This window comes from Bos javanicus, chromosome 3, assembly GCF_032452875.1.
Source record: "Bos javanicus breed banteng chromosome 3, ARS-OSU_banteng_1.0, whole genome shotgun sequence".
Lineage (NCBI taxonomy): Eukaryota > Metazoa > Chordata > Mammalia > Artiodactyla > Bovidae > Bos > Bos javanicus.
The window spans coordinates 113,197,889-113,323,806 of record NC_083870.1 but is presented as its reverse complement, the minus strand read 5'-3'; the positions used below and the strand labels follow the sequence as shown (position 1 = coordinate 113,323,806).

The 125,918-nt window shown below is 48.2% G+C and overlaps 2 protein-coding genes and 2 non-coding genes across 7 annotated transcripts; all 4 read right to left on the bottom strand.

Annotated features, from left to right (window-relative positions):
- Positions 1-6,606: 6,606 nt before the first annotated feature.
- On the bottom strand, positions 6,607-47,308 carry SAG (S-antigen visual arrestin). Its single transcript, XM_061412657.1, has 16 exons — positions 37,051-47,308; positions 36,229-36,359; positions 31,797-31,857; positions 29,408-29,452; positions 27,124-27,317; positions 25,783-25,842; positions 24,082-24,158; positions 22,920-23,055; positions 21,849-21,933; positions 19,880-19,952; positions 17,365-17,502; positions 15,212-15,289; positions 12,423-12,446; positions 10,532-10,587; positions 7,868-7,883; positions 6,607-6,844 (listed from the first exon to the last, which is right to left on the bottom strand). Exons 2-16 carry the CDS (start codon positions 36,289-36,291, stop codon positions 6,736-6,738), a joined length of 1,215 nt encoding a protein of 404 aa, XP_061268641.1. The 5' UTR covers positions 36,292-36,359; positions 37,051-47,308; the 3' UTR covers positions 6,607-6,735.
- Positions 47,309-48,156: 848 nt separating this feature from the next.
- Positions 48,157-92,357, bottom strand: ATG16L1 (autophagy related 16 like 1). Of its 4 annotated transcripts, XM_061412652.1 has the most exons (19): positions 92,061-92,315; positions 88,016-88,109; positions 82,774-82,879; positions 81,977-82,050; positions 80,901-81,152; positions 77,752-77,817; positions 75,101-75,187; positions 74,398-74,454; positions 74,122-74,169; positions 73,389-73,491; positions 70,678-70,783; positions 64,702-64,772; positions 63,986-64,057; positions 53,909-54,029; positions 53,529-53,634; positions 51,536-51,685; positions 51,390-51,437; positions 50,499-50,600; positions 48,157-49,718 (listed from the first exon to the last, which is right to left on the bottom strand). In XM_061412652.1, the coding sequence occupies exons 1-19, from the start codon at positions 92,173-92,175 to the stop codon at positions 49,625-49,627; spliced, it is 1,872 nt and encodes a 623-aa protein (XP_061268636.1). In that variant the 5' UTR covers positions 92,176-92,315; the 3' UTR covers positions 48,157-49,624. The 4 variants fall into 4 exon arrangements, with proteins under 4 accessions (XP_061268636.1, XP_061268637.1, XP_061268639.1 ...); XM_061412653.1 differs by lacking the exon at positions 74,122-74,169 and having other exon boundaries at positions 92,061-92,357; XM_061412655.1 differs by lacking the exon at positions 88,016-88,109 and having other exon boundaries at positions 92,061-92,145.
- On the bottom strand, positions 55,605-55,865 carry LOC133245462 (small Cajal body-specific RNA 6). The gene has a single exon (XR_009735719.1). It is a non-coding gene; the product is annotated as a small Cajal body-specific RNA 6 (non-coding RNA).
- LOC133245461 (small Cajal body-specific RNA 6) lies at positions 72,154-72,429 on the bottom strand. The gene has a single exon (XR_009735718.1). It is a non-coding gene; the product is annotated as a small Cajal body-specific RNA 6 (non-coding RNA).
- Positions 92,358-125,918: the final 33,561 nt, after the last annotated feature.

The following is a 125,918-nucleotide window of genomic DNA, read 5'->3' as shown; positions in this document are numbered from 1 at the left end:
GACAAACTGATGCTGGGAAAGATTGAGGGCAGGAGGAGAAGGGAATGACAGAGGATGAGATGGTTGGATGGCATCACTGAAGCAATGGACATGAGTTTGAGTAGGCTCCAGGAGTTGGTGATGGACAGGGAAGCCTGGCGTGCTGCAGTCCATGGAGTGGAAAAGAGTCAGACATGACTGAGCAACTGAACTGGACAGAGGGACAAATCCACTTTAAAGACCCTACCTCCAAATGCAGTACATTCTGAGGTACTGTTGTTGTTCAGCTGCTAAGTCGTGTCCTTGCGGTACTGTGGAGCTACACAATTGTCCCCTTGCCCTTTCAAAGGGCTGCTACTAGGGACACAGTGGCTTCTGTCCTTCCTGCTGGTCAGCATGCTCTGGCCCCCACTGCACGAGGTGTTGCTTTCCAGAGGCAAAGTACAGGAGACCCACCACCCCTGGGGGCCACAAAATACATCTGATAGGGGGACATGGCCAGGGGAATGGATTCACAGCCAGGACAGGGCCTGGCACGGCCTGATGCAGGAACTCTCTGGGGACAGGCTGGGGGCCCCTGGCCCACGGTTACACTGCCCACTGCTGTACCCACTACTCACACGGGGCTACTTCCAATTCTATTTCAATTAATTAAAATTAATCTTCAGTTTCTCAGCCACAGTGGCCACGTTTCAACTGCTCAGTAGGTAAATGCAGTTTAGCTGCTACCACCCAGGGCCGCACAAGATAGAACATATCCTTGGTGCCAGAAAGTTTGCCAATGCAGGAGTGCACGAGTCCCATCGACAAACCACCAGGCACATGCCAAACACTTGTCCAGCAATTCTAGTCTGCACACGAGTCCCCCAGAGCAAGCTCGATGGTCTCGTTCTAGAAATGAAGACCTGAGGTTCAGACACCTCTCCTAAGGAAGGCAAGAGAGGCAGAACTTCACTTGGACCATGTGATTCCAAGTCCTTGACCCTCTAGGGCTAGGCCTCCTAGGAAGCTGAAGCTCAAAGAAGGAGCAGAGAAGGGTCTTGTTAGGGGCTGACTTGTGTCCCCCAACAGCCATACATTGAAGCCCTAATCCCCTAGGACCTTAGAATGTGACTGTGTGTGCAGACAGGGTCTTTTAAGGAAGTAGTTAAGTTAAAATGAGGCCATTGGGATGGCCCCAACCCAGTACAGCTGGTGTCCTTGAAAGAAGAAATGTGGAGGCAGGCAGAGCCCGAGGGAAGACCGTGTGAAGACACACAGAGAAGTCATCTGCAAAGCAAGGAGAAAGGCCTCAGAAGAATCTGACCACACCTTGACCTCAGGCTTCTGGCCTCCAGAATCCTGAGAAAATAAATCCTGTTGCTTAGGCTCCCAGGTCCGAGGTACCTTGTTATGACAGCAAGGAGCTGACTGATAAGGGCACAAAGGGGAAGCTGTCGTGTCCGACTCTGTGCGACCCCATAGACGGCAGCCCACCAGGCTCCCATCCCTGGGATTCTCCAGGCAACAATACTGGAGTGGGTTGCCATTTTCTTCTCCAGTGCATGAAAGTGAAAATTGAAAGTGAAGTCGCTCAGTCGAGTCTGACTCTCCGTGACCCCACGGACTGCAGCCTACCAGGCTCCTCCATCCATGGGATTTCCCAGGCAAGAGTACTGGAGTGGGTTGCCATTGCCTTCTCCCCTCCACAGAGACTAGTGATTTTATATCAATTAATTGCAACATGGCCATGCTAAGATGCTTCAGTCATGTCCAACCCTTTGTGACCCCATAAATTGTAGCCCACCAGGCTCCTCTGTCCTTGGGAATCTCTAGGCAAGAATTCTGGAGTGGGTTGCTGTTTCCTTCTCTAGGGGATCTTGCTGACCCAGGGATCAAACCCGTATCTCTTAAGTCTCCTGCATTGGAAGGTGGGTTTTTTTACCACTAGCACTACTTGGGAAGACAATAACGTATACTGTGACACGTAAGTCGGAGAAGGCGACGGCACCCACTCCAGTACTCCTGCCTGGAGAATCCCAGGGACGGGGAGCCTGGAGGGCTGCCGTCCACGGGGTCGCTGGGAGTCGGACACGACTAAGCAACTTCACTTTCACTTTTCGCTCTCATGCACTGGAGAAGGAAATGGCAAGCCACTCCAGTGTTCTTGCCTGGAGAATCCCAGGGACGGGGGAGCCAGGTGGGCTGCCGTCTGTGGGGTCGCACAGAGTCCGACACGACTGAAGCGACTTAGCAGCAGCAGCAGCAGTGACACATAAGTGCAACAACCTGGGGGTGTTGGGGGAAGAGACAGTGCTGTTGCCTGTACCTTTTGGATGCTCACGGGGTACCTGGGATCCAGAATCCATCATTTCAGAGGTGAAAAGCCAAGGGCATAGATGTGAACTCAAGAGAGAGTTGGGAGATGGAATCTAGCTGGAGAGGAGTCTATTTGCAATAATGAAAAAGTCCTAGAAATTGTCACAGCCTCAAGAGCCTTAGGAAACGTGACCACCAAATGTCATGTGGGATCTTGGAACAGAAAAAGGACAGTAGGTTAAAAACTAAGGGAATCTGAATAAAGAATGTACTTTCTGCTTAATAATAATGTGTCAATATTGATGCATTCTAGGGCTTCCCTGGTGACTCAGATGGTAAAGAATATGCCTGCAATGCAGGAGACCTGGCTTCAATCCCTGGGTGGGGAAGATCCCTAGAGCAGGGAATGGCTACCTGCTCCAGTATTCTTGCCTGGAGAATTCCACGGACAGAGGACCCTGGTGGGCTACAGTCCATGGGTTCGCAAAGAATTGGGCAGACTGAGCAACTAACACACACACACACACACACACGATGCATTCAGTGTGGCCAATGTACTATCCTAGTGTTAGATGTTAATAATTTAGGAGACGCAGCGTGTGGAGGGACTTAATTGTACTTTGCCACTTTTCTGTACATCTAAAACTATTTGAAAATAAAGTATATTTTAAAAAAGAGTATTAGGCTTAGTAAGAACTGTGATATGTTCTGCAATCAGAGGCACATAACTGGCATATTTTCTCTGATGATCGAAGAAGGCTTTGTGTTCCCGGGTGGCTGCCGAGCTGTTCCCTTGGAGACCTCCCCCGAGGTGGCGCCTGTAAGCGCACAGTCACCGGGCGCCTCCTGATGGAGTGAGTCACGCTGTGAATCACCGCTAACAATACGCTGCTCCCCAAGTCTACCCCACCTTAAGGGCATGTTCGAGGTGGCAGTAATAACACACTTCACATCCAACCTAATCTTTCTTTTCTCGACCTGTCAGCGCAGAAGTGCACCTCCTGTCAGAAAGAACCGCTCCACGTTAGAATGGATAAAACGGTGCACTGGAAAACATGGGAATTATTTTACCCTGAACTAGGGTGATGACTGACATCTGGAGCAGGACGTTTCTTTGCTGTGTGCACCGTAAAGTTTCCCTGGCCCCCGGGGACCCCTGTCACCAAAAGCTGCCCCCCGTACATTTCCAAATGCCCCCTCCCTACCCACCTGCCGAGAATCAGTAAACTAGACCCTTAGGCCCATGAGGTTAGATTGGGAGGCAAGCAGTGAAAAATCTTAGAGGAATAGGAAAACAGACGCTCTAAAAAGAAGTTATCTACACACGATAAAAGACACACAGACACACACATGAATGCAAGTAAAAACTAAAATGGGGGAAATATGAAAAAGACAGACGGACTGTGTGAGTGTCAATTTCCTGATCGTGGTATCGGCTATAGTTTTGCAAGATGTTACCTTTGGGAAATCCCTCTGTATTGCTTCCTACTACTGCATGTGAATCTATAACTACCTCAATAATATTAATATTTTCAACTTAAAAAACCTTAAGGGCAGCCATTTGTTGAATCATAAATGCCAATCTTCCCCTTCCTCCCCCTCAAACTCTCAAATACAGATTCAGCATCAAAAGATGAGTGAAGGGAATTTCCTGGCAGTCCAGTGGTTAGGACTCTACACTTCCACTGTCGGGGCACAAGTTGGATCCCTGGTCAGGGAGCTAAAGTCTCATATGCCCTGTGGTGCAGCCAAAAAAAAAAAATGTTGTGAGGAGAGTTCTGATTCCTATCGACTCCAGGAAAGCAGAGTTTAAGTCTTGACTCCAACTCTCACTAGCTGTGTGACCTTGGGTAAGGGACATAACCTCTCTGAACTGCAGTTTTCTCATCTAATGAATGGGAGGCATGGTTGGTGCTTCCCAAGCATGGTACAGATACCCAAAAAACAGCAGCGATCCCTTCTTCTCCAGCAAAGTTGCAGGTTGCAAACTTTGCCCCAAGTTCTTAGACACCACTTTCTCCCTGCAACACCCTCAGCTCCTTGGCACACACTTGGTACGTGTCTCCCACCGCACATACCTAGAAAGCCCCGGGCCGCCCATCCAACCTGCACACGGACATCCTGCCTCTCTATGCCAGGGGTCTGCACGCCAAGTAGACACATCCCTGGCGCACAGGCTCGGCCAGGCGAGATTCCTTATCCTGGTCAGGCAGCAGTGGCTCACTTCCTGCTCCCACCCCAGAATTCTCACGGGGGTGGCCAGCCGCAGATGGTAAACTAGCCAGCACGCGAAAGTCAGGCGTTTTGTTACCAAAATAACCTGAAGGGCCAGGGCTGTTCTGACCTTTGTTCTCCGGGGATTGGCCTTCCTCTCTGGCTCTCACACCCACACGCTTTCAAAGGTCCGACCTATTACTGTCCACCCTGACTTAGGATATCCTGGGGTCGAGCAATGCAGGAACCGAGTGACTGATCCTCTCACCAGACCCGCTGGGCACAGTCCCAGGTTCCCGTCTTGCCCAGGATCTCCGGCGGGAGCCAACCACAGCCGACCTGTGGGCTTCGGCAGTGGGGAGGCAGCAGAAGGGCTCCGATCCTGAGGAGCGTGCCTCCAACCCTGAGTGTCTTGAGACAGGGGCGTGGCTGGAATGGAAGCTTGCTTGCTGTTCCCTTAGCAAGGCACAAAAAAACAACAGGGAGGTTGTGTCCAACCCTGCTCACCCACAGGCCAAAGGCCCAGTTTTCTGCCTGTTTTGTAATTAGCTCTTCTCCAGAAATTACTCCTCATTGCTATCAATATCGGAAGGCCTCCTATCCAACACTCAAGTTCAGACTTTGATTTGTGAGTATGGGATCCCATCCTAGGTTCCCGAGAGCCTCCCTCCAGTCTAAATCCCAACCCCCATGACACAGACAGCCTGGAATCATGCCGAACAAACCCAGGTGTGGGGCCTTCCTGCTCTGGTCCTCTGCCACTGCTCCTGGTCCTGGAGACCTGACCCTGAGTGTCCAGCCCACACTGGCCCCCGCCCGTCCACCCTCACGCTTCCTGTGAGTGGGTTAAACTGTGTAGAACGCTCCAATCCCCTTTCATCCTATCCCCTTGAGGCATGGACCGGGGGGTCAACACATCCCCCAGGCCCTCTGTGGGCACCAAGAGAGCCATTCAGTCTCTCTGCCATCAGCAGCAGACCCCAAGGCTGGGGTACCATGGGCCAAGAAGAGGACTCAGGGAAGACAGGGCCCTGGCATCACCTCTGTTACATCTTCTTCTTCTTCAGCTTCACTTTCCTCCTGGACACGAGCTTTCCTCTCCCTGACCCCTTCAATGCCCAAACCCAGTGAAGGCAGTCTAACCAAGAAGCCCATGGGGCTCACGGAGAATCCCCTCTTCTAGGACAACCCATTCCCAGGGCTAGGCTCTGCCATCGCTGGCCCCTAGGCGTTGATCCCCTCGCTGAAATCGGGCCAGAGTCTCCTTCCCAGGAATAGCACACCGGAACCAGAGACTAGGAGCATTTGGTGCTAGGCCACCAGGGGTGAATGGCCAACCCAGAGGGCAGGACCCGGAGCTCCTGGGCCATGATCTCTGGGGCTTCTCTGATTTCCACCCACCCCAGGTGTGGCAGCTCAGATTCTTCCTTTAAGTCAGTTCTCTGAGCCACTCTGAGTCCTTCCAATGCATTCCTTTTCCCCCCGTTATACCAGACAACTCGAATTTCACTGCTTGCGTTCAATAGAAACAGCCCAACAATCCAGAGCTCAAGCAGGACTTGGATCCAAAGTGAAGTGAAAGTGAAAGTGAAAAAGGTGCCCAGTCGTGTCTGACTCTTTGCGACCCCATGGACTGTATAGTCCATGGAATTCTCCAGGCCAGAATACTGGAATGGGTAGCCTTTCCCTTCTCCAGGGGGTCTTCCCAACCCAGGGATCGAACCCCGGTCTCCCGCATTGCAGGAGGATTCTTCACCAAAGCTGAGGCAGAGATGAAGAGTGGTTTTGCCCACGTTTGTCCACTGCCCTGTTTCTCTAGGGGGGCCCTGTGGGTGCCCTGGAGCTAGGATAGCTCAGGTCACTAGACACACTGCCCCGCGCCGCCCCCTTCCCCAAGTTTCCAGCGAAACAGCCCACCCCAGAGGCCCTGGAGAAAGCCTGGGACACACCAGCCCCACATCGGGCAAGCACATGGTTTTGGGGTGCCTTCTAACCTTGATGGGTTCTTCTCCCCACAACCCACTCTCCCATGCTCCCGCACCCCCAGACTCCAGGCTGCCCCTTGTGTCTTACTAACTTACTCAGCCTCCCCAACAAGTCAGCTTGACTCACAGCCAGGGCAGAACAAGCTTTATTTCTGTGAAGAAGACCCGCACTTTGGAATTCAGCGTCACTAAAGGGCTAACTTGGAGCCCTGCTACCATGCGGCTAGCGACCCCGCATCCCACGTCCTGAGCCGCCTCTTCACTCATCCATAGCCGCCTCCTGGTCTGTCTTCTCTTCCTTATATTCTCCTGCATCTTTCAGATTTTGGCGAGCAAACTCCTCAAAAACAAAATTTTCATCCTGAAAACTAAAATAAAAACAAAGAACATTTTGATCAAGGCATGTTCTTTGGCGCTTGCGATGAAATCTGGAGGAAAAACAAGGTCCTTGATCTTCCTTTTGCAAGAGGAACCCGTCAAGATTCTCCCACTGATGCAACGGGGGACAAGGCCGTCCTCCTCCTAGCTTTCCGTGTAAAATCGCTTTAGCAAACAAAAATATGAAACAATGAAGGAACGCACACAGCACACATACATGCTTGGGATAACTGTGCATGCGTGCGTGGACGTGTGTGTGTGTCCACATGTGTGCGTGCCCTGATAGTAGGGAGCAAAAGGAAAGCCAGGGCGTGCGCCAGTGTTGAGAGCGTGGGCGTCTACAGAAAGAACCGCCCCCTCAAGGGGGTGAGTGCTTGTTTTGTGCAGGTCTTAGCCTATCAATAACCACTGTTGTGGCTGGCCCGGCCCTCGTGGTTCCTGTTAGGATTGCAAGACACCCTTCAGCAATAACCATCCGGAAACTTTGAGAAAATAAAGGTTTATTACTTACAGGACCTGGAAGGTACACAGCACACCTGGGACCACACAGCAAAGTCACAGATAAAGAGAGCTCAGGGACACGGGCCTGGGGTGTTCTCCCTTTATTTGGGTCGAGGTGGGGGCGGGGTCTAGAGTTTCGAGGGCTCACTCTTTATTGGTGAGTTTTAAAACAGAAGAGAGGGGAATTTAAAGCGTACCAAGACAAAAGAACAAGTGGCTCGAAGGATCTGCTACTGAAATCAACCGAAATCTCTAAAACAGAGGCGCCTCAGTGGGGAGAGCCGGGCTGGCTGGGCTCTAGTCCTGTGGCTGGCAATGTGTTTATTCAAGATAGCCATCACTGGAGCGGATGCCTTTTTGAAGTGGATGCCTCGGCAATCAAAGCCTAAGTCAGGCACTTGCATTTCAAAAAAAAGAAGAAGAAAAAACAAAACACACACAAGTGTGAAGGCTCGCTCTAGGGTTGCGGAGGAGGAGGTCACAGAACGGGGATAATGCCGGGCAGTGCTCACCTTTCCTTGGCGGTATCTGTGAGCGTGGAAGAGAGGAGAGACATCTGTTAGCATCCGTCCTGTCTAGCAGAACTCTTCTTCCTTCATTAGGTCACTTTACAGGTGGAGCAATAAAAGGCCCAGAAACACGCATTTCATGAAAATTGCATGTCATTCCTGCTTCTTGGCCAGGCCCCCTCGGAGGGCCTTCCTCCCTGCATTTTCGTTGTTTTTGTTAAAACAGTCATTTATTGATCTGGCTGCTCAGAGTCTTAGTTGCGGCACATGGGATCTGGTTCCCTGACCAGGGATCAAACCCGGGCCCCCTGCATTGGGAGCACAGAATCTTAGCCCCTGGAGCACCAGGGACGTCCCTCTCCCTGCATTTCTAACCATCACTTCCTCCAAAAGTTGCCCCCACAACCTGCACCTCCCCAGATGGAACAGCCACAACCTCACCTCTAGACCCTCTCCCTGCTTAACCTCACCCCCTCTGAGGCTGGGCTTCTCTTTTCAAAGCCTTTCTCCCTACGACATGCCCTTTGGACCTTGTCCAGATCAGAGTCCCAGGGAGCTATTAATGGCCCACCCCATGTGGTGGAAGTACACCGGGTCCACCTTCCATGTCCCGGTCTCTAGGGGTGAGTCCTGGGACTTGACACTGAACCTGCACCCCAGAGGCTGTTGAGGGATGAGGGGACCTACCAAGAGGCTGATGCATCAAAAACAACACTGGGCAAGAACCATCCTGGACACCCCGCTTTGGTGCTGAGCATAAAATTATACTAAGTGCGACCAACAGCCTTGAAGAGAGTTGAATTCTCTTCACCTGAATTCTCTAAGAATGTTCTAGACAGAGGACAGTAAAAACTCAGTAGCATTTCTCTAGCACTTGCTGCATACAGATCACTTGGCCTCTAGCCCTGGCAGGCCTTCTTAACTCTAGTTTATGCTTCATCTGTTTAGCATCTCCTCGTCTAGACTCAGGGAGTCGGGGACCAGGCTAGTGAGAGAGATATGAGCGTGCATCTGCAAATGAAACTTGGGACGCATAAACCTCTGGGAATCAGAACTCCTAGTCCGTGGGGTAATTTGTTCTTTCTCCCTGAAATCTGGCAGGATGAAAGATCATTGTCTTAGCCTTGATGTTGTAATATGTTCAGTATAAGGGCCATAATGACTGGAACATGAAGACGTCATACCCAGGAAAGGAATAACCCCACTTCCCCCAAGAGAAGTCCTAAAGCCTGTTCACAGGGCCAGAAAAGGATGTGACACCAGCGATGACATCTACTCCGGTCATAGTTTTAAAATGGCCTTTTAAAATGTCCTTGAAAGGGACCAGAATGCATCTCAGTCTCACAGAGTTTAAAATAGTGCTTTAATGACACAAGCATAAATGAATAATAATAAAAAAAAAAAATATGGTTAGGCTGTGTGTTTTTCCCCCAAGGGAAGTTTTTGGCAAAGCACATTGAATATTTGAATCCAAAATATTTGGAAGACATACTTTGAGACAAAATAGTTTTGAGAAAAAGCCAAAATGAATATGGGGGCTCATTCTGATGTTTAAATGCTGTCTCATTATCAGTGTAGAAAGGCTTTTTATAAAATGTAAGAAAAATAAACCCCACTTGTTTACACCACTTTTACTTAAAATGTTCTTAATTACTATAACTCTGGAGGGTTCTCATCCAGACAGGTCCATTTTTCTTTCCTGCCAACTAAGCCACCTTAACACACAGTGGAGAATTCTTCCTCAGAATTTCTGAGATTGCATCCATATTAATTTTGCTGGTTCATTTATCTCTTTCAAAAGAGCTGTGCTGTGCTTAGTTGCTCAGTCGTGTCCGACTCTTTGTGACCCCATGGACTGCAGCCCACCAGGCTCCACTGTCCATGGGATTCTCCAGGCAAGAATACTGGAGTGGGTTGCCATTTCCTTCTCCAAGGGACCTTCCCGACCCAAGTATCAAACTTGGGTCTCCTGCATTGCAGGCAGATTCTTTACCATCTGAGCCACCGGAGAAGTCCAATTCACGTGTCATACAATTCACCTATTTACATGTGCAGCTTTACAAGCTAAAGCCCTTTGGTTTTTAGCTTGCTCACAGAGCTGCACAACCACAGCTTCATTTGGTTTTAACATCCATACAAGAGCCAATGGATTGACAATTCAAAGGAGCCCAGGCATTAGGATCCCAGCCTGACCCTCATTTGTAGTAACGTCTGTATTCTCATCACAACTGCCACTCTCAGAAACACTCACTTTCTAAATTCTTATTAATGCTCTCAAATGAAACACGAAAGCCTCAGGCTGTCAAATTTATCTTTTGCCTGAATTTTCTTTAAATCTCAACCCAAGCCTATTTATAGCAAAGCGTCTGCTTTTAAATCATTCCTAACAAAACCTAACGAGATAGCCCACATCCAAGCAAGGATGCTACATCCTCTGGGCACTCACTGGATCCGGACAAACCGCCTGGACCACTGGACGAGCGCCCTGACATAGTCGCTGAGCCCTGGTTTCTGGGAGGGCCCAGGGCACTTGAATGTGGCCAGCAACCTCGGATGCCTGGCCCCGTCCATGCCCAGAGATGTGGTCAAGGAAGAACTAGCAGTGGCTAAGTAAGAAATCCGTGGGTGGCACAGGACTAGAGAAAGCCAAGACGAGGCGTGACTGACCTGGGTCCTCTGGCTGGGGATGCATGAGGCGGAACGGCACCTCAGTGGCCACTTCACTAGAAGCAAAGGAGGCAGAGCAGTCAGAATGCACATGGTTGTAACTGCACAGCCGAGAGCTGTGGCTGCAGAGCTTCGAGAAAGATCCCCAGGCCTCAGCTGAAGGACGACTCAGCGAGGTCCAAAACAAAACAAACCAGAAATCAGGAAGTGGTCAGGAAGGAATTTTTAAATGTATTCCCTGGAATGTGGTCCAGAAACTCCACTTGCATGAGGCTGAGGCGGCCAGGATTTTGGGGTCCCCCTTCCTCCTGGTTATTAGTTTCAGGGACATGCTAAGTAGTGGGACGTCCACGGACATAGTGTATGCTAAGTCAATTCAGTTATGTCTGACTCTTTGAGACCCTGTGGACTGTAGCCTCCTCAGGCTCCTCTGTCCATGGGATTCTCCAGGCAAGAATACTGGAGTGGGTTGCCATGCCCTTCTCCAGGGGATCTTCCCAACTCGGGGATCGAACGTAAGTCTCTTGCACTGGCAGACGATTTCTTTACCACTAGTGCCACCTGGGCTCCCCTGGTGGCTCAGGGGAGGTAAAGAATCGGCCTGCAATGCTGGAGACCTGGGTCTTGTGGAGAGCAGTCCCTTGTGATGAGCAGAGTCCAGCCAATTCCAGAAGCTACAGGACTCTGAGGTGGCTTGGAATTTATACAGAAAAAGGAGAGCAGGGAGTCAGGAAGGGGCAGAAGGAAAATCTGGACACAGGAAGAATGGAAAGGGGTTGGGGGGTTGGCGGGGGACAAGGGTTACTCCCTGTTTCACCCAGGACCCACCGCCTCCCACCCTGGGGTCACCGCTTTGGTCAGATCTCATCTGTTGATAAGGCGCCCTGGTGGGTCCCCGTGTGGCCAGGGCCTAGGAGAGAGGTTGTCCTGGCTCCACGGGAGCAGGGGCGACAGAGTCAGTGACGGAGTATGTAAGGCCAGCGCTTGCCTCAGACGCATCCTGCCTGCTGCCTCTGTGTGCCTGATTTAAAAGGCCACTGTCACTATTCACAAAGGCCCGAAGATGGAGACAACCCAAGTGTCCAGCCGCCATGAATGGATGAACACAACGTGGTCCACTCACAGCATGGGCTGAATCTCAGCCACAAACAGGAGAGAAGCACTGACGACAGGGACACTGCGAACGCGCCCAGCGGGGGCTGGTCACGAGGGGACAACTGCCTGATTCCGTTCATACAAAGTGTCCAAATGAGGCAAATCTGCAGAGCGAAGGTAGGTAAGCAGTTGCCGAGTAGTGGGGAGAGTGGGAGAGATGGCTCCACAGGCACGGGGCTTCCTTTTGGGACGGGCACGGGTACAAGGACTGGAGAATGGGGACAGTCACGCAACTCTGTGAGTGTCCTTGACGCCACTGAACTCTATCGTGTGGTGTTTTTTTCTGTTTTGGTGGCACCGAGCGGCATGTGAGTCTGTTTCCTGACCAGGGATTGAACCTGTGCCCCCTGCATTAGAAGCACAGTCTTAACCGGTGGACCACCAGGGAAGTTCCTCGACTGCACAGGTTTAAATGGTTAAAACGGTAGACTTCGCGTTATGTCCATTTCACCCCTGCACACACGTGCGTACACACAGGGGCAACTGCGTGGAGTGTGCCTGTTCTCTGAGGGTGGCTCCACGTGTGTGTCTCCATCCAGGGGCAGACCCAGCTAGTCTCCACGAAACACCCCAGCCTCACACCCGTCAGCCAAGGTCCGCACAGAGTGAGCGGGCAAGGTTCCCCACGTCCTGAGCACGACACTGGGAAACCGGCCTTCACGGTCCTGTTTTAAACCCCGGGTTTGTCCCCTTCAGACCCTGGAATCAGGCAGAGAAGGACGGCGACGAGGCTTACCTGGAGGTGAGCTCTCCCAGAAGGCTAGGAAACAAAAACACAAACAGGGCTGTGGGGACTGTCCACGGTGGCAACACACCCCTCCTTGCCGTTATTCTGAGATGGATACACCCCCCTCGGGTCCTTCATCACCCACAACTTTCAGGATCTTTGTGCTCCTCACGGTGCACTCCGCTATTCCTCTCTGCTTGTGACTCCATGTCTTTCTCAAGTGGATTAGTTAAAGCCCTAAAGTTCAAGAATAAACCCCAGTCCAGAATTTCTCTCATGGCCACAAAGGTCACCATGAAATACCTGCTAAACGCTTACCTTGACTGCTACATTCGACTCTGTTCTAGAGCCTCTGAGAGAAAGTGAAAGAAAGCACCATACACTTTATAGATATAGACACTATATATATATATGTGTGTGTGTATATATATACATATATCTCATCTCATATCATATATATCTTGTCCTTGCTGCAGTGCATTTTGGATCTTAATTCCAGAGCCAGGAATCGAACTTGTGTCCCTGGTGTTGGAAACACAGAGTCTTAACAACTGGACTGCCAGGGAAGTCTCAACACTATACGCTTTGTAGAACAGGACAACTACAAGCTGTGTTAACAAAATCTGCAAAATCAACCCATGTTCTACTTTGTGGTCCCAACCAAAATTTGGGGGAACTCTTCGTCCACTGAGACTTATGGAATATACACATAGATTTGCCTTGATGGCTGAACTACCCAGGACTCATTAAGGTAAAAGGCCAGTTGACCTTTGGCAATGGAATTTGAAAAGGAAAATGAGAAGTTGAGTTTTTCCCTTTTGATGAGATTTCTTTTTTTTTTTTTTTTGGACCATACCACGTGGCATGTAGGATCTTAGTTCCCCAACTAGGAATTGAACCACACCCACTGAGTTGGAAGCACACAATTTTAATCACAGGACCACCAGGGAAGTACCTTGGTGAGATTTTTAAATGGAAAGAAATTGAATTAAAAAAAAGATGGAAAACCATTTCCTCAGAACTATGAGATATCTGTGCTCTAGTGTGGAAAGGAGACTACCCAGTCCTGTAATGATTTTGGGGGGCGAGAAGGCCCCCCATCATGGATGGAGCCTCCTGAGACACACTGTGACCTCATTTCCCAGCAGCCTTGCTTTTCTGAAGAGAACTAGAGAGCTCTTCAAGGAAATTAGAGATGCCAAGGGAACATTTCATGCAAAGATGGGCTCAATAAAGGACAGAAATGGCAGGGACCCAACAGAAGCAGAAGATATTAAGAAGAGGTGGCAAGAATACACAGAAAAACTGTACAAAAAAGATCTTCATGACCCAGATAACCATGATGGTGTGATCACTCACCTAGAGCCAGACATCCTGAAATGCAAAGTCAAGTGGACCTCAGGAAGCATCACTACAAACAAAGCTAGTGGAGGTGATGGAACTCCAGTTGAGTTATTTTAAATCCTAAAAGATAATGCTGTGAAAGTGCTAAAGTCAATATGCCAACAAATCTGGAAAACTCAGCAGTGGCCACAAGACTGGAAAAGGTCATTTTTCATTCCAATCCCAAAGAAGGGCAATGCCAAAGAATGCTCAAACTACCACACAATTGCCCTCATCTCACACGCTAGCAAAGTAATGCTCAAAATTCTCCAAGCCAGGCTTTAACAGTACATGAACCATGAACTTCCAGATGTTCAAGCTGGATTTAGAAAAGGCAGAGGAACCAGAGAGCAAATTGCCAACATCTGTTGGATCATAGAAAAAGCAAGAGTTCCAGAAAAACATCTACTTCTGTTTTATTGATAACATCAAACCCTTTGACTGGGGAGATGACAACAAACTGTGGAAAATTCTTCAAGAGTTGGGAATACCAGACCACCTTACCTGACTCCTGAGAAATCTGTATGCAGGTCAAGAAGCAACATTTAGAACAGACATGGAACAAAATACTGGTTCCAAATTGGGAAAGGAGTATGTCACGGTTGTATACTATCACCCTACTTATTTAACTTATATGTAGAGTACATCATGCGAAATGCTGGGCTGGATGAAGCACAAGCTGGAATCAAGATTGCTGGGAGAAATATCAATAACCTCAGATATGCAGATGACACCACCCTTATGGCAGAAAGCAAAGAAGAACTAAAGAGCCTCTGGATGAAAGTGAAAGAGGAGAGTGAAAAAGCTGGCTTAACACTCAACATTCAAGAAACTAAGATCATGGCATCTGATCCCATCACTCCACGGCAAATAGAAGAGGAAACAATGGAAACAGTGACAGACTTTATTTTCTTGGGCTCCAAAATCACTGCAAATGGTGACTGCAGCCATGAAATTAAAAGACATTCCTTGGAAGAAAAGCTATGACCAACCCAGACAGCATATTAAAAAGCAGAGACATTACTTTGCAAACAAAGCTCCATCTAGTCAAGGCTATGGCTTTTCCAGTGGTCATGTATGGATGTGAGAGTTGGACTATAAAGAAGGCTGAGCGCTGGAGAATTGATGCTTTTGAACTGTGGTGTTGGAGAAGACTCTTGAGAGTCCCTTGGACTGCAAGGAGGTACCCGCAGTGTATGTGTTTTGCAGTCTGCTTTTCTACCTTTTTCTCTGTAATGTTACATCAGGCAGAATTGTGAAACTAGACAAACAGAGTCTTTCTCAAACCCTACCATGTAATTGGTAGAATTTGTGGACCTTTCTTGCTTTCTGTCTCCCAATCGCTGGGGAACAAAACCATTCAGATGGCTGACAGCCAGACAGAGCAGGTGGCATGTTGGGACGTGGACACTCACCCTGACACCGTGAGCTTCACCTTGATCTGGTAAGACACCAGGATCCCCATGACGGTCTTGTCTATTCCCTCCTTTATGCTGTTCAAACAGAAAAGAAAAATGGAAGAATGCAGAGGAGCAGTAGGAAGCAGAGACCCGATGGATCAACCCTTATCCCTAGGCTCCCCAAGTAGGGGACCACCCTCTCCAAGAGACCAGATCATTCATGTTCTGCTGCATCCTCACTGGGGAGCTGGAAGGCAGCCCTGACACTCGGTGGATCGGGGGCTCTGGATTTGTCATCATTCAGTCACTAAGTTGTATCCAACTCTTTGCAACCCCATGGACTATCACATGCTAGGCTTCCCTGTCCTTCGCTATCTCCTGGAGTTTGCTCAAACTCATGGGCTTCCCAGGTAGCTCAGTTGGTAAAGAATCTGCCTGCAATGCAGGAGACCCCGTTCGATTCCCAGGTCGAGAAGATCTGCTGAAGAATGGGTAGACTACCCAGTCCAGTATTCTTGGGATCCCTTGGTGGCTCAGCTGGTAAAGAATGCATCCACCTGCAATGCAGGAGGCCTGGGTTTGATCCCTGGGTTGGAAAGTTCCCCTGGAGAAGGGAAAGGCTACCCACTCCAGTATTCTGGCCTGGAGAATTCCATGGACTGTATAGTCCATGGGGTCACAAAGAGTCAGACACGACTGAGCGACTTTCACATTCATGTCAGTTGAGTCGGTGACACCATCCAACAATTTCATCATCTGTTGCCCCCTTCTCTTCCTGCCCTCAGGCTCTCCCAGCATCAGAATCTTTTCCAATCAGTCAGCTCTTCTCATCAGGTGGACAAAGTATTGGAGCTTCAGTATCAAACCTTCCAATGAATATTCAAGACTGATTTGCTTCAGGATGGACTGGTTGGATCTCCTTGCTGTCCAAGGGACTCTCAAGAATCTTCTCCACAGCACCACAATTTGAAAGCCTCAACTCGAGGCTGGGGACTAGGGATGGGCTTTGCTCTACCACTGACTGACCCAGTGTCCTTGGCTGAGCCTTTCATCTGGTGAAACCTCAATTTCCTCATCCATGAAATGAGTAGAAATTCACCTTTCTTACCAAAGGAAGCATGGAGAGACGGGCTGTTTATGTACTACTCCACGAATCACAGAAGGTCTTTACAAACGCACATGCCATTTTGAACTTTGTGATTCCTTCACCCTTGAGTTCCTGGATCTAGGGTGTTGTCTTCCTGTTTGCCCATCTCCCAGAGCTCACAGACATGCTTAGAATCTAACACGCCAGCTGGAAAATCGTCCTCAGAAACCCTTTGACTCCCATGATCCTCCTTTCTGCCTGATGTTCACTGCCCCAGCTGTTCGTCTCAGAGCTTTTCCAGACAGCATCACCTGGAGGCGATTACTGGGGCCGTGGGTCACACAGGATGGGGGTGGGGGTGGTATGGGGAGCTGGCAGTGAGCCCCCAGCCTGGTCACAGCTCCTACCCCAACCCTCAGGGCTCATCCCACACACGCTCCCAGGAACAGAAGCCCCGGAGGGCAGTGAGGAGTGGCAGGGGTATTTGACTTAGAAGCTTCGATCTAGTTTTTACTGGATCCGCTGGCTCAATTCAGCCCAACATTCTGAGCTGGGTCAGCAGATCAGTGCTTAGCTTCATTTAAATTGAGCTGACGTCCATAGCCCTCAGGACCCCCTGTTCCTTACCTTTCCAGATGGAAATGAATAAATGATGTTTCCATCCTTCATGAGGCACTCAGTTCAATGCTAGCTGATGCTATTTCTCAGAGGTACTAGCTGACTTTTCTGGAGCACTCGCTGTGTGCTGGGCCCCACATTTGATGTGGCCTGTCTCCCGTAATCCATATCAGCTCTCATACCCTAAGGATGGGGAAACTGAGGTCCTCGCTCAGACAGCTGATGGGGTGGCCCAGACAGAGCAAGGGAGCGGGGCTTCGGCACAAGGCTGTCTCCAGAGCCCAGAGCTGCAGTCGCTACATCATGGCAGGCGCGGGCGAGGGATCCCCGCTTGGGCCACTGAGTGCTGGCTTTGCACCGCCGGCCACCACACCACGTGCCAGCCGTGAGCCCAGGACTAGGACGAGAAGGAGCACAGACCCCTTCCCCCCACCTCCCCCAGCACCGAGTCTCGGGGGCTCACATGGTGCTGGAGGCCAGGTTCGTGTCCTCGTGCTTGATCTTCCCATCCAGGGCGATGCCCCTTCTCTCACGGTTGTTGGCCAGCAAGGGCACCAGCGTCAGCGTCTTGGTCAGCGAGCTGTTTGGCGGCACTTTTTCCCTGCAGGAAGAAACACGGCCGATTTAGCCAGTTGCTCTTACAGGCTTAAGGCCACCGGGGCCCCCAGGAGACCTTGTCTACGCTCACGCAGTTCCCAGAACCCACGTTCCCCGCAACTTGTGGGAAAGGCAGCCCAGAGGGGCTGTGCATGTCTTATGAGAAGGAGGAGAGCATGAGTGACGTCTCACAACAGGCTGGCAGCAACGTTGGAGCATTTCTCAGCCTGCTCCCATGGCTGAATTTCTGGAATGTTCTGTGGGGTGAAGTGAGACCGACTGGCCCAAGGATCAGGGACCACACCCTGTTTTCTCCCAAGACTCCGTGAAGCACATGATGGGCTACAGGGCAACTGGTCAGTACCAGCAGAGAACCCGGGCTGGGTGTCGTCCCGGTCAGGAGGACCAATGTGTGCCCTGGGAGTCTCCCACGTGAGCTGGACAGACTGGGTGGTTTGGGGTTCATAGCAGCACAGGCTCTTTCTCCCCCAGATCTCCTCCATCACCAACCAGGCAGGGCGTTCCCCAGCATCTGATAGACACAGGGACCCCCTGCCAGACGGTGGGCCTGGGTGTAGTGGAGGGCACCTCAGTGTGGTTTCCCCAGGTCAGGCAGCGTCCCCAGCTCACAGAGCAGCATCGGAAGCTGGAGAGTCAGCTCTGCTGCTCGCCCGCGAGCTGCCCCCAGGCCTATGCCAACAGCCACTGCGCAGCCTCACGGGCTCTCTGATCGCAGAGCCCAGGCGGGCTCTAGCCATGTTCCTGGCATAACCTTCATCCCTGTGCCTGGCCAGGAGAAGACAGGGCCCCAGAAGCCCTGCCCAGGAGCCAGCCTCGGGCCCTTTCCTCAGCCTGCCCCCAGACAGACAGGCAGCCCCACTGCCAGCCTCCTCTATCTCCCTGGGGAGTTGAAGGCGGCTGTGGCTTCTCTAGCCTCCAAGTGCACACAAGAGGCTCCTGGGCACACCCTTTACAGAATCCTGCTTGAGACAAGGTGGCCCGCATCCTTGCATTTGGGACCGGGGGGAATCTTCTCTTAATAAGCTTGGTTTGGGCAGCAGAGTGACAGAAGCAGAAATTACCTTGTCAAGATAACTACCGTAGAAAGAGGCCCCGGGGCTGGGCTTGGACTATGGTCTGTCCTGCTGCACCCTGGCCAACAGCCTCTGCCAAGACCCTGGACCAAAGCCCCACCTGGCCACGTCCCAGCACCTTCGGGATCTGGGACTGCGTGGCGGGTAGCAGCAGGGGCATCAGGGCTGACCTGGTTCCCAGGTGGCCTGCCTACCAGAGCCCCCAGAGCCTCACTTTCACTCCCACATTTTTGAGGGTACTGAGGATGGTGTCCAATTTTCTGGGACTCTTTGATGCAAAATGAGCTGAAAAGAGGACCGGATAATGGGGTATATTAGGGGAAACCTCCGCTGGGGACCATTTCCTCCTATCGTTGTTGGGCACATGCCAACAGGTGAGCCAGGAAGACTTCCAGGCACCGATATGGGCAAGGATGCCGTCTGAAAGTAGAACTGAGCCCGGGCCTGGCCTGGCGGAGGCAGTCAGAGGTTCATTTCCTGCCTCTTCTCCCCTGAGATGTAAACTCAGGCCAGGTTCTGCTTTAAGTAACAGTTTATCCCGAAGTGGCCTTTTAAATATTATGTAATGTTTTCTTGCTGAATCTGCTGTCTTTCCTCACTCCACCGCCTTCCTCCAATGATGAGAGTATTTTTGTCCTACAATGGGGCTTGGAAAACAGGAAAACACCTTCCCAAATGATCCTTCCTGGGTGGGGGGGTTGGTAACCCCCCGAAAGCTGTGAACCTGAGTGCCTAGCACAAAGCAAAACCGGTCAGGTCTCTTGCTGCACCGTGAAGAAGCCATCGCAGGATTCTCATTTGGGTTTTACTGTTTGTTTGTTTTCCATTTGATTTTTATTCTAATGGAGGGAGAAAAGTCACTCATGACAAGTGGTGGAGTACTGAGATAGCATTCTAATCTCCTCATCATGGTATCAGATTTTCAGATTGTGGAGATCAAAAGATAGAGAACCCTCATGTGGGCTGACAGGTTATTTGATGACCTGTTCTGGGGGTCAGAAACAGTATCCGATCCCTACCCACTTATTTAAGGATCAATAGAAAGCTCTAACCCTTCCCGCTGTGACGATTCAGGCTTCCTTTTTCTGCTCCCCATCATTTCCTAGCTCGACCCAGCTCTCAGAACTCTTGTGACTTTGCAGCCCTTGAAGTGAGAAAAGGGGAAGGACGTGGCAGGCTGGGTAGCTGGCTGACCGCTCTACTTCCTTCTTCAGCAATGACCGAAAAGGGGAACTTGACAAAGAAGCCGGAACCGCCCAGGAAATAGAAACCCAACCCGCTACTCACTGTGTTTCCTCCGCAGCCACCGTCTTGATGTAATAATCACTCGAGTAGAGAACCACGTTGGCCACTTGCTCCACTGCAAAGGGGGGACAGCGTAGGGAGGCTCGGTGTGGGGTCCTGCATGCTGCCTTCTGGGGCACCTGGCTGGCCTTCCCTCTCTAATGGCCATCTGAGTGCACCTCTCAGGCTCAGCTTTAAGGCTGAGATACCTGTTCTGGCCTCAGGCCAGGCTTCCCAGGCGACGCTAGTGGTAAAGACCCCGCCTGCCAATGCAGGAGACATAAGAGAGGCAGGTTCCATCCCTGGGTCGGGAAGGTCCCCTGGGGGACAGCATGGCAACCCTCTCCAGTATTCTTGCCTGATGAATTGTGCAGCACACAATTGTTTGTGGTTGTGGTGTGGTGGATAGGAAGGTGGGCTCTGGGGCCAGACTACCTGGGCTCAAATCCCTGCCTAGCCATCAGCGCTGGGGTAGTAGAACTTCCTGAGCCTCAATTTCCCCATCAGCAAAATGGGGGTGATAACTGCATCTAACTTATATAGTTGTTATGATGATTAAAAAGGTGATTTTTAATTTTTTTTTTGTCACACCTTGTAGCATGAATAATTTCTCCAACCAGGGATTGAACCCACACCTCCTACAATGGAAGTATGGAGCTTCCTGAACCACCAGGGAAGCCCTCAAAAAGATGATTTTTAATTTCCATGTAAATCAAATTTGAGAATCAAAAGAAATAATTTGTGTAAACTGATCAACACAGCGCATAGCCTATACAAAGTTCTCAATATCTGGCTTCAGAAATTCAATAGCTTCTTTCAAACATTAGGGGTCCAGATGTTAGTATTCATAAAATTTTGAGAAACAACTTAAAAAATAATTATCAAATGGTACTTTCTCCATCCTGCTGCTTTGTGAAATACCATATGGAACACTACATACAACATGCTAAATAAATCACGCCAGGTCCTACAGAGACTTAAAGGCATAGAAACTAAACTCACATAAAAACAAAGCCTTAATGTAAACACGTATATTAGCATTAAGAAAAACCTAGAATATTTCAGTATGAGTGCATCCGATTCCTGAGCCTTATCTATGATGGATAAGAGGGAGAGAGGAACGTAGTGGATGGCACTTAGGTAACCAGCTGTCCCGGTCTGCCTGGGACTGGCCCCTTTCAGCACTGGAAGTCCTTGGTCCTGGGTCCTGGTTAACCCAGGACGGTTGGTCACCCTAAGTCTGTCTCGGTCATCAAGGGCCTGAGGGAGAAGTGGACGGACAGGTCTCCCTTCCAGGTCATTCTATCACGTCTTTTTACTTCGCCCACATGAGACCGAGTTCACGGAGCACCCCCCTCACTTTGACGCCCTTTGACCTGAGGCAGAGTGCTGGACCAGTGGACCAGTAAGTCAGAGGGCCCTCTCCCGAATATACGGGAGGCCGGGCCATTACATGGTGACACAACAGCAGCAGTGACAGTGGGGATGACCATTTACAAAGCATGTCCAGTGTGCTCAATCAACAGATCACGAAACCCGGGACGGTAGACCAGGAAGGCCTGCTGTGACTGCCCGCTGGACTCTGAGAGGATGTGCACAGCACGAGCCCACAGGGGAGCCCAGGGTTCCCAGGCTAGGTCCCTCCCACTACTCTGTGCAGAAGGGAAACCCTCCCCCTCCTCCCTCCCCACCGAGACCTGGACCCTCCAGGAAGGCAGGACAAGGAAGGACGGGAAGACATCCTGTCGGGGGTGCTGTCCCAGGATGGAAGACGGCTCTAAGCTGCGCAGGAGGCTACAGAGAGGACACTTAAGGGACCTCCTCCTCTAAGGTCCTGCTGCCCTGACAACAGAGACAAACGGGAGGTTCCAAGGACCCAGGAGGGCCTGAGAGACCAGAGGAGAGACCTGGGAAACATGGCCACTGGGGACTTGCAAGGCTCTGCCGTCCGGCCTGGAGCAGAAGGTCCTACCTAGCACTTTAATCTTCTTCACTGTCTTCTCTGTGCTGTTGGTCACGGCCACGGTCACAGGAATGGGTTCCCCGTGGTAATAGATCTGAAGAAGTTAGCAGATGGGACAGAAAAGGGGAAGAGAGCCTGGTCATGTCTTTCTAAACTCATCCCAGTCCTTCAACTGGAGGCAAAGTGGCTGAATTCCCACGCTTTTGAGGAAGGCAAGGTGAAGGCATCGTGGCTCCTGTGGCGATGTGTCTGGAGCAGGCTCTGCCCTGTGTGTGGGAGGCCGAGGCGATGGCATGGGCTCCAGCCACAACGCCCGAGTCCTGAGTGTCACGCAGAGCTGGCCCCAGGGCGCTTGAGCGGGGTTATGGTTATTTGGGGCAGAATCAGTGAAAAGAGAGGAGAATGTGGTGAGGGGGCAGAGGTGGAGCCGGTCCAGTGATGACTCCGTGTTATACCAGACGGGCATGTTGTTGCACACACACACACACACACACACACACACACACACGTGCATGCACACACATGCATGAATGCACATGCAGACATACATGCACACACATGCGAGCACACCACACATGCAGACTCATGTATGCATAGACACACATGCATGCACACACGCGTGTACACACACACACATGCACACATACGGTCTGCTGGGCTTCTGTCAATGTGTGTGTGACTCTTGTTGACCAGAGGGACTGGAGACAGCCCTGGCCAGCGGTTCTTCACCTTTCTTGGCCATGACATTCACATGTGACACAGCCACCCCCTTACTGTTACTGCCCAACTTCAGTTTGAGGGAAGCAAACAATTTGTAACACCCACTGACGCGGCACTAAGAGGCTCCCTGAGGCAGCGATGCGGGGGGGGAGCAAACCTTCCCCAGGTTGCCGGGACCCATGATGAGTAGAATGCAGGCCAGTTTGGCCCTAGTCTAAGGGTCACCTTCACCAATTCCAAGTTATGAAAAAGTTCAGTCATCCTCATAGGTCGGTATTTACCACTACACCCAAGACTGCCCACAGCCCACCCCCAGCTGAGGGCCTGGGCGGGCTCCCCGCAGGCCGGCTCCACAGTCACCTCTTTGCTGAGCGAAACGGCGAGGCGCAGGGGCTTGTCCGACATGAAGAACTGCCAGGATGCCTCGGCTCGGGGCTGGGGACCCATATCGCGTGGCGCGTGCTGTACCTTCCGGATCAGCAAACGCACGGAGCTTCTGCGGATGAGACGTCACGGACGGTCCCAGGATCAGCGCCTGGGCCTCCTCGGGATGGCCCACCAGGTTGCCCCCCGCCCCCCGCCTCATCCCCAGGCTAGGATCCCTCGGGGATGTTCCCGATGGATGCAGAAGGACTGGTAGCCGGGTCAGGTCTGGGGGCCGGGGCCTCGTGGGTGGTGTGGACCTGTCTGCTCTCCGCGGGCCCCTCTCACCCTCCGTGAGGACCCCGGCTCGGGCTCCTCTGGGGTGAAGCTGCGGTGGGAATGTGTGCCTACGTTAGGTTTCAGAACTCTCTACAAATCTGATGCCTTGTCATTGCCATTCAGTACAGGTGTCCTCTGAGTGTGAATGCTGAGTATGAGGGGCAAGTGTTGAGGGCACAGTTGGAAACCTTATTCAGGAACAAGGAAAATGAACGCCAGGGCCTGGGAGGACAGGAGTCACTGCCTAGTGGGCAGAGTTTCTGTTTGGGGTGATGATAGCATTTGGGATACAGATAGTTTGGGGATATTTCCCAAATGCTATCATCATTTATATAGCATTCAGGATAGATATATCATCATATATATATATATATCCCATATGTATTATCATATATATCCCAAATGCTATATATAGATAGCAGACAGTATACAAGTGGTTATACAAGGTAATGACTATGTTTAATGCCACTGAGCTGTACCCTTGAAAATGGTTAAAATGGTCAACTTCGTGTTATGTGTACCACCACCACAACAAAATGCAAAAGAAGAAGGAAACTCAAGGGGCTGTGGAGGCTTTCAGGAGCTTACACGAACCCTTGAGGTTGAACGCTCCTGTTATTTTCTGCTGCCTTCCCACTAGATGGTCAGCCATGGACACCCACCCCAACTGTAGATGGTCCCTCCTGATGGTCCTGACCTGGTTCCCACTACACCAGCCTAGTGGGAAGAGTCTGTCTTGCAAACATAAAGTAAGGGGCAGTTTCTTACCCCCACCCCTTAACCCCAGACCCCTCACCTATTCCCACAGCCACACTCTTACTTCTTGGGAATTTTGTCCTCTTCCACATCTGTGCTGTGCGTGGCGAATGCTTTGATCTCAAAGTCGACCCCACAGCTCTGCAAGGGGGCAAGAGATGAGACAGGGCTGCGGTCTGCACCTCCCTTCCAGAGCTGGATGGGGTCACAGCTCACTCAGGGGGATGTTTCGTGGCACTTTTTTTTTTCTACATCAGCCATCTGCTTTTCAGAGCTGCACCAGTAAGACTTGATCTGGGGACATCCCTGGCGGTCCAGTGGTTAAGACTTCGCCTTCCATTGCAGGGGGTATGGGCTCGTTCCCTGAGCGGGGAGCTAGGATCCCACATGCCACGGGGCAACTAAGCCCACAGGCCATAACGAAGACCCAGTACAGCCAAAAAATAAAATAAAAAAATTTTAACTATTGTAACAGATTTAATAAATAGTTTAAAAATGGTCCACATTAAAAAAAAAAAAAAACCTTAAAAAAATAAAGACTAGATCTGGAAGTGTACTCATGATGAAATAATGGCATTAGTGCAAGGAGAGTGCCAGGGGCCCTGAGGCCCTAGCAAAGGGCACCAGCCTGCAGGCCGTGCCCCACCAGCAGCTGCAGAGGGTGAGTCAGGCATCCTGACTTGTCCTCGCCTCCCTCCGCCTCTCATGGCGTCCAGCCCGCCCTCGGTCAGCTGCCCTCGGAAGTGGCCATGCGGTTATGTTACTGACGGTCCACTGCCTGCAGCTGGGGACAGGCGCAGTGCTCCCAGGGCCCACGGGGGCCCACGGACACCCCTGCTGGGGCTCCAACGCCCGACCCCGGCGGGCAGCTGGTCTGCGGCTGCAGCCAAGCATGGCCAGGCTGCCAGGGGACCTGGCACTGGCAGCTCTCCCAACTTCTGAAGAGAAGCTGGAAATGGAACTTGGAGAGAAGGCTCCTGAATTTTAAATCAACAAAATTAAAAAATCTTGCACGGGTGGAACAGATGCATCTGCCAGCCCCTCTGCCTGCTCCCCACCTGGCCCCAGCATGATCCCCCACCCCACGTTAACCTCCTTCTCTCTTGTGTTAACACGACACGGTGGGCATGGGGGCACCAGCGTGGGGATGGGCCCTCCACCAGCTAGCACGTGAGTCACAGTCCTACTAGTCCTGTGAAACTGTGGACTCTCAACAACGCTAAAACCTAGCTTGAAAATAAATACGCATCCGTACCCACCAGCACTTGGAGTTCTTAGCCCTGTGTTCTTGCCGCGCTGCTCCACGCCCACCCCATGCCGCTTCCCGCCCAAGCCGAGCTCTCCCACCTGTCTACCTGGGGCATGTGCTGTTCCTTCCTTGTGAAACGCTTATCACTTCTCTCTCTCTATTCATATTGAGCAGCTCCTGTGCGTGCTTCTAGACCAGCACCCAAGCCTTCTCAGGGAGGAGAGAGACCGTCTGTTTCACTCACAGGGCTGCTCACGGTTAGGAAATGCGCAAGGTGAGTGATGGACTCATCTGTTATCCGTTCTCTCTACTTTGGGGTGTGTCTGAACTCTTCCACAACAAGACGCTCAAGTATTACAACCTTGCTTGTTAATTGGCTATACCTCAATACAAAATAAAACGTTTAAAATTAAAGAATAAATAAATAAAACAGATTGTTAAAAAAAAAAAAAGAGGCTATTTTAAAAAGCCCTTTGAAGGAATGAATGAATCCCTGGGATTCATTCTGGAACCAACCTTGCCCACATCTTGCGGAGCTGGCTGCAACATCACCGAACAGGGCAAGTAGTCAGGAAACTGTGGAAAGAGACAACAGATCATTTCTTTCAGAGAATGTTATTCCTCGTGTATTCCACCTTGCATGCACGCTCAGTTGTGTCTGACTCTTTGTGACCCCATGGACTGCAGCCCACCGGGCTCTTCTGAACAAGGGATTCTCCAGGCAAGAATACTGGAGTGGGTTGCCATTTCCTCCTCCAGGCGACCTTCCTGACCCAGGGCTTGAACTTGAGTCTCTTGTGTCTCCTGCATTGGCAGGCAGATTCTTTACCACTAGTGCCACCTAGGAAGCCCATAAATACATATATATATGTATGTATTATATATGTAATGTGTATATATATAGACACACACACGTATAATATATATATATACACAAAACATAAACCTTACTATTTTAAGCATACAGTTCAGCAGCATTAATGACATTCACATTGTCCTGCAATGGTCCCCACCATCCGTTTCCAGAACTTTTCCGTCATCCCAAGCAGAAGCTCTGTACCCATTAAACATCAATTCCCCAGTTCCCTCCTCTCCCATGCCCTGGAGACCACCCTTCTACTTTCGGTCTCCATGAATTTAACTCCTCCAGATCCCTCATGTAAGTGGAATCACACGGCATTTGTCCTTAGGCGACTGGTTTCTTTCACCTAGCATCACGTTTTCAAGGTTCATTCTTGTCGTAGCTTGTGTCAGAATCTCCTGCCGTTTTAAGCCTGAACTGTATAACTTTGGAGGAATATGTAATCTTAAGACCCATAAACATGCTAGTGAAGAGGGTGGCTACCCCACAGCGAGTCCAGGATGGAGTCATCAGAGGCGGGCACTCTGGCCCCAGGGTCCCTCGGTTCCACCAGGGATTTCTCTTCCATGACCCCCCCAGGCTGTGCTCAAGGCTACAGCCAGGATCTCATCTCACTAAGATCTCCTGGCTCACGGGGAACTCTTGCCTGCTTAGAAACTCCTCAGGGCCAACTGAGGGGCACTTCTTTCTTTTTATAGAGTGAAGGCGTGACACGCACGTATAATTAGGTGGTCGGATGCAGTTTAAATATTTAAACTGTAGGTTGAAACCGTGCCTTCAAAGGCTAGGAGGCTATTTTCAAGGACTTAAAAAAAAGACAATGACAGCCCAGGCAATCTAGAATTTCCTCAGTTATAGAAGGGTGCAATTTGAAGGCCCGCATATGTGAAGCCATTTCTCTGGCCCCGTTCCTTGGCCACCGGTCACATCACAAGGTGCTGGGGGCGGAAGGAACCAGTGCAGTGGTGGGGATGGGGGCGCGCAATGTCACCCACCGTGAGCAGGAAGGGGTAGGTGTTGGCCCCCAGCTTCTTGATGAGGCTCTCCTGCAGCCTCGTGGTGGCGCCCGAGGCCCCCATGGGAGGGAACACCTGGACCTGGGAGAAGTAGAGGTCCCTGCGGAAGCTGAGGCCCATCACGTCGATGTCTTCCTGGCCGTAGCGGAAGGCACACGTCAGAGACACGTACACTGGGAGAGAGACAAGAAGGGTGCGCTTGGCCAGTCGGTCGGTCGGCCCGGCGCCCCTGCCTGGGCTGACACCGCCTGCCTGCGGTCTCGGCATTCAACCTAAAGCATCCCGAGGGGATGGGACCTGGGGACCTCACCACCCAGCTGGCCCTTCCCTCCCTCTGGCTTGCGTTAATTACTCCAAAGGGCTGGCTTGGAGGGCGGCGAGGCCCCTCAGACGGGCCAGGTTTTGTCTCCTGACTCCACTGTTTCCCACATCCTCCCCACTTTCCCTCTTGATCCACCAGCTCAGGGACCTCAGGAGGCTTTTCAGCAGGGTGAGGTCACTCAGGGTCTGAGGGTGGGAGGTCTGTCTAGAGTTGAGAGGGAAGGTGAGAAGCAGAGGGGAAACAGAGCTAGGGAAAGGACTGCCTGATCTGGGCGTGGCCGCGAGGGGAGTGAGCTGGCGCTCAGGGACCAGGTGGAGAGATGAAACCAAGTCCCAGAGGAAATCCGTCTTTTCACATGGCTCGGAAACTTCATCGAGCTTTCTCTAAATCAGCCGCACTTGTGAAAATTCACTGTGGTTAGACGGATGTAAATGGTGCCCCCAGCGGACCAGAGGAATTATATGAGACTACACCTCTTGTGTAGGAGGAGAAGAGGGCAACAGAGGATGAGATGGCTGGATGGCATCAGTGATTCAGTGAATGTGAACTTGAGCAAGCCCCAGGAGATAGTGAGGGACAGGAAGCCTGGCATGCTGCAGTCCACGGGATCTCAAAGAGTCAGACATGACCTGGCGACTGAACGACATGTGTTTTGAGGGTGGACTGTTTACAGCTGCGTTAATGTGCTAAATAACCGCACGAGGTGCCCTGTGCTTGAACGGAAAGCACGTCCACCCACGTCCTTGGGAGCCGTGGGTTGAGGATTTTGTCTACGTCCGCTTCAAGGATAAGTGCCCTTGGCGCTAAGCTCAGAAGAGTCACTGATCACTTGCTTATCCCTCAGCCGACATTTGTAGGAACAAGGTGCCCAGAGATGACCTGGTTTATGCCTGCCTCTCCGGAAAATGCTTTCCTGGCCAAGCGTGTGGGCTTTCAGGGCTGGAACTGGGCTCCTCCTGGTATAAGAGAGGAGCAGGGCTCTCCGGAGAAAGCAGAGGAGGGCAGTTGTCAGCCTGTTTCTGCCCTGTCCCCGGGATGCTGAGGGCCCTACAACTGACATACTCCAGAGCACATCTAGGGGTAGGAACAATCCTTGTGGGTTGCCGACAGCAACGACTCTAAGAGGCACATTTTTGAATGGAACTGAGTGATAACTCAGATGGGCTCTCATTTAATTTACACAACCGTTACTAGCATCAAATTCCTTGCCACACACTTCACAGCAGCCAGAGATCACTGAGCATGCTGTGCTGCTGTGGTCCAGAACCACCAGCGTGTGCTAAGTCACTTCAGTCCGACTCTTTGCGACCCCATGGACTGTAGCCCCTCAGACTCCTCTGTCCATGGGGATTCTCTAGGCAAGGGTCCTGGAATGGGTTGCCATGCCCTCCTCCAGAGGATCTTCCCGACCCAGGGACGGAACCCAGGTCGCTGACATCTCCTGCACTGGCAGGCGGGTTCTTCACCACGAGTGCCACCTGGGAAGCCAAGAACCACCCGAGTCAGCATAAAAAACTCTGCCTTCCAGCAGCCTCCATGCCTCGCTTTTCAGGTAAACTCAGAAAGGAGCCCTCCTGAGTCTGCCTGGACATGGAACCACAGGACACGGTGGAGAGGGGCGTGAGTATGCAGTCTGCGGAGGGGTAGCCCTGGGCTCTGGGCTCCGTCTGCCGTCCCTTATCTGGTCGGCTCGAGCAAGCGGCTTCCCTGAGTTTCCACCTCCTTCTGGGAGATGTGGACAGTGGGCTCTGGTGAGGACAGAGCTCATGTCCTGAGGATCGTACAGGGGAGTGTGGATGAGAGGCCCGAGGCGCTGGCAGTGAGAATGGGTGTGCAAGGGCTTCCCCATCTCTTCTTGCACGCTCACACACACACATCCCGTTCCTGCTGCGAGCCGAGACCAGACCCCCACTCCCTGGAGGGTAGAGGAGCATCCCTCACCTCTCTTGCCCTTCACGAGCTCAGGATCCACCAGCACGACGCCATCTAAACCAAGAGAGAGAGAACAGTGAGGGTGGAGGATGTGGAGGAGGCTGGAGACTTCCTGAAGTGTGTGTGTGTGTGTGTGAGAACATCACATGGAATCCATGTTCGTTACGGGAACCTTAGAAACGGAAGTAAACAAAGGGAAAAAAGTCACCCCATTTCCACTACCCAGAGACACCCATTGTTGAGATATTGATGCAGAAAGATTTATCCAGATTAGATGCACTTATGGAAAACTTTTCACTAAAAAAAAATGAGATCCTATTATACCGTTCAGCTCACTGCTTTCCTCACTCAACTGTATATTGCAAACATCTATTCACACACACATACACACACACTCACATAGTATGTATTAATCATTTAAATTGGAGCAAATGGCCACACATTTGCTCCAATGAACAGATGTATTATAAATTATTTAATCAAGCTTCTCTTGTTACGGTATTTAGGATATTTCTGATTTTCCCCATTATAAGTAAATCACAATGAACATCCTTAAAGATAAATCTCTATCCACGGTAGAATTGAATGTGGCTTTTAATAATATAAATGCCAAATGACCTTCTAGAAAGGACATTGCTGAAGGACATGCTCATCTTACTGCCTAAATTGCCAGTCTTTTACACTCTTTAAAAAAAAAAAAACAAAGAACAATTTGAGTTGAAGTAATTATAGATTCACAGGAAGCTGCAAAGATAGCACAGAGAGGTCCCCATGTATCCCTTATCCAGTTTCTTCCAATGGTTACATCTTAGATAATTGCATACAATCTCAAAACCAGGAAGTCGACATGGGTACAGTGTGTGTATAGTTCTAAGTCGTTTTATCAAATGGAGATTTTGTGTTAGCACCACGGCAGTGCGGACACAGAACCTCACCATAATGATCTCCCTCCGGGGCTGAGCCTTTGTAGTCACACCCAGCTACCTCCCCCCACCAACCTTAGCCCCCTGAAACCACTATTCAGTTTTCCTTTTCTATAATGTTGTCATCTCTAAGATGTTATAAAAATGGAATCGTAAAGCATATGGCCTCTTGAGATTGGCTTTTTCCACTCATCATAGTGCCCTGACACTTACAAGCTGTAGCATGGGTTGGTAGTTCATTCATTTTTTTTTTTTAACTTAAAATTGAGTTAAAAAATTTTTTTAAAAATTGATGGTGCATTGTGGCATGTGGGATCTTAATTCTTTGACCAGGGATGGGAAACCATGCTCCCTGCAGTGGAAGCCCGGAGTTTTAACCACTGGACCACCAGGGAAGTCCCTGGTAGTTCATTCTTTTCCACTGTCGAGTAGCATCCCAAGGCATGGACATGCCCCAGCGTGTTTAACCTCATTCACCTATCGCGGGACATTTTGGCTCTTCCTAGTTTGGAGCCATGACAAATAAAGCTGCTGTGAACAATCACATACAAGTTTTTGTGTGAACGTAATCTTTCATTTCTCCGTGATAAATGTCCAGGAATGCAAACCGGGTCGTATAATAAGCATATGTTTAGCTTTTAAAGTAACTGCCAACCTGATTTTCAGAGTGGCTGTCCCATTCTACATTCCCACCAGCAACGCCTGAGTGATCCAGTGTCTCCACATTCTCGCCAGCATTTGGTATGGTCACTGTTTTGATTTCAGTCATTCCGACGGGTGTACAATGATATTTCATTGTGGTTTTAATTTGCATTCCCTAACGACTAATGCTGTTGGACATGTTTCTTCTTTTCTTGTTGTTGAACATTTTCCTGTGTGCTCACGTGCCACTCGTATATTTTCTTCAGTGAAATGTCTTTTCATTTTGTTTGTCTATTTCCTAATTGGATCTTGTTTTCGTTTTCAACTGGTGAGTTTTGAGCTTTCTTTATATACTCCAGAGATGAGTCCTTTGTCTCTCTCACGCTCTTTAAAATTGTCTCCAATCAGCCGGTGGCGCCTGGATGATGTTTTAATTTGCATTTCTTTGATTAGATTATTAACAAAGTCAGATTTTTTAAAAAAAAAACACAAAACTAGTCTCACCCTAGACCTTCCCTAGTGGTTCAGTGGATAAGAATCTGCCTGCCAATGCAGGGGACCCTGATTCAATCCTTGGTCTGGGAAGATTCCCACACGCCGGGGAGCAACTAAAGCCCGTGTGCCACAACTACTGAGCCCGAAAACTGCAGCTACCGAAGCCCACGTGCCTAGAGCCCATGCTCCACAACCAGAGAAGGACCGAGATGAGAAGCAACTAGAGAGGAGTCCTGCTCGCGGCAACTAGAGAAAGCCTGTGCAAAGCAACAAAGACCCAGTGCAAGCAAAAAATAAATAAACACATTAAAAAGAATCTCACCCCAAACTCGACTTACCCACAGGCTCTACTCGTTCAACGTGGTCTATGTAATCTCTCTTCCCCAGGTAGATGGTCACCTGTGAGAACAGAGATGGGTTCTCAGTGGTCAAAGTACCCGAAGGTATTCATGTTAAAAATCCACAACAACGGAAGAGGGAAAACAGCAACAACGGAAACATTTGCCCTCGTTTGGAGAAGGGGAGGCGCCTGGCGCTGCTGCTCAGCCTCCCTGTCCTCCTCTCGCCCTGCTTGGCTGTAGGCAAGGCTGTAGGCAGAGACGACGGACTGCGGGCAAGGTGTGGTCTTTTCTCAGCCCCTGAAACTGCTCCAAGGAATTCTTTCCATCTCTTCGGGAAGACCCTGTTCTCCCCGCCTTTTCCCACCGAGCCCAGGTCTGCTGTCAACCAGGCAAACTTGGTGGATTCTTGCTGATTCTTTAGTGGAAAGTGACGCTTATGCGCATGAGGCTCCTGTCAGCTGTTTGCACGTTGAACCTTTCATTTCTCGCTGTGATTGAAATGTTTCTCCTCACTGTTAGAAGAATTTCTGGACTCAGCAAGAGGCAGATGTTCTGGCGTCCCTGAAATCCTATCAGGTGAGCATCTATACACGTACACCTGAAGAAGCGGGGAAAGCGTCCTGGCTGGGGACAGATAACCATCTCCCAGCCCTTGTCCTGTCCGTTTCAACGCCCCTGGCAGCAAAGGTCCCTTTACCACCCCCATCTGTGGGAGAGCGTGGGTTGGATTCACCACCGCCCACCACCTTAAGCCATGGCACTGTGACCGTGGTGGTAAGAATTCTCTCACGCATCTTGCAGCCATCACCGTGTCTAGCGCAGTGTCTGGTACAGGCAGGAATTTAATCAACATTTGCTAAGTGCATCAGTGAGTGAATGCATGGATCCTGGCTAGCTCCCTCTTCCCCAAGCCTCTGAAATTCATATGTCTCTTTCCGTGGACACTTAAAATAATTTCTGTTGGCATTAAATCATCTCCTATATCTGCTCCCCTGTAGCGGTCATCCAGGAGTGTATCTCCGTGGCTTCAAGGTTATTTGTGTGATTGATGTTGAAGCACCCGATCATAACCAGGTGCTGGGGGTAGCTTATGGTGAAAGGATGCTTTCTGGGTAAAAAAAAAAAAACTCAGCGTGTAAAAAGCCCAGAGCCAAGAAAACGCTTCTGGAACTGCCTATGGTTTCACCTGCAGGTGCGTAGCCACCAAATGGGGATGCAAATGGCCAGAAAGGGTCTTACAGGACCAGACCCTAAAGATTTCAGGAGGATGTGGAGGCATTTGAAACAGGATGAAAGGCCTGCAATAAGGGGTACGTGGTGCTCGTCCTGTACCAGGCGCCAAGCTAAGTACATGGAGCACATTATTTCATTTAATCCTCACAACTACTTTATGGGCTAGGGATTAAGCCCGTTTTATGGAGGAGAACACTGAGGCTCTGGTTGCATTGGCAGCAAAGTGGAGAAGGGGTTGGCGAGAGGAAAGCCAGGTAGGCAGCTGAAAGTGGTCGGGAGGAGGGCGAACTGAGGAATGAACAGGAAGGGAGACGGTAGGGGGACAGAGAATGTCTTCCTCTTTTTCAAGCTTTGCTGTGAAGGAAGGAGAGCTAGAAAGGAGATGGGGTCAAGGGGCATTTGCTGTTCTTTTTCTTGTGTTTAAGATGCATGAGGTCAGTCCTTGTTGTCATGCTTAGGATGGTACTGGTAGAGAAAGAGAGATGGCCCCAGAGGGAGGAGGCTTTGGGATCGGACCCAGAGGAGGTGGTGGGCCACGACCCAGGCTGTAAGTAGCATGAACCTCAGTGGAAGCAATAGCACGTCCTCTGCTGCAACTGCAAATGAGGAGAAGAGACAGGAGCAGGTGGGGAGAGTGGGGTGGATGAGGCGAGGCTCCAGCCGGTCTGCTGCTTACCCATCCGACAGCCACGCACACCATCTTCCTGGATAACAGTCACCAATCATCGCATCCAGGGCGCACCATCCCCAAGCGGTTGTGTTAAGAAGGCCACCCCAGAGGATCGTTCTTTTCCCCGCCCAGTTTTACTGAGATATAATTGACATATTGTTTAAGGTGTACAATATAACGATGTATGTGTAAATCACAAAGCCATAGCCACAAAGCTATAAGCTAAAACTGAAACTCCAATACTTTGGCCACCTGATGCGAACAGCTGACTCATTTGAAAAGACCCTGATGCTGGGAAAGATTAAAGGCAAGAAGAGAAGAGGACGACAGAGGATGAGATGGTTGGATGGCATCACCGACTCAGTGGACAAGCGTTTGAGTGAACTACGGGAGATGGTGATGGTCAGGGAAGCCTGGTGTGCTGCGTGCAGTCCGTGGGGTCGCAGAGTCGGACACGACTGAGTGACTGAACTGAACTGAACTGAATAGCCACAATAAATTTAGTTAATATCCATCATGAAGGATGATTCTTGAATGGCCTGCTCCCACTCTTTTGGCTCAGGATGGGCTGAAGGTGGGCATGTAATCAGTTTTGACCAACGAGGTAAAGAGAAGTCTTCTGGAGAAATACCTCCTCACCCTTAAGAGACCCCAGGAATCAACAGTCTTTTCCTTCTGGAAGGAAGTGAAGGTGAGTTCCCTGAAGCTGGGGCAGCTGTCTTGCCACCAGCCAGAGGATGAAGATCGTAGAAGATGGAGGAGTGGAGAGATTCGCAGAGAAACTGACCCAGGGCCCTGGCACACCACGCCCGAGGCCAGACAAAGACTTGCAGTGGGAATGATCCTAATACGGAGAGAGTCGTGGATGAATCATTTTTTCCTCCTAAATACAAAAATTCTAAGTTTCCCAGGTCAATGGAGGTCTAGCTAGGTGGGAGTAAGGAAAAAGTCAGAAAGTGATAATGCCCAGCAGGAGTGGTTTCTCTCTTCTTTTGCCGGAAGTCAAGATAAAGTTCACTGGAAAGACACAAGTTGGAAGAGAGTTGGGAGGATGAAATATTGCGGGGTACCTGACTTGTCACCCTGAAGAATCAGAGGACTGGATGGAAGTGATGGAGATCCTCAGGGAGGAGAGGAGAGGGGAAGGGGAGAGTGTGCAGAGCCCGTGAGGCATGAGAAGCTTCTGAGAGTTTCTTTCAGGCCCAGTGTAGGTTTCAGGAGTCAACCAGAAGAATGACCTAGGTCCACATCCTCCAATATTTATCTACTGGTGGCCATCAACACTTGAAATATGGCCACACCAAATTGCCATGTGCTGTGAATGTAGAACGCATACCAGGTCTCAACAACTTAGAAAATAAATTTAACATATGTCATCAATCTTCATTGGAAGGACTGATGCTGAAGCTGAAGCTCCAATACTTCAGCCACCTGATTCAAAGAGCCGACTTATTGGTAAAGACCCTGATGCTGGGAAAGATTGAAGGCAAAAGGAAAAGGGGATGACAGAGGATGAGATGATTGGATGGCATCATTGACTCAATGGACATGAGATTGAGCAAACTCCGGGAGATAGTGAAGGACAGGGAAGTCTTGCGTGTTGTAGTCCATGCGACTGCAAAGTCAGACATGACTTGGTGACTGAACAAAGAAGTGTTATCAATACTTTTTATACTGTTTACATGTTGAGATGATAGTTTTTTGGTTATATTGGGTTAAATAAAATGTAGTATTAAAATGAATTCCCTGTTTCTTCTTACCATTTTAACATGGCTAATAGAAAAATTTAAAATTACAAGTGCAGCTTGCAATGGATGGCACAGAACTAGACTGTCAGCCCTGAGAATCCATCGAGCCGTGCAAGGAGACACCACCCACAGAGGCTGTGGGGTGTGCCCTCGACTGGGTCTCCCAGGCCAGGAAGTTCACATGCACATCTAGACCGCCTACCACCCCCTGGTGCAGCCAACAGTGGCATCACCTCTGCCGGGCATGCAGGGTGCCAGGGCAGTGGTGGCCGTGCAGCCACAGCGAGCACTGTGGAGCCTCGAGAGGCGCGCCCTCATCCAGTGGTCCTGGAGGCCCATTAGGGTGGAGAGCTTGGCGCCTGGGGTGGGTGCCAGATGGTAGAGAATTGCATGACCCAGCATCAGCACTCTCCCCAGGCAGGTAGGCAAGACGGTAGAAAAAGGCCCAAGTAAATTATAGGCGTTACCAAAACAACGTCTGAAATGTAAGTCAAGGGTTCAAGGCTAGAAAAAGAGTAAAATTGGAGGAGAAGGATTGGGCACTGAGAGATCAGGAGAAAATGAAGGGTCCTGGGGCTGAAGTCTTGTTGAGATTGAAGAGAAGTACTGTTTCTGCAAGTCATCCCTTTACATCTCATCTATCATCCAGCAGACAGAGATGGATGACACTCACATCGCTTCCATTGACCTCACAGGGTTTTGATATTGATCCCATCTATTCAAAAAGCTCCTTAAAAAAAAAATCATCACTCAAGCCCCTCACATCTGCCCCACTTACCGATTTATCACGGGAGATCTTCTTGAAGATAACGTGGTTTGGTGCGGGCTTATTGGCCTTCATACTGGCTGCCGTGTTAACTGACCCTGGCAGTTTCTTCCACTTTAAGGTGTACGTCAGGTGTTACAGGGCTGCAGAAAGGTAGAGCCATCCTAAATATAACATCTAGAACATTATCGGAATAAAACCTACTCATGAGATACTGTGCAGGCATTAGACATTCCCTTTTACCTCGATATCCACGTTTGACTCAATAAGGCCTTTGTCTGGTTTGTATTTCACTAGTGAGCTCCTTTTTTTTTTTTTTTTAAAGGTATTTATTTTTTCTTGATAAGCCTCATACACTTCTTAGTAAGCCTCACCAGCAAACCTCACTTCTTAGTAAAACTCACTTCAGATAGATTCCCATGAGAAGGTTTTACTTTGAGACTAAGCTTTGGTACCATCACAGTAAGCCAGATTGATTTTAAAATTCTATCTTGACGATGTATCATGGCAATTAAGGTAGAAAAAGTTCCTGCAAACCACAACCTAACCACTTCATGAATATCATTTGAAAAATCCGTTAAATCCCTTAAAAGTTCTGCTCAGCAATTTATACTAAGCAGAGTTTCTCTCTCACCATCCCCAGCTCTATCCACAACAAAGAGGCCATCCGAGCTGTCTGAAATTCAACGCCTTCTGAGTTTCCCTAACAAGTAATGTCCGTGGAAAGTAACTGGGTCAGACTGACTGCATGAAGATGCCAGTCTCCCTGGTCCTGGCTCTTTCCTGACCTGCCCCGAGGTTCTGTGAAGGCTTTGCTGGAGGATGGTCACGTACCTTGTGCGACCAGCCGGGAGGGCCCAGGAGGTGGGGAGAAGGTGTGCGTGCCCTCCAGGGTGAGCAGACAGCCAACCCCTGTTCCGTCTACCCAGACAACTCCGCACGGGCCCTGGCTGACCGCTCAGGGGGATTTGTAGGGAACTGGGAGAGGGTGCCCCGCACCCACGTCTCAGTGTCTAGAAGCCAAATCCCATTGAAGGAGCAGAGTGGTAACTGGATTAGTGCTGAGGCGGACGGAATGGTAGCTTCAGCAGTTCTCAGCATTAGGCAAGGGCCTCTCGGTCTCCCTCCAGAGGGGCTCACGATGGGCTCTCAGGAGCCAACCAGCTTGAGCAGGGAAGGGTGGTGGGGGGGAGGGATGACAGCTAGACTAAAGCTACTTTCTATCTTAACCCACTTTGGGTTCTGGAAATAGACTGATTATCCCTTCCTCCCGCTATCACCAGGAGAAGGGATTTTCCAGAGCTCAACCAACTTGATTAAACTCAGCAGGCAGCTAATGCAACCTTGGGGGTGGGGATAGAGACAAAAAGGTCAAGGAGAAATGTCAACCTTAAGATGAATCCTGGTGTTACGCAAGCCAAACGGGTGCTATCCTTCTTCTCCTCCCCGTGTCCTATCCATTAGGTCATGAGTCCTGTCAATTTTGCCCCCGGCGTCCTCTGAATCAGTCTGGTCCTCCCACCCCCGCAGGGTCCACACCAGCCCCTCAGCTTTCCCAGACTATAATGTCTCCTGCTGTCTAAGTACATCGTTCCGAGCCCTGAGTAGCCACCCTCCCGCTTAGCATCTCACCTTGTTCTCGGCTACAGGCACAGAACTTCATTTTTGAAAAAATTATTTGTTTATTTGGCTGCACTGGGTCTTAGTTGTGAGATCTTCAGCCTTAGTTGCAGCACATGGGATCTAGTTCCCTGACCAGGGATCGAACCTGGGCCCCCTGCATTGGGAGGTGGAGTCTTAGCCACTGGACCCCCACGGGAGTCCTAGGTACAAAGCTTTAAAGTCACACACTCCAGCCTCTGCCCGCCCTTCCCCATCTCCCTGCAATGCACACCCATCATTGCTTCTGCCTGGAACCACCCTCATCTCCCATACTCCTTGATTCTTTCCACCCTTCAGACTTCAGTCACCTCCTCAGGGGAGCCTTCCCCCACCTCCAGACTAGGTTGGAGGCTCTTCTGCATTTGATGCTTGTCTGCAAGATAATTTTATGGTCTCTCGTCTCATACTTGACTCTAGGCTCCATGAGGTCAGGGACCCCACGCTGTTTTGTTTCCCCTGTTTATATTCCAGTGCCTGGAACAGAATATTCAGGGAATGAATGCAGGGCATAGTGTGGCCACTAACACGTGTGTGTTTTGGACTTGAGCTGGTGTCTCGAAATGAAGCCAGTCTAAGCAGAATGCCAGTTCTGATGTTTGGGGTGTTAGTATCTATTGAAACACCCCACTGGCTTCCCATCTAAACCCTGCATGATCTGGGTCCCCTTTTCATAACTTTGTTCACTTTGCTCCCATCAGCAGGCCTCTTGGCTTTTCTTCAAACCTGCCTCAGGGCCTTCGTACCTACTATTTCTTCTTCTGGAACACTTTCCCCACAGATAGTCACTCGGCTCATCCCCTTTATTCCTTTGAGTCTTGACGTCACTGTCACCCTGTCCATCTATATCCTGGTGTACCACCCCATCCAACACTTCTGTCCTCCTCCTCAGCATTCCCTTCTTCTGTAGCACCTACCACCATCTAACATAGAGGAGAACTGATTAATTTCTTGTTTATTGTCTGTCCCCCACCCCACCACTGTTAGATTGTAGGTTCCAGGACTGAAGAGATTCTTGACTATTTAGTTCCTCTCCCATCTCCAGTATCTAGAATAGGGGCCTCTATAAGCTTGGAGAAAATCAATGAGTCATTGGATTGCAACAGTATGCTGGCTGGCAACAGCTGAAATTGGGAAATTCTTTGAGAATAAAAATTTAAAAATATATCTAGATAAACAGATCTAGTTCCTTAACCAGGGATCAAACCAGGATTCCCTGGGAGCAGGGAGTCTTAACCCTTGGACCACCAGGGAAGTCCCAACTTTTAAAAATTTTAACGGAGGAATGTCAGCTAAGAAATGTAAAGAGAGTGATAGAATTAGAAAAACACCACTTGATAAACTCTGACTGTACTAATTGTGCCTTTTTATTTTCTATAATTTTGATGCTCTGACACCTGGGGCTTTGCTGACCCTGGAGAGACTGCCATCCCAGGGCTAGCTTTTTCCTAGTGACTGTTTTTCACATCCGTATCAGCCCACCCAGGATGGGAACACACCAAAGGCCTCCTTTCCTGCTTTGCTGGGGGTCTCACTCTGAACCATTACTGCCTTGCCCCCGTCAGTCACCCTGGGGCCAGGTGTCAGACAACTAGAGACAGCGTCTGCAACCCAGAGCCCATCGTAAGTCTGCTTATCTTGTCTCACCAGTTCTTTCTCAGGGAAACCACAAAAAACCTCTTGCCCGTGTTTTCTCCTTGATCCTTCTACCGCCCGACTGGCCCCTGGTGCTTCCATGGGTGGCCTGCCCCACTTTGGGGAACTGTAAGTAATAAACTATCTTTTCAATAATAATGTCTTCTGAGCCACTGATCTCACCAGAGCTGAATAACAGTAAAGCTTAACACTGTAAAACACTGATGACGTTATTGACTCAGATGAGGATTCTTTCAGTCAGTTCAGTTGCTCAGTCACGTCCGACTCTTTGCAACTCCATGGATTGCAGCACGCCAGGCCTCCCTATCCATCACCAACTCCCGGAGCTCACCCAAACTCATGTCCATCGAGTCGGTGATGCCATCCAGCCATCTCATCCTCTGTCGTCCCCTTCTCCTCCTGCTCACAATCCCTCCCAGCATCAGGGTCTTTTCCAATGAGTCAACTCTTCGCATGAGGTGGCCAAAGTATTGGAGTTTCAGCTTCAGCATCAGTTGTTCCAAAGAACACCCAGGACTGATCTCCTTTAGGATGGACTGGTTGGATCTCCTTGCAGTCCAAGGGACTCAAGAGTCTTCTCCAACACCACAGTTCAAAACCATCAATTCTTCAGTGCTCCGCTTTCTTCACAGTCCAACTTTCACATCCATAGTGACCACTGGAAAAACTATAGCCTTGACTAGACAGACCTTTGTTGGCAAAGTAATGTCTCTGCTTTTTAATATGCTATCTAGGTTGGTCATAACTTTCCTTCCAAGGAGTAAGCGTCTTTTAATTTCATGGCTGCAGTCACCATCTGCAGTGATTTTTTACTACTGGTATCAAAACCATTATGTGAAGAGTTGAAGAGGAAATGTCTGTTCCTTTGACACCAAAATGATGCCATATGGATCAAGACTTCACAAGGTGCAAGCCTTCTGCAATCACGTAACAGGGGGACCAGGCGTGGTCTGAAGTCAATCTTAGCATCTCCAAAGTGTCAACCACTGTGATGTATCATCTTAAGACAGCTGGAATCCATCAAGCCTTTAGACATCACTTCTCATTTGTAGGACATACAAAGAATAGCTAGATGAGACCACAAGAAAGCTACCAGATGAATGTAGAAAGTAGCTGGTATCTTTCATAAGTAAATGTCATAGAAAAGAGATGCACTGGATTAAAAGACAGTTAAGGGACTCAACATCCAGATGTACTGTGTGGTCCCCATTGAATAAACAGGATGCATAGACATTTTGGGCCCACTGGGAAAATCTGAATATAATCTAATTATGTGTCAGTAGTATGTTTGTTGGGGCTTCTCTAGTGGCTCAGACGGTAAAGAATCTGTCTACAATACAGGAGACCCGGGTTCAATCCCTGGGTTGGGAAGAGCCCCTGGAATATGTTTGTTATTTGACCTCAGACAGGTAGCATGGAAATTACTGGACGAGGAAGGTAGAGACTGTGACTGAACAAGGTCACAGGATGGTGTGTGCAGTATGATCGCATTTTGCAAATGCACAAGTCTATGTGTGGGTATATGTGGACACGTGTGTTTTCATCCACATCATATGCAGTCTTCGGGATAGGAACCAAGGAGCTGACATTGGTGGTCTGTGTGAAGGGAATGCTAGGTTTTGTTAAGAAATCTTCTCTTTTCCCTTAAAAGAAAAAAAAGAAAGAAAGAAATAAGGGAATTTCCTGATGGTCCAGTAATTGACGAGCTCTCACTGCCGGGGGCCCGGGATCAATACCTGTTGGGAAACTAAGATCCCACAAGCTGTGAGGTGCGTTTTTTTTTTTTTTTAAAGAGGAAGAAAAACGACTGGGCCCTTCTAGTGTCTCCATCAGATAGGCTGCCCTGAGCCGTGGGTGCCCCTGGGACCCCCATTCTCCTGAAGCTGTGTTAGCCCCAGGTCCCCAAGGTCTCAGTCACTGACCGGTCAGCACTGGGACAGGTAGGAGAATCTGGGGTGCACTGCACGCCAGACCTCACTCTTTTTGGAAATCATAGTCTCTGGGAGTCCCTCCCAGCCCCTGGTCTGTAATGCACTTTTCTCCGCTTGGTGAAGAATTGAGGAAAATAAGGACATTGTTGTCAGTTTTTTCATAGACCCAAATGTTTTCAGTATAAAGGGTGGTTCTTTATTCTAAGGTTATGAAGTTCTAAATTTTTCTTTTTTCTTCCTTATTTGAAGTTTTAAATTTTTAAATATAAATGTCCTTCTTCTTCCTCCCCAATCTTTATAGATACATACTCTACATGCAACCAAATCTACTCATCTTAAGTACAGAGTTTGATGAAGACCCAACATTTCCGTCGCCCCTGAAGGTCCCCTGGCATACCTTTCAGTCAACTCCCCATCCCAGGTGAGCACTGATTTGCCTCCAGTCATTTGTTTTGCATTTTCTAGAATTGATTATGAATTTAAACAAAGAGCAAAAAGCTGGAATAGTATAATAATAGACACCCCCATAGTCAACACGGAGATTCAACATTTCACTGCATGTGCTCATCTCTCTCTTGCTTTTCTCCTTTTGAACCATTTGAAAGTAAACTGCAGACACACACTTTACCCATAAATATTTCAGAATGCAGCTGCTAAGCATAGGGAACAAAGTGTTCCTCCTTTTATAAAATAGAGATGAGTGTAGATGGCAGTTCAGGGAAAAAAAAAAAATTCCTTACTTGACCAAAATGAAAAGTTTTCCAACTCTTGCTACAGTTCTTCTGGAAATTTACTGGTCTATTAATTCTCAGAGTCTAGGAACCACTCCCTGGCTATGCATTACTTGTTTCTTGCGTCAGATCCAGTGAGAAGCAGCTACAAGCCCCGCGTTTCATTTCCCAACACCAAACGCAGTGCCAGCTCGAGGGGGTGGGGGGTGGGATGTGCAGCTAAGCGTCTTAGAGGCTTTGGGGGCTAGGTGATCGTCTTAGGGGGTTATTAGGGCACATGCATGAGGGAAACTGGTTCAGTCTGCTAACCTATCAACTGCAAAATGAAAACCTGTGTCCTCAACTGCTTTAGTTTTACTGAAGCAGAGAGCATTGGACAAGTCTGAGGTTACTCTTATTTATGAAGAGTGCCAGGGAACCAGAAATACCTTAATTCCAACATGTACCCTTTGTCAACTGGCTGTAAGAATAGAGGGCTGTTGTTATGGGTTGGGCTGGCTAATATCTGATATCCCAAGTGGAACCCCATGGGCAGAGATCCTTGAAAAACACCTAGTCTACATGCCATCCTGCCGGGGCAGACCTTGTGTCGCGCTCCTCTACAATACCCATAGGAAGTTGTTGGATGCTTCCAGGGATGGGGAAATCACTACCACTTTTATTTGAAATAACGGGAAGTGTGAGGAAATTTTTTGTAAGGATGGAAATCAGCCTCCCTTCTACCTCTCTGCATGGGTCTAAGTTAATCCAGTCTCTTCCACATGTCAGTCTCTCCTGATTAGAATGTTGTTTGTTGTTGTTAGAATATAGGTGCTCAATCCTCATGGGCACTGAAACTCTCTCACCACTGGGGTCCTCCCCTCAGACAGATGTCAAATATCCCTCCTGAGGCATCACGCTGACAAGGGTGCCTAACACTGAAGGTTTCTGTGTGTGGGAAGCAAGTTGTACAAACGCCCCAGACTAGAGTCCTAGATGGTCATGGCTCACTGATGAGTCCACTCCAATCCTGAGAAACTAGATCCGCCTCACTGTATTCTCTTCTCCATCTGCAGAAGGAGTCAAGGAAAGGCATCAAACATACAGGGGAAACCTTGGAAAGGTCCTGATCCACTTTCCTTCGCCCTGAGGTTAGCGCTTCTTCCTTTCTGGTCCTGCCACATGGATCCCGACGCTGGAGGGGGCTTCAATGCCAACGAGCCTGGAGATGACACCATTGAGGTGCTTCCTCCTGAAGCTGAGCTGAAGCTGAAGCTCCAATATTTTTGCCACCTGATATGCAAAGAGCTGACTCACTGGAAAAGATAGAGGGCAAGAGGAGAAGGGGGCGGCAGAGGATGAGATGTTGGATGACATCACTGACTCAATGGACATGAATTTGAGCAAACTCTGGGACATGGCAAAGGACAGGGAAGCCTGGCGTGCTACAATCCATGGGGTTGCCAAGAATCGGACACAACTTAGCAGCTGAACAACACCACCACCACCACACTGAGACGCGTACTCCTGTAGCTGAGCAAAGCTAGGCAGAGCCTTCTGGAGAAGTCTGTTACAGCGTGTCTCCCCAGACTCCCGTGTTGTAGCCCGTTTACCCCTCCGTGTGATGGTATTCAGAGGTGGGGCCGTCAAGCGAGGTCATCAGCATGGTCCTGATCTGACAGGATCACCGCTCTCCTTGCACGAACAGTCCCGTGAGCACACAGCTCAGTGGCTGCGAGGCCTCAGGATGAAGGACACCTGCCAGCATCTTCGGCCAGGACTCCCGTCTCCGGGTGTGAGACACTTCTGCTGTTTAAGCCATGTAGGCTGCAGAACTTGCAGCCTTGCAGCCCAAGATGAGCAAGACAAGGGCCCACACTTCCCTACGGAGAGATCAGAAGTTTAGAAAAAAAGAAAAAAGACACTCATCTAGCTTAAGAAATAGGCTTTCTTCTTCAAACTCGATGTGGTGCTCATACAACACTGTGAATGCACTAAATGCCATTGTTCAGTTTAAAATGACTAATTTTATGTTAATTTCAACTTAATACATTTAAAAATAGTAGAAAAAGAAACTCATTTATTTTTACCTTGTGACCCAGTGTGTGTCTGCATGCTAAGTCACGTCAGGGGTGTCCAACTCTTTGCGAGCCTATGGACTGTAGCCCGCCAAGCTCCCATCTATGGGATCTTCCAGGCAAGAATACTGGAGTGGGTTGCCATTAAGGAAATTATTTATTTCGGCTGTGCTGGGTCTTCATTGCCACACTCGGGCTTTCTCTAGTTGTGGTTTATGGGCTTCTCGTTGCAGTGGCCTCTCTTGTTACGGAGCACAGGCTCTATGCATGCATGCTTAGCTGCTCCATGGCATGTGGGATCTTCACAGACCAAGGATTGAACCCATGTCTCCTGCATTTCAAGGCAGACTCTTAATCACTGGACCTCCAGGGAAGCCTGTCTTTTCTTTTTGCTGATTCAATTCTATTAAATAAAAACTTTAGAGTACCCACTCTGTGCTTAGCATGACCTGAAAGTCAAAGATATGGTTGATTCTGAGGTCTCTGGCTTGTGCCCTCTTAGAACCTCTGCTGCCCCTTCAGGGAGTAGCAGAACCTATGGCTTTCTTTCAATTTGGCTGTGCTGGGTCTTAGCTACAATCTGCAGGATCTTTAGTTGTGGCATGAGAACTGAGTTGCAGGATCTAGTTCCCTACCATCGATTGAACTTGGGCTCCTTGCATTGGGAACTCAGACTCTTGGCCACTGGACCTCTAGGAAGTTCCTCGTACGGTTATTTAGAAACCGGTCTGCGTACAGCCTGTCTTCTTATGGGCCTGGCTCACAAGCATACCTATCTACTGTTTAAGTCTGTTTCTCTGGAGAAACAAAGCCCAAAGCCTGACTTCCCCTGCTCTCTTCCCCAGGTCCTAGGGTGGGAGCAAATCCACAGGGCCTGGCATACAGCAGCCTCCAGGGCGAATGTTCCTAGTGGTGGTGGTGGTGGTGGTGGTTTAGGGGCTCAGTCGTGTCCGACTCTTTGAATTCATGGACTGTGTAGCCCACGAGGCTCTCCTCTGTCCATGAGATTTTCCAGCTAAGAATACTGGAGAAGGTTGCCATTTCCTTCTCCAGGGATCTTCCTGCCCCAGGGATCAAACCCAGGTCCCCTGCACTGTAGGCAGATTCTTTACCACTGAGCCACCAGGGAAACCCACAATGTTCGCATGTGGGATACAAACATCATTTACGTGAGGAAAGTCAACCAAATCCAGCTGGGACCTCAGGTACCAGAACTGCTGTGGAGATTCTCCTCCATGTCCCCATGCTGCTGGGCAGTGCCCCTCAGAGGCAGGCAGGGCTGCTCATGCCATCTGCTCCAGCCAGTGGGTAACAAAGGTGACCAGGTGGAGCTACAAGTGATGCCACAGACGCCTGCCTTCTTACTGCATCCTCCTTGTTTCCCCTGCTGATGGCAAAGGAACGGCCAGATAAGAGGGGGCCACCCGCTACCAGTCTCCCTGAACCCGGCTGGCTAGGCCCGCTCACACAAACGATGCTCATTTGGAACCATTACGTGTCATGGCGCTTTGTTACGCAGCAAAAACTAACTGGATCTTGACTCAAGCAAGCCAATCATAAGAAACATTGGCACCATCAGAAGAATTCGAAATGGACTGGATCCTGGATGACACTGTTGTTGTTCTCTAGTTGCTCAGTCGTGTCCGCCTCTTTTGTGACCTCATGGACTGTGGCCCACCAGGCTCCTCTGTCCATGGGACTTTCCGAGCAACAATACTGGAGTGGGTTGCCATTTCCTTCTCCAGGGGATCTTCCTGACCCAGGGGTGGATGACACTGGGACTCTGTTAATTCTGAGGTGTAATTATGGCATGGTGTCCTTATTAGGTTGCATGCTGATCTATGGGAGCAATGTCATACTTGAGGTTTGCTGTAAAATACTCTGTCAAAATTGCTGAGAGGCAGGAAAGGGGCTCCGACACTGGCATTTCCTCCACTCCTGTGGGTTCTGGATCCTCCAGACGTGGATGCTCCCATCACGCCCTTCACTCAGGGTTGGAAGATGGGAGCTCGGCCCCCAGCAGGATCCATGAAGGAGAGCTGGGAGCAGCTGAAGGCCCCACCATGGACCAGACCATTGAGAGGATGGAGGAGCCTCTGGAGAGCATGCAGGGAAGTTCAGAGGCACAGGTGGAAACCAGAGCTCCAAGAGGCAAGAATCGTCTTGTGGATCCAAGTCCGCTGTTACTGGCACGCGCCACACATCCGACGTGTCTCCACAGAATCTATGTGAATACAGGTGCGCCTCACTTTACACAGGATTTCCAAGGTTAACTGGCTTGAAAACGGGATTTCTAAGAGGCGCCTCCTGCTGCCGCACACTGTGAGCAGGCAAAGTGGAGGTCCCCGGGCACCAGTGCCCACCTGCGGGCCAGGACTCCAGAACATCTTTTTGCTTAGCTGGGAAGCTCTCCCCCAATTGTGACAGGAGACCCTTCAGCTCTGACAGAATTCGAGAGCCGCAGCTTCTGTCTTACCATCCAAGACCCCTTGTGAGAACAGGCACGACTTGCAGGTTTCCTCACTGCCCCCTTCCTCTCTCAGGGCTCCGCCCAGGCCGTGAGCTTCAAGTCCATGGTCTTGTTCCCCAAAATCATGGTTGACCGAGGCCATGCCATAGGTGTGAAGGCACACAGGTAGCTTGGCACACCTGCAAAATGCGGCCTTTCCCAGCACACATGCTCCTGGGGTCGGGGCGGGCCTCTCCGTTGCCCAGGGTCCACACAAAATTTCCTGTGTGCCATGATGTGAGGACACATCAGGGCTTTACTAGATTTGTCAGATAAAGGTGAATGTGTGCACAGTATGTGCCTTAAGACAGATACAGAACTTGATATATCACACAATTCTGGGGAATGACTGAGGGAATATAAACTTTTGCCTGTGTCAGGTGGCATATAGGATCTTAGTTCCCAGACCACAGATTGAACCCATGCCCCTTGCAGAAGAATTGCCGAGTCCTAACCACCGGACAGGAAGTTCCTGAGAATATAATTTTAAGTCTTGAACTGTCAACCTGAGACAGGCTAATGTCTGGATCAAAGCCCACTCCAGCTCCAACCAGCATGACCACTACTGCCCTGACCAATGGAACCAGGAGCACTGGGGGAGGGGCCCAGAGGACCTGAGAGACCGAGAACAGACCATGAGGTGGAGGGAAGCATGTTCCACCATGGTGGGAGCCCGCCCTGTACCCCAGCCTTGACGGCTGGGCGAGCTGAAGAGAGCAGACATGCTCCCCTGCAAAGTGAAGGAAAACAGGACCATCAGGCTACTGGCCTGCTTGCTTTCAGCCTTTCTGAAGAATGACTTACCTCCTTGAAGGTGACTGCCATGGGCTCCCCTCTTTCCACTGTCTGGCTGCCCCTGAGACTTCAGGTCATGATGGAACCCCAACTCGAGCTGCTGGACGACTGAGTGGTGATGGGCTGGACAGAGGTCCTCGGGAGCAGGGGGGATGCTCCAGGGAGACTCTAATTTGTTATGGCACAAGGCTGCTTCTAGATATCTTGAGCTGCTCTGAATAAATCACTCCTCAGTGAGAAAATTTATGCCCCTTCAGCACAGAAGAGGCCTGGAGGCTGGGAGACTCAGACAGTTCACGATCTGTCCTATGGACAGCGTCTCCAGAGTGGGGACCAGGGCTCCTACAGCCACAGTGTGGAGCACACCACACAGCTACCAAAATCCCGAAGACAGCCTTTTCTAGATTCAGTTAAGATCTGCAAGTAACATGGACCTGGAATACTGACGTTTATAGACAACAGTAACAATGAACCACGGGGTAAGGCACTGGGAAGTATTAACCATTATTTACAAACCAATGAGTGCCAGGAAAATAAACGAAAGAAACAGCTTTTTGCCCTTAGGATGAAGAAGGATAAAATAACCACCAAGAGTCATGGAGTTTTGAAAAGTATATAACAGATTTCTTCTTTTATTTACAATCAAGTTCTGTTGGGCAACATAATTAAATAAATAAAAGATGTGCCCTGGCCTGTGAACTTCAACTCCTCTCAACGCGAGTCCTCTGGACAGCAAATGAGGGAGGCGAGGGCAGGGGAAATGGGGCACGTCAATCACCCGCCCTTGCCCTGCCCTAGCACTCACCCCCAACAACTGCCTGGAGAACAAGTATGGAAGGAAAAAAAATAAAGTGCAAATGAGTAAGTGACAAAAAATAATGGTGTTTCAGCCGCTCAAGAAACTAAATTTTTACAAACAACTAAGATGGTAAAGATCCATGGTTTTGTTTTTTTTTTTAAACTTCACAGGCCAGTTTTTCCCTGGCCTTGTCACACGTCCTGAAATCTAAAGATGGCATTCCCACGCTTCCTGGAATGGGCTTCCTGCACTAAAGCACCGAGGGGGTATTGCACGTAGGCCTGGCAAAGGGGCATGACCCGGAACTGCTGGCTCGGGGATAATACCCCCGAGGCCTCCGATCCCACCCGCCAGCCACCCTCACCCCAGCGTGGCGGGAAGAAGGTGGTGGGCCGGCGGCCGGCAAGTTCCAGGTGATTCGGGAAATCAGTCTTCGCTGACTGACAGCACACCCGCTCTTCTGGAAAAAGTGTTTTGCGCTTCCTCTGCTACCGCTGCCCCCAGTTTTTTTTTTTTTTTAAATGAAACAGATTTATTTCTTAGTCAAGAAATAAATATGTAGAACTGTTGGCGGCAGGGCTAGGGAGAGGCAGTTTTGAAGGACAGTTGCTTTCCAAGAACACTTCGGGAGAGCTAGGGAATTCCAACAGCGATCAGATGAGACCAGAGTAAGAGCCTCTAATACAGACACAGAGCAGCAGGGAGGACCCCAGGCCCACGTCTCCTCAGAGACCAGGGCAGCCCCCACAGGCTACCTGAGGGTGGGGGGGCGGGGGGGTGGTTCCTGTTCGGGTTTCTGTTGATCCGATGATTAAAGCAGGTTCCCTGGGAAAACGACCCAAGGTGACAGGACATGCATCAGGACAGGACGGACCCTGGAGGATGGGAGAAAGCATGGGGGAGGACCAACGCCCCGGCGTGGGGGCGCCTTTGGCACTGCCGCCCAGGAGGAGCGCGCGGGCGCCCGCGCGGCCCGCACTGAGGTATGCGAGACGGGCGCCAGTAGTGTTGTTTCCCCCTCGAATCAGGGCAGGACCCCGAGCCCCTGGCTGAGGGACCGCAGTGTCAGTGTCTGCAGTGTTAACTCTTTCAGGCTGGGAGGGGCCTCAGCCGCGACCCTCAGGAACCCTGATTGCAGGCAGGCCTCAGGGCCCCGGCTCAAGCTCTTCTCGGGAGGTCAAAGCCACACCCAACACGCCACCTGCCAGGACAGAGCCGTGGGGCCCGCCTGCTCCTCCAGCTCCAGATCGCTCTCTCCCGACGAGGGGCTGTCAATACTCCGACCACAGCACAGCCTTACTTCCTTTGTCCACAGTGACCACGTGGGAGCCGGCGGGGGACCAGGCCACCGCGTTGATGGACGAGCTTCAAAGGGAGAGGTGGGGACATGGGTGAGACCTCAGTGAGCCGAGCGCCAGGCTCCCTCCAGGGCTCTCTCGCCAGCAGGGAGTCAGTCAGGCCTGTCCCAGCACCCGGTTTAAGGCCAGTGTGGCCCCCCACGCACAGGCAGGCGCTCACAGAGCAGAACTAGGAGGAATCACGGTGGGCAGTTTAGGAAGAAAGGGAGCCAGGCCTCATCACGTTTGCCCTCAGGGAGTAGCTCTGAGTGAATTAAGAGCCACACCGCAGCCTCTTGAGGAGCACCTCAGGGCGCCTGGCACTGGACGGGCAGTGAGCGGTGGCCCCAGGCCTGCCTTCTCAGCAGCAGCTGAGCTTGTGGGGACAGGACGAAGCTGAGAGAGAAAGGCGCCTGGGGGAAAGTATGTGAAAACCAGTGGTCACAAGCAGTCAACTTCCTGAGGAAAGGGACTAGGAGGGAGACAGGGCCGCAGAGAGGGAGGAGAGCAGTGAAGGGGCGGGAGGAAGCGGGGGCGCACACATGATCCAAGAGGCAGAACGCGGGCTCCAAGCCTTTTTCCAGTGGCCGCCCTAACTGGAACGTCCTGGAACATAAATGAGCAGGACCCAGGGGTCTGCGGTCCGGTGAGAACGGCCCCAGCTTCTCTGCACTGACCTCACCAGCAGCAGAGCACCCGAGTGGACATGGCCCTCGTAGGGTCGACCCGGGCCCACGCCCAGGAGAGCACTGGCCCCTGGGATGGAGCCACAAGCCTGCTCAGCGCCTCAGAGGGGCTGCTGTCTCACCTGTGATGCTTTGAGAGGACCTTCTCCACTTTCCCAGACAGCACGTTCCAGATGTACAGCGAGCCCTCGGCCGCGCCCGCTGCTACATAACTGCCGTCAGGGCTAGAGGACACACAAGAGAAACGGCGTCCGTCACCCACTCTCAAGTCAGCGTCCTCACACGGACCTCTCCCCAGGAAGTCAAGGTTTGCTCTTCGCTTACGAGTCAAACTCATGACCACTTCTGAGTACCCAGGAACCCCGAGATGCTATTCACAGCCATTTTGGCTGAAGCTGCTAGACCGTTATCTGGCCTCACCGGCTACTGAGAAATGGTGCCACCTCAGTACTTCTGGGGGGCACAAGCCCCCAGCCATCTCGAGCACACAGGGAGGTCAAAGGCAACCCCAAGTGGTGAAGGGTTTCCCTCAGCTGGTGGACTGCCTGGTCACACGGTTCAGCGAAAGCAGAAAAGGAACAACGTGTGGACTGTGGAGGACCTTCTCCACAGTACCGGCCCTGACCCTGGCAGTGTGTCTGTGAGAACGGCCACACTCAGACGGGAGAACAGGAAAGGGAGGGAGCCATTCCGCTGTGCTCCAGGAGACTCCCCACCCTTCCCGAAAAGCTCTCAGAGCCCTACGGTAACGAGTAGACAGAGGTGAACAAACCAGTCCATCACCGCAGCTTCCGGGATGGCACACGTTCTCAGTCACAGAAGGGACGCTTTAGAAAGAGGGAGTGACAGCAACGTCCAGGACTGAACTTGCAGGTTTGCTCCCGGACACTTGCTCGCATGGAGACACTGTACAGATTCAGCTCATTTCCAGTGGGAGGAGGCCCCTGCTCTAAACTGAGATGAGCGGTGCTGGGGTGGGCAGGCTGGGGCAGGAGGCGCGCCTCCCCACTAACCTGAACACAGCTCTCGTCCAGTCGGAGCCGCACTTGAAGCCTGGCGCGCTGAAACAGACGACGACACCGTTACCCCAGAGTCCACGCCACTCAGGGCGTGAGCACAGGCAGGCCTCTGGAAACCCCACCAGAGTGTCTTCAGTTACCTGAATGTCTGTCTGACAGCATTTATTCGTAGGTCTATAATTTTCAGCAGGTCATCTCGAGAGCAGCTGAGGAGTTCAGTTCTTTCTGGATTTAAGTCCAGGGCAGTGATCTTTCCCAAGAGCTCCATCTCTCGGACAATACTCTCTGATCTACAAAAAAGATGGAAGATCTGAGAAAATGTAACAGAAAGGTCAGAACTTCCCCATTCCAAGCAGATTGGCATGCCATAGAGCAGGAAAGGTAGTCAATTCAACGAGAACGTACTACTCTTCAAGGACAGCAGAAGCGCTCCAAACCTCACACAAACAACCTCAGCCTCGGCTTTTATAATTTTGCCATCAACAGATTCTATTAAGTAGTTGTATCAGAACTCTGAAACTGGTAAGAATTAATTTCCTTGCTCATTTCTGAAATACAGTAATTGCCGATCAGAGCTTCTGATCAGTATGAACTAAGTAGGGCTACTGTTTAATTTGTATTACTTCAATTTTATCATTTCAGCTTATCCAAAGAGATGTAAATCTGCTTTAGTGGGTCTGGGCTGCCTTCTATGGACAAGTGTGGACTCTCCCGGGAATCCTGCCGTACAAAGTTCAACTCCCAGGCCTTCCAACCCATCCTGGCAACTCTAGACACGGAGCCTGGACACCTGGCCACCTCTTCTTCTTCCTTTTTTTCTCCCAGTTCTCCTCTGGGCCGCGGTCCATGCCAGGCCTGTGAACAGCAATCCTGGACTGGGCCCTGCTGGTGATACAGCCAAAGGAGCTACAAACCCTTCTGTGGTCATTGTGTTGTAAACTTTCAATGAAAAGATTTCCTATCCCAAACCATAATGAAGTAAGAGAGTTTACTTTATTGCTGCTGCTCCACCTCCTAGGACTCGGGGCCTTCATCTGTTAAATTAGGGGATGGACCAGGAGCCTTTTAACATCCAGTTTAGCTCTATAATTCCATACTTCAGTTCAACTGTCAGCCAACCAGTACACCTGAAACTAATCACCAGTTACCCACTTCTAACCAACCCAGTCTCATCCTGACTAGACACCTCCCCTTTTACTCCCCACACCTGGCCCATCACCGAGACCTCAGCTTTCTTTCCATTTCCAGCCACTCAGCTCTCCTGACAGCTCCCTGGGCACTGCCGTTCTGTCGTTTCACACACCAGCTCTGATAAATCCACTCTCATGTCTTCAAAGTCCTCCTGTGAGGATGTCTCAATTTCTCTCCCATCCAACTTCTCAAAAATTCCGTTTTCCCAAATACTCTATTAGAAGCTGCCAATTAATGCCCTTTTCTGAATATGTTCACTGCATCCTCCCCCTAAATCTGTCATTTATTCTCCACATCTAGTCTGTAAGGAGCTCCGTCTGAAGTCTCCCAGGAACCGACTCCAGCTCCACATCGCCCTCTACTGCCCTGAGTTCAGCTCCTCAAGACTTCAGTGACGTCCCTGCTCCTCAGACACCCTCTAAAACTGCCAATGTAATCTACCAGACTCTAGCAAAGGAATCTCTGGCTAAACACCCGACAGCTTATAAGATCAAGTCATTCATCAATGGCGTCCAAAGCCTGCGGCAATCCGATCCTACCCACCCTGTCAGTCTCGTCTGCCCTCGCCTGACTCGCTGCCCTCTGGGGCTCTTCTCTAGACTCATCTTGAGAGACAGTCTTTAACGTCCTTGGACAGCGGTGCCCAGCTCTGCTTCAGCACACCCTGCAGACTTGTATGGCGGTCTCCCCAGTTACACTTGAATCTACCTGACAACCTAGTTGTTCACCTGTTTACCTAGCAGCCAGCAAAGTGACTAGTGAGGACACAGGGCGTGACGACTGTGACGTTCTACTTCAGGGTAAAGACTATCCAACGGGGAAGATAATGTCGACTGCAGCCCATCTCTGCCATTTCCAGGGCAGAAGCACAACCCACACACGAGACACCATCACAGTTCTGCCCTCTCATCTGCCTCCCCACCAGGCTCGTGGGTGTTTTACCGGATGTCCCAGAAACGAATTTTCTTGTCAAAATGCCCGCTCATCACACACTGCTCTGTGCAGACAATGTCATTGCAGCTGGATCCCGCAAATACCGTCTTTATGCCTGAAAGAAAACCGAACATGAGCAGTCAAGCAGAGACCCCTCCGTGGCTGCGCACCGAGCACCGCTGCCCTCTCACCCTTACTTAGGTCATCAGAACCATTTATTTAAACGAAGCTTCAAACTTGAAAAACAGTCCCTACATCATCGCCACCCAACATGAGACCAGACTCGAAATTCAAAGTGTATCACACTAGATGCAGGCTTTAACACAGAAACAAATGGCTCCGCGATTAGTATCGAATCGTTCACAGACACAGAGACTGAATTTCCTCACAGACTTTGCTGCGTAGATCCCAGAGTTTGAGGGTCCGGTCGTGACTTCCAGAAACGATGCGCGCGTTGTCCAGCAGGAACTTGGCAGACAGCACTTTGCCACTGTGTCCCGTGAGCGTGTGCTAGGAGACAGAACAGCCAGGGTGAGCCTCTGGGCGCAGCACTGGGAGTCAGGGGCCAACTGCCGGGAGCCAGTGCCTCCAAACACCCTGAGGTTCAGTCAGGAGAACTGAGACAGAAGGACAAGCGGCTCAGGGAAACACCCAGGAAGCCTGTTTCTGGGTACTTCCCACGGATGAGGTATCAAGAAGAAGAGATGAATCTCCCATCATAAATAAAAGTTAAAAAAAAAAAAAAAAGGTAATAGAAAAATAAAAAATCCAACACCACTAGAACTTCACATGACCACATCCTCAGAATAAGGGAAGAGCAGGCAGAGGACCCAAACAGACATTTTTCCAAAAAAACACACACCAGATGGCCAACAGATATATGAGAAATGTAAGCTGGTGTAGCCACTAAGAAAACTGTACGAAAAAGCCCTCCAAAAATTAAAAAAACTGAAACCCCATATGACCCACCAATTCTATTTCTGGGTACTTTTTCCAAAGAAAACAAAACCACTAATTTGAAAAGATACATGCACCCCTATTTTCACTGCAGCATTAATCACAACAGTTAAGATACGGAAGCAAGTTAAGTGCCCAATGGTAGACAAATGAATAAAGACACGGTAAATATATACAATGGAGTATCGAGTCATAAAAAAAGAATGAAATTTTGCCATCTGTGAAAACATGGAGGAACCTAGATGGTATTATGCTAAGTGAAATGAGTCAGACAGACACGAATACCTTACAATTTTACTTATATGAGGGATCTAAAAACCAAATTTAACACCATACAAAACAGAAACAGACTCAGATACAGAGAACATACTGATGGTTGTGGGGGGAGTGGGAGGTATGAGAAAAAAGATGAGCGAGATTAAGAAGTACAAACTCCCAGTTACAAAAGGATTCACAGGGATGGGATCTGCAGCCCGGGAGTACAGTTAATAATACTGCAATGACTCCGCTGACAGATGATAGCTGGATGTATTGTGATGATCGTTTGGCAACGTATAGGAATAATGAACTGCAATTTTGTGCATCTGGGACTAACAGTGTGGTAGGTCAATTTGAAAAAAAAAAGGACGCATAAAAGAAGTATAATGAAGTACTCAGTAAAGGCTCTACTAAAGACAGCACACAGAACGCAAATAAAAACAGGATACCTGCATTTAGTCTTATCAGCCGACGAAATGGAAAAGAACGATGCATACACAAATGGTATCTATTTAATATTATTAGATTTACGCTGCCTCTTTCATCTTGTGTATTACAGAAAAATAACGTTTGTCTTCTCCTAAGCGTTAAAAAAAAAATACATGTAGAAACTTCCTGAATCTGCATCCTCTATAGAGGCTAATTACACAACTTCAAAAAGGGGGGAGGGGATAAGCACCTTCTTGAAATAAGCTCTATTACAGATACTTGTCTGTACTATTCTTGCCATTTTCTGGAAGTCTGAATTATAAAAAGTCAGTTTCCTATTTAAAGTCAGACCAGGCAGGATCACTGGAGGTATAATTTATAAAAGGAAACATAGGACTCTTTAAATAAACAATTTAGACTTCCAGGAGTTTTTCAATCAGAGGTCTCAGCCTGAAACGTCAGACCACAGCCACAGAGTCCAGTATTCCCAACAATCCCATCTTTTTGTGACCAGCTGTGGGGTGCCAGCCATGGCATCTCCCCTGAGTGGCCAAGGAACGCAGCACTGAGTCGTAACTGAGGATCGCTGCCCTCTACCCATCCCTGCACTACTGGAGCCCAAGGGGAGAGCCGCTGGGGGTGGCAGGGATGCCAGGAAAAGATTTGGGGAGTCAGCCCCTTTCCTATTTCTCAACATGGATCAACATATTTACGTGTGGAAATCTCAGAGGCTCAGAAGGCATTCAGGTATTCACCAGTGTTTTTTTATAATTTTTTTTTAAAGGGGCTTTTTTTTTTGATGAAGGATTTTAGTTCCCCAACCAGGAACTGAACCTGGGCCCTTGGCAGTGACTGGTTCGCCAGGGAATACCATCCTCACCACCCCAAAAAGCAGCTTCTGAAAGACCCTAATATACTTACTGTAACTGCTACCTTCCTGGGTTTCACTCCAAATCCCTGAGCTGAGATCTCAAAGTTGAGAGTTAACATTTTAGAAACCAACCTTCCCTCTCTGCCCGGTAGAACAACTGCACACTATCACAGGAGCAGAAAACTCAGGGCGGCATGTGCTTCCCCTTTTAGAAAGGGAAGTCTGCCCGGACTCCACGACTCCTTCCTCTCACGTTTAAACCTCTGAAGCTGGAACAGCATCCTACAGTCGCGGCCAGCCAGGTGGCAGCCACGCTGAGGCTGTGTGACAACTCCCTACTGATCCTTCTGAAAAGATCAAGAAAGCTCTAGCAACAAAGCTTATGTTAAATACAGTACATTTAACCTGCTCTACTGAGCAATGCTCAGTAGATGTCATCTAATCTGCACAAACCCTGGGGAGAGACCAAAAACTCATGCAGGTACTTCTCATGCTATGTAAGCTGTTAGTAAAAAACTATTTCACCAAAAATTTTAAATCACTTTTCACACACACAGGGAGGAAAAGACACTGCTCATTAAGTGGGCAATGCCAATGCACTCATTGTGCTGACCCTGCTAAGTTGCTTCAGTCGTGTCTGACTGTGTGACCCCATAAACAGCAGCTCACCAGGCTCCCCCGTCCCTGGGATTCTCCAGGCAAGAACACTGGAGTGGGTTGCCATTTCCTTCTCCAATGCATGAAAGTGAAAAGTGAAAGTGAAGTCGCTCAGTCGTGTCCGACCCTCAGCGATCCCATGGACTGCAGCCTTCCAGGCTCTTTTCCAGGCAAGAGTACTGGAGTGGGGTGCCATTGCCTTCTCCGTGTGCTGACCCTAACTACATGTTAATATGGAAATATCCCTACATATTTATCCACTACATTTTTGCTTGTTTCTGTACACTTTTTTCCCTCCATTGGAGTATAACTGCTTTACAATGTTGTTTTAGTTTTGTAACCTACTGCATTCAAAACCGCATAGCCTGGGAATCCACTTTTAACTTCACAGCACAAGCAATTTTCCATGTGACAGCTGAAAATACACAGTCTGGGGGTCCCGCTGTTTGGCCAGAATACCCTGGGTCTCTAAGTCTATAAAACACTAATCTCTTCCTCATGCTGCTTAGAAGGGTGACCCGTGCACACGCACACAGTTGACCCTCTAGAGTTTTTGTAATGTAATTAATATAGGCAAACAGTCTATAATAGGTAAAAGGTCTTCAAGTAATGAGATTATAATCTAATTGAAACTTCCTTGGCCAGCAGACACCTAGATCCCTTCAAAAGTTTCACAATCAGAAATGATACTGCAATGAACGTCTATGATTATAAGGCTTCCTTGTGACTTATTTCCTAGCTTTTCACATGTGTTACTTCTAAAAACTCTGGATTTCTGTTTATCTTGTTCTTGTCCAGTCAGAAAAACCTCAATGAAGCTAGCTAGTTCCATCTCCATGCTCTCAATGGTATGGAATGCAGCTCCTGCAAGGAGATCCAACCAGTCCATTCTAAAGGAAATCAGTCCTGAAATTCATTGGAAGGACTGATGTTGAAACTGAAACTCCAATACTTTGGCCACCTGATGCGAAGAGCTGACTCATTTGAAAAGACCTTGATGCTGGGAAAGATTGAAAGCGGGAGGAGAAGGGGACGACAGAGGACGAGACGGTTGGATGGCATCACCGACTCAATGGACATGAGTCTGAGTAAACTCCAGGAGCTGGTGATGAACAGGGAGGCCTGCTAAAGTCCATGGGGTCACAAAGAGTCGGACACAACTGAGTGATGGAACTGCACTGAAGTGATTCACTTAAAAATTGATTTTTAAGTTAATTTAAGTGGATCAGATTTATTTCCAATTCTTTTACCCATTCAGTATTTTTGACACTTACTAGTATCTAACGTTTAATTTCTGGAACTTCCCTGGTAGCACAGTGGATAAAAATCCACCTGCCAATGCAGGGGACGTGGGTTCGAGCCTTGGTCTAGGAAGATTCCACATGCTGGAGAGCAACTAAGCCTGTGCGCCCCAACTACTGAGCCCCCACACCCTAGAGCCTGTGCTCCGCAACAAGAGAATCCACCACGAAGAGAAGCCCACACACAAGGAAGTGCTGTCTTTGCTCGCTGCAACTGGAGAAAGCTCAAGCAAAGACCCAAAACAGCCACACAAAAAAAGTTTAACATTTAACTTCTAACACTACTTCAAGGTTTTATCTTCCTCTTTCAGAGCCGACACGGGCTCTGAAGTCAGACCAGCCCGAGTCTCCCAGCGGAGCGCTCTCTGTCCTCAGGCTCTGCACGGCCTGCCCCGTGCTGCAGGGCTGCCCACGACGCAGGCAGTAACCATCAACGGCAACTAAGACAAGTGACCTCAGAGAAATGCAGACCTTGATGAGGAGGTTTCTGAAATAAAAACCATCATCTGAGAGTCAGTCCACAATGAGGCCCTTTATCCACATCAGCATTAGAGAAGTCGACAGGGCAGCTTCTTCAACCCAGTTCCTCAGTTTTACACTCATCTTTTGAGTTTTTTTTCTGGCTTTCCTGGAGGTTCAGATGGTAAAGCATTTGCCTGCAATGCGGGAGACCCAGGTTCGATCCCTGGGTTGGGAAGATCCCCTGGAGTAGGAAATGGCAACCCTGTCCAGTATTCTTGCCTGGAGAATCCCCGTGGACGGAGGAGCCTGGTGGGCTACAGTCCATGGGGTCACAGAGTCGGACACGACTGAGCAACTTCACTTTAAGATTTTTTCGGCAGTTGCAAACACCCCGCCGTGAAAGGCGTCCTCTGCAAGGGACCCCTTCAGTGCCAGGCTGTTTCTAGGCTACCTTTCCTGATGGGATTTAAAGCAAGCACTTGCCCAGCCTCCCCGGCCTTCTGGTCTCGCCCAACACCACCCCTCAGCATACGAGCTGAGGAGACGCTGACCAGGGCTTGGATCTCGTGTTTCAGAACACGGATGCCCATTCAAGCCCGCTAACATCCTCTGCAAACTAAAGAAGCCAGAGCCTCCTGGACAAGGAGCCTACTTACTTCCTGGGCCCTGGTAAGGGTTTCATGTGGTTTCTGCGGGCATAGGAACCTGCTAAAAAGGCCTCCTGACCTCCGTCATACATTTACCGAGTGAGCAGGCATGGCTGTGAGCCCTGGTCCAGCACAGGCGGCTACAAGGCCTGGCACCAGCCCCCAGCTCGTCAGCACCCAGCTCGGGGCTCCAGCAGCTCCTCCAGCGAGACTTGCCCACCTCTGCAAACCAGCTCACTCCACCTCCAGGTCTCCTCCTAATTTCAGACCCAAAAACTTACACCTACCTGTTCAGAACTCTTCTACCAGCTGCAAATACCATCCTGCACCCAACTCCTTGCTTCACTCATCGAAGGGCCTAAACTGTAAGGAAGGCTGTGTGTCCCTTTGCACTCTTTAGACAGTTTTGCTGTATCTCAGTTGAAAATGATTCAGGCCAATGGAACACAGGAAATAGCACAGGCCTCATTCCCAAGTCTCATCTTTTCCTCTGTTCACTGCGTGACCCCAGGCAATTCTGTGGGCTTACCTGACCCTTGGTTTTCCCATCTACCTACCTCCCCTGGATTCCTGAGAATTAAAAGCAGTAACGTACATAACATAATACAGCCAGTGGATGCAATCAAATTCCAGCAGAATTATTCAAATTCCTAAAGGATGATGCCATCAAGTTTTTGCACTCATTATGTTAGCAAATCTCGAAGACCCAGCAGTGGCCACAGGACTAGAGAAGGTCAGTCCTCAACCCAATTCCCAAGAAGGGTAGTACCAAAGAATGTGCTAACCATTGTACAACCGCACTCACCTCCCATGCTATTAAGGTCATGCTAGTAAGTAAAATCTTGCATGCTAGGCTTCAGCCAGACGTCCAAGCTGGGTTCAGAAAAGGAACAGGAACTAGAGGTCAAATTGCCAACATTCACTGGATTATACAGAAAGTAAGGAAATTTCAGAAAAATATCTATCTGTTTCATTGACTACGCGAAAGCCTTTGTGAAGATCATGACAAACTATAGAAAGCTCTCAGAGAAAAGGAATACCAGACTATCTTACCTGTCTCCTGAGAAACCCGTAAGGAGGTCAAGAAGCAACTGTTAGAACCCTGTATGGAACAACCGACTGGTTCAAAATCGAGAAACGAGTACGACTGGGCTGTCTGCTGTCACCTGTTTGTTTAACCTATACGCTGAGCACATCATGAGACATGCCGGGCTCGGTGAGTTACAAGGCGGAATCAAGACAGGCGGGAAAAACAGCAACCTCAGATATGCAGATGATAGCACTCTAATGGCAGAAAGCAAAGAGGAACTAAAGAGCCTCTTGATCGGGGTGAAGGAGCTGGTTTAAGACTAAATATTAACAAAAATTAAGATCATCACATCCAGTCCCATTACTGCATGACAAATAGAAGGGGAAAAGGTAGTGACAGATTTCCTCTTCTTAGGCTCCAAAATCACTAAGGACTGTGACTGCAGCCATGAAATTAGAAGACTGCCTCTTGGCAGGAAAGCGATGACAAACCTAGACAGTGTGCTGAAAAGCAGAGACTAATCTGTCGATAAAGGTCTATATAATCAAGGCTATGGTCTTCCCAGTGGTCACGTACGGTCGTGAGAGCTGACCGTAAAGAAGGCAGAACACCAGAGAATTGATGCCTTCAAACTGTGGTGCTGGAGGAGACTCCTGAGAGTCCCTTGGACAGCAAGGAGATCAAACCAGTCAATCTTAAGGGAGATCAACCCTGAATATTCACTGGAAGGACTGATGCTGAAGCTGAAGCTCCAGTATTTTGGTCATCTGATGCGTACAGGTGACTCGCTGGAAAAGTCCCCGATGCTGGGAAAGACTGAGGGCAGAAGGAAAAGAGGGCATCAGAGGATGAGATGGCTGGATAGCATCACTGATCAAATGAACAAACCCTGGGAGGTGGTGAGGGACAGGGAGGCCTGGCATGCTGCAGCCCATGGGGTTGCAAAGAGTCGGACACGACTGGGTGACGGAACAATAGCAACAATGCACATAACACATTTGACTACTGGGTCTAACACACAGAAGGTACCCAGGTAAATGCCCTCTCCTTTAGGCAAATTAATGCCTGCAGAAGTAACCAACCCCACCATAAATTTCCACCAAGTAACTGGTGGTTACCTAGAGAAGGCATGCCCCAGGACTGACCGTGACACTACCAGAGCAGGCCAGACCAGCCTTCCCGGCTGAGGATGCAGGACCGTCGGGCCTCAACTGGAAACGCATCTGAGCCTTTGAACAGACGTGCACTGGGACCTCAGAGGCGCCTAGCCCCACCCACAGGTGCCCAGCAGCCCCCCCTGACGCCCAGCCCTGCCCACAGGCGTGCAGCAGCGCCCCCTGCCCCAACCCCCGGCGTCCAGCTCCACCCACAGGCGTCCAGCAATACCCCCACTGGTGTCCAGCCCCGCTCACAGGCGTCCATCAGTCCCCCTGCTGGCGCCCAGCCCCGCCCACAGGCGTCCATCAGTCCCCCTACTGGCGCCCAGCCCCGCCCACAGGCATCCAGCAGTCCCTCCCCTGGCATCCAGCCCTGCCCACAGGCGTCCAGCAGTCCACCCACCCCCGTTTCTCCAGAACAGGCTCTTTAGCTGCCATTAGACAGCCGTCTCTGTCATCCTCACACCTCGTGCTTTGCACGCGGATCGTCTCTCAACTAAGAATCAGGAATTACAACCCTGTATGTGTGAGCTAGCACCTGTGCTATGCCATGCTTTAGTTGCTCGGTCATGTCCGACTCTTTGCAACCCCGAGGACTATAGCCCACCAAGCTCTGCCCACGGGGACTGTCCAGGCAGGAATACCAGAGTGGGTTGCCGTGCCCTCCTCCAGGGGATCTTCCTAGCTAGCACCTAACACTGGCTATTTTCCATACAGTTCCCTGAAGGAAATGGAAAGACCAGGGGTGACTGAGCAGTGGATTTCTAGCCATTCTTCTGGCTCCGTCCCTGCACCAGCCTCACGCCATTGGAAACACATCACAGACCACTGTATTGCAGCTCCCCACCTCCCTGTAGATTATCTCTACAAAGTTCATCTTCACATCATGCTTTTGCTTTTCATGTGAGTTCAGGTTTGTGTCAAGTTTTTCTGGAGGGGTAAAATGCTTATCAGTGTCAAGCAAATCCTCCACCTCATCTTTCTGTAGCCTTTATTTAATAAGCTCATGCGAAGGTTGCTTCAAGCTTAAGGAGAAAAACCTGTCTTTAAATTAATGTATGTCTTCTAACTAGAACAATGGAGAAGGCAATGGCACCCCACTCCAGTACTCTTGCCTGGAAAATCCCATGGATGGAGGAGCCTGGTAGGCTGCAGTCCATGGGGTTGCTAAGAGTCGGACACGACTGAGCGACTTCACTTTCACTTTTCACTTTCATGCACTGGAGAAGGAAATGGCAACCCACTCCAGTGTTCTTGCCTGGAGAATCCCAGGGACAGGGGAGCCTGGTGGGCTGCCGTCTCTGGGGTCGCACAGAGTCGGACAGGACCAAAGTGACTTAGCAGCAACTAGAACAAAAGGGATATAACCATTAAATTTCTGTCTTTGTTTTAGAATCTAAGAGACTTCTTGGCAAGTGTGGGTTCAGACTGCAGATTTCTTCAACATCTGAACCCACAGTTCTTGATTTCCTGTACATCGTCCTCCTGGCTTCATGTGAGGTGTTTTAACTCTATCATAACTGCACCCAAAAAACTTCTCCATAGCCTACTTTCCAGCTCTACTTTGTGAGGTGATTAAGTCTTGGGGTCCTTAAGAAACACAGCTTACACATGAGAGGGTAACAGGCAGGAAGGCCAGGGGTCTCCAAATGGAGGAAACAGCCTGCAAGTGTCAGACATTTTTATCTCTCTTAAGCGGCAGGAGGAAACAAACTAGCAATATTTTTTCCTTCTCTATACAAATTTAAAGGGAGGTTTCTCTTAAAATACTGTGTTGCTATAATGACACCTGGTTTCACCTGAAGTTAGCTATTCTCGAGCCTAGAGATAACCAATGCCTTTTTCTTATGGAAATGTCCGTCTTAAGCTATGCTAATGTACTATGCCTTTACCCCAAACTCTGTCTCCAAGTCGGTTCCGCCTCTTGGCCCAGAACCTACTTGACAAACCAGTATGGATATTGTTCCCCTAATCTATGTAAATGAAACTATTTGTATGGTGGTCTGCCTTTCTTCAAGATTCAAGTTAATCGTTTTATGGCCCAGGATAAACCATTTGGTGCCAAGATTATCCCAAAATGCATCTTATGGGTGAGGGGCCTGGTGCCATTCTGAATTTTAAGACATTCCTTTCTTTCATTAACAGACTGCTAGTGACTATATAACATCCAGCTAAAGACTAGCAGGGGGGTACTCTTTCTGCCCCCTTCTGATGCCTATGTCAGAAGCTTTCTCTATCTCCTTTATACTTTAATAAAACTTTATTACACAAAAGCTCTGAGCGATCAAGCCTCATCTCTGGCCCCGGATTGAATTCTTCTCCTCCGGGGGCCAAGAATCCTGGTGTATTCGCATGATTCAACAACAACCTTTCACACGCTGGTGCTAAAATAGCTGAAGTTAAGCTAACACTGACACCTACCTAAAAACCTTAGCTCTTATGAACAGGAGTATCCAAAGTCTTTCATGGAAATGTGATGGCTTCCTATCACGAATATTTCAAAGCTGACTACTGGACAAAGAACGTGAAGTGGAAACATCAATTTCCCTAACGAGGAAAGGGCAAGGGGAATCAAGTCTGATGGTCAGACAACACAAATTCTCCTAACGCATCACCCTGCCATTTCCTACATTTTGTGACTGATACGCACCCACAGGAAGCCTGGAGGCTGTAGTTTCTTTCTTAACTGGGTCTTACCCGTAACCGGTAGTCATCCACGGTCCAGATGCGGCTTGCAAAATCATTTGAAGCTGCTAAGAGGTAAGATCCCTACAGGAAAGAAGGGGAGAAGGAAAAACAGAGAACTTTAGTTCACATGATACAAATTTCCTCATACCAAACTCAAGACTGTTTAGATGACTAAAACTACATACCTGATCTGAATACCGTCATAACCAGAATTCTGTTAACTAATCAATCCCGTTAACTTCAGGCCTCTTTCCTGAGCCTGCTCAACCTCGCCTGATGGCTGTAGATATTACACCTCCAGCTCAAAATGGAACTCACCCCCCTGTGCTCACTTCCACCCCACTTCGGTAAGATCAAGTACTAATTCTCTACACCTGCCCAAGTCCACGAGCCCAGAGGCGCCGACTCCCCAGCCTCACCTCCCCACTGTCCCCCAGCTGTAGACCCTCTCCTTTCCACCTGCACCGACTCGGCCCAAACCAGAGCCTTATCGAGTCTGGAGAGATGCTGACCAACCGGGTTACCAAGACCTGTCTCCCCTACCCATCTTCAACCTACTCGTGATCAGCACTGAATTTTTAACCTATTGGCATCCTTCTCTAACATTAAGATAGAAAACAGCAGAGAAACCAGGTAGGTTATTTTTAAATTTCAAGAACCAGATGTCAAAAGTGGTTTCTAAACACCTCTCAACTCACCCATTTCCATGGATATTAGGTACTTACAGCACTATCAAATTCAATGCTTGTAATTCCTGCATTACTGCCAGACAGGGAGCCCTTGAACTCACATTTGTCTGCATAAAAACAAAGATGCCAACATACCAATTAAAACGAGGCACTTGAAACACAAGGGAAGCTAATTACATGGTCAAAAGCAACTTCCCCGAATATTTACAGAATCAAGTAGCAGGACAAACAGCACAATGAGACGGGCATGTTCGGCTGACCAGTCCCCAAAGCAACGAACGCACAAGAGGGGGGGGAGCCCAGCATTTTCCGGTTGGCTCTTACACTGCTCTTTTTAAGAAATTTAGTGTCATCAATTCCCTTCATAAAAGTGCAGGGATTTAAAAACATGTCAACTGACCTAGAGTTTATTTAGCTATTTAATTTACATAAACACATCTCTGTCAATTTAACTATCACTTTAATGGAAACTGACCATTAAAATTTCAGAACCCAAGTACGAAAAACAGTTTTACTTGTAGTTATATAAACTGGCTAGTCATTAGATTTCCAGTAAAACTAGTTTGGAGTTTCTGGAATTTATCTGTCCACTCTACCTATGTGAAGCAAGGTTCCAGCGAACCAATCGCCTGCCAGTGCTCTCCTGAAGCCCATCTCACCCCCAGGCCCAGCCACTCATCCCTGGACTCTGCTTTCAGACTCTGGCCACCCTGAGGGCAACTTTACAGATCAAAGGGTAAATCCCAATGATGCTGTGATTAAATTCCTTCTTTAAAAGGTATCTTAAGGATAACCTAGATAGAGAAGCTAGGGAAATAGTTACGGAACCATTCAAATCAAATTCATAAGATAGGAGCACAGAATAGTATACATTTCAATGGACAGCCTTTTCTTTCAGGACTTCTGAATGCTAATAAAAATGACATAAATGTGGATTTGGAGATGTCAAATACATTTATGGCCAGCACTATTAAGCTGGTGAGTAAATCCCTGAATTAATTTGCAAAATACAGCACATTTAATGCCTTTTCCTGGATTCTAGCTTTCATTAGATTTTCATGAGTCTAAAAAAGGTCAACACCTACTAATTAAAGACTTTATTTAGATTAGATCTTTACAGACAAAAATACTACTGCAAATTCTAAAAAATATCTCCGTGGCTCATGCCTAAAACATTGCTCTGTCTGGCAGGTGACAAAGTGCCAAAACCTCAGAAATGATCACTAAGTGCCAGTCTACCAAGAGACAGAGCTCAAAAGACCAAAGATCGTCTTATTTCATGAAAGGCCTTTTGGACTTGGTCTCTTCCAAGATTCAGTAAATATTAGCAAAGAGGGAGAAAATTATACACCAAGTAAGCCATCTGTGGAGGAAAGGTCCTATAATTAGTTAGAACATGACTGATATTTGTTCCTGAAAACTATAAAAAAAATGCTGCCAGATGCTCTATGTTATTTCTGTAGATTTAGTAGAAACTCTCATTTTACTAACACAGTTTGTGCTCCGGCACAAATTATGTCAGTATTAATTCTGATTAGTGTTCACTTCCTCTTCGACAGCAAAAAGGTAATACTTCTACTAATAGCTGGTATCTCTAATTTTCTTATAGGTATTTTTACTGAGCAAGGAGTAAAATAAAAGTATTTCTAGAGCTATTTGTATTTATCTCCAAGGTATAATTGAAACAGACTGTGTAGATACTTTTTTTTCATCACCAAATCTCTGTTCTTATCATTTTATTGTTAAGTTTCAGCAATTCACCCAAGCTCAGGTCCTAGTTCACCACTCTGTCCACGTAAATCACCCACACAAATCAAGAAGCGTCTTTGAGTTTCCACCTCTCACACAGGGGTGACGCCCAGCTGCCTAACAGCACAGGGCTATGGCGCGGCTCAGAGGAAACGAAGCAGACACAGGCGGGACCGTGCTGCCTCCGCTGGACCGTGAGCACACGTGCGCCCCACTAAGGAAGCCCGGCAACATGCTCCCTACAGAGCCCTGCAGCCTGTTCTCTGACCGCGTCTTGTCAAAAGTACATGTATATTGAACTGAGTATCAAAATGTGGCGAGTGGGCTATGCCTCAGTTCAGACATCTGCGAGAGGGTTCACTAACTCCCCTCTCCTGTTTCAATGCCATCCCATTTTGAGTACTATAAGGTCATTCATTCCTAAAATAAAACGTAATCAAAGAGACTCAGTTTTGATCTTAGAAGAATGAGTCTCCCAGGTAGGAAGGTGTCCAATATGTACTGCGGAAGAGTAGAGGGCAATTACCATAGCTCCAGAAAGAATGAAGTGGCTGGGCCAAAGTGGAAATGATGCTCAGTTCTGGATGGGTCTGGTGGTGAAAGTAAAGTCCGATGTTCTAAAGAACATTACTGCATTGGAACCTGGAATGTCACATCAATGAATCAAGGTGAACTGGAAGTGGTCAAGCAGGAGATGGCAGAGTGAACATCAACATTCTTATGAATCAGTGAACTAAAATGGATGGGATTGGGTGAATTTAATTCAGATGACCATTATATCTACTACTGTGGGCAAGAATCTGTTAGAAGAAATGCAATAGCCCGATAGTCAACAGGAGTCCGAAATGCAGTACTTGGGTGCAATCTCAAAAACGACAGAATGAACTCAGTTCATTTCCAAGGCAAACCATTCAGTATCACAGTAATCCAAGTCTATCTCCCAACTGTAATGCCAAAGAACCTGAAGTTGAACGGTTCAACAAAGACCTCCAAGACCTTCTAGAACTAACACCAAAAAGAGATGTTCTTTTCATCATAGGGGACTAGGATGCAAAAGAAGTCAAGAGGATACCTGGAGTAATAGGCAAGATGACCTTGGAGTATAAAATGAAGCAGGACAAAAGCTAACAGAGCTTTGCCAAGAGAACGCACTGGTCATAGCAAACACCCTCTTCCAACAACACAAGAGAAGACTCTACACGTGGACATCACCAGATGGTCAATACCAAAATCAGAATGATTATATTCTTTGCAGCCAAAGATAGAGAATCTCTATACAGTCAGCAAAAACAAGACCGGGAGCTGACTGTGGCTCAGATCATGAACTCCTCATTGCAAAACTCAGGCTTAAACTGAAGAAAGTAGGGAAAACCACTAGGTCGTTCAGATATGACCTAAATCAAATTCCTTATGAATTTACAGTGGAGGTGATGAACAGATTCAAGGGATTAGATCTGGTAGACAGAGTGCCTGAAGAACTATGGACGCAGGTTTGTAACACTCTGCAGGAGGCAGTGACCAAAATCATCTCAAAAAGAAACGCAAGAAGGCACAGTGATTGTCTGAGGAGGCCTTACAAATAGCTGAGAAAAGAGAAGCAAAAGGCAAGGGAGAAAAGGAAAGATATATCCAAATGAATCCAAAGTTCCAGAGAATAGCAAGGAGACCTAAGGCCTTCTTAAGTAAACATTGCAAAGAAATAAAGGAAAACCACAGAATGAGAAAGAGAGATCTCTTCAAGAAAATTGGAGACATAAAGAGAACATTTTGTGCGAGGATGGGCACAATAAAGGACAGAAACAGTAACGACCTAACAGAAGCAGAAGAGATTAAGAAGAGGTGGCAAGAATACAAAAAAAGTCTTAATGACCAAACCCATGATGGTGTGGTCACTTACCTAGAGCCAGACAGCGTGGAGTGTGAAGTCAAGTGGGCCTTAGGAAGCATCACTACAAACAAAGCTAGTGGAGGTGATGGAATTCCAGCTGAGCTATTTCAAATCCTAAAAGATGATGCTACTAAAGTGCTGCACTCAATGTGTCAGGAAATGTGGAAAACTCAGCAGTGGCCACAGGATTGGAAAAGGTCAGTTGTCATTCCAATCCCAAAGAAGGACAATGCCAAAGACTGTTCAAACTAACAGACATTTGCACTCATCTCACATGTTAGCGAGGTAATGCTCAAAATCCTTCAAACTAGGTTTTAGCCGTATGTGAACCGAGAATTTCCAGATGTACAAGCTGGATTTAGAAAAGGCAGAGGAACCAGAGATCAAATTGACAACATTCACTGGATCCTAGAGAAAGCAAAGGAATTCCAGAAAACATCTACTTCTGCTTCATTGACTATGTGAAAGCCTTTGTGTGGATCACAAAAAAAACTGTGGAAAATTCTAAAGAGAGGTGAATACCAGACCACTAAAGACCTCTAAAGAGATGGGAATACTTATGTGCCTCCTGAGAAATCTTTATGCAGGCCAAGAAGCAATAGTTAGAACCAGACATGGAACAACTGACTGGTTCAAAACTGGGAAAGGAGTAATACAAGGCTGTATATTGTCACTTTGCTTACTTAACTTCTATGCAGAGTAAGTACATCATGCAAAATGCTGGGCTGGATGAATCACAAGCTGAAATCAAGACTGCCAGGAGAAATATAAACAACCGCAGATATGCAGATGATACCACTCTAATGGCAGAAGGTGAAGAGGAACAAGAGCCTCTTGATGAGGGTGAAAGAGGAGAGTGAAAACCTGGCTTAAAAATCAACATTCAGAAAACTAAGATCATGGCATCCAGTCCCATCACTTCATGGGACTGTTCTGTTCTGCAAACAGAAGGGGGGAAAAGTGGAAACAGTGACAGATTTTATTTTCTTGGGTTCCAAAATCACTGTGAATGGCGACTGCAGTCATGAAACTAAAAGACACTTGCTCCTTGGAAGGAAAACTATGACAAACCTAGACAGCACATTAAAAAGCAGAGACATCACTTTGCTGACAAAGGTCTGTCTGCTCTAAACTATGGTTTTTCCAGTAGTCACGTATGGATGTGAGAGCTGGATCAGAAAGAAGGCTGAACACTGAAGAATTGATGCTTTTGAATTATGGTGCTGGAAAAGACTCCTGAGAGTCCCTGGGACAGCAAGGAGACCAAACCAGTCCATCCTAAAGGAAATCTACCCTGAATACTCACTGGGAGGACTGATGCTGAAGCTTTAATACTTTGGCCACTTGATGCAAAGAGCCCGCTCATTTGGAAAAGTCCCTGATGAAGGCTGGAGAAGGAAATGGCAATCCACTCCAGTTTTCATGCCTGGAGAATGCCATCGACAGAGGAGCCTGGCAGACTACAGTTCATGGGGTCGCAAAGAGCTGGACATGACTTAGTGACTAAACCACCACCAACGATGGAGGCAAAAGGAGAAAGGGCGGCAGAGGATGAGATGGTTGGATGGCATCACCAACTCCAGCAGACGTGAATTTGAGCAAAATCTGGGAGACAGTGAAGGACAGAGGAGCCTGGTGTGCTGCAATCCATGGGGTCGCAATGAGTCAGACATGACTTAGCCACTGAACAACAACAACAGCAAGACGATACACCCTCCTTTTAAATTAATTAATGGTTGTGCTGGGTCTTCGTTGCAGTGCTCAGGCTTTCTCTAGTTGTCGAGCACAGGCTCGAGGGTGAGCAGGCTTCAGTAGCTGCAGCGCACAGGCTTTGTTGCTCCTCAGCCTGTGGGATCTTCCTGGACCAAGGATCAAACCTATGTCCCCTGCACTGGCCAGACCTTTAACCACTGGACAACCAGGGAAGTCCCATACTCGTCTCTTTAGTCTCAAGCTTAGATACAATGTCATTTTTTTTCCTAGGCGATGGCCATTGGCATTATTAAATACACAACTTGATATGTAATTTTATTACTAATTTTTATGTACGATTTTACTAGTCCATGACTAAGACTTTTTTATTTCAAATCTAAAACCTGCCCTATCTTAGAAGACGCTCTCATTGCTATACACTTGAGAAAACACAAACGCTAAAGTATCTGGAATTTAGAGCATTCTCTGGTCACTACTTGGAAACCCAGAACACACACAGACTCGACTGTGTCAGCTGTAAAGGGTAACAGAGAGCAACAATGCTTTGGTCAGACGATTCCTGACACAAAATACTGCACGTTTCAAGAAGATGAACAGTTCAGACTGCCAACCAGACATCCCCAACATGCTTCTTTCTGTTTCTCACTCTGGCGGGACCTCACCTCCAAACACTTCCCAGAGCTTCACCCTCCGATCCATGCCTCCCGTGGCCAGGAGCCGGGAACCTGGGCTGAACTGCACAGCGTTGACCTCCCCGTCATGCGCGTCCTGCAAGACAACAAACACCCATTTTCAAACTGGGTTAACTGTCACCCCCAAGAACGGGGCTAATACAGACGGGGACGCTTACCACACAGTAAACACTGGTCATTAAGTCACACTCCTGGGTTCCCAGCCCAGAGTCTCCAAAGATTCTATTATCATTAAACTCTTACAGTTCTTTTTCCATTTATTTAAATACTGTGCAAACTTCTTAAAAAGCATTCAAAACCTATAGAGACTAACTGCCTAAAGTTTGTCTTTGAGTTAATTTTATTTCTTCTAAGAATAAAGTAATGTTAATCTATACTATGATCCTCACAGCTTAAAAGTAAGTCTGTGATTAACTGCCTCTCTTCTGGTCCAGACTGCATTAATAACACACATAAAACTGTATCAAATTAGTGAAAACAATCCTTTTCTTTTTAAAAAAGCCTTTCCTTTTGGTTGTCCCAGTGAGAGTGCGCCCTAACAGGGAGAGTCCTGACAAGAGCAGGCACCGGTCCTGCCACAGTCAGTGTCAGAGGGGCTCCGGAGCTCCCGCTGGGGACAACGGCACCCATGTGCACTGTCGGCAGCAGGGGGCCTCTGCCAAGTTTCTTAACTTCCTGAAGCCTTAGTTTGCTCATCTATACAATAAAGACTTCCGCAGCTCCTGTAAGCTCAGACCACATCTGACCACGACCAGGCCTTCCATAAAAGTAACAGGTGTTATTTTGGGAGAACTTAATAATTTTCAGAGAAATGTCTTGACACTGGCATCCACACTGGACACGTCTGAAAAGATGGCATCTGTGTATAAGCTGAGAAGGGAAACCAGACAGGAAGCTCCCCAGCCTAGAATGGGGTGAGAGAATAGTGGACGTCACTATCATCTCCTGTCTGAAAAGACTATGGATTTCAAAATATCCATGAGTAAAAAACACTATGAGATCGGCTTTAAATTGCTCCAGCCAAAGTTTGTGTATGTGTGTGGTCATAAGATTGGCTAATATGACTAACTGAAGCTGCCCAACAGCAGTTTTTAATCCCTATCTCTGCTTATATTTGAAAATTTTCATAATAACAAGGCAGGGGAAGGGGAAGACTTCAACACATGGATTATAAATATTAAATCATTAAACAGGTCAATCACTTGCCTAAAAAGGTCACTTTAGGAACACAAAATCTCATCTTCGCCTTTGCTTGGGACTGAAAAAGGTACCTCAACTGCTGAGAAATTGACTCGTAAAGCTGACTGGAATATAAACAGCACTTATGATTGCTCTGCCTTCTCACCATCCTCTTGAGTCCCAGTGCTGGAAAGCCATCTGACAGGCGGTCCAACTTTCCACCTCCACATGACTCCGTTCTCTTTCCAGTGCTCCCTTTCACTGGGAGGTCTCAGATTGAAAACTTGAGATCATGCACCATCACACCCGCGGCTGCCGCTCATCAAGCCCCTGTGTAGCTGGTTTTGTTGGATACTGGTCTGCTGTGCACTGCCGACTCTTCAGAAACACACACTGACAGAATCCCATGTTGTCAGCTGCTCCATTACCCCATACACATGACTTAAATGTGATGGGAGGGAAAAAGGGGCTGCTGGGAGCTGAGGGCAGGGCAGGGACTGTGACCTCACGTGCAATCAGACCTTTTACCAATCATCACTGACCTCCGAGGGGCCCGGCCCGTTAAGAGAAGCCCAGGAGCACTGGGAAGGGGCTGTAATAGTTCCCCATCTACCTCCTCCTCCACAGCAGGACTCTCTTTACAATGACCAAGGTGGCCACTTAGTCAGCCAGTTCACTGGACAGAAGTAACTATTAAAAGTTCCCCTTTATGCCTGAAACTGAAAGCTCCCGCCATGTAAACTCCATCCCATTTTAACAGCAAGTCTTTCTCTCTCCAAAAGCTGGCTCTCCCAGTGCAATCCGAGCATCAGCCCAACTAACTGGGCTCTGCTGTCCCCACTGACCCCCCGACCCCCTCTGCTAGCCCTGAGCCAGGGATTGTTTCCCTGGGAAGGTCTCATGCCTGCTCAATCACACCAGCTGGGACCTGGATCAGCCTTTAGTTCTAGGACCCAGCTTCTGACATCAGTGTCGGCTGTGGCATCACAGCAGCTTCGCCCAGGCCTGTGTCCTGCTTCCAACCAGGTGCTCCTGATGGTCAGAAGTCACACGGACGTGCGCATAATTAAGCCAAGAGCTGCCCAACCGACCTTCCAGAACAGATAGCTGACTAAAAACTCTGCACTGGAGCCAACCAGTGACAAGAAATGACAGAGTTATTCTCTCAAGTTTCACTATCCCAAGTTAGTGCTCCCCTGTCCCATCCCTCCCATCCTTTCTCTCAGCCAGTCCCACATATCACAGAGGGTGGCTGGAAATCAATTCTGTTCTCTAAAGATGAGGAAAATTAATGTATTTTGCTTATTTTAACAAAGCAATCTTGCTTTGCTTATCAAAATATTATCAATCGCTTCTATCAGAGAGCCAACGGGTGTAAAAGTTCCATGTAAATGAAATAGGAACAGAAAGCTTAGCTGCAGCAGGAGAAAAGATCCTTCAATGGTCAGGCTCTGTTTCCACGAGAAGCTGGATGAGGCTTGGGGATGATAAACCACACTTACAAAGACAGACATTGCAGTCGTCGGCACTCGCACTTCTTTACCAGCACCGGGATGAGGATCCACGTTATCCTGGGGAACTGGAAAGGAAGAGACAGAGCGCCTCCTAAGAAGTAACATAAAGGACAATATTAGGACTGTGTGGGCTCACTGTCCGCCCACCTCTCAGCAGGGACTCAAAGATGCCTTTTATCAGTAGCTTCTTTTCCCTTCAAGACCCTCCAAACCACAGAACAAGCCCCCCGAGTCGGAAGCCCCCTGACGCAGTGACAACTGGAAAGACAGCACTTACCTTCGCTCTCCTTCTCGCTAACTCACGGACTCCAAAACACAACACTGAAAAGCAAGCCTGAACAACCGCTGCCCCCATCAAATAAACCGCTAGACACGTCCTCAGCTTAAAGTGACCACGAGCTCCAAGGGGGCTCGTGGGTATTTTCACAAAACTATTTCAACATGATTCCTATGCCTGGTTACCATCATCCTCGGGGTACGCTTGTGGTCAGGGTGGAGCTGAACACATGCCAAAAGGAAGAGCGGCCAGAGCTTGAGTTAACTGTACAAAGAGCTCAACCTATCTGCCCCGCTCAGAGGGCGGACGCGGTGTCTAGGCGCATGCAAAGCGTCCTGGTTATTGGCACACGGACGCGTGATGGCTGGGCAGTGAAGCGGTGATGAACGTGGTTATCAGCGACCCACACTCGCATGCTGGGCTAGGACAGGATAATGTTTTCACCTGGCAGCATCAGAAGAGTGATGTCCCAAAAGGGGAGACTCGGACAGACTAAAGGGTAAGGCCAGAGGTCAGCACGCAGCGGGATTAAGAGAGGAAGTTGAGGGAAAAAAGGAAGAAGCTAAATGAAAAGCTGAAATTAAGGCATCTGCATATACTCTGCACTGAGATTCTGATGCACGTTTAAAAAACACTAACAAATCATATACATGTACTTAGGTATATTTATACACACATATATATATACACACAAGGAAAGGTGAAGGTTTTCTAACCTACCCAAAGATATTAGTGATAGAATCCAGAAGGCCTCCAGCAGGCTGCGAGAGTCGCTTACTAAAGAGGAGGGGAGGATAGGTTTAAACCTTAGAAACATTCTGCCCAAACAATCAATCAAAAACAGTCCACAAAAGTTCGTTCCTGGGGGTATGTTTCCCACCGAGTGCCCAAACTCCAGCAGAGAAAACCCTCCAGGGACTGAACCACCAGAAAACAGAGGGAAGATAAAGGGAACACTCAACCTCGAAATCTCAAAAAGAGTAAGATTCCCTAGCCTTAAATTAACTTCCCCGGAAATGATGCTTTGGACAATGAACTAACTGACCTAACAACTTCTAGTATGGTTAAGGACAAACCCCATCCTTTTGGTCCTGCTTTGGCAAATTAAAAAAAAATCCTGGAGCCCTGGTAAGAATTGAACAGTATGCTCTAAACAATCACCCAGCCTAACAAGGTCCCTCTTTCAGGAAGTTGCTACCACTTCTTTCTGCTTCTCTTCACTGCTGGAGGCACCACTGAGGGATGGCTCCCTCCTACTTACGGAGGGGCGACTGGAGAAAGATGGGGACACTCTGGAGCCCATACCCTCCATGGTCGAGTGAGGGGGGCTGCACGCTCAGCCAGGGGCCCTGCACTGCTCTCTGGTCCTGCCCACGGCGGCTGCCAGGGTGCCCCCCATTCCTGGCACAACCTGTCTACTTACGTGGCCGCTCTGCTGATGGCTCGCACGGGAGAGGTCTCCTCAGGGTGCTCAGAGGTTTCATCCACGAGGACTTCAATATCATCATCCCTGGAAAGAAGGGCGAGAGGCCGAGCCTTTGCTTCTGCTGAACAGAAGCTCTGTGATGGGCCTGCTCTGCTAAGGCCAACAGGCAACACCACTTCCTAATCACACACAGCCCAGGAGTCTTGGCTGGGACAGAGTCGGTTTCAGCTTCTCTGAAGAAAAAGGAACTTCCATCAGAGCAACATGAAAAGAAACAATCTAAGTCGGATGCAGAACTCCAGCTGAAAATAACCTGAGAAGGGAGCTTTGGATCTCTTCAGGTCTAAAGACAGCTCCCACTTGAAAAGCACTGAAATAATGGCTTATTAAGTCCCTAACCACATAACCAGGAGCAAGGAAGATTTTCCTTTTCAGAAGTCTCCTGCATGCCAACCACCGGACTGCGGCACTCAGCAAGAAACAGTTCCCAGCAGGCGGGCTCAGCCAACACATGGAGGACAGCGAGGGGCAGCTGCGGTGCGCAGGAGAACGCCAGGATGAGGGGAGCGTCCAGGGCAGGAAGCACATGGACTGCTGAAGGGCAGGGAGACCAATAGGCGCGTAAACAACCGGTGCTAAGTACCACTTAAGAACGGAAGACAGGACAGAGGAGTCTAAACGCAATTTATCTTTGACTCTGGCTGTTTGATGCTTAAGTACTTGGTGTTTCTGACATTTGGTAAGTTCATCACATTACATGCAAAATAAGTCACAATAATGTGCTCCTGGGGTCTCCCCTGGTGGGCCAGTGGCTAAAACTCTGTGCTCCCAACGTAGGGGGCCTGGGTTCGATCCCTGGTCAGGGAACTTGATCTCATGTGCCACAATTAAGAGTTTACATGCCTCAGCTAAAGATCCCACAGGCCACAACAAAGGACAAAGATCTTGCGTGCCGCAACTTGACATGGCCAAATAAATACTAAAAAAAAGAATGTGATCCTCTGCTGTTTATCCCACCAGACGCAAAGCCCCTCTGGAATTCCCCTTCCTCCCCATTTTCCTGGTTGGAGGAAAGGCAAGTAATTAGTTTGGTCTTAACGACCTCCTACCAAGTTGCAATCTTCATGGAGAAGTAAACTGATAAAAACTAATAACCCGAGACTTTATTACCAAATGTTTCGATTCATAGGAACTTGGAAGAGCTTCTCCCGTGATTAATTATCTGGATTATGTAAATATAATCTATACTTCAGAACCTGTTACCAAGCAAGTCAAACCAAGTTCAAGTAAATTTATTTTCCTTGGCTACTGATTCCAGGATCCCGTGTTAACTGACCCCCATCTTGGCCAGGGCTGAGAGAACAAAGGCGGGCCTGGAGACAGAGAACAGGCTGGGCTTTCTTCTCCTCTCACTGGTGGTTTGGGAGAGCCATCTGGGTTCATACAAGGGTAACAACAGAAGAGCAGAGACGGCAAGAGTGATAAACATGAGCTGAGCCCAGGTAAATGGTTTAAGACAGAGCTGAATAGTTGCAGTACTTGAAACTGCGCAAAGACCGAGAACCACGAGAAAACACCAGCATCTGGTAACTTATCAACACCCTTCAAAGATGGAAGAAGCCCTACAATTAGGGAAGCACGGGAGAGTAAGAGCAGGACTTTACAGACACCCTGAGGTCTCCAGCCTGCCCCACCACTTGCTCTGTGTCTGGGGCAGGACGCCGTGACCTTTCTACACCTACTCACCTGTTCACACTGGCCAACAGCAGGCAAGACAAACACTGCTTTCATCAGCTGTTACTTTTAAGGAGAACCAAATCTCACTTCTAGATCAACTATTTATCTACTTTGCAGCTCTGGGCAAAAATACCTGACATTCACTTTCCCCATGTGGGAAAGCAGAAGATAGACACACACGCTACATCTAAAAGCAAAGGCTTGGTGTGAGATCTGCTATAAGTCAAGACCTTTGGCCGATGACCCCTAGATGAAATGAAACCATTCCCCTCCCTTTATAAGGAAGCAACCAACATTTTAAAAGGATCATAACCATAATACTGTATTTCACGATATTATTTCAGTGTCGGGGTGGGGGGGGCAGGGGGGGGGAGGGCAGGGTGGGAAACAAATCCTGAACCAGAGCAAAGGGAATTTAGTCACTAAAATACCCACCACTCTCAAAACAAAGCCTCAAATCTCAGGGAAGACCCTCCACCTGACTCCAGATTAGGAAAAACTCTATCTTGATTCAATTCCTTGTGTTCCAGGAGATCCCAGTTTTTACTCAGGCTTCAAAAGTTTGCCCAAACTCCACATAAAGTCACAAACCAAGCAGAGAGCAGGAGACACAACCGGAGCCCAGCATCACACTGCAACGGCTCCAACTAGAGGTAGAAAGTGGGTCAGGATGTCAACAGGAAGACCTCGAGGCTGTCGCTGGTTAAGGGTGAAGGAAGTCAGAACTCACCCTTCCTGGAAGCCAACAACTTCCTGGAAAGTAATGAGTGTTTTTCATTTTCTCTAAGTCTTTTACTTTTCTTTCTACAATCTATAAAATGGTTTCACAGAAACAAAACATTATAAAGCTATTTCAGAAGAGCAAACCAAATGACTAAAAGCACAGTTTTAATATGCACTTCTCTACTCACTGCTCAACTGGCAGAGGCTCCTTCGCTGCTTCTGCGAGCTCCTTCTGCAGCCGGGCTTGCCGCCTCCTATTAAAAAAAAAAAAAAGTCCACTATTTAGGTCTACTTAAAGCCAACAAAGGGTTTGGCTCTCAAAAGACTACTAGCTCTAATAATATATTTTAGATGCACTGAATATTCAAGTAACTACTGCCCTCGGCAACCATACCCAGAGGCCCAAACCCACACTTTTGCATCAGAAAGGACCCCATTATAATGGATTTCAGAACAAAGCCCTAGGAGGGATTATGTTATTAGAGAAAGCAATGAACCAGCAGAGAAGCCTGTCCATCGGGACCCAGGGCCTCTCAGGACAGAAGCGTGCACCAGGTTCATCCAGGGTTAGTCATGACGGAGACTTAGTTTTCTGCAGTAAACAGTCTCACACTAACATATCAAGAGCCCGGATAAATAAAAATGTACGTATTCCTGGCACAGTTTTATTATTTTACAGGTTTTAACTCATTTAACACTTATAACAAGCTTTGAAGGTGAATACTACGATTCTCATTTTACAGATGCGGAAGCTGAGATTCTTCAGCTGTCAAAAATGTATGCAGCTTCAATTTACTAGGGCTGACACCCAAGTCTCGGCTGTGGCAGAAGTTTCACGGGGTCCGCAGTTGCTTCTCTCTCTCCCACCTCTCAGAACCATTTTTGGCCTTCCTTCCCAAGTCCTAAATTCAGGAGCTTCTTAGCCTGTAAGCCTTGGTCTCCCTTGCTTTTCCACGGCGATTTCACTTCTATCTGTGGTTTTGCCTTTAAGGTGGGGGGACCCCCCAACCTACAACTCCAGCCCTGCTCCTGAGCTCAGGTCAAGAATTCTGCTGGAAATTTTTTTTCTAAAATGCTTCTACCATAGTGGGAACTTTCAAATAGGGCAAGGTCCTGCACATGACACAGCAGAATTTGGGACAGAACAAAGCTGTAGCTTAACAAAATGCTTTACACTCTCAATCCCATGCCTGACCTGGAAGATGAAAAGTCAGTTTTAGTTTACAGGGTAAGTGACAAAAAACACAAAAATTAACAGATTTTTCGTAGGTGGAATTAAGAGGTGACCTCTAAACCATCTCTGAGGGAAAAGCAGAGTCTCAGCGTGGGGTGTGTAACGCTCCTCTACAGGAGAGGCAGCCACCCGGCAGGGGCGGGTACGGCACACAGCTCAAGGCACGGGGAGAAGAAAACAGCCGCAGCCCGCTTTCATCAGAAAGGCCGACAGGAAACCTTCTGAGAGCTGACAGCTTCCCCAGGAGCGTCCCACACAGCGGCCACTGTGCCTGCAGGGACACACCCAGACGAGCAGCTATTTCAAAAGAGCGTTCCACTGCAACCCAGGTAAACAGAAGCTGCTAGAAGGGGAAGGATACCTAATCTGGGAAACTGGTAGGAAGAGGGGTAGGGGAGAGGCTTCCGAGAAGGAGGAACTAGCTGCGTCAGGTGGTGAAAAGAACACCCAGGCCCCACAGGCGCAGCCAGAGGGTGATTCGCACAAGGGCACATTCCCAGGAGAACATTTCCTGGGACACACCTGGGGCCGGTGTGCCACCCGCCTCACGCCCCGCTGTCACCAGAAAGCCCGGGCTGTTCTTGTCTGCGCGACGTTCCAGCACGCTCCCTCCGCATAGCCGCAGGTCAGCTTATCCGTCAGGCAGGTTCTCACCTGCAGCCTATCAACGTCCAGGGAAACCCCCGCGTCCTCACCGCTCCCCAGCTGCCTAAGAGCTCCACATATAAGCCACACGGGGAAGCCCAAGAACACTGGAGTGGGTAGCTGTTTCCTTCTCCAGCGGATCTTCCAGACCCAGGAATCACACCGGGGTCTCCTGCATTGCAGGGGGATTCTTTCCCAGCTGAGCTACCAGGGAAGCCCTTATAAGCTACACAATTTAACTTAAACGTGAGACAGAAAGAATATGAAAAGGATAGCTCACTTTTTCTTAATATTAACTTAAGTATGTCTGTTTTAAAATGACTTCATAAAACCCCACTGTACAAAAATATCAGTTTCTTTTCCTCCCAAGGCAGACACTGCTTCTGACTTTTCACTTCTGTGAGTAACAGATGATCACGGAATCGTATTTGTGAGCCACTTAGGATGGATGACTCACTTAGGATGAATTCCAGCAAGAGGAATGCTTTGCAGGCACCCGCCATCACCAGAGCCCTCCAGAGGGTTGGAAAATCAGCCCGCCCCCCATCAGAAATGTCCCACCTACCTTCCTCCCAACAACCCTTTTAACCAAATTCACAGAGCCCATCCACTTCTTTTACGATCTATGCTTTACATCCATCTGTCTGAATGCTCACCTGTTTCTTAATAGACTATACTAAGGACATGCATTTTACAGCTGCACACCCTCGTTGGTTGTTTTACAGTGTCCTTCAATGTTAAGAAACCTACGGTTTTCATACGGTTCATTTTTTATTACCATTACCTTTCATGTTTATAAAGCCTTCCAATACTCCTATTTAGGAACTTTTCACAAAACAACAGAGAGTAACATTTCTTCCTTCTACCTTTTGCTTTCTGTTTTCACACAGATTTCAAAATCTTTCTGCACACAGTATTTGGTAGGACTAAGGCTCATTGTTATTAAGGTTCTTTCCTATTCCGTGTATTTGTGCTTTTAGATTTTAACTACGATAATCTTTTCAAATTCTAAACTACTGACGTGGGGATTTAAAATCAAATGTTCTAAATCTTTTAGACTCATTACTAGTGACGTTGGCCCACAGTCATTCTGTACACTGGCAAGATCAGAATTTTTGGTTGGATCAATTTTATAAAATGAGGGGGGAGGATTTTAATCTTTTTCTAATTCTGGTTTAATTTATAATGTTCAAGAATTAGCTTTTCTTCTTGAAACATGGAAAGAATTCACTGGCAAATACAGTAATGTGCCAAAGCCCTTCAGGGAGGTAATCCTTGGCTCAGTTATAAAAGTGTTCTCATAAACGCAAGTCTCTTTTATACCCACAACTGTCCCTTCTCCTTCTGTCGGTGTTCCCTGACACCCCCTCCCCGTGGTTAGAGCTGCCAGGTGTGCCTTGCTTTGCTAGGTTCTACTGTACCAACGCTGAGACTCAGACTGCGGGTTCATTCTCCCACCTTGAGTCCTTTTCATTCTCCGCGTTTAGGCGGTTGGCCTCCTGGGCTTTCTCGGCCATCCACCGGGTGACCAGCTCCTGGTTCTCCTCGGAAGTTTTCCGCAGCTTCTCCTCGAGGGCGGTGAAAGTGATCTGCAGGGCGTCATATTCATCCTTCAGGGTCTGGTTGGCTCTTTCAAGGTCCTGAAGCTTAGTGCGTAGCTCCTGGCACTCGGTCTCCAGGTCAGAGATGGTCTGCAGGTATTCTGCAATTCTGAAAGCACGAGAGGAGCGAAACCATAGAGCTGCGTGAGCCTGGGCCCTGCAGTGACCTCAGCCACCAGCACGGGCACCTCACCTGGCCGAGCCCAGCCCCCGGGGTTCAGGGACAGTTCCATTAGCAGAGGCAACACCTCGGGCAAAGTTCTCCAGACTCTGAATGACAAGCTAAGGCACCGTTCAGAGGAACAGGGTGGGAGGGAAGAGGGAGCTTCTGATGCTGAATAACAGTGGTGATGGGAGCTCAGCAGGAGGCCAGGGATCCGTGCATTCCGACTGATCTCGCCCTCACTGAGGCTGAGCAAGCTCCCCACCTTTCTCTCTAAGCCTCCGGAGAGCCCTCGCAGCAGACTTGGAGAACAGGCCCAGAGGAAACCCAGGCTCCCCTCCAGCTCGAAGGTCCCAGGTCTGGAGGCTCTGTTTATCTCGTCTGGCAGGCTTCTCCCAGATGAGGGATAACCTGCTCATAAGCGCGTCCCTGTTCCTGAGCCTTTTCTCGGTCCCACGCCCACCACAGGAGACGCCGCTCCCACAGGTGGCAGTGGCCGTGGGGAGAGCTGGGACTGCCTCGCGTTCGCTTCCCAGAGCCAAGCCTACACCTCAGGCGGGTGTGTGGGTGCAGGGATCCCGGCGGCCTGGGGGCACTGTGCTTGCCTTTCGCATCCCAGAGGGTAGAAAAGGACCCCGTGCTACGAGTGCACAGAAATGAAGCTGGTGCTGCGTCCAGTGTGGGGGCTGTGGGTCCCACGCGCAAGAGGGCGGCAGAACAGCAAGTGTGACCCCACGCCCGGTCCTGAAGGAGGCCTGGTCTCTACTCACTTGGCTTCGTTCATCTGCATCTCCTTGTCCTTCTGCTGCATTTGGTTATTCAGGTCAATCACCAACTGGGCTAACTGGGGGGGGGGTGGGGGAGAACATGTTCATCATTAATAAGACAGTTTAGGACTTCACTTGGAAATTAGTAACAGTGACTTATTTTAAAGGAAACAAAACAAAACAAAAACCAGGTGCCTGTGCCTGTGGGGTTGGGCCAAGGCAGGAAGAAGAAACAAGCTGGTGGAAGAGAGAAGGGCCGACGGGAAGGCTCACAAGCTCAGCATTGTGCCTCCCACTGCAGGCAGCCTGGGACAGACCCGTGATGCTCCAGGTTGCCTGCCAGGCTCCTGCTGAGAGCGTCTGTCTACCTCTCCACCCCAGCTATCTTTCCGGATTCTTTAGCTGATGAAACCATCAACGCAGCTGAAGATCTTTATAACTTGCTATTAGACCACCATCCAGGGCAAACAGAGCCCAGAAGGTGCTTCATCCTAATGAATTTTCCTGAAACTGCAGGGTTCACAGTTCATGATGGTTATCAGTAAAATGTTCAGTCGATCGAGGAGTAGGGTTCTTTCCACGTTTTCTCCGCTTGTCCCTTTCATGCCATCTGGGAGTTACCTCGAGGGTTGCTGATATTGGCGGGGGGGGGGGCGGTCCTCACCTTTCCTGTTGTTTCATTCCCACAGATAGAGCTGGCGATGCTTATGCAACCTGGATGGCTGCAAATGCCCATGGAAGTGCCTGTCCCCCGCTGACCCCACCCGCAGGGAGAGATGAGAAGGGCTATCTTTCTTTACCTCCCCACGTTTCTTGTGCAGTTCAGTCAGCTCTTCTTGGTGTTTAATTCTCAGCTGGGCCATTTCTTGCAGCTGACTATCATTCCATGAACCATCATGTCCGGGACTAAATGCCCCAACCAGGCAGATGAGGAGAACATGCAAGAAAGAGGGGGAAAAAAAAAGAAAAAAGTAAGACCTTATTCCCCTTCCGTTAGACAATGGAATAGTAACTTTGGAATTTGAAGCCTGTACATGACAACACAGCCAATAAAGCAGTTCAGTTCTCCAGGCCAGTGGAGTCCTAAGTCACTACCAACCTGAAGTAGAAAGCGGGACCCGTGAGACACAGGTAAAACCAACCAGTCACAACCCAAACCACCAGCCGTGTCAGGAATAAAAGATGGCTTCTGGAATGACGTTCAGGTGAACAGGGAGGAGACAACGCAGTCCCCTCAGTCAACAAGTGTCTGAGAGCCAGCTCTGAGCCGGGCCTGTTCTGGGAGTGGGCAGAAGGGAGGGACACGAAGCTGTGCCCGTGTGACGCTGCGATCGGCCAAGAACACAGACCACAAGCGAGAGGGTGCACAGAGGCTGGTGGTCAGATGCGCTGTTAAGAAAAACGTAGCAGCGTAAATAAAGAGGGACAGGACGACAGGGCTCCTGCTCCACGTGGAGTGACCAAGGCAGCCCGAGAGGTGACACCAGACTGGAGACGTGACAGCAGTGCAGAACTAGCCGTGCGGGCCTGGGGATGGGGCCGTGTGAGCGAGGGAACAGCAAGGGTCGCAGAGGCTGGAGGCGGGCTTCTCAGGGTAAGTGTGCCTGCACCCCCAGGGCAGGGGTGCAGGGGGTCAGAGAGGAGCAGGGAGGCCACGCAGAGTCTCCCAGAACCCTGAGGGCTGTGGCTTTTCCTCTGCATGACCGGAAGCCAGTGAGGGTGTTGAGCAGAGGAATGACTTACGTTTCAAAGGATCGCTATAGCGGCTGGGTGCAGAGCAGACTGCAGGGGGGCAAGGGCAGAAACAGGGAGATCAGTTAGCAAGTTATTTTACAGTCTGGACTCGAGGAAGTGCAGATCAGGACAGGGCAGCGGCAGGGGACATGGTGAGACGAGGTCAATCCGAGCTAGATCCACTGCGGAGAGAGACTGCAGGACGTGCCTCTGAACTGGACGTGGGGAACAACAGAAAGACAGGAGTCGGGGATGACTTCAAGGCTTTTGGCCTGAGAGGCTGATCAAAGGCAGATGTCACCACCTCAGGAGGAAGGGCTGTGGGAGGAGGTGGGGGGGGGCAGCGGCGGCTGAAGAATGAGGTCACCTTGGACATCCATGAGGGCACGCCGAGTGGAAACGGCACATTTATTAGAGCCTGACTTTAAGTAAAGAGGTCCAAGCTGGGGGCTGACACAGAGACGCTGTCAGCAAACAAATGCATCTGAAGCCATGGACTGAGTTCAGGCCACCTTGAGAGTCGACGGAGTTCGGGAGAGTCTGCAGGTGTGTGCAGACTACCTCAGAACCAGAAGTAGGTGATCAGACTGTGGGTGGGTGATTCAGGAAATGGGTCTCGGCTGGAGCTACAGATGAAGATCATCAGACTGTAGTGAGCAGCTGAAACCACCACCCAGAGGAAAGACGGCTGGCAACCTAGGGTACTACCATCTGAAGGGTGGATGGGGGGAGCATCTCCTCCCAGTGACTAGTAAGAGATAAAGAGGGAAAGGGGAGCAGAGTGATGCTCCCTCCGTCTCTAGAAGTGTTTTTATCACAGGTGCTAAGATACCCTAATGCTGCGTTCTCTGAGCAACAGTGCTTCCTTAATCTTGGCCCAAGAGGTCAAAGTCTGGAGACTAGAAAGTGGCACATGCCTTATCAGAAACCACCCTAAATGAGGCAATAAAAGCAACAGGCCTGGGTAACTGACTCTGTGTGAGAATTAGGAAGATAAGAAATAACTGCTATCAAATTCTCATTGTAATGCAAAGCAAAGCAAAACATCAAACTAGTCCCTTCTTCCAAGAAGCTGGCATTGTAGAGAAAAGATTCCTGAGACAAAGGCAAGGACCCAGGGCGCTCATTCCTCTGCTCAAAGCCTTTTCACTGCTTCCAATTTTACTCACCAAAAATGTCAAACTTCTCATAAAAGCCGAGTGCTCCACTAGGCAGAGAAAAAGAAATCATCCAGACAGCAGGTTTTAAGAGACTCTTGGGCCTCATCCCAGATGGACTCACCAGGTCCAAGAAAAGCGCTGATAACCTGCGCTGATGGTCTGTGTCTCCAACACGCTCTTGGGACCTTCGGGTGGCTCACAAGGACTGAGCAGCCACTGAGACAGTCGTTCCTAAATGTTAGAGGCCATGAGAATCACCTAAAAGGTTTCCTGAAACAAGACTATTGGGCCCCACCCCGAGAGCTTCTGAAACAGGAGGTCTGGGGTGAGGCCCAACATTCCACACTTCTAACAAATTTCTGAGGCTGCAGTCCAGGTAGCGTACTTAGAAAACGGTTGGAGTCAACTACATCCCAGGCCAAGAGTTTCACTTTAATCTCTTCTGTTAGCAAAGGGATTAAAACACTGAAGAGGGGAGCCAGATAATTGATGACAGAAAGCGTTTTAAGCACAGTGTGTTTTAGAATTAACTAGAATGGGATGGGCAGGGCAGGACTTAAGGACAGCTGGGAAAACATAGAACGCAACCCATCAGACCCCGTCTCTGGAACACCCGCCAGCACACACCTCTTTGAGTTGGTTTCCCCACGCAGCTCAGGTCCTTGAGAACAAGGACTCTGGCTTGTTCATCTTCATATCCCAGCGCCTGGCCCACACTGCAGTCACAACCTGTCTCAGTGAACAAGACCCCCGCCACAGTCCCGGAACGGAAGCACAGGTAAGCAAGGAAGGGGGCGGCACTCAAGTGCAAACCAAGGGACAGACGCAGAGGATGCTGTGGGCAAGGAATCAACTGGCCCGGTGACCGCAGAGGGGGAGCGTCGCGACACTGAGGCAAAGAAGCCATAGCTGACTTGTGGAAAATAAGCATAGGAATGAGGCAGTCAGGAGGAGGCCTGGTTAGGAACACAAGTTTGCAGGAAAGCAAGGACCTCCATTTACATTATCACCCAGTGCTGTGCTTAATCGCTCAGTCGTGTCTGACTCTTTTGCAACCCCATGGACTGTAGCCCGCCAGGCTCCTCTGTCCATGGGATTTCCCAGACAAGAATACTGGAGTGGGTAGCCTATCTCTTCTCCAGGGGAACATCCCAACCCAGGAATCAAACTGGGGTCTCCTGCACTGCAGGCAGATTCCTTATCAGCTGAGCTATCCGGGAAGCCCAACCACCCCAGTGATACTCAGTTAAAAGAATGTTGTATATTTATTTATAGTAGTTTTCCAAGCAAATGAATTTGGCTGATAGATAAAAGATGCAGGACTATAGTCACCAAGAGTCTTGTTGTTCAGCCGCTCAGTCGTGTCCGACTCTTTTCGATCCCAAGGACTGCAGCACACCAGGCTTCCCTACTGTTCACTATCTCCTGGAGCTTGTTCAAACTCATGTTCATTGAGTCAGTGATGCCACCCAACCATCTCATCCTCTGCCACCCCCTTTTCCTCCTGCCTTCAATTTTCCCCAGCATCAGGGTCTTTTCCAATGAGTTGGCTCTTTGCATCAAGTATTGGGGCCTGAATATTCATTTGAAGGACTGATGCTGAAGCGCCATTACCTTGGCCACCAAGAGTCTAAATAGAAATAAAATGTTTCAGGATTTCAGTTGACTGAATTTAGATGAAAAAAGGTCACATGGCTTCTCTACACCTAAATTGACCAGAACACAGCAACTACTATTTTAAATACTGAGAAGGCCTCCAGGGCCACAGCTTAGGCACAATCTCCTGAATTGTTCTTAGGCAGAAATGGAGCTGAGGCTGGGCCATCTGTCCCTCTCTCCACTCCAGTCCTTCCGGAGACCATCTCGCCAGATGAGGAAACACAGATGGCAGGTAATGAGCAGATATGGCGACCGGAATAAATGAAATAAGCTACCCCAAGCATTTCTGTTTTTCTTCTAAAACCCCAAGTTACCATCAACTTTGCTTTTACAATGGGTAAAATGTAACTGACATACCAAAAAACATGTAGATTTTAGAGCAAGAATGGGTATGGCTACCATGTAAGTTGTATGCATGCATAGTCATATCTGACCCTGTGCAACCCTTTGGACTGTAGCCTGCCAAGCTACTCTGTGCACGGCATTGTTTAGGCAAGAAGTGGGTGTCATTTCTTCCTCCAGGGGATCTTCCCAACCCAGGGATTGAACCTGCATCTCCTACACTGCAGTTGGATTCTTCACCCACTGAGCTATTGAAGAAACATGATGAACAAATGGAAAAGGAGGACAGTAAGACTCTAGAATGATTCCATTTAAGCTACTTAGGAGCCTCAGAGAGTGAATGACCCAAGTAAACACACCAAACTCCCTAACATGAACATACACTCACACATTTAATGAAGCAATACTTACCCTTCCTATTAAAATGCAGATTTCCCCCTAGTCTTTCTTTAAAAAAAACAAAAAACAAAGCTTTCTGAAACTCACTAGTGTGACCGCATACTAAAATATGCTGCAACACACTGAACTAAAAAAGATTAAACAGACCTGTACTGCTTATGTTTACAGGCCTTTCAATCCTGTACCAGCAAGATCTATTTGAATCTGTTCAAGAGTAATTAAACCTTATTATTTAGAAAAATTGAGGCTTCGTAGGCTAGAGGAGAAGCTGGCCTGGCCGCTCGTCTGAAGCAGTTTCTCAAGCTCACAGCGTACTGATGATGAGCCTTCTAGGTGGGGAAGTACCTACATGCCTTCAAAAAAAAAGAGAAAGATTTCAGCTATGTGGCTTCAGAAGCTTCGATTTGAAAGGAACTGACAAAAACTAAAAACTGTAAACTGAAAGTTGCTCAGTTGTGTCTGACTCTGCGAGCGCATGGACTATACAGTCCATGGAATTCTCCAGGCCAGGATACTGGAGTGGGTAGCCTTTCCCTTCTCCAGGGAAATCTTTCCAACCCAGGGTTGGAACCCAGGTCCCCACACTGCAGGCGGATTTTCTACCAGCTGAGTGACAAGGGAGGCCCCAACAAAACTGGAGCACAAACACAGTACTCGGTTTGCTTCGAAATGAGAGAAGTGACAACTGAACTGAGACAAGTTTCAATTAAAAGGGGGACATAAATAACAGAGGACAGTTTCCAAATACCTTATCTCATGCCTGTTTGGTACGTCATGCTTTTCGGCTTGTAGCTTATGGGCCAGCACTGAATGAAGATCTGACTTTTCCAGCAACTTGTTATCTATCAAAGAAAAAAAAGTTAATATAACCTATGTACACTTAATTACTACTCAATCTCTTATAGAGATCTGGACCAAAAAAAAAATAATCAGAAGATGACAGGGCTGGTTTCACTTTTAAGAGGTATCACAATCCTAGGTATACTGCACTTTGTCACCAACTGTAGCAGTCGTCCAAACTCCAGAACATACACTCCTTAGACGCTTCCTGGCCTAAGCACAGGCAGCCAGACAAAGGAATCTAAAAACTCCCCCCAAAACATTCCCCCTCCATTCTTTCTACCCCCACAGCTTCCTACCTGGGGAAGAAGAAACAAACAACACACCAAAACACAACAGGAAAATGAAGTGCTGTGCACCACTGAGTGCAAGAGGAAAATTCTACCTTAAAGTCAGGGCAGGGCGCTAGGGACACAGACACAAACCAGAGTCCCTGACCACAGGAGCTGAAATACACACGGGTGGGGAGGGTGCAGGTCAAGAATAAAAAGGAAGAGAAAAAGTGAGTTTTTACTCATTTTCTCAGATGGTTTCACAGGTGAAGCAGACAGACAGTCCAGGCAGAAGGTCTAGAGCTGCCTAGCAGGTGGCCAGAAATAAAGTCACTCCAACACATGAGAGGGCAGGATGAGAAAATTCAGACCTCTTCTTACTGGCAACAGTGAAACAACAGAGTTTAAAAGCAAGTAGTAACTGGAAGGACTGATGCTGAAGCTCCAATCCTTTGGCCACCTGATGCGAAGAGCCAACTCATTGGAAAAGACCCTGATGCTGGCAAAAATTGACGGCAAAAGGGGAAGGGAGCAGCAGAGGATGAGATGGTTGGATAGCATCACCGACTCAACGGACCTGAACTTGAGCGAACTCCAGGAGATAGTGAAGGACAGGGAAATCTGGTGTGCTATAGTCCATGGGTGGCAAAGAGTCGGACATGACTTAGCAACTCAACAAGTGACATTAACAGATAGTAATCAGTAAGAAGTCAAAGGTTATCCTGAGGTTCCCTGCTTGACCAACTAGGTGCAAGATCCTAACACGCTGAAGAATACAGAAGCAGAGAGTTCAAAAAAGGGAGTTCTCGAATCATAATATATGTGACAGGGAGCACAATAAAGGAAGCCAAAAGTCAAGTCGGGGCTAGAAATGACGTGGACACAGGGGGCCAGTGAGATCAGAAGTGGAAGGGGGTGCACTAAGCAGAACAAGAAAGTGACGCTGGGAAACTTACAGAAAACCCACACTTGATGTGGGCTTTCACTAACCCCACACGTCTGAGATGACAGCGCCTTCATGACAAAAATGCCATAGGATTCATGCCAGGGACCGTTCCTGGTCAAGAAGAGCTTGTCTTTCCTCTTAAAGAGTTGAGCCCCACTTTTTTGATCTCTGAAGACGGAAAGCCTGGGTAGAAACAGAAACACTGTCTTCATCGATATTAATTTAATAAACTACCTCAGAAGAGGGAAGGGATTCCAACGTTGAATGTTCCCCTGTGTCAAAGAGCCCTGATAAAGGTCTTCGAAAATATTACAGAGGGATGCCTGGTGATATCGGGTCTTTCAAAGGACAGGAGGTATTCAAAAGGGATCCTTCCTAAAAGCTCCTCTCACTCAAGAGCAGGATGGAGAGGGAGGGGAGGCCTCCTGCAGTCCCCACGGCCTCTTCTCATCTTCCTCTTCAGGCCCAGAGGCAGGACTGACAGCAAACTCTGCCCCCCTCTTTGAGAAGCGGGGCAATGAAGAGTGGGACCGTTTCGCAGTCAACCCCTGCCTAACCCAGAGATCTGCACAGGCCAGGGCAGCCGCGTCCTACTGCTCCTCACCCCGGTCTCCTCTCCAACCGCTCCCCCGCCCAGGCTTGTACTCCTCACTAGGCTGTTTTAAGACATGGTCCCTCTTAAAACAGGACTGACCTGTCTTTCTGACTAGCCTTCAACATCCTCCACCCTCCTTCAAGATGTCCATTTTCAAAGTGCAGAAAAACATTCAATTGTGTCAATGCGATGACAAGCAAGCACCTTCCATTTATAGGCAATTAAGTAGATGGCTTTCAAAGCACTTGTATGCCCAGCACTGCATTTATGAAGCAGGCAAGGCAAGCTTTACCCCGATTTTATAGATGCAGGTAAGGGAGGCTGGTAAGGGGATTGTGGTCAGACCGCCAATCCGATTTGACTTTTATTTTTTTATTTTTATTTTTTTCTGATTTGACTTTTAGTGTGTTATCAGCTTTTGAAGAATAAGCATGTGATGAAATACCTGGTGACTAGAATCTATGTAACCCATGAGGAGTCACATTTGAATAAGGAGTTTCCTGTGCTTCTGGCTTTCTGAACTGGGCTGCTAGTCTCTTAAGAGTGTAAGGAATTAGCGCAACAGTGGCACACCCATCATCTCCCTTTTCCTCCATTTTAGTTAAGAGGATGAGCTCAGCTAGAACCATTTCTTGGGGAAACATGTGAGAAAAGCAAAAAATGCAAAAAAGTTAGGAGCCATCAAGTCTGGGTCCTAATCCAGACCCTATCTACTCTGCCGTGCTACCCGGAGCCCAGAAAAATTAACTAACCTCTCTCGGTCTCAGATTCCTCATTTGTATAAAGGGCAACAGGACCTGTTTCAGGGAATTTTCAGAAACAAAGTGAAACAATACGTGCCAAATACTGCAGCACTCAAGCTTGTCTATACATCAGAATTACTTGGGGAGCAGCAAGAAATACTGACCCCTGTGTCCCAGCCCATTCCTGTGGTTTAGTTGGTCTGGGGTATGGCCAGGACTTTCTAATTTTTTAAAAGATCCCCATCTAATTCTAACCTGCAGGTATGGGTAGGAACCACAAATTTAGCATGATCAGAATTCAATGAAGGACATTAACTACTATTACACTGAACCTCATCATCAACAGAATTTGAGACCTAAAGGCACACTTCAAGGGGTAGATCTGGAACCAGAGGTTCCAAGAGTGCCCATTTCTTCCCCCAAATGTGTCATCAGTTAGGGTAAAATGGGGGGCAAGGTAAGGAAATGCTCATTAGAAGACGTCTAAGGGCACAACCAGTCCATCCTAAAGAAAATCAGTCCTGAATATTCATCGGATGCTGAAGCTGAAACTCCAACACTCTGGCCACCTGAAGCTTAGAACTGACTCACTGGAAAAGACCCTGATGCTGGGAAAGACTGAAGGCAGGAGGAGAAGGAGAAGACAGAGGATGAGATGGTTGGATGGCATCGCTGACTCAATGGACGTAAGTTTGAGCAAGCTCCAGGAGATGCTGATGGACACGGAAGCCTGGCCTGCTGCAGCCATGGGATCACAAAGAGTCCGACGTGACTGAGTGACTGAACTGAACTGAAGGGCACAAACTTTTATGTACTCAAATTGCTGCGGCGGCGGTGGGTGTGGGCCACCTTTTTCATATCCAAGTCTTCAGTAACAGTAAAGCCTACTATGTCCCGACTAAAAAGTGAATTAAGACTCAAGATGTGTCACAAAGAACACCAAGGCGGAGCGTAAGCACAGGTCTTGAGAAATGAAAGGCAAACACTTCGTGATACTCAGAGCACTATGCTAATGCTTCAAGTCAGTGCCCGCTTCAGTAACACGATGCCCGAAATAGCCCGTTTCTGGAAGCTGCCTATTTAATTACACAAGTATTGTGTGCGGAGCACCTGGGATTCACACATACAAACGTGAACGGCGCCTGCCCATGAAGAAAATCCAAGGCTTACAGGGAAACCCTCCACAGTAACACCCAAGGATAAACGGAAAAGGGGAAAAGATACAAAAAGGCATGGGGCCGTGCCAGGCGTTGGGAACCCGGGGCGGCATCGAGGCGCGCGAGAGGCGCCGTGGCTCGGCCTGGGGTTCCTGCTGGCGGCCCCGCGTGCCTCGGCGGGGTCTGCCCGCCCGCCCGCCCCCGAGGCCCGCCCGCCCTCCGGGCCCGCCCGCCGCTCACACTGCAGGATGATCTCCTCGAACGCCTGCCTCTGCAGCCGGTCCCGGCGCCTCAGCTCCTCCGAGATGTGGCGCTTCCAACGCGGGAAGACGGCAGCGCGGAGGCCCGACGACATGTCGCCTGCTGCCCCGGCGCCTCAGCGCCGCTGATCCGAGCGCAGACTGGCGGCCGCGGCCCGCACCATGAGGGAACCAGCGGGCGCGGGAAGGCCAGCGGCCCCTGCAATCAGCTCCACGCAGAGGCCGCCCCCGAAGCCATCCAGGACGGACTTCCGGCTCCTGACGGAAATGGCTTTGAATCGAGCCGGAAAGCCCGCCTTCTCATCAGACGTCTCGCGCCACGCGCACGCCGGCGTCCGGCGCCGACTTGCGGCGCTGGCTGATGACATCATCCCTATACCGGAAGTGCCTGTGGCAGAGATGTGGCCGCTGGGAGGCGTGGGGACCACGTTGCAGGCTTGGTCCGCGGGTTGGGGAAGGAAACAAAGGACGGCTTCCGCCCACTTGCTGTCCCCTTTGCTTGCTTTTCCGCGTTTTATACTTTCTTTCCTAGCCTACCTCTGTTTTCTTCAGTTTACTGAGCAGAAGTAAACTCCCCACATGGTAACTGTGTGATCAAGGATAAGTGACAACCTTCCTAAGCCTCAGCTTCCTAGTCTGTAAAATTGCTCGCGCTCTAAATCGCTTCAGTTGTGTTACAGTCTCTGCGACCCTATGGACTTTGGCCCGCCAGGCTCCTCTGTCCATGGGATTCTCTAGGCAAGAATACTGGAGTGGGTTGCCATTTCCTCCTCCAAGGCATCTTCTCAACCCAGGGATCAAACCTGCATCTCTTATATCTGCTGCATTGGCAGGCGGGTTCTTTACCACTAGCGCCACGTGGGAAGCCCAGGTGAAATGGGGACGGCCCCTAAATGGGGAAGGAATGATACCTACCGCACAGGATTGCCGTGAGGGTTAAAAGTAGTACCTATATAATGCAATTCACACTGTGCCTGTGCATGGTAAGCTTAACTTTACCTAGATATTCCTTTTCTAAGTCTTAATCAAGTTTGGTTGCTTTAGCAAGAGCACCGCATTAGTCTTGGAAAAGACTTTTTTTTTTTCAATGAAGAAATGGATTGCAAAGAACAGGTAAAGAAAATGTAATCGTTAGAAGCCTAGAAATTGTCTACGACCTAAAAGTAAATGGGTCATTAGAAGGTATTTTAAGGGTGGGGATACAAACAGGATTTTGAAAGAAAGAAAGAAAAAAAAAAAAAAGTTTGCTGGTAGAGAAAAATGGGAGATGGAAGTCTCAGGAGAATATGGTATGTGTCAACTAAGTAGAATGGAAAACCTAGTCTGTAGTAGAATCACTTGAGCTCCATCTGTCTTTAACAAGTCAGTGAATTTATTGCCTGGAACTGGATGAAGTAGGAGGCAGGGGAGAGAAAAGGAATGTCAGAAACTGCCTTCTCTTTCTCTGTCTAAAGTTCAGAGGACAATCCTTCACAAGCAGATAAGAAAGCCTTTGATCTCCTGTGGAGCTCAGGAGTAGGGTGGTTAAGCTTCTAGAGCCACAAAGATATTTCGTTGGCAGCCAGTACTGAGTAGGAAAAACCCATGGGGATCAGAAATAGCAGGGACTTCCTGACACTGAAGCAAATGAAGAAGCAGGTTCTGAAAGTCAACAAAAATGCCTCTACGTGTAATAGTGGTACCAATCTCAGAAGAGCCTAGCCTCAGCTCTAGACAGCTGAGTATGCTGATTTCCACCCCCGCCCCCCACCGCCCCCCCAACACACAAGACTGTGATTAAAACACGTTAATGAATTTTCAGGAACAGCAGTTTCCCTTACAGGAATGTATCCAACAGATACTTGGACAAATGACCACAAAGAGGAAGCCATCAGCATTGTTAATAAGAATGGAAAGTTGCGGGGGTGGGGGTGGAAACCTGTATTTCCACCAGAAAGAAAGAAAGTCCTAACCCCATGGACTGTAGCCTACCACGCTCCTCCATCCATGGGATTTTCCAGGCCGAAGTACTGGAGTGGGTTGCCATTTCCTTCTCCAGGGAATCTTCCCAACCCAGGGATCAAACCCTGGTCTCCCGCATTGTAGGCAGACGCTTTACCACCTGAGCCACCAGGGAAGTCCTAATTTCCACCAATTAGAATAAAATTACTGTATATTTATTGTTCAAAAACAGTTTATAATAAAAGCATTAATAAGTTCCCTACATACAAATCGTCACGTTTTGAACTTTCAAAGATGGGAATGTATGTTCCATCAACGTCAGGCATGAGTGATGTTGCAGCTTGCCCTCCATCTCCTGTTGCTGGTGATCCTTCAGTTCTACCATCTTCCCTCCTCCAGTCAGTAACTCTTCTTGCCTGGTCACTCGATGCCAGCTGTTGTACTGTAATACCGTACTTTTTATGTTACTGTAAGGTTTAAAATATTTTCTTTATTTTTGTGTTTGTTAAGCACTATTTGGGTGAAACGTATTATAAGGCTATTATGGTACAGTACTACATAGCTGATAGTGTTATTATAACTTTGTTGGACTTATGACCAAATTGGACTCACGAACCCACTCTTGGAATGGAACTTGTTTGTACATAGGCGACTTAACGGTATATGATGTAAATCGAATTGATGTAAATGTCCCTGGATCCTCATAGGCAACGTTTGTTGAATGAATAGAGAATATAATGATTAAGTTAAGGTTATAAAGCTCTGCAGGTCTGCCCTCTCCCTAACCAGCCAGCTGTGTCTAGTGCCCACTGCAGCCTCAATGGTGGCGCCTCCTCTCTTCTGCTCCCTCTCGCTGCACCACCGTTGGGTTTACTGTGCTTCTGTTGGGCAAACTCTTCCCTTCTGGCTTCTCTGAGTTGATTCCTATTGAGTTAATTCTCAGCTCAGTAGTCTCTTCCTCACAACCTTCAAATAACTGACCTTCACATCCAGGTCAGATCTCCCCATGACACGTGTGCCTCTCCATTCTAGCACTTAACACAATTGCAGCTTTATATGTATTTTATCATTCATTACTTGGTTAAGGCGTGTCTCCCCACCCCCACCAGACTGTAACGTCCATGGCAAGAGCGGCATCTGTCTTTGTTCATCACTTTATCTCCAGTAAGAGTATGAAGCCTTTCTCTTTTTTTCCCACCTTGGCCTTGTGGCATGGCTTGTGGCATCTTAACTCCCCCACCAAGAATCAAACTGGGACCCCTGGCAGTGAAAACACAGAGTCCTAACAGTTGGACTGCCAGGGAATTCCCTTGAAGCCTTTCATATATTAAGTGCTCAGTAAATGTTGTTTAAACAATGAGTGAAATATAAAAAAAAATTTGGGCAGTAGCATTGCTGGTGTTATATTATTGTATGTATTTTCTATATTTTATATGCATTTCCTAATTGTTGTGCATTATACGTGTACATAGGGGCGGCAGAGGATGAGATGGTTGGATGGCATCACTGACTCAATGGACATGAGCTTGAGCAAACTCCGGGAGATAGTGAAGGACAGGGAAGCCTGTCCTTTGCATGGGGTTGCAAAGAGTTGGACATGACTTATTGACTGAACAACATACATGTACTAAATACGAAAGAAAAAGTTATAGGAACAAAATTGGGGTTGTTCAGTCACCAAGTCATGTCCAACTCTTCCTATCTCCCGGAGTTGGCTCAAGCTCATGTTCATTGAGTCGGTGATGCCATCCAACTATCTCATCTTCTGTCACCCCCTTCCCCTGTCACCCTCAATCTTTCCCAGCATCAGAGTCTTTCCTAGCATCAGAAATGAACATAGATTTATTGATAAAATCATTTCTTCAGCTCTGTGGGAGATAACTAATAAGCAGAAACACTTCTACAATATTAAGGGCCTTGCAGTCTTCTGAAAATTTCATGTATTGTAATTCTTTTAACCCTCTCAACAATCATGCTCAATAGGTTGTTATTGACTACTGTTAGCATCTTTAGCCTCATTTACATATGAAGAATCTGAGACATGCAGGAGTTGAGTCACTGATCTGGGCACACCTGAGTTCAAATGCAGGCAGTTTGACCTTAGCCTCTGTGCCCGAACTACTGCACTCCACTGTGCAATTTCTGAGTCAGCTGACATTGCAGTTTGGCTCTAGAATACATAAAACCAAGAATAATTGAAATGATTTGAAACCAGGGCCCAAAAGAGAGGGTATCCTGGCGGGGAGCAGGTGTGTTCCCAGGGCCCTGAGGGGAATGGCTGGAGGGGGATGAGTAATAGGAAGGCTGGGGGAAGTGGCTTGTCTGAATATTCCAGAAACAAATTATGGATCTTAAGAGTGGTTTGTGTTGTTGTTTTTCTGGTAAATAGTGAGTGTCTTAAGGATTCAGCATGCTTTTTTGGGGAGCAGCAATGGCACCCCACTCCAGTACTCTTGCCTGGAAAATCCCATGGACGGAGGAGCCTGGTTGCTGCAGTCCGTGGGGTCGCTAAGAGTTGGACACGACTGAGCAACTTCACTTTCACTTTTCACTTTCATGCATTGGAGAAGGAAATGGCAACCCACTCCAGTGTTCTTGCCTGGAGAATCCCAGGGATGGGGGAGCCTGGTGGACTGCCGTCTATGGGGTCGCACAGAGTCGGACACGACTGAAGCGACTTAGCAGCAGCAGCAGCAGCATCTATGAAATGGATTCTGACAGTCTGAAATGGATGTACGATAAACGTGAAAATTATGCTCTGGTTCTGAGGAACTCAAGTCCAACCTTCCGAGGATGGGCCTATTGACTCCAGTCTTTTCCCTTTGGGTCCTCTTGCTTTCCTTTAACTTTCAATCAGCAAGTGGTCAAACAGTCAGGTCCTAATGTGGGTCAGGCTTACGGTTAGTTCTGCCTGGAAACAAAGACGGTCCAGGCTTGGATCCTGACCTCAAGGAGCTCACTATGCAAGAAGGAGAATCTGAATGTGATTATTTATAAATATAAGGACTTACAAAGTAAAAAAGAGCCAGCTGGAAGGCAGTGCCCAGGGGTTTTGATTCTCTTCTGTTCTTTTTTTCTATTTTATTCTTTTTTAAAAATATAATTTCCTGGTTTAAAAAAATATGGCTCTTGATCTTTATTCTCTATTTCCACTCCTTCTCAAAAGATCACTTAAAGTGAAAGTAAGCCAAGTAATGGAGAAGGAAATGGCACCCCACTCCAGGATTCCTGCCTGGAGAATCCCATGGACAGAGGAGCCTGGCAGGCTACTGTCCATGGGATCGCAAAGAGTCAGACACGGCTGAAGCAACTTAGCACGCTCGCACACAAGATAAGTTAACCATGTTCCTGTGTTAACTGTTTATTGTAGCCTAGTAAACCTAGTGATTGCTAGAGTGCACCAAGGATAGCCAAGAATCCAGCTGACATGGGTTTTCAGACATGCTGATGATTCATCCAAATGTCACTTTTTGGATGATAATGATGTTCCCTTTCAGGCATGTGTCGCTCAACATTTTTACCCCTTGGCTTTTCCTCGTTTCCCTTTTCTTAGTGTTATTGTGTTTGCATACATACAAGTAAGTACTACAGAACATTTTCATTATAAAGACTCTCTGTGCCCATGGACTAAACCCCATGCCGTTCTCCTCATCCACTCCATATATATATTGACATGTAGATTTCATATTTTAAAAATGACTGTCTGACATGGGTGTTATCTGACGTGGGGTATTGTTATACCCCAATGCAAGCGTTAGAGTTAAGTTTAACTTTTTAAGAGAAAGTCCTTCTATTCCTTCTATAAATTAACAGCCAAGTGTCTGGAATGGTGGCTGGAGGATTCAAGATGGCACATCTAACCAGCTGGGACAACGGCGAGAGAGGGTGTGTGTCTCTGGGAATTTTCCCCCTTGATTTGCCTCTTTACTCTTTGAAGACATGATAAAATGTCTCCCAGACACTACTGCCCTCTCCCACTGGATTGAACCTGGGTCTCCGGTGTTGCAAACAGATTCTGTACCATCTGAGCCACCTGGGAAGCCCAATATAAATAATACCAACTTGAGTATTGTTTGCGAAATTAGGTAAATAGTACCTAATTGATGATATTTCATGCCAGGCCCTTTGTTGTACGTGGATTAGCTTACTGGATGCTCACAACACTACCATGTAGGTACTGTCAGTATTTCCTCTTACAGGTGAGGGAATTGACACGCAGAGCTCAAGTAGCTTGTCTGATGTCACATCGTAAGAGGCAGAGCTTGGATTCAGTGGAGGAAGCTCTCTGCCAGAACCCAGCCATTTAACCATCCATGTCTGTGCTGTGTGTCAGGGAGTCCGGGTTCCGGCTGGGGTTTTTCAGGATGAGAGAGAGAATCAGTGAGAATGCTTAAGATCACAGGCAACAGACATGCAATTCGCACTCCCTTAAGGGAAAGTATGGGTGTAGCATCAGGCTGGCAGGAGGATGTGGCTGGACTGGAACCCGGATGCAGATTCTGCCTCTTTGCCTCTGTCTCCCTGTCACTTGCTGCATCCTTCGTCTTGTGGTCCAGCTCTTTTTGTTTCCCTGGTGGTGGGGTAATGGCTCCTCCAGCATCTCCACAGTACAAGCAAGCCGTAGAACAAGTTGGCATCTCCGAGTCCCAGGTCTAAATTCCTGGGAGGAGAGGCTGCTGGACTTGCCTGTGTCCAACGATCCGTGTGGCAAAGAGGCAGGGTCAGTCTTCCCTCCGATGGCGGGGAAGGGACATTTCCCAGGAGAAGGGAAGTATAGGACACAACTGTTCAGGCTGCCCAGCTCCACACCCCCATTCTTTTATTAACAATCCACCCTCCTGGCTGTGGGCATCCCAGGGGGCTCAGTGCTGAAAGAATCCATCTGCCAATGCAGGAGATGCAGTTTCAATGCCTGGGTCGGGAAGATCCCCTGAAGGAAGAAATGGCAACCCACTCCAGTGTTCTTGCCTGTGTTAGGTAATTAGAATAGGAAAAAGGAGTCCAGAATGGCCGTGGCTAAAAGACAAAGAAGGGAAAAGCCCGTGAAAATAGAACAAGGGAAGGTCTGAGGACCAGAGTGAAGACCTCAGGTAGAACAAACAGCATTCCTGGCTAGACCAATTTCCACAGGGCAGGCCCAGGGGGAGAAAAACATATAAAAAGAGGAGCCAAAGGGCCGGGGCTCGCCCTTGCTCTCTCTCTTTTGCTCTCTCTCTCTCTTCTCTTAACATCCTTTGGGTCGGCATGCCCTCATGCTTTGAGAGTGTATTTTCCTTTATTTTCTAAATAAAACTGAGCTGTAACACGGAGCTATAACACTGATCTGTCCCAGAGCTGTGACACATCTGTCCAAGGGCTTTAACGTTGGTCTGTCACTTCAAATTTTTGTTGTGACAAGACAGAACCGACGAAATTACATACTCCCTCGACACCTGGAAAATCCCGTGGATGGAGAAGCCTAGCGGGCTACAGTCCATGGAGCCACAGTCAGACACGACCAAGCATGCACGCATGCTCCTGGCTATAGTCCTGTTTTCCCTCTGACCTTTCATGCAACAAACTGGGCCCAGGGGTAAGCACAGGAATCCTTGCCTGTCACTGTCCTCCACAGGAAGTTTTAAACTGGATCTGGGAGAGAGATCCTTTTTCTCCTTTGGTTAGGATGTGAGGCTATGCTTGGGGGCCTGCTAGTGGCCATGTCCCCTCCCAGATCTCATGGAAAGGTTAGCCTGAAAAAAATGGAGCAAGCACATGGAGGGAAGAGGAGACAAGAAACCAAGAACCTGACGGCATTAGAGTCCCAGTTTCCACCATTCCTAAGGGCAGGAATCAATACCCCTGGTAGCTCAACTGGTAAAGAATCCGCCTGCCATGCTGAGCTACCAGGGAAGCCTCAAGGAAAACACTAGGACTGGGAAAACAGAACAGTAGTGCCCCCACAGGTGGGTTTTCCACTTTAAAATCTTGACAAAAGCAGGAGGGTCAACCCACTCTTCTCACCATGCATGTTTTGTATTTACCATCAACCCATTTCCAAATTTCTTGGGAAAAGTTTCTGGATCTGAGGTCTCATGAACTTCCAAGTGAAACTCTGTTCTGAATAATAGTATCTGCTGGTAAGAGAAAATTTCAATAACCTCAAAGTGATTCCTAGTCAGCCTGGAGATATTAGCAAACACTATTGCCATGTGTTAGAACTGTGTTGCCACTTCCCTCTCAACGGAAAGTGAAGGCACACCATTTCCACGACTCAGGATATTCATAGTTCTGCAGAGTGTCTAGGCACCACTGCGTCCTCACACGGTAGAAGCGCATAGAAAGCACCCAGCCTCGGAATAGGTGTTTGATTAAACAACAAAGTATGGCATCACTGACTCAATGGACGTGAGTCTGAGTGAACTCCGGGAGTTGGTGATGGACAGGGAGGCCTGGCGTGCTGTGATTCATAGGGTTGCAAAGAGTTGGACACGACTGAGCGACTGGACTGAACTGAACTGAACTGAAATAAATATTGCCTATCAGGAGATGGGGTTCTTTGTCAAGATAACAAGTTGACATTTTGTCTTTTAAAAGGCCAACAACTGAGGCAGCAATGTGTTGAACTCTCTACAGATCCGGATGCCCGGACACTTCACCTTCCGGAGCATGCATGAGTGTGCTCAGTCGCTTCAGTCATGTCTGACTCTCTGCAACCCTATTTTGTAGCCCGCCAGGCACTTCTGCATGGGATTCTCCAGGCAGGAATGCTGGGGTGGGCTCCATGCCTTCCTCCAGGGCATCTTCCTCGCCCGGGGATGGAGCCTGCATCTTTTGCGTCTCCTGCAGGGGCGGGTGTGCTCTTTACCACTAGCGCCACCTGGGGAGTCCTGTGTTTGTCTGCTATTCGCTGACGCACCCCAGTTAGGGTGTGTGTGTGTGTGTGTGTGTGTGTGTGTGTTTGTTTCCAACAAAATTAGTCCCTTTTGTTTAAAAAAATTACAAATAAGTGTGCAAAATTAAATTTCATGATTCAGTTCAGTTCAGTCGCTCAGTCATGTCCGACTCTTTGCGACCCCATGAATCGCAGCACGCCAGGCCTCCCTGTCCATCACCAACTCCCGGAGTTCACTCAGACTCACGTCCATCTAGTCGGTGATGCCATCCAGCCATCTCATCCTCTGTCATCCCCTTCTCCTCCTGCTCCCAATCCCTCCCAGCATCACGGTCTTGCAAAATTAAATTTCATGATTAAACACACATAAAGTAAAATGCATACCTCACATTGGAGCCCATAGACAATGTTAGTTGATTCCATGGCAGTAAAACAAGTGGCAAAACCGAGAACTTGCTGCTGCGGATATCAATGTTTGTAACCTGAAATAAAACATAAAATTAAGCTTAAAGGGGGTTTAAGAAAATTAAATACATGCCTCAAGAAATACTAACAATATAGAACCTATAGCCTACTTTAGCTACCAAATGTTAAAAAAAAATATGTTCCTCTCATTTCCAGAATGTTAGTGCGTAGCTATTTTTAAAAACCGGCAGAGAAGATGAGGAGAAAGGGAAGTGGAGCTGGCCAGCCCGGGAGGCAAGGGTGAATGACCTTTCTGCTCTGGTTGGGAAGAGGGGTGGTAGGGATGTATCTAGAAGACAATCAGATCTTGAATTCCTGCTAGTGGCTCTCTGGCGCCTTATTAAACTGTAAGCTTATTGGGACTTCCCTGGAGGTCCAGTGGTTAGGAATCCAGTGGTTAGGACCCCTGCAGGGGGCACGGGTTTGATCCCTGGTCAGAGAACTAAGATCCCATGTGTCAGGCATCATAGCCAAAATGGAAAAAAAAAAAAATGCTTAAGATCATCTTTCTCTTCTCAGGTCTTGACTTCTGTTTACGGAAACCCTGCACCTACCCCACACCCATTACCGAAACTTTGAACGTTTCCTGCTTCAAGAGGTGTGAGGAGTGGACAGGAGAAAAAGAAAAACCACTCATCATCTCACTCAAGCAAGAACTTAAGTAAGATGTGGTAAGTCTGAGTGTGGGTAGACTAATTTACTAGGGGAATTAGAATGGCAAGCAGACTGAAGTCAGCATTCCCAATGTCAGCAGTACTCAGCCCTTGTGGAAGTTAGGAGGATTTCAGCTGCAAACGGAAATCTTTAACTTGTAATTTAAACCAGGGGTTAGCAAAATATAGCCAGTAGCTCAAATCCAGTCCATTTGCTTTTGTGTGGTCTTCAGACTAAGGAGAGTTTTTGCATTTTTTAAATAAAGAAGGGCCTGAGTTGGCCTTGAGCTTATGTCCCTCAGATCTCCTACTGGGCAGTCAAATTGACTGACAGCCCTTGATGCTTCTCTCTGACTCCACCATGGACAATAAGCCTTCCCTGGGCTTCCCTCCCTTGGGCTTCCCTGGTGGCTCAGATGGTAAAGAATCTGCCTGCAATACAGGAGACAGGGTTTGATCTCTCGGTCAGGAAGATCCCCTGGAGAAGGAAATGGCAACCCACTCCAGTATTCTTGCCTACAGAATTCCATGGGCAGAGGAGGCTGGCAGGTTATAGTCCATGGGGTTGCAAAGAATCAGACATGACTGAGCAACTAACATACATACATATGCTTCTGATGGAAGCTCAACCATGACAGAGCATGCTAGAAAACCAAGGAGGTGGGGCCTTTGGGAGGTGATTAGGTTAGGAGGGTGGAGCCCCACTGAATGGGATTAGTGCCCTGCATGGGATTAGTGCCCCCATAGGAAAAGACCGTCTGACAGATGACTTCTCTCTTTGGAGCTGTTTGCAAACCTGGAAGAGAGCATTCATTGGATATGAAAACTTCTGGCACCTAGATCTTGGACTTCCTGACCTCCAGACTGTGAAAAAGAAATATCTTTATTTAACCCCTCGGGCTGTGGTGTCCTCCTAAAGCAGCCAGAGCTGATGAAGACAGATGCCCAGTCGTGTTTAGTGCTAGATGTTCACATGATGTTCATCTAAATGAAGCATCACTAGAACTTGTTGCAGGCTGACAGCCTTCCTTTGTAATTTCCATTCTTCCTTCTCTCCCTCCTGGGGTCTGGCCGGCCTGTGGTCTGACAGCTCCCCCGGCCTCATCCAGTGACCCCCGTCTTCCTGCTTTCCTCCCAGGCATCTCCCTGTGTAAATCTGTTGCATCTAATCCTGCCTTGACATGTGCTTCTCAGGAAAGCAGAGGAGATGGTGATGAAACCCAAGTACCAGGAGGATGGGAGAGGAAGGAGCTGCCAGCCCTGCTATAGACATTTTGGGGGTCCTGCCCCCAAGTGCATCCTCTTTCCCTCTAACAACATCATGGGTCTAGGGGCCTTGTTTCCATCACAGGCAGGGCTAGACCTTTCTGACCCATTGCTCTTTGGAGCGCCCATGGACACTCGACCCAAGATGGGCCAGATTCCTCCTCCAGAGATCCAGGCATGGGGAGCTGGACTGTAGGGTTGGAGTAGCTAGGCGGAGCCAGGGCAAAGCCAGAGAGACCAGGAGTGAGAGGGGAGCTGACTGTGAACAGGAGCAAGGAACACGGGCAGAGGTAAAGTCCAGGGAAGATGGGGGTCAGTGAGGAGCCCTGCTCTCCATGCCGCGTGCTGGAGCCTGTGAGTCATCAGCACTTCCTCGCCTCGCACTGCCACGTCTCCACCTGTAGCTCGTTTCTCTTCCTTGTAAGCAGAGAGCCTTGACTAAAATGGAAATCTAGAACCTCACAGCTGGAAAGCCCCTTAAACATAGCTTTATGGCAGAGACTCAAAGCAGGGAGTTCCCTCCCTGTCCTGCCTTCCTTTGCCAGGATCAGAGGAAATGAACCAAGTGCGGCTTCTGCTCCTGGGTCTGGGTAGGGGCTCCTAGCAGGGGAGGATGGCCTCACGGAGTCCTTTCCTAGGTCCGGGTTCATAACTGGGGAGGTGACAGCTCCTCACGCTACCACTTGTGGGGGGTCCTGGCACCCTGCCTGCCAGGTCCCAGGGTGACTTCTCATATGAGGGCTAAGAAGGCAGGTCTCCTGCAGGGCAAGGAGGGGGCGAATGGGGTCTTCTCCACTCCTCCCCAGCAATCCTGCGCTTCTGGTCTGTCATCACAGCATCTCTAAGATCCATGAGTGTGAATTTGCTTTACCTTTGGATAACTAAATAGCCCATTTCTCTGAGTTCTTCCAAAGTAAATGCAGTCTGGGCAGATCTTTTAAAGGAAAAAAAATCAGGGAACGCCTCTGCTATGGAGGTTCCACCTCCAGAAACCAGGACCTGTTAGCAACCTTTCAAGCAGCTTTTCTGCTAAAAATTAAGAAACAAAAACTTAAATCCCATTGTGGGTAAGCGCTTGTTTTATGGGCTGATGCTACTTTAAAAAACAAAAACAAAAAAAGAGTGCCTTTACTGAAAGATAAAATATCTATTGTTGTTGAGTCTATTCTGGCTGAGATTAAAAAAAAAAAAAAACCTCTATAATTTCTGCTGATATTTAGTGAGTGAGGTTTAAAGAGAAAATATCAAGAAAATTCATAATTTTTTAAGTGGCTGTTTTGAATTCTGAATTCTTGAATTTTGAAAAAAGCTATCAACATGGCTCCAGGTTAATAAGAGTCACTTGCAGGGGAGGTTTTGGGGACTGCTGGAAATGTGGTGCAACTGTCAAGAGCACGTAAGAGCTGCAAACCCAACCCTGAAACTAAGTATCAGCGGCGTGCTTGCTGGGTCACAGGGTAGATGTGATGAAAGCTGTCCTTGAGCACACATACACACGCACACACACACAAGATGTTTTCTGGAGTCTGTCTCTGCGTATTTGACATCTGTATCCCAGGTGGAGTGATGTGCGTATTCTGATGCTGGCTTCAGATCCATTATCCAACTCGTGGGCGGAGTCAAGTTAAATGTGGAGAATGCAAACAAGTGACATTTCAGCCTGAGTTAATAGGATTCGTTTTTGACAGAGCAAATGACCTTTCATCACACAATTATCTGGAGATTTATAAAATGTCTTAGGAACCTGAAAACACACTTGTGTTCAGAAGCACTTTTTATTGACAGATTTGGTTTTTGAAAAATGTGTCCTAGCGATGGAAAGTTAAACCAAGAGAAACTTTGAAGGAATCTATCAGCACTTTCGGAGAAGGCAATGGCACCCCACTCTGGTACTCTTGCTTGGAAAATCCCATGGATGGAGGAGCCTGGTGGGCTGCAGTCCATGGGGTCGCTAAGAGTCGGCCACGACTGAGTGACTTCACTTTGACTTTTCACTTTCCTGCATTGGAGAAGGAAATGGCAACCCACTCCAGTGTTCTTGCCTGGAGAATCCCAGGGACCGGGGAGCCTGGTGGGCTGTCGTCTACGTGGTCGCACAGAGTCGGACACGACTGAAGCGACTTAGCAGCAGCAGCACTTTACCCAAGTAGTCTACTTCTCGCCTTCTCTCTTGCTGGTATTTTAGTCCTGATGAAAACACTTACAGCTGGTTTCGTTTATTTATTTATTTATTTTTGATGTGAACCATTTTTAAAGTCTTTATTGAATTTGTTGCAATATGCTTCTGCTTTATGTTTTGTGTTTTTTTGGCCTCGATGTATGTGGGATTTTAACTCACTAACCAGGGGTCAAACCCACACCCCCTGCATTGGAAGGCAAAGTCTTAACCATTGGACTACCAGGGAAGTCCCTCTAAGGCTGGTTTTAAAAAGGCTCTTCTCCCCCTGAATATCTGATCATTTTGGTAGCACTGGGTTCCACAAAGGTTCTGACTCTAGTCGGTTATAAAAACGGAGAAGTCTAAATACATCTGGCCATGTAACTTTCCATACGTTTTTACAATTTTAAACTTCCATCCATGTGTAGAATCACTTCTTTGCCAGTTTTGGTAGTACAATTAACAAAAAAAACTTTGCTATTTGACAGATGACAATTGTACCTGACAATTGCTTTAATTTGGTAAAATTGAACATTTTCCCATCTACTTGTTTATTCATGATTCATTCTCTTTGGGGTGATCTCTATCTAAATCTTTTGCTCATTTTGTCTAGTCAAGAAATAGACAATTTCCTGTGAATTGCTTGGGGGGAAAGCCAGGAAGAGCTGATCAAAGAAACATTTTTTTTTCACAGTTTGTCCAGATCCTTTCTTTATAAGGCAGATAGGATGTGGTCAAACTGGTTGCTGAACCAATGAGAGTGTGCACATTAGCAAACATCTTCTAAGGAAGTTGTGAAAGTTCCTCACTTGGAATTTTATTTTTTTGAAGTGTTGTCATATCTGAGTGTTTCCATAGCTTAGCATTTCTGTGGGCTTCCCTGGTAGCTAAGCTGGTAAAGAATCCGCCTGCAATGCAGAAGACCCCAGTTCTATTCCTGAGTCGGGAAGATCCCTTGGAGAGGGATAGGCTACCCACTCCAGTATTCTTGGGCTTCCCTGGTGGCTCAGATGGTAAAGAATCTTCCTGTGATGCAAAAGACTGGGCTTGATCACTGGGTTGGGAAGATCTCCTGGAGGAGGGCATGGTAGCCCACTCCAGTATTCTTGCCTGGAGAATTCCATGGACAGAGGAGGTTGCAAAGAGTCAGACAAGACTGAGCGACTAAGCACAGCACAGCATTTCTGGATCTTTGGATGAAAATTTCTGCTAAGGTATTATTATCAGGGTGGTCTTCTGAGGGAGAATTAGACAAATCTATTTAAGAAGGACATGCGGTAGTCTAGTAAGTCCTCCACAGTGGCAGCCGTGTTGGGCAGACAGCTCTGAGCAGTCCACAGAGGACACGGTGATGGCTGCTTTGCATTCATTTGGACCCGAAGATGGAGGTGGTGGTGCCTCTCCTGTAGGACCTACTGGATTGGCTGGTGTGCTTTTTAGACTATCTTTTCTTTAGAGTCTTGACCTCTTTTCTTCTTTGGATCTGGGTCCCTTTGTGACTTAAATAATAAACTTAACAAACATTTACCAAGTTCCTTGTGTACGTGAAACACTACTCTCGGGACTAAGGCTAGAGCAGTAATTTCTGCCCTTAAAGAGCTTCCATTCTAACGGGAGATGTGAAAACTAAACATATAATGGAGTAAGTTATGTATGTCTGAGTGTGATGAGAGCTGTGGACAAAAAGAGAGGGTGGAGCAGAGTGCAGGCAATGGTGGGGGTTGGGGGCGTAGTTTGTCTATCAGTAGCGTGGCCAGGATGGCCAGCGTGGTGGACGTCATTGAGAAGGTGAAGTTTTAGTAAAGACCCGAAGGAGGGGAGGGAATCAGTTAAGAGGTTATCTGGGGGAAGAGCAGCCAGGCAGAGGGCTCAGCTAGCGCAGGCTCGGCAGCAGGTGCATCAGGAGCCCACCTGGTCCTCCGCAGCCAGTGCATCCGGCCTGTGTTGAAGTGAGCATTAAGCTGAAGACAGTCCCCATCCCTGGAGGGCTGCCCTTGGCTGACCAGAGCCATCTCCCCTCCATGAGATGCCTGAGGGGTGGTCAGTGACTAGCCGATGGGAGGGGGCACAGGTGCCCGGTGTCCTTGCCTCTGAGATGCAGCGTGTATTCTGGAGCGCCCCAAGGACAGACTGAAGATAGACTTCTCCAAGTTCTGCCTAGCTTCTTCCCCTGATCTATCCTGCTTCCCTCTATGCCTGCCCTGCTGCCTGGAGTGAGAGTATTTTGTCGATAAATTGCCAGGCACAAGAAGCCCAGTCTCAGGCTCTGCTTCTAGGGAGTCTGACCTAAGACAACCCCAAGACCAGAGCTTGTCTCAAATGTCCAAAAACCAGCAAGGAAGCCACTGGAGCTAGAGCACACCTCCCGGAGGAATGTACACATTCAAACACACTTGCCTATAATTCTGCCTCGGACACTATGGAACTGGATTCAGCAGCCAAGGCATCTTCCAGGGCTCCTGCCTGAGGGCTGGTAGCCCCACAAGGTGACTTCCTGATACACAATCTGTGCATGCATGCTTAGTCACTCAGCCATGTTCGACCCTTTGCGATCCTTCAGACTGTAGCCCTCCAGGCTCCTCTGTCCATGGGATTTCCCAGGCAAGAACACTGGAATGGGTAGCCATTTCCTCCTCCAGGGGATCTTTCCAACCCAGGGATCGAACCTGTGTCTCCTGCCTCACAGACAGCTTCTTCACCTGCTGAGCCATGGGAGAAGCCCCTGTATACCATCCATTCCTTCACCTAAGTTTTGGAAGGGTACCTTCTCAGAAAGAATTTTCTGTCTTCAGTTAGGAGAAGCTGCCTATTTGCATCTTTCCAAAGTTGCTTTCCTAGAAGATTACAGAATCCATCTACTATGAACTGAACAATATCCCCCGCAAAATTCGTATTTTGAATCCCTAAACTCAAGGTGAACAAAGAGCTTTCAGGAGATAAAGCTAGATGAGGTCATAAGGGTGGGGCCCTAATCCAATAAGATCAATGGCTTTATTAGAAGAAGGGACAGAGAATTCTCTTTCTCTGTCTGCTGTGAAGACTCGGAGAAAATAGCCATCTGTGAACCAGGAAGGAGTCTCTCACCAGCAACTAAATGATATGGTATTTTGTTATGGAGTCTGAGCAGACCATCAAAACTGCAAAACCATCAGCACCACAAACATCAGCTTTGAAAACTCCAGCCTCATGTTTGTGAAGATCACTTTTGTGATCCTGTTGGGAGACAGTTCCTGCAATGCCCCTCACCCAAGCCAGGATGTCCTTGGGCGACTGACGGAGGGTTTACAAACGGGAGGCAAACCAGGACTTAATTTTCTATTTTCACACCTAACCATAAGATGGAAGCATTGTAAAAGGTCTGAAGCTAGAGACTGAGGGAGACATTTCTTAGAATTTTAATCATTTCCTGTGTAGCTGCTGTTCTGTGAATACACGGTAATCTCCTCTTGTACAGAAAATTAATTCTGATAGGTAATTGGTTTATTTTTTGATGTAAAGTGCTTAACCCACCTCCACATATCCTGGCAACATAACCAAGCTCTTGACAAGGTAAGCACCAATTTGGAGCCTGCCGCATGGCTCATGATTCTCCACTTTTCTTGTGTGAGCTTTGCCAAGTACCCTGAACCTCTCTGAACCTCAGTTTCTTCCTCTGTAAAGTACAAATAAGACCCACCCTGCAGAGTAATGAGGATCAAAAAATGAACGCATGTGACACTGCATTTTTTTTCTTTGGCCAGAAGGCATCCAGTATTAGAACTTCTCTGAGCATTCTCCATGGGTAACCTCCTGGATCTGTGTGAATTTACCTTGCTTGTGATTAGATTGGCATGTGCGCAAGCCAAGAGTTGGAGATCTGGAAGAACATTCCATGATCCTAGATATACACCTGCCTCCAGGCCAGTGCTGAAAAGGATACCTGGGTTGGGAGTGGCCCTGGGCAGGAACAGAGGAGGGAGGAGGGTCTTTGGGAAAAATGGACTAGTTAGTTCCCAACTAGCTACACCAGCCTTACCTGGGGAGGAGATGTTTTAAATGCACATTCCTGGGTTTACCTCTCCCCTGTCCTCAGAGCTACTGAGTCAATTTCTCTGTGGGTGGCCCCAGAACCTGTATTTTTATTTTTTAAAAAACTTTTTATTTTGTGTTGGGGTATAGCCAATTAATAATGTTGTGATAGTTCCAGGTGGACAGCAAAGGGACTCAGCCATACATATCCATGTATCTGTTCTCCCCCAAACCCCGCTCCCATCCAGGCTGCCACATAAGGTTGAGCAGAGTTCCCTGTGCTATACAGTAGGTCCTTGTTGGTTATCCATTTTAAATATAGCAGTATGCACATGTCCATCCCAAACTCCCTAACTATCCTTTCTATCCATCCTCCCCTCCAGCCCCTGCAACCATAACAGAATCTGTATTTTTAAACAGCACCTCAGATGATTCTTATGCACACCTGAGTTTGAAGTTCCAGTAGAGCCACATCAGATTTTACAGTCATTAACAGGTTACTGTAGATTCTGCACCTAAGTGACAAATAAATGTTTTGAATGGCTTGCGTAGAGCAGTTTGCAGCTTAAATTTATTCCCCATAACAAGCAGTATTCATAGGCTATTTACTGACCACAAAATTTGGAGCTTATTATATGTCATCTAGGATTAGTAATGATTCTATGTAAAATATTCCTCAAGCCATGTATTATCACATGTACATGCGAAGTCGCTTCAGTCGTGTCCAACTCTTTGCAACTCTGTGGACTGTAGCCCACCAGGCTCCTCTGTCCGTAGGATTCTCCAGGCAATTATAATGATTTATAGGAACAACGGAAACCCTTTTGCACATGTCACTGAAAGTCAGGTAAGTCAAAGATGAGGAAATAGTGGTCCTTGGGGCTTCCCAGGTGGCACTAGTGGTAAAGAACCCGCCTGCCAATGCAGGAGACATAAGAGACCCGGGTTTGATTCCTGGGTGGGGAAGATCCCCTGGAGGAGGGCATGGCTACCCACTCCAGTATTCTTGCCTGGAGAATCCCACGGAAAGAGGAGCCTGGCGGGCTACAGTCCATAGGACTGCGCAGAGACATGGCATGCAGGCACACGCAGTGGTCTTCGAACCTGGGCATCATCAAGACCATTGCCTCATGAGATCTGAGTTTTGCCTTGCTGCTTGAGGGTCTGATGCCAAGATGCACAGCCAGTTAAATGGCAACAAAATGCATTTGCAATGAACGGAGAGCAAAGGTTCACTTAAATTTAGCATTCTGACTTCATTAAAAATCTTTATTCCCATGCATAGAACACACTGTGAAAAAGAAATTAACAGAATGACATGAAACAACCCCTCTGTCATCTGGAAGTCTATACTTAGAAACATTTCTAAATGTTTCCGCACCACTGGGACTGTGCAAAAGATTTTCCTTTTCATTTTGCTACACTATGAACCAGAACCAAAAATTTAAGACGCTAGTTTTAATATTTTTTGTTAACACCACATTGTTGAATGGTGTTATATGCCAACGACGGGAGAGAATGGGTAAAAAAAACCCTGTTGTCCATATGTTGCAGCATGAATAATAATTGCGTGAGTGGAAACAAAGAAAGAGTGAGCCTCAAAATTCTATGGACTGTATCAATTACATGTCTCAGGATGCCACTCAGTAGGCTCAAGGACACAGTGCTGGGTGTCAGAGGTGCTGTCCTCATGGGTCTTTGGAGGTGGACACCCCCCCCCCCCAGAGCCTGATCATCTTGAGGAAGCCTTACTTGAGGAGTTTCTGGTTACAGTGAGTGCCCCTGGGTATTCACTATGATTTTCACTTTTCATTTATTACCTTCAAGTGTGCACATGTGCCAAGTCGCTTCATTTGTGTCTGATCCTTTGCAACTCTATGGAGTGTAGCCCACCAGGCTCCACTGTCCATGGGATTCTCCAGGCAAGAATACTGGAGTGGGTTGCCAAGCCCTCCTCCAGGGGATTTTCCCAACCCAGGGATCGAACCTGTGTCTCTTATGTGCATACTCAGTTTTTAGTCTTCTTGCAAATGACAGAGAAGGTAACTAGCCTCAACTAGTCAAGGGTGAAGTAGGGATCTGAACCCAGCTCTGGGTTCAAATTCTTCCCCCTCTTCTATTACACCTCTTTGTCTCCTTGGCATATGAATCATGTGTTCAGCCTTTGGAACAGTGTTTCTCAAAATGTGTTGCCCTGACCTGGCACCAGCATCAGAATGCTCTGGAATGGGTATTCAAATTCAGATTCCTGGGCACCACGGAGACCAGGGGAATCCTTCTTTCTGGTGGTCCCAGTAATCTGCACCCTTACAAGTTCCTCTCGTGACTCTTATGCATAATGAGCTTTGAGTACCATTATCTTTGAGGCATCCAGACAGGCCAGTCGGAGACAGCAGCCTGCCATGAAACCAAAGCAAAAACTTCCATTTGCTTTTGCATCGTCTGCAGCAAACTGCAAAATCCCAGCCTGGTTTCCACCTGGTGCTCAGTGTGTGCTTTTGAGTCATCTTGCTTTGTGATCAGGTGGTATTTACTTGAGGAATCGAAGCCTCGTATTAACATAAGCAAAACATAATTAGAAAAATCTGTTATAAAAACCATTCTGCTTTCCAAGCCAAATATAAATGACTTTGGAGTAAGTCATGCCAGGAATCCCACTTAGTTCGCTCATATAATTAAGAATGACTCTCATGCCAATTGCTGTCAATGTCTGTTTTTCTTAATTGCTTGGACATGTGCCCCCTCCTCCCCCAACTTCTATTCCCAGTGTATGCCTAGTTTGAAAGAGTTGCCATCGAAAGATAATCTTAAAAAAAAAAAAAAAAGCCAAAGATGATCTTACTCATTTTTTCAACAAGTTGTACTGGTTTGTGCCCACTGTCCCTCTGCCCACCCCTCACTTCACCCTCTCTCTGACCTCAGTGTGTTCCTTGTCTGGAGTCTGGCCCCAGTGGACAGTCAGACAGTAAGTATCACCATGTACGCTCCCTTGCCCTCTGGTCTCTGCTTGAGTTTGGCCAATAGGAAGGACGAGCAGGAAATAAAAAGGCAGGAGAAGAGGGAAGTCAAAGTGTCCTAACCCCATGCACTTAACTACTGTTATTATTATTTCTTAATGGCTATAGCTTCTCGTGGGGGTGGGGGCCCTCTTCCTGTCTTCAGCTCTCACTGCCTGGGGTAATATCACACCACTTCACATCTCTGGGTAGTAATGGTTTTCTGCTGGTGCACCATCCTTAGATGCCTGTATCCCCAAAATAGTCTCCTCATTAATCTTATACATTCAGGTGGATCTATTTACAATCTTGGGTTATGTGCATACAAAGATGTCTAGTCTACCCAAATTCCTGAATTAATTTGCAAATATAATTACTGAGTTAAAATTATTGGGTTTATTTTCAAATAAAGAGTGATAACCTATACCCTCCCACCTTCCTAAGGAGGAAAGAGTGTTGGTTCATTGAGGAAATACAGACACGGACCCTGGGGAATGAAAAGATGTGAGAGTCTAAATTTAGCTTGATAAAAAAGGGATTGCATGAGCTAGGACAGAGAGAGGAGACTGAAGAAGAACGGGTGTAGAGGTGGGTGGTGGAAGGGGAAGGAAGGAAGGAAGAGAGAGGAGAGTGGGCTGCCAGGAGGTGGAGAGAATGGGGAAGAATGGGTTTGAGGATTTTAAAGCAGCTTTCTGTGGATTACACAGTAGACTCCTTGCTGCCCAGCAAGAAAACTTTCAGTTACAATGCACATTTCTCTACAAGGCTGTTTTGTTTTTTTTTTTTTAATTAATTCTGATTGAAGTATATTGCTTTACAATGTTGTGTTAGTTTCTGTTGTAGCAAAGTGAATCAGCTATTGTTTCGTTCAGTCACTAAGTCAGGTCTGACTCTTTGTGACCCCATGGACTGCAGCCAGCCAGGCTCTTCTGTCCATGAAATTCTCCAGCCAAGAATACTGGAGTGGGTTGCCATTCCCTTCTCCAGAGCTTCTTCCCCACCCAGGGATCGAACGTAAGTTCTCCTGCATCTCCTGCATTGGCAGGCAGATTCTTTACCATCTGAGCCACCAGGGAATGGTATCAATAATGTATATCTGTCAATCCCAATCTCCCAATTCCTCCCACCCTTCCCCTTTGCCCCTTGGTATTTATATATTTGGCTGAGGGGGTTTTGAAACATACGAGTTCTTGGACATTTCTCCCATGAAGAGGTGGAATCTATTTCTCATGCCCTGGAACAGGGATTTACTTTGACTAGAGTGGTTCTGCGTGAAGGCAGACGCTAGGCCAGCAGTGTTCCAGCAGCAACTGAGGTCCCAGCTGACGGCCAGACCTGCCATCGAGCAAATGTTCATATGGTTCCAGCTCCCAGCCTTCGAGCCCACTGTCTGACAGTGAATGGAGCTGGGACAGGCTGTCCCCGAAAAACTCTGTTTGAATTGCAGATTTGTGAGCCAAATAAGTGTGAACCAAAACACGTGGAGTGGTTAGTTACATGACAGTGGATGACTGGGATGGTTAGACTTGGGTTCTTCAGTTGGCCTAAGGTGGACTAGTGTTTGTCAGAAACAAGAAGATGATAAGGAAAGGAGGTTTTTTATACTCTTACCAGCCTCCTGAAAAACCCTTCTTCAGTTCAGCTCAGTTCAGTTGCTCAGTCGTGTCTGACTCTTTGAGACCCCATGAATAGCAGCACACCAGGCCTCCCTGTCCATCACCAACTCCTGGAGTTCACTCAAACCCACATTCATCGAGGCGGTGATGCCATCCAGCCATCTCTTCCTCTGTTGTCCCCTTCTCCTCCTGCTCACAGTCCCTCCCAGCATCAGAGTCTTTTCCAATGAGTCAACTCTTCGCATGAGGTGGCCAAAGTACTGGAGTTTCAGCTTTAGCATCAGTCCTTCCAAAGAACACGCAGGGCTGATGTCCTTTAGAATGGACTGGTTGGATCTCCTTGCAGTCCAAGGGACTCTCAAGAGTCTTCTCCAACACCACAGTTCAAAAGCATCAATTCTTCGGCACTCAGCTTTCTTCACAGTCCATATATAGTCTCGCATCTATACATGACCACAGGAAAAACCATAGGCTTGACTAGACGAACCTTTGTTGGCAAAGTAATGTCTCTGCTTTTGAATATGCTATCTAGGTTGGTCATAACTTTCCTTCCAAGGAGTAAGCGTCTTTTAATTTCATGGCTGCAATCACCATCTGCAGTGATTTTGGAGCCCCCAAAAATAAAGTCTGACATTGTTTCCACTGTTTCCCCATCTATTGCCTATGAAGTGATGGGACCAGATGCCATGATCTTCGTTTTCTGAATGTTGAGCTTTAAGCCAACTTTTTCACTCTCCACTTTCACTTTCATCAACAGGCTTTTTAGTTCCTCTTCACTTTCTGCCATAAGGGTGGTGTCATCTGTATATCTGAGGTTATTGATATTTCTCCCGGCAATCTTGATTCCAGCTTGTGCTTCTTCCAGCCCAGAGTTTCTCATGATGTACTCTGCATATAAGTTAAATAAGCAGGGTGACAATATACAGCCTCGACGTACTCCTTTTCCTATTTGGAACCAGTCTGTTGTTCCATGTCCAGTTCTAACTGTTGCTTCCTGACCTGCATATAGGTTTCTCAAGAGGCAGGTCAGGTGGTCTGGTATTTCCATCTCTTGAAGAATACTCTTACCAGCCTCCTGAAAAACCCTTCTTGCTGTTGCTGCTACTAAGTCGCTTCAGTCGTGTCCAACTCTATGTGACCCCATAGACGGCAGCTCACCAGGCTCCCCCGACCCTGGGATTCTCCAGGCAAGAATACTGGGGTGGGTTGCCATATCCTTCTCCAAAGCATGAAAGTGAAAATTTAAAGTGAAGGCGCTCAGTCGTGTACGACTCAGCGACCCCATGGACTGCAGCCTACCAGGCTCCTCCGTCCATGGGATTTTCCAGGCAAGAGTACTGGAGTGGGGTGCCATTGCCTTCTCCTGAAAAACCCTTCTTAGGGAGAGTTAAATACCTAATATTAAAACAAGCTCTTTAAGTCTAGTATGTGGGAGGTACTTAATACATTTACATATTAGATGAGCAAGTAAGTCATGTGGGGTGGGGAGTGGGACCCTTGGAAGGTTGCTTCAGTACAATAGCTACTGAGTGTGGGTTTCTTTGACTCAGAACCTGGCTAAGTGGATGACGCAAGTTTGGGTTGGAGCTCATTTGTTCTAGTTAATAGAGAAGAGAGGTCCAGTGGCTAAAACCCTGCACTCCTGATGCAGGGGGCCCAGGTTCAATCTCTGGTCAGAAAACTAGGTCCCACATGCTACAACTAAGATCTCGAGAGCTAAAGCTAAGAGTTAGCATGCTGCAACTAAAGATCTCGCACACCACTAAGACCCAGCATGGCCAAATAAATACATTTCTAAAAATATTAAAAAAATAAGAGATACAGGAGCCAGGAGACAGCGCAATGAGGCATCTATATGTAAAAAGAAGGGAAAGTTCAGTTCAGTTCAGTCACTCAGTCATGTCCGACTCTGTGGCCCATGGACTGCAGCATGCCAGGCCTCCCTGCTGCTGCTGCTGCTAAGTCGCTTCAGTCGTGTCTGACTCTGTGCGATCCCATAGACCGCAGCCCACCAGGCTCCCCCGTCCCTGGGATTCTCCAGGCAAGAACACTGGAGTGGGTTGCCATTTCCTTCTCCAATGCATGAAAGTGAAAAGTAAAAATGTAGTCGCTCAGTCGTGTCTGACTCTTCTCGACCCCATGGACTGCAGCCTACCGGGCTCCTCTGCCCATTCTCAGAGTTTGCTAAAACTCATATCCATCAAGTCACATCCATCAGTGAGGCCATCCAACCATCTTATCCTCTGTCGACCCCTTCTCCTCTCTCTTTCAATTGTTCCCAGCATCAGGGCCTTTTCCAATGAGTCAGCTCTTCACGTCAAGTGGCCAAAGTATAGCTTCAGCTTCAGCATCAGTCCTGCCAATGAATATTCAGGACTGATTTCCTTTAGGATGGACTGGTTGGATCTCCTTGCAGTCCAAGGGACTCTCAAGAGTCTTTTCCAACACCATAGTTCAAAAGCATCAATTCTTCAGCATTCAGCTTTCTTTATAGTCCAACTCTCACATCCGTACATGACTACTGGAAAAACCATAGCCTTGACTAGATGGATCTTTGTTAGCAAAGTAATGTCTCTGCTTTTTAATATGCTGTCTAGGTTTGTCATAGCTTTTCTTCCAAGGAGCAAGCATCTTTTAATTTCATGGCTGCAGTCACCATCTGCAGTGATTTTGGAGCCCAAAAATAAAGTCTGTCACTATTTCTGTTGTTTCCCCATCTATTTGCCCTGAAGTGATGGGACCAGATGCCATGATCTTCGTTTTCTGAATGTTGAGTTTTAAGCTCTCCTCTTCCACTTTAATCAAGAAGCTCTTTAGTTCTTCACTTTCTGCCATAAGAAAACATGCGTCTAAAAGTTAGTAGTTTTTTAGGAAAGTTAGTAGGAATTTTTCAGAGAGAATACCATCTTCTTGCAGCAGACCGTCTTGGAGGGTAATGGCTATAGTAAAGTGACGACCCCCAGACATGGCAAGGATGGGCTTTGAATGCAATGGAGAACCATGTTGTTCCATAGCAGAAAGTGAGAAGGCTGTGGAGAGATCCAACCAGAGGGAGGGCCATCGCAGGGGGCAGGACATCCCAGAGAAAGTAGCTCAGAGAGAAATTTCTGCTGGCCAGGTGACGTTAGAATTTTCAGAACAAAGACATCTACTAGTTATTTGTGAATTGTTGGCTGTGATATTTTGTGATGAGGCAACCAAATCTTGACCCCAAATTTCAGTGAAGTCTGTCTTCCACTTGAGCTTTCACTCACAGACCAGAATGGGGCAGAAAAAGGTCAAAACCCAAAAATGTGGAAGAAATATGGAATTGGAGCTGGAGACCACTGGAAGACACATAGCTCCTTAGGAATCCCCTTCTTTGATGTTTGCTCTGGAAATTAAAATACATATCTTCAACACATCACAGCTTATTTAGAATTAACATTGTACCACTTCATGCTTCCCAGGTCTTCCCGGGTGGCTCAGTCAGTAAAGAATCTGCCTGCAAGGCAGGAGACATGGGTTCGATCTCTGGGTCAGGAAGATCCCCTGGAGAAGGGAATGGCAACCCACTCCAGTATTCTTGCCTGAGAATTCCATGGACAGAGGAGCCTGGCAGGCTATAGTCCATGGGGTTACAAAGAGTCAGACATGACTGAGGCGACTTAGCATGCACACACCATCTCAAGTGAAATGTTTAAGCCTGACAATCATGTAACTTCACTTCCCACCCTCCTCTATCTTTTATGTTACAATTATCATAAGTATTTCATTTACATACTCTACAAAATCTATAATTAAAGTGTTATAATTATTGTTTTATACAATCATATTTTTAAGAAATTAAAATTAAAAAGTCTTTTCTATTTATCCACATATTTTACCATTTTCAATGCTTATCAATCTTTCCTGAAGAACCGTGTTTCTATCTATTGTCATATACCACCGGCCTAAAAAAATTCCTTTAGCTTTTTTTTTTTTTGGTAGTTGATCTGTTAGCAATGAATTTTCTGTTTTCTTTGATCTGAAAATGTCTTGATTTCATGTTTATTCTTGAAGGATATTTTTACTCTGACTAGAATTCTGGGTAGATCTTTAAAAATGTCTTTCTCTGCTGAGATTTTCTATCTTTTGCTCCAGGAATATTTTCCTTTATGTCCCTGGGAGTAATCATAATAACTGCTATAACATCTTTATCTGCTAATTTCAATGTCTGGAATGGGGTTGATCTCTGTTGCTTATCTTAACTCTAAGATGGGTCACGTTTTACAGATTCTTTCTATATAAAACAATTTTGGATTATATCCTGGATATGGTGAATGATATTGTATCCTGGATACCGTGAATGATAAATTGCAGATCCTCAGAATTCTGTTATGTTCCTCTGAAGAATGTTGACTGATTTTATTTTTTAAAGGTAGTTCGTGTGGCTGCACTCAAAATTGCAAAACCTGTCTCTCCTGAGATGTTAAGTAGCTTGTCCTAAGTCAGGCAGCTAATACGCAATAAACATTAGCTAACTTATGAGTTAAATGCATCTTTGACAAGGAAGCCAGGGACATAAAGAAAGCCTGGCATGCTGCAGTCCATGGGGTCACAAAGAGTCAGACACGACTGAGCGACTGAACTGAACTGACTGACAAGGAATATTTACTTCTCTCAGTTTTCATTTGTGTTTTAAAATGCAGCCCTAAACACACACTCCCTTGGCTTCCACTTGGTTCTCTTTGATGGGAACTCTGCAGTTGGTGGAATTTACTCCCCTCGCTCTTTGTTTTCTCCAGGCATGTACCTTACAGCAGCAGTCCCCAACCCTTTTTGGCACCACGGACAGGATTTTGTAGAAGACAGTTTTTCCACGGATCAGGGGTGGGGAATGGTTTAGGGATAATCATCCCTAAAGTGATGATTACAAGTGTAAGTGTATTACATTTATTGTGCACTTTATTTCTATTATCATTACATTGTGATAGAGTGAAATAATTATACAACTCACCATCACTTGCCTCTCACTGAGAGTTTTCATATGCATCTGCAAGCAACTGATTCATCATGGTCTCTGTGCAGCCAAACCTCTCTGCTAATGATAATTTGTATTCACAGCTGCTCCACAGCATTAGCACCACCGCCTCAGCTCCACATTGGATCATCAGACATTAGATTCTCATAAGGAGCGTGCAACCTAGATCCCTTGAGACATACTTATTATAGAAATTAATAAAGACAAACCAAATAAGAAAAGTCATGGCTATCTATGAGCTGCAAAGGGGTCAGCCATCTTCACTTGTGTTTCAGGAGCCACTCACAGGCAGGCAGAGGCCCAGGAAAGCTTTTTGGTAGAAAAAGGGAGGACCGATGGGGAGCGGGCATTTGGTCCCATCACTTCATGGCAAATAGATGGAGAAACAATGGAAACAGTGACAGACTTTCTTTTCTTGGGCTCCAAAATCACTACAGATGGTGACTGCAGCCATGAAATGAAAAGACACTTGCTCCTTGGAAGAAAAGCTATGACAAACCAAGAGAGCGTATTAAAAAGCAGAGACATTCCTTTACCAACAAAGGCCTAGTCAAAGCTATGGTTTTACCAGTAGTCACATATGGATGTGAGAGTTGGACCATAAAAAAGCTGAGTGCTGAAGAATTGATGCTTTTGAACTGTGGTGTTGGAGAAGACTCTTGAGAGTCTCTTAGACAGCAAGGATATCAAATCAATCAATCCTAAAGGAAATCAGTACTGAATATTCATTGGAAGGACTGAGGCTGAAGCTGAAGCTCCAATACTTTAGTCACCTGATGCAAAGAACTGACTCATTAGAAAAGACCCTGATGCTGGGAAAGATTGAAGGCAAGAGGAGAAGGCGAAAACAGAGGATGAGATGGTTGGATGGCCTTACTGACTTGATGGACTTGAGTTTGAGCAAGCTCCGGGAGTTGGTGATGGACAGGGAAGCCTGGCATGCTGCAGTCCATGGGGTCGCAAAGAGTCAGACACGACTGAGTGACTGAACTGAACTGAAATGACAGGGGACCATGGGCCTGGGGGAGCTGGAGGTGACCACCAACAAATGAGGTGACGTGTCCTACATGGCTGGTTTGGGGTCCGTACTTGGCTTTCTCTGGTCGTCCCTAAGTTGGAAATAGGGACAAACATTTGAGAAGCTGTCTGTTATTAATCAAATTGTGGCCATTTGGGGCCAGGAGCTGTTGTTTGATTTTCTAGACTGTCAGCAGAGACAGTGGTCTCATTTCCTCCAAGTCTGACTTAGAGCATGCTGCCTTTCTGGGCCAGTTACTGGAGATGAGGGCTTGGTTTCCTGGGCAGGTTTCTTTAGGTGGGGGTCAGAGGTCTATTTTTATAGATGCTCTGGCCACTGTCTGTGTGTATATTCAGTCTCTCGTTGTACTATTTGGGACATAATGTCACTAAATATCTCTTCAGAGAAGTTTCTCTGAGCACTTGGGAATATCAGCACAGAATAGAAACAGGAGAGGCCAGTGCTGGGGGGCTGACGTGGTTCTAGAACTCTGGTAGCACTGATTCTGTCCGGTGGCAGAGCAGACACGTTGGGACCCCACCCACATCACACCTGTCAAGTCCCACCACCCACGTGTGACTCTTCAGGCCTGAAGGTGCTCTCTGGCCATCAGAGTTGGCTTTGCTGTAGAGGCTTGTGTTATCGGCTGAGAATTAACACCCTCCCCATTTTGTTGTTCAGTCGCTGAGTTGCCTCTGTGACCCCATGGACTGCAGCATGCCAGGCTTCTCTGTCCTTCACTGTGTCCCGGATTTTGCCCAGATTCATGTCTATTGAGTCAGTGATGCTATATCTAACCATCTCATCCTCTGCCGTTCCCTTCTCCTTTTGCCTTCAATATTCACCAACATCAAGGTCTCTTCCAGTGAAAAGACATCAACAATTGGCTGAGGAATTAACAACCCCAGGGGCAGCCCTTAACCGTGGCTCCTGAGAGCGGGGGTGCAAGCACCCAGCTCTCTCATGACACAGGCGTGTTCCACGCACATTAAGTCCCATTTGGCCACAGTGGCTACCAGCTTCAAGAGCATTCTTTCCTGACTTCCTTCCCTTCCTGGTCTCAATCCCTTACTCCCTTTCTAGTGCTTCCTGGAGTTACTCCCAAATATTTCCCTTGCACTTGGAAGTTTTGTCTCAGGGTCTGTTTCTGGGAAATCCAAACTCATAAGACAGCTAATGGAGATTAGCTGACCCCAAATTGGCCTCCCTGAAACTTTTATATGTTGGATATACAAGGCTTCCCAGTGGCTCAGTGGTAAAGAATCTGCCTGCATAGTAGGAGACAAGGGTTTAATTTCAAGGTCAGGGGACGATCCCCTGGAGAAAGAAACGGCAACCCACTCCAGTATTCTTGCCTGGGAAATCCCATGGACAGAAGAGCCTGGCGGGCTATAGTCCATGGGGTCGCAAATAGTCAAACACGACTAAGTGACTAAACAAACACAAAAGATACCAAGTGAGGGCTGTGGACCTAGCAGAGGCAAGAAGCAGCAGAGCGATGAACACCCATCAGAGAGGGGCCCAGGGCTGACCCTGGGCTCAAAGAGTCTTCTGTACCCTGCCCACTCAGGGTCTGCTATTGTCCCAATCCCCTGAGGCAAGACTGTGCAGCTTCCTCCCCTCCCACATGCCCTGGTGACAGACCCCAGCCCCTGCGGTGACCTCCACAGGTCTGTCTCTTGAGATGGAAGGAGTCTAACTGCCTGGCAATGTGTCTGTGAATTTATGGGAAGTGCCTCCTTTCTCCTAGTCTCCAGCTTTTAGTAGTAGTGGTTAGGTGTCAGAATGAGTGCCTTTCAGTTCAGTTCAGTCACCCAGTTGTGTCCGACTCTGTGACCCCATGGACTGCAGCACACCAGGCCTCCCTGTCCATCACCAACTCCCAGAGTTTACTCAAACTCATATCCATCGCGTTGGTGAGGCCATCCAACCATCTCATCCTCTGTCATCCACTTCTCCTCCAGACTTCATTCACTCTTTCCCAGCATCAGGGTCTTTTCTAATGAGTCGGTTCTTAGCATCAGGTGGCCAAAGTATTGGAATTTCAGCTTCAGCCTCAATCCTTCCAATGAATATTCAGGACTGATTTCCTTTAGGATGGACTGGTTGGATCTCCTTGCAGTCCAAGGGACTCTAAAGAGTCTTCTCCAACACCACAGTTCAAAAGCATCAATTCTTCAGAGCTCAGCTTTCTTTATAGTCCAACTCTCACATCCATACACGACTACAGGAAAAATCAACAAAGGTGGACCTTTGTTGGCAAAGTGATGTCTCTGCTTTTTAATATGCTGTCTAGGTTGTCATAGCTTTTCTTCCAAGGAGCAAGTATGTTTTAATTTCATGGCTGTAGTCACCATCTGCAATGATTTTGGAGCCCCCAAAAGAAAGTCTGTCACTGTTTCCATTGTTTCTCCATCTATTTGCCCTGAAGTGATGGGACCAGATGCCATGATCTTAGTTTTCTGAATGTTGAGTGTCTTTATCTCCAAAAAATAAGTCTCAGGGGAAGTGGTGTGGAAGTTACTCACTTCTGGGTGACGTGCCCCTCCCCTCTGTTGGGGACATTTGGCGATGTCTGGTGGGGAGTGTGCTGGCATCTGGTGGGCAGAGGCCAGGGGTGCTGTTGGATACCCTACAGTGCACAGACAGCCCCCCACGAAGAGTGATTTGGCCCCTGACTCTACAGTGCCAAGGTCAAGAACCTGACTCCATGGTGAGCAGCCCTTATCTCTATTTTTAGCTCCAGAAGAGTTAATTCCTCAGGTTAACTCCTGCAAATGAAGGCTTGTATGTGCCAGGCCTGCTGTTGCTTTGCTCTAGTCCATCTACAGCTGTGACAGGGACAGAGTAAAAGGAGAAAGCAGGTGATTAAGTAGTTAATCCCACTAGGTGATTGTAAGTAGAGAAAATATGGGCGCCCCTGTAAGTTGATGATTACTCCAGAAAATAGGTTTGCTTCACTACAAAACCAAGCAGGCTTGCTTAGCAACAAAACCATGCAGCAGAAGCACAAGGTATGCCCGCCCCCCCCCCCCCCACAGTAAAATGGTGGTGCCATGAGACCCACATCTTGCCCAGTGAGCTCAGTAAGTTAGTGATCCCTAGGACATGCTCTCTGCACACAAGAAAAATGAAAATTTGTGCGCCTAGATTTACCATGTAGAAACAAGAAAACTCCTTTGCATTAGGAGGAGCTGATGATGAAAGCATGCCATCTACTCAAGAAAGACAGAGACGGTCTTCTCCCCCTCCCCACTTCCTTTGTTTATAAAACTAGAGCCCAGTAAGTTCTTGGGGCACAGAACTTATCGCCTGCCTGCTGGTAAACCTCACATGCATCTTGTTCTAATAAATCACTTATCTATCACTTTGCCCCTCTTAATTCTTTTCTGCACTGAGACATAAAGAACTGTTTGTATTAGAGCTCTTTGGAGCCCCCAGAAACGACACCCAATGGTCTCAGCTGGACAGGATGGATTCCTGGTGACAAACTGGAAAAAACACAGGAGGACCGGAGGAAATCGGAGGAGACCCAGCCCTGCCATTGATGGAGCCCTGCTGACACCGGACGTTGGGGCCAAGGCTGACCACAACTGCCAGGTCCAAGGCTTGGGCTTTTCTGTCCCAAGGGTCATGAGTGTGACCCAAGGAAGTGATCTGTCAGATCTGGAAACAGGACCTGGCCCTAAAAGCCAGGAGTGAAGGAATCACCAGGAGGAGGGGTTCTGAGATGCTCAGGGCAGCTTCTACATCAGTGACCTTTGAAGCATCCGAGACTAAGACAGAAACATGAAGAATTACGTGGTTTTGTCAGATCATCAAATTGATTACAACTGACATTTTCTCAGGGTAGATGTGCAGCCAGGGTTATTTATTTATCTTTTTAATAAGAATTTTTTAAAAGAATGCATTTAAGGATTCTCTTCTTTACCTTCAGGGTCATTGACTTTTTTTGTTACAAATTTTATTTAATCTTCAGAGCGAATTTTATTTTTAAGATGACATCTCTTTAATTGTTTTGGCTATGGCATGGGACACATGGGATCTTAGTTCCCTGACCAGGAACTGAACCGGTGACCCTTGCATTGGGAAAACCTCCAGGGAAGTCCCCTTTTGTAAAAAATCTTTTTGGCTCCACTGCACTCGACATGTAAGATCTGGAATTTTAGTCCCATGACTAGGGATTGAACTGATGTCCTCGGCAGTGGAAGCTCAGAGTCTTAACCACTGGATCACCAGGGAAGTCCCTATAGTCAGAATGATTTATCTCAAGTGGGTCTTTTCATCTTCACAAGGACCCCATGAGGTTGTTACTATTCTCTTGTTTGTTCAGATGGAGAAGGGAGGCCAGGTTAAGTACTTAGACAAGGTCGTACGGTGGGTGGGCAGTGGGGCTGGGGGTGCCCCAGACTCCAAGATCAAGATCCAAGATCACACCACAGGGGCGATCATTCTAAATACTTAATCCTAAATCGTTCTCCCGGCAACCCCTGGAGGAAATCATCGCATGGCCTTTTGTCCACACACGTGGCAATGTACGCTCTGGCTTGTGCATCTGCCTCTTCTGGAAGCTGAGGCTATCGTCTTATTCCTCTCGAGTCCTCCAGGCCCGCGTGGAGCCTGACATGCTTCAGCACATTTAGGCAGTCCAGCCCCAGAGTCTGCTCTCAGCCACCACATACACTGAATGCTCTTTTAAAATAACTGAAGCGAGATGAACCACTTCTGGGGATGTGCACAACATGAAGTATGAAAATTCAACTTGCATCCCGTGCACTAAAGCCTGATTCCACACGTGCAGAGGATGGCCTTGGCCTTGGCCTTGCCCCCCTCCTTCTCAGGGGCCCCACCAGCATGTCCCCCGGTCACTCCTCCTGGAGCCCCCCTGCTCTGCACACCAGGTGGAGGTGAGGCATGTGAGATGCTGAGGTCCCCGGTGGGGTGCTGAGATTCAGGTGGAGCAGGCTCAGGGGAGCCCCTGAGGGGGACCCCCTCTGACCTCTCAGGCCGGCACCTCCTCACCCTTGACCTTCCTACCCACGTGAGCAGCTGCCTGTCATTGCTCGAGCCCCTGCAGGGTGAAGCTTTGACTGTGAGTCATTTCCTCGGAGGCGAGGGAAGCAGGAAGAAGCTGATAGAGGGAGGAGCAGATGTGTCAGAGTCAAGTCTCAAAGGGGACAGAGCGGCCCAGGACCGCGCAGGTCGCAGAGCTGCTGAGGGATGACCGAGATGATGGCCAGGAGCACCGACCTGCACTGCTGTGGTGTCCGGCCGGGCGCCAGCTCAGGGGCTCCCATATATCCCCAGGTCTGCTCCGTCTGGTAGGTAAAATGACCCAGCCGGTCCCCTTGGCCTCAACTTGTCCATCTGCCTCATCCAGTCCCCTGGCCTCAGCTAGCCCATCTGGCCTCAAGGCTGCTTATCTTCTAGGCTGGCCCAGGCTCACCCTGCCCCTTGATTCCCTGCCTTCTTTGTTAGTGACATCCTTGCCCACGCGGGGTAGGCCTCTACCCACCTCCTTTGGGGACGCCCCTGCAGTCCCCAGCTCAGCGGCCTCCCTCATCACTGCCTGAACCTCTTCCTCCTGCTCTGCATGGAGAACCCTCGAGAGGCCTCCCACACCATTTTGTCCCCTAGGAAGAGGGACTAACAGGCTCACCTCACCGGACACCTATGACGTGCCAGGTGCAGACGCCTGCTCACTGAATCCGCACAGCCACACTTCGCCCAAGGCTCCTTCTGCCCATTCTACAGATGAGGAGACTGAGGCTCAGAAATGCTGTTTGGTCCAAGATCACATATTTAGGAAACGAAAGACAAAGATACTTAAACCTCATTCCTTCC

Excerpts from the sequence above, each read along its gene's own strand:
- SAG (XM_061412657.1), bottom strand. The coding sequence starts at position 36,291 with ATGAAGGCCAATAAGCCCGCACCAAACCACGTTATCTTCAAGAAGATC. Across the intron at positions 24,159-25,782 it reads CTCCGCAAGATGTGGGCAAG|AGCTGTGGGGTCGACTTTGA; the intron begins GTTGGTTCCAGA and ends GCCCCCTTGCAG. Across the intron at positions 10,588-12,422 it reads CTGGGAGAGCTCACCTCCAG|TGAAGTGGCCACTGAGGTGC; the intron begins GTAAGCCTCGTC and ends CTTTGCTTCTAG.
- ATG16L1 (XM_061412652.1), bottom strand. The coding sequence starts at position 92,175 with ATGTCGTCGGGCCTCCGCGCTGCCGTCTTCCCGCGTTGGAAGCGCCAC. Across the intron at positions 81,153-81,976 it reads ATGCAGATGAACGAAGCCAA|AATTGCAGAATACCTGCAGA; the intron begins GTGAGTAGAGAC and ends TCGTGCTTTCAG. Across the intron at positions 75,188-77,751 it reads GAGCCTCTGCCAGTTGAGCA|GGATGATGATATTGAAGTCC; the intron begins GTGAGTAGAGAA and ends CCTTCTTTCCAG.